Raw genomic sequence first — 144,179 nt, 5'->3', positions numbered from 1 at the left:
AACTTTCCAACCCAGATGAAAGTATCATATTTCTTAGGATGAAGTCCTACATACCTCTGGGAAATAGTAATCTTAATCTCACTTCTTTAGTGAAAAAGAGGTCTGAAATATATAACCATAAGAATGCATGTGTTTTACTGTAAAGAAAAGCAAAATTAAACTTCAAAACCAACTGTTTTTAAAGAATAGTTAAAAACTCTAAGACCTTCCAGTCTTGATAGTCTCTTCCTCTTCTCCTGTACCCCTTATCTCCTATCTGCCCCTTCAACATGGCTGCACTCATAGGCTTGTCATCATACAGGGAAGGCCTACTGCCAGAAGTGTAGTCTTAAAATTTAAATGGTGCCTTGATTATCAGAGAAGAAATAATTGGTCAAGACTATGGAGTCTATTACTCTTTGAAAGATTTTAACTTGTATTTATTTCCTAGCTTACAAAATGTAGCAGCTTTTCCCATACCTGCAATTAGCAGGATTCTGAAATGCATTCCTAGTTGGGCAGTATTTTTACATTGTTTACATTGTATTGATACATTGTTTTAAACTGTTGAAAGTTTCGGGCAGCAGGATTTTTTTAAGTATAAAAGGAAAAGGATCCTGTTGATTCACCCCAAAGCAAAATAATTCATATAAAACCTAGTGAATAATAGGTTTCAGATTAAAATCCTCAAAAGCACACAACTTCAAATAATGAAACATTTCATCAGTATATGTTTCACATTACTAGCAGACTTTCTACCGTTAGTGAATTGATTTACTTTTTAAGTACCTAACACAGTTCTTTTTCAGACAGAATTTTATCAAACAGCATCAAATATTAATTTTTATTTTAAGTTTTTCTTAGGATGGGGCACCTGGGTGGCTCAGTCGGTTAAGCGTCCAACTTCAGCTCAGGTCATTATCTCATGGTTCGTGGGTTTGAGCCCCACATGGGGCTCTGTGCTGACAGCTCAGAGCCTGGAGCCTGCTTCAGATTCTGTGTTCCCCTCTCTCTGTCTTCCCCACCCCTGCTTGTGCTCTGTCTCTCTCTGTCTTTCAAAAAAAATGAATAAACATTAAAAAAATAACATTTAAATTTGTCTTAGGATGTCTTTTTCCCACTGTTGCCATCATTTAGCAACTGACCTCTTTGACAAAAACATAGTAATAGTGCTTATTTCTAGAAGTAAAGTTATCTATGATTCTTTTTTTGGCAAAGCTCCCAGCTACTTAGAATTGGTCACTGAGAGTCATCAATCTGTTTATATTGTATCATCTCAAACGGAAATGGCCATTTGAACCTGAACCTAGTTCAGACACATTACCTACCCTTTGCCCACCAATATTAATATATGTATAGGTATATATTATGTACTTAGGGATATTGTGATAAATGAGATCAAGTCTGTGTTCAGAGATTTCACACTTGCCTGGAAGACAGCCATGCACAAATTGAACAATATGGTCTCTAGAAGATTGTGTGAGGGTTGTTCTGGAAGGAAGGATAGGCTGAAGTTCTCTTGATAGGAGGAATGTAGAAAGTTTAGGGACAATATCTTCACTTGGTCAGAAAGTATTAATATAATGAGTACTTTGCAGTCAGGGAGATAGACTGTTTTAGAGGCCACCGCATGTTCAAAGACAAATAGATACAAAGGAGTATTGTAGGTTTAGGGAAGAAAAAAAGCATTTTGTGTATGGAGCACAGTGAGTTTTACGGTTCATCTCGAATTGTTTAAGTTCTCTCAGCCTTAATTTCCTCAATTATATTAATTAGAATAATTCCTGAACTCACACCTTATTTGGGATGAGTACAAATGATATATGTACCCATGGCATACACCTGGCTCATAAATGTCAGTTATGTTTATTACTATTATATAAGTGCAGATTAATAATTTTATCTGAAGAGGCAAATGCAAGAGGGGGTATAATTTTTATATTTAATCATCTTAAAAATCTGTCCTAGTCATGTTGATTACTTTTACATTTACATAGATGGAAACAAAAGTTATGGTATAAGTTGACCAAGATGGCCTTAATGATTTGCAAAGCCTGACTACAGTTTAGACAGGCTTCTTTTTGATTTTAGGCTATGACCTCTCTTGTCTTCGAGCATTTATTTAGAAAACTTTTAATGGTAATTTTTTTTCTCTGTCCCTTTGGGATATAAACCTTTTGAAAATCTTCTTGCCTGTTTTACAACCCATGAAAGCTTTTGCCAAGAACCTGGGAACCATCTCTTAAACATAATCATCAAAGAAGAATAAACACCCTGGTCTTCCAGGTTCTGTGGAAGGTAGAAATCTAACTTCTGCAGGTGACTTGCTCCAAATTGTGAAACTACCTCTGTTGTGAAAACAGGAGAAGCTTACTCTTTTCATTGGATAAAGCCAATAGTAAACACAGATGGCCTAGAACCAACCCCACCCACCCCCCACCCCCCACCCCCACACACTCCCTCTTCAACTCAGAAAACTTTCTAGTGCATTCTTTCAGGGAAGCTGAATTCAGACCAAGTTCTAGTCTATCTGTCCTATTGCAATAGCCTTGAAAAAAGTTATCTTTGCCTGTTTAACTTTGGTGCCATTTTGGCTTTCACAAAGTGAATGGAGCCTCATCACTTACAGTGAAAATCAACAAATGACTTAAAAAATTAGAAAAAAATACATAGATGAAGATTCGTATTATTGATTATATAGAAATATATGTTGGGAGAAAAATTGTGAACGTAGTTGTCATTGGGGAGCAGAATAAAAACGTGGGCAAATTTGGAGCAAAGGACAGGAATTTTTTTATTATAAGCCTTGTAGTCCTATTTTTATTTATAAATTATGAACATATATTACATGTGGAAAATTTTTTTAATTTAAATTTTAAAGACACCAAAGCAAAAAATTCAGTTAATTAGGCACTCGGGAAATTAGATTAAAATAACCTCATAAAATTTAACATATATTAAATCATAGTCAGATTTGCAGTAATAATACTTTTCTAGCTTACTAATGCTGCCCTATACACACTTTCTAATTTATGCCTCTTTAAAAAAAAAACACTTTCCAATAATAGCAATGACATCAATTAACAATACTGTACATTTTATAGCATTTTTAATTTTTCAATGTGTTTCTGTATAAAATTTTATTATAATTGTATTGGTTATCTCCTTCAATAAGCTAACAAAATGAAAACATTTTCAAGAGAGAAAGATAAGGATGGAGAGAGAGAGAGAGAAGCATATATTTAAGCACCATGTACTGAAAAGGCCACCTTCCTTCCTTCCTTCTTTCTTTCTTTCTTTCTTTCTTTCTATGTTTATTTATTTTTGAGAGAGAGACAGAGACAGAGCAAGGGAGAGGCAGAGAGAGAGAGAGAGAGAGAGAGAGAGAGACAGAGACATGGAATCTGGAGCAGGCTCCAGGCTCCGAGCTGTCAGCACAGATCCTGACAAGGGACTCAAACTCACGAACTGTGATATGGCCTGAGCCAAAGCTGGATGCTTAAGTGACTGAAGCATCCAGGTGCCCCAAGGCCATCTATCTTTCAATGCATTGCTAGGTAATAGGTTTTTTAAAAAAAAAAGCATCCAGAGTATGAGTTCATATCATGTATTCTGGCCTCTTTCAGTGGTCTGTCTTGGCATGATAACTCATCACCTCAATTAGTGTAGTTCTTGAATAATGCTTGACATCTTGATATCCAACTTTATTTAAGATTACCTCATTATTCTTGCCCCTTGTATTACAATGTATGATTTAGATTACATTTTTCAGTTTCAAAAGAAAATCTTCTGAGATTTTACTTGACATCATGCTTCATTTATAATCAATTTGAGGCAATTAACATCTTTAAAATACTGAGTCTACCAATCCATGATTATTATATTCTTCTGTTTACTTATGGGATTTTAATTTGTGTCAATGTTTGATAGTTGACCTTAATTATAAATGTAATATTATAAATTTTGTAAATTTACTAGTGTGTGAAAATGTAAATTTTTGAAGAAAATGTGCCTTTAGTATTTTGTTAACTCTTTCTAAGATTTTTAGCCACTATCTGCTTAAACACCCCTATGTCGTTCCTTGTGTCTTCATTCTTTGATATGCTTGAAGACATTTGGTAGGGTCTGCACAGTCTGAGAGAAAGTCTTTGTCTTTTTTTCTGTCGCATAATTACAGCTTCACTGTGGAGATCTCAAATGAATGATTATTGTTTGACATTCTTCTACTTACCCAACAAAAGTAATTAATGTGTTGCTTTTGTAGAGAGAAAGGAAAGTAAATTATAGCCCATGCATAACTTATGTAATTAGTTTGTTATTAGAGAAAACCTTGGAAGAATTTGACGTTTCTTTTTCAAATAGTAAGCCCCAAAGATAAATGTCTTGCATGTTTTATATAGCAAATCTGCATGATTGAATGCTGTGTATGTTTTGTGTGGACTTGACTATGACATCACATTTCCTCAAGCCTCAATTTCCCTACCTAAAGCCAACACTGGGAAAACAATCTATGACTGCCACACATTGGATTTTCTCAACTCCATACTATGCTTAATAAAATCTGTTCCCACCCTACTTTTCTCATTAGGAATACAATAAAGTATACATACCTTATAGGAGCTATTTTGAAATTTTATTCAACTATGTCTTAAGTAGATATTTTAAATCTGTCAATTACAAACATTTTATTGTACTGTAGAGTAGGATATTTCACTGAAATTCATGTTGGTGCACCTCAACTGAATACTGTTATAGAGAAAACAGTAATATGGAGAATGATGAATGTGAAAATAATAAATATAGCCCTCAGAAGAAATAAAAATCAATTTATGTCTTTTGTCTTTTGAATCAGAGAAATTGACACATTTAATTACTAACTTGCAAAGAATAATTACAACTGGCCTCCACAGTTTTTTTTTCAATTTACTAATTTTACCAATAATTTACCAATAAAAGTGCACCTCAAAGATGAGTAGTAATATGTCCAACGTCAAACAGTGAATTAGTAGACAAAACTATAATTGGGATATATTTTTCTTGACACATTTTTTTCTCTTTTTGATACAAGTTGAATATTACAGTGCAGCCTTAGAAGCATAAGTAGTGTAATAATTGTTCTTCTTCTGAGATGAACCCATCACAGAATTTAGAGGGCTCATAGACCGTATCTGAGCTTAGACACCCACCTCGAAATCCACTCATAATAAACTTTATGAAAGTCTGTGATAGACAATGTGTTTATAGCTGTCATTCACCCAGCAAGTAGTTACTAGGACTGGAGGCTGTATCTCCATGTATAATACATGAACTCTCAGGCTGTCGAACCCATGCATGTCAGAAATGCAGTTATACGAAGTTTTATGCTTTCAGAATATACTGCAAAACTCACCTTCACCTTCAGGCATCCTTTAGATGAATTCACAAAGCTGGAAGAGAAATTTGTTCATTCTAATAGTCAGCCATCCCACTAGTAATGTGCATCAGGAGATGAAGTTAAGTAGAAAGAACTTATTCTCCTCTAGGCATATAACAGAATTGCTTTTTCCTTATTTCAATCACTGTTAAAGAGGCTTAGAGAGGATGACATAAGCTATGTTGTAAACAGTCATAGACAGTGTAATAAGCATGCCACTTTGTCACAATAGGAAGAACAAATAAAGGTTCCCAGAACAAGACAGTTGATACTTACTTGCTATCTAATGACAACATAGACTTTAGTTTGCCTAAGCATTTGCTCTTTGGTTTAGCAAAATGGTTATATACGTGGTCTTTGGAATCAGAGTGCCTAGTTCTGATCTTGCTTCTGCAGCTTAAAGTTTGTGACTTTGGTAAAGTTTGTTTAAAAACAACTGAATCATTCAGTTTTTCTCTTCTGGAAGTTGGGGCTGTTAACATCTATCTCATAAGGTTGTTTTCAGTACTGAATTGTAACCTTTGCAATACTTAGAATATGCCATACATGTGGTAAATGTTAGAAAATTTTAGTTATTCTTAGGAATATTTACAAACTCTTTAACTTAAAAACTTTAAGTAATACAGACTAAGCCAGAGTATTTATGCTCAAGGCAGAGCTGTCATTCCCCGCTTTAGGATATGGTCTTCTCAAAACCAAAGCAATGTCAAAAGAAATATAAGAATAGAAAATCAAAAAGACATTTTTTTGTGCTCAAAAGCAACATAAACCTCTCCATTGACCAGAAATAAGACAGAGACTAAACGAAGTGAGGGTCTGAAACCCCTGCTTTGCAGGATCTGAGCAAGCAATGTTCAGCAGGGGCCAGGAGATTATGCCCAAGAGACTATACACAAGATATGAGGTACTGGTGCAGACTCACTATTTGAGGCAAATGGCAGTAGAGGGGCCTCATGTCTGGTGATAAAAAAGAATATGGCCACCAATGTAGAGCTCCATTTTATCAGAAGCTGTGGATACAAGGTAATCTTGGAGAAGAAAAGAAAGGCACAAATGCAGCCTTCAAAGAATGTCGCCAACTTCTACTAGCGTCATGACAATCTGCGATAACTACAAGTATATAAGACAACATTCTAGATGGCGGACTGACCAGAGAGAAGAATGAAGAATGGCTCCCAGAAAGGGAAGAGAGAAAATCAATGTAATAATAATAACAACAGTAAAAGCAAAACAATACAAAAATCACTTCAAAATCAGTCTGTAAACAAGAATTACAAAAAACGTGAAGGACTAAAGTACTGTAAATACAGTCTACAAAAATCAATACTTCGGACGCGAATTCATTTAACATGAATGTAATGTGTAGGAAGCTATCTGACAGAGATTTAAAATATACATATTTCAAAGCTGAAATTGATAAAGGAAGCCATTAAAAATAAATGGTGAATGAAGGTGTTGTATGGAAATATCAAATACACCTGACACTAATATTACATGGTATGTTAACTACCTGGATTTAAATAAAAACCTACAAAATTAATGATGAGAGGCATCTGGGTGGCTCAGTTAAGCGTATGACTTCAGCTCAGGTCATGATCTCACTGTTTGTGAGTTCAAGCCCCACCTCCGACTCTGTGCTGACCACTCTGGGCCTGGAGCCTAGTTTGGATTCTGTGTCTCCATCTCTGCTCCTCTCTCTCTCTCTCTCCCTCCCTTAGAAATAAACATTAAAAACATTAACGGTGAAACTAATAAAGGTAGATATGAAAAAAATAGGAATGAAAAATATAAACAATGAAAGCAATATGCTAGTAGAAAGTCATTTTTATTCTGGTTGCCTGTGAAAAGGTGATTAGTAAATTTAAATAGAATATTTAGTAATTAAAGAATTAAAAGGTAAGAGCAACAGAGACTGGTATGTACCTATATTCTTCAAATAAGTGTTACAGAGAGTGTAAGAAATGTCAAAGTTACCACCATTAAAGAGATAATTATCAAGAGTTTAGCAGAATTAAGAAAACAGACAAGAAACTAATTTCAACTGCAAGATAAATCTAAATATAAATTCACACCAACACGCAAAGAAACACTGAAGAAAAACACATATAAAAGAAGAAAATCTTTTTAAAAAAAACTGCTTGAGAGAAAATAGATTCTTTGCAAAAGAAGTCCGAGTAGACCGCACCAGATGTATTAACAGCAATAGGTTTCATTACCTAATCAAATATTTATCAAGTTCCCACTGTTTGCCCGATACGAGTATTCATGCCCTGGAGAGAGTTCTGAACAGGAGACAGAAATCCCTGTCCTCATAGAACATATTACATTCTAGTTTAAGAATAAACAAAAAAGAGAATATATAAACATTCTAGAGTGAATAACTGTGAATCTAGTATGTGAAAAATAAACTATTATAAAATGATAGAAAAAAGGAAAGATATTTTCATGTATTTGAAATGGAGTTTATAAAAATAGTTATTATCCAGTAAGATATAACTAACTATAAGAATACTACAGTATGATTCTGCATTCATAAAATCTATTGGTGACAAATAATATTAAGAGGCAAAGAAAAAAAATATTTGTTCACTTCAGCAAATATGGGGAAAAAATCATTAAACCACAATGCTTTTTCAGGATTTTTTTCTTAAAAAGTTAATTACATGGAATCAGTTATACATGACGGAAAAGGCAAAGAAACTAATCAGAAAACACTCAGGAAATCTAAACATTTTTATTTTTTTTAATGTTTATTCATTCTTTGAGAGAGATAGCGAGAGAGCATGAGCAGATGAGAGGCAGAAGTAGGGAGACACATAATCTGAAGCAGGCTCCAGGCTCTAAGCTCCAGAACTAGCCCGATGCGGGGCCCAAACTCAGAAACTGTGAGATCATGACCTGAGCTTAAGTCAGACGCTCAACTGACTGAGCCACCCAGGTGCCCCTATCTAGAAATTTTAAAAAGCAGGGAGCTGTGATCCTCCCTAGACCTGAGAGTCAAATGGAGGAAATTGGATGAACTGAGCAGAGGGTCCGGTAACAACTTGCAGAAGTGGAACTTTCTGGACCTGACAGGAACTGGTCCTATAAAAGAGATACAGCCAGAGGCATCTTCTAAGCAGCAGCAGAAGGGAATATATTGATGCCCTCCCTCCCAATCTCCTCTAGAACCAGAAATCAGCTGTCGTTAATACTTACAGGTGTCAGCTCCCCTTTCAAATAGGAAGGGGAACAAGGAAAGGGAAGAAATGTGTCTTGGAGAAAACAGTGCCAAAAATAGAAAAAGAAGAAAAAAAACCTTAATTTAAGGTACATGAAAATCAAGTCTACATTGCTAAAAACCTAAATGTGAATAGTAAAATATCAGATAAAACAGTATTATGACCATCTTTTCCGGGGCAGTTTTTTTTTTAAATAAAATACAGCCAACAAATTATTAATAAAATACTGGTGCATTTTGCTACATTACAATCAAAATTTACTTTTTAACATGGCAATTTAAAAAATCATCAATTAGGTGAGGGGCTCCTGGGTGGCTCAGTTGGTTAAGCGTCTGATTTCAGCTCAGGTCATGATCTCTCAGTCCGTGAGTTCAAGCCCCACGTTGGGGTCTGTGCTGACATCTCAGAGCCTGGAGCCTGCTTTGGATTCTGTGTCTCCCTCTCTCTCTGCACCTCCCCCACTCATACCCTGTCTCTGTCTCTCTCTCAAAAATAAATAAACATTTAAAAAAGGCATCAATTAGAAGGAACCTTTCAATCCATCTAATTTCTAGTGAGTTAGTCTCCAGACCATATAAAATGCTCAAAATTAATACAAAACGATAAATAGCCTAGTATATAACCAAGAAAAAGATATGAAAGAAAATCCAATGGGCCAGTAAGATATAAAAACACACTCATACTACAGTGCACAATCATTTCACATTCATCAGATTAGGAATAAATTTCAAAACCAGAAAATATAAGTGTTGGTGAAAATCCAGAGCAAAGGAAACGGTCATGTGCTGCTTGTGGGAAAGTCAGTTGGAACAACTATTAGGAACTATTTGTTGGTACTTGTGGAGTAAAAAATGTATTGAACCGAAGCTTAGCAAGATTATGTAATTTGTCTAAAGTTCACAGTAAGTAGGAAACCTGCATTTAAATTCCATTTATGGGGGCGCCTGGGTGGCGCAGTCGGTTAAGCGTCCGACTTCAGCCAGGTCACGATCTCGCGGTCCGTGAGTTCGAGCCCCGCATCGGGCTCTGGGCTGATGGCTCAGAGCCTGGAGCCTGTTTCTGATTCTGTGTCTCCCTCTCTCTCTGCCCCTCCCCCGTTCATGCTCTGTCTCTCTCTGTCCCAAAAATAAATAAATGTTGAAAAAAAAAATAAATTCCATTTATGATCTTAAAATCCATAGTCATAGTCTTAGAATTATGATAATAAATAATTTAAGGATATTTATTATAAAGTACAATAAATTCCAAAATTATCACTCTTTGCATTGTTCAATAAATTTGTTTACCAAGGGAAGAGATTGTGTAAAAATGGGTAGAGTTATTTTTAATGAGGTTTGTGTTGAGGCAACTTGTTGACCAGAAGATACTCTGGTCTATCTGACATGGGGCATGCACTTTCTTTTCTTGGTAAAATTCTCTTTAATAGAATTTCTTAGAAGTCTTATCATTTTTCCCTATCTAATTTCTGTGTATATATTTTATACATCACATATTCTCTAATCAGACATGATGCCAACACTTTTAGGAAGCTTCTCTTCCTCACCGATTCTCCTCATGTCTGGGACTAAGTTTCTTAGAAGTTATATGATTCTCTCAACTGGCGGAGTTTCTGTCTAAAACTTTAGTCCCCCCCTGTCTTTATCTTATCTTTTATATTTCCAGCCACATAAATAATCTCTTCCTTCAAAAAGGCCTTGCTTCTGGTAGAATACCTTTCTTATTTAAAGATATGGACACTCTGACAAAGAAAATATGTGATGCTTCATTAGATGGTTTCCAGAAACAGCCAAGGTTTTATGAGATCTTTTTTCAGAGGATCATTTCTGCCTTCTACCACATTCTATGCTAGTGGAATTGTCTTAAGATAAAAACTATGCAGCGATAATTTACACAGAAATCTCTAACAGGCCTATTTTCAATCAAGAAACTAAGATAATCTGTTTGTCATGAAGAGTTTTGCCTAACATTAATTCACACTGACCTCAGTTCTGTAACCTTACCTGGGTTCCTAAGTCCTACGGGTTGCAATAAAATGTGTGTGAAAAATCATGTCTTATAAAAGGATAAAAATTGGACTAAATGTATTTGCTAAGGATTTTTTCAGATCTGAGATCTGTCATTATATATTTTACTCAACTATAACCATTTGTTGCTACTAATTATATTAGGCAGTGGCATTGGAAAAATATGAAGGACACTGAAGGAAGACCACACTCACTGATTCTACTACAGTACAAGTATCCAGGTTCACTACATGTATGGCTTTAATCCACTTGTCCAGGACATTTATAGATTAATTTCTAGAGTAAAAAAAAAACCCTTTAAATTCATAACTGTTTAATGTTATATTGTTAAATAGCTACATGAATTATAACATTTGTTCCAGAAAATTTGGAAAAAAATATCTTTATATGTAAATACTCACACATGCTATTGATAAAGAGGGAAAAGGTAAAAAATAATACTAATTATTATCTATTGATTTGTAACTCTCATTCCGTAATGTGTAATTCTACTTTAGAAAACAATCTAGAAGACAACTCATTTTTAATGCAAAGACTGTCAAAAAAAAAAAAACAACAAAAAAAGAACAAATAAGATGATTTGTGTTTAAATATTTCCTCACGTATAAGAAAAATATCCCTTTAATATTAAATAGCTCACTCTAAGCATTATTCGTTTTCAGGTTAAGGGTTGTCACATTATATGTTTATTTAACCTTAAATTGGATTAGTCCACTAAATGTTGTAAATATCATCTTATCTTCATGTCATGAATCTGAAGGTAAGCTGACCTCCTCTAATATGAGATTGTTTCAGTGCCAACAGGAATGAGCTTCCTGTGGTGAGCATTTGGCTCATGACAGACTTGTTTTCTGTGGATTCTGTGGATTCTTAGCAGGGTAGGAAGCAATGGGAACAGACAGAACCATCCTAGCTGACAAGAAACACACTTTATATAATTTGGTGTTCAGTAGAAAGATGAACTTTAGTCATTTTTCCCCACATAAAGTGTAATTACATCACATAACTACAGAATGTCTACTTCTGTTACCTCAGTGAAAATTAGTAATATATCTTTTGAAATTGGTAAATGGAAGAATATATCAATGATGGATCTGTTTGATTACTTTTTTAAAAGATAAAAGTTCTGATTTAAATACCCATTTCCATTATAAAGTTTTATCATACAAATTAAAAATGAATACATATTATGATGTCTATTTTGATGGAAAATTACTAGGTGTCTGCTAAACAGTATGATACTATATGTGGTACTTTTTGGAAGTTATGTTCATTAATTTTGAAGAAAATAAAAGCTCAAGCTTTCAAGTCAGTTTGATTAAGTTTACATCTCAGCTCTCCCACTTAAGTTTTCTAAGGCAGATATTTGGTTGTCTGAAAAAACATCCACATTGTTAATAATGGTGCATTGTGGCACTGTGAGGTTTAAATGGTGGTATCCAATAAACACAACTTATCAGGGCTGTTTTTATATATCATCTTCAATAATAGCATACCTAGAAATACAAATGTACACGTACTTGTAGTGGACCTTTAACTTCTAGCTGCTATCCAAACCATATTTTAAATAGATGAATGCATACATGATTCCACTCATACACATTTTTAAATTTTTTAGTTGATATAGTGAGAATGACACAGTTTAATTTCTTGGTCAAAAAATGAAGCAAAACAACAGATAAAGCTAAAAATATAACTGTAGACCCCCAGATTCATGAACAAAAACTTTAATCATTAGACAACTTGACCTTCATAAAGCATCAAAAGCATTAATCAGTTCATTGCACTAATTATTTAAATTGATCTTTGTTCTGGCCTACTAAGGAGGGTTTTTTTGTTTGTTTGTTTGTTTGTAGGTTTACTTGTAGCTTACTTTTAAAAAGTTATAGCCAATCTTGAACTTGTAAGTGTATTTTCTCTCTAAGTTAATTTTGTAGAATTTGGAATATTTTGCTGTAGATGTAACATTGTAAATACGTGTTGTTATTTACAAAATTAATTCTCCAGAGCCAATGTGGTCAAGATATCACTGAATTATTCTAATTATATATTTCATCTCAGTTCTGGTGTCTGTACAGACATGCTGTAAAGGAGAGCAGAAGATAGAAAATCAATGTTTGTGCCTTCTTCCCCCACTCCTTATAGTACAGCATCAACACTAGAAAATTCCTCCTCTTTTTTAACCTTTATCTTGTTGTTGATGTTTTTTTACTACTGTTGTTATTTTAACATGACTCTAGTCTTGGACTGATTTGCCTCTTCCAGTTTATATTCCTTTCACTTCTTGAGATATCATTTGCCAAACTGTCCATGAACCAATACCCTGGCAGTGCCCTCCTACCAACCACAACACTAAATCTACTGTATACTCCTAAGTGCTCCAGTGTTCAAAATTATGTGTCTCATCTTCCTCCCAGAACAAAAATCCCATTGCCATTAGGCACATTTGGAATTAAAAATGATCTGCCTGACATTAATTCCAGATCAAAGAGAAGGGGGATTTAATCCCTTAAACCTTAAACGGGTATTTTCTCTTTAAAGAAGGATCCTTATCCAGTAAATTGATTTTCTAATATTAATATTTCAGAGACTCTAATATCAACGATGTGACCGTGGCCAAGGAGTCTTGGGAGAGGAACGTATTGCCATCAAGAGCATCAGAAAACAGCCCAGGCTCTTTGAACGCCTGTTCCTAAGGGGGGGCGGGGGACGTGCTCCCTAAGCTCTTCCTGGTTTTCATGGATTTATCCACTGTGTTTGGCTTGGAAGCAAAAGCCGTTGATTATACAGGGACACAGGGATTCTTTTGGGAGCAAACAGATATTTAGGGCAGTCAATCAGGGAAAATAACTGCAGGGACCCAAGAGCAAGAGGTCGTGGGAGAACAAGAGGCAGATGGCATTCATTTGCATCCTGACTGGTGGTTTGAAGAAACACTATTTACATATATAAATAGGAATTTCTTCAGGGAATTAAGGTTCTTTCACAGCCAGTTATTAAATGTTTATTTCACTCATTCATTCAGTCACTCATTTAACAATTACTTATCAAGCTCCTCTTGTGTGCTGTGCGCTGAGGATATAGAGATGTTTAACACACATACAGCCTGACTTTCAGAGATCACAGAATCTGACAGGGAAGACACATAACTGAACAGGTTTTTTTGTAATGAAACTTTTTATTTTGAATAGTTTTAGATTTACAGGAAAAATGCAACCACAGTATAAGAGTTTCCATCCATTCCAAACCCCATTTCTCTCATTATTAATGCCTTACATGAGCATGGTGCATTTGTCACAATTAATGAACCAATATTGATACATTGTTAACTAAGGTCCATAATTTATTTGTATTTTCTTACATGTTACCTAATGTCTTATTACATATCCGGGATCTCATGCAGGATACCACATTACATTTATTCATCATACATCTTTCGGGTCCTCTTGGCCGTGAGAATTTCTCAGACTTTTCTTGTTTTTGATGTCCTTGAGTATTTTCAGTAATAATTGTAAGATGTTTTATAAGATTCTCTTTGTAGGGATTTCTCTTATGCTTTTTTTTTTCATAATTATCCAGGAGTTATGGGTTTTAGGAAACAAGACTACAGAGTTAAAGCACCATTTTTATCACATGACATGGAGAGAACACACTATCAGCATGACTTGTCACTGTGGATGTTAACCTTAAACGCTTCACTGAGGTAGTGTTTGCTAGATTTCTCCACTGTAAGGTAAATCTTATTTTCACCTTACTATACTGTACTCTTGAGAAGGAAATGACTATAGGGGTACCTGGGTGGCTCAGCTGATTGGGCGATCGACCTCTGCTCAGGTAATGATCTCAGGGTTCACGAATTTGAGCCCTGCATAGGCTCTGTGATGACAGCTCAGATCCCGGAGCTGCTTTGGATTCTGTGTTTCCCCTTCTCTCTGCCCCTCCCCGCCTTGTGTTCTGCCTCTTTCTGTGTCTCAAAAATAAATAAACGTTTAAAAAAGTTCTAAAAAAAAAGAAAATGACTATAAACAGATTTTTAACTACGAAATGAAGAGAGTGCTAAGGTACAAAGGTACAGGGAGTTGTGAAAATGTGTAGGATGAAGTAACATAGTCAGTGGCAACAAGAAACTCCCTCCTTGAGAAATCATGCTTAAGTGACATCCAAAGGAGAGAAATTAATTAGTCAAAAGAAGTATGAGATTGAGGGATAGAAAAGGTATGCAATTACATTTGGCATTTAATATTGTATCTTGCGAATGGAGATACACTTATGAAAGTATGTAGATTTGACTTATACATTATATGTCACTTCATGGCAAAATGTGTTTTTCTCTTTTATTTACCATAGTCTTGGGGAACCCAAGCAAGTTAATATAAGCTATTGGCAAGTGTTGCTACTCAGTTCTATCTATTCTTCATAATATCTTAGAGATAGGTATAACCCTGGTGTTTTGATAGACTGATAATTACTTGAAAGGGATAATGATGATGTTGTACAAATGGGGTGGGTGGTGGAGGTGAGGGTGTATTAAATCCATTATTCTAATTCATTCTTGTTTAACCCTTGTAAATCAGACAGAGATGAATATCATGGACAAACACAAATAAGAAATGAGTAATTGTCAGCATTTGCAATGGTTCTATCTTTCAGCAGCTATTATTCAGAGCCTACTGTAGAGTTGGCACAGTCTTATTTATTGGAATTAATATGATGGGCGTAATCAGACATCACCCAAATCGCTTTAATGTTCTAAATACCATCAGACCTCAAGGACTTTGTTTTCACATTCTACTAAACTACGTAGTCATATTTAAGTCAGTAAGACTAAACAGGATCAATTTGCACATACCTTAGAAAGCTACATTCTTTGAGAATATAAAAAAAGATTTGTGTAGAACAGATACTATACAAGGATATACTAGGTTAAAATATCATCCTCTAAAATCTGCTTCAGAAATAATTGGGCTGGCATGGGATGTGAAAGATTAAGACAAAGAGATAGAATCCAGTCATAAATAATAATAATTTCTGGGGGGGGGGTAGGGCTGAGAAACTGGCATTTGAACAAGTTTACCAGGTGATCACAAAAGCACTGAATCTTAAGATCGCTACACTGAATTCTAAAATATAGCAATACCAAAAGAGAAAAAAGGTAAACGAGTGAGGAGAGTGAACAGGTAGAAAAGAGTTTTTAAAAATGTATTTTATTAATTAATAGGCACACTCTGAGCTCTCAAATATTTAAGAAGTAGTCAGAAGAGTACATTGTATATAATAGTAAATGTGTTTATGTCTCCTAAAATGGTATAAATGCACATTCAATCATGTTTTAAAAAAATCATTAGGGGCGCCTGGGTGGCGCAGTCGGTTAAGCGTCCAACTTCAGCCAGGTCACGATCTCGCGGTCCGGGAGTTCGAGCCCCGCGTCGGGCTCTGGGCTGATGGCTCAGAGCCTGGAGCCTGTTTCAGATTCTGTGTCTCCCTCTCTCTCTGCCCCTCCCCCGTTCATGTTCTGTCTCTCTCTGTCCCAAAAATAAATAAACGTTGAAAAAAAAAAATCATTAGAAGAATGGAGATACATACACTCAATTGGTAAGGGCATAGGTTTGCTCTAGAAAACGATGAGAAAACAAAGACATTAAAATGATAAAAATAAGCTGTATTCTCTGGAAATAGTGGACATTTAAGCATGCACAAATTATTATAAAAATAAAAACATAATGCTTCAGAGGCTTATATAAATATCAAATACTAAGGGAGCTGTTAATATGTGATCATACATGGATACACACAGCTTATCTTTCTTGATACTCAAGTTTTCCACCCACAGTCTTTTCCTTCAAATTCATGGTATCTGTGTTAGAATTCAGACTTTAATGAATGATCTCACAGTTTGTGGGTTTGAGCCCCGCATCAGGCTCTGTGCTGACCTCTTGCTCAGAGCCTGAGCCTGCTTCAGATTCTGTCTCTCTCTCTCTCTCTCTCTCTCTCTCTGCCCCTCCCCCGCTCACGCTTTGTCTCACTCTGTTTCTCAAAAATAGATAAATGTAAACAAAAAATTTTAAAAAGAATTCAGACTTTAATGAGAGAAGTGGTTAAGCCTTTTTAGACTCCACATGACTGTTTATTCTCACAGGTTAGCCTGTTGTCCTGACTCTTGTTAGGCTCTTCCCATTTTGCTTTATTTCTCCCTTCCAAAGATCTGATCCATTGCATCCTTTCTGCCTTCCAAATGAGAGCTCGGGCCCCTGGCCTGCAGGCTGGGCCTTAGCTGTCCCTTTAAGCCCATCCTCAGCTTTGGTCAGAAGCATTTATGGGGTTCTGGGTCTGAATCAATTCCATGCTGCTCTAGTCTGATATTCTCATTCTTTCAACAATTATTGAGCATTAACTGTGGCAGATTCTGAATTCAGTCCTGGAAATGAAGGTATCTAATTTCCAGTTGTACCTGGAAGAATGATTTAACTTAGATATACCTCATATTCTTCATTTGAAAAACAGAAGTGGTATGCTACTTGTAGGATTTAGTGAAAATTACATAAAATAACAAATGTAAAGTGTTCAAGGTATGACTTGAACAGGAAACCAAGAAGCAGTGGAGGTTATTATTATTATTAGTGCACAGTAAAAATATTAGAGTTGCAGCTTTACTGAATGTTTTTCTATGTTATCACAGCATCTCTGAATCAATTTGTACCATGATTTCTATGTTTACTGTTTTTAAAACTCGTTCAGAAAAACAGTCTCTCTAGGACTTAAGTGTAGTTTGACTATTTAGTCTCATCAGGGACTGTAATCAAACTCAGATTATATTTATATGACCAGACCATGATAATTTCAATGAGTAAACCTCACAAAGCCACATCGTCCAGGGATCATCTATTTTAGACTTAGTTTGAAGGTAGTGGGATATATAAACAATGCAAAGTCCTGTACATCCTAGATATAATGAAGCAAAGTCTCTTAAGGTAGAACACAAGTTTGTTCATTTATGAAGTTAATCAGCTGAATGTTCACGCACTGTTATATATTGAATTTGCATGCATCACTCTGTGTTCAGCCATCACCAACAGCAAGGTTGGACTCCAGAGTCAGCAAATAATTGGCAGAAAAAAACAGAATCCAGCTTTCTAACTTCTAAAATAGTGCTATTTTCCCAACTCCGTACTACTATTCAAAAGGCAAATTATTCCTGATATAGAATTTTCTAAAGATAGTCACTTTATGTTTTACAGAAACTTATCACATAAAGCCTGAGAATTTTGCCTTGTGAACATCATCATTTCAAACAGTGTCAAGAGTAGAATGGCAGGGCAAAAGAGTAGGATGAGGGGATTAAGGCATTTATCTCAAATGCAAAATTTAAAGGGACACTATAAAAAGTCAATAATTCAGATGAATACCACTTTAATGCAATATTTTAAAAACAAAGTTAGTACAAAAAATGTATGTTGAGCAATATATCAAAACTTTAGATAAAGATATGACCAGTGTTATTTATTTTTAATTTCAACCTAAGTTTTCATATGGCTTAATATCACACTGACTCTGTAAACACATATTATTTAAATTGTTCTATTACTTTGGTGTTATATGTATTAAAAGGCAGCCTTTGTCCATAATCTGTTTAAAAAGTTGTTGAGAGGCAGACAATTCAACACAACACAGCTGAAAAGATCTTTATTGTATCTGAGGGACTTAAGAGCACCTGCCATGGATTGAGTTATATTTTCCCCCAAATTCTTACTTTGAAACCCTAATCTGGGCATCTTAGAATATGACAGTGTTTGGAAATAGGGTCATTAAATGGTGATAAAGCTAAAATGAAGCCCTTCTTGTGGGTCCTATTCCAATATGACTAATATCCTTATAAGTAGAGGAGAGAAGTACATGGGGAGAGAGGCATGCGGGATGAGTGCACACAAAGAAAAGGCCACGTGAGAACACAGTGATAGGCCAGCCATCTGCAAGCCCAGGAGAGAGGCCTTGGGAGAAACCAAATCTGCCAGTGTTTTGATCTTGAACTTCTAGGTTCCAGAACTATCAGAAAATGCATTTCTGTTGTTTAAGCAGTTATGACACTCCAAGCAAACTAACAAATACTTCTTTGTATGGTGAAGGGACCGCTCATGCTCTTTTCAGGAAGTAGTACCATTAGAATGTTGTTTTTTTTTTTTTTTTTTTTTTTTTTGAAAAGGGTAGTAACAGTCGGTAGGGAGAAGGTACAGGAAAGAGATTTCACCAAGTACACAAATATTTGAATGTTAGAATAAGTGAATGAAATTCATGAGTGCATTCCAGACAAAGAAATTCACACAGACACATCTATTTGTATTTTGTAGCATCGCTCTGTTATTAAAGTACACCAGATATCACCAATGAGTTTATGATGACAAATGCAAATATAGCATATGACAGATAAAATTAAATATAATTTTCTGTCAAAAATTCTGAATTAGGTAATGAGATCTTGTGGTTCCCCTCATCCTGTGGGTTTTTGCTATATAAGGAGGTCCCCATGGATGCTTATATAAAAATTGTCAGATTTTGCTCACATCCATTCATTATTGCCCACCCCTGAAAGAAAAAGGAAGAAGATTCTTTTACAATTTGCACTTCTTTCTTAATACACTCTATCAACATATTCAATATTATGTATCCAGAGGGAGCATAAGAACAATCTGTCTCAAATATAAACCAAATCCCCAGAATACTGAATATAGAGAGACATTTTACTAGTGTTTATAAATCTGTTTTAAAGAAAGCAGAATGGGGAAATTCCTCACTATCTTGTCCCATCTAAAAAGAACACATTTTCAAGAAACAAGACATTCCAATATTGAACATTTCCATAGGATAAAGGCTAGGATAAGTACTGTACTAAATGCAGATAAAGACATTACTACCTCATTAATTAAGTGGATGAAAAAGTATACATAAAATACTAGTAAATTGAGTTCAGCAGTGTGTAACTATGATATATCATTACTACCAAGTTATATTTACATCAAGAATGCAAAGTTGGTTTAATACTAGAAATTTACTATCTAGAGTTTGACATTGACAAAATAAGAAAGAAAACAATATAATCTTTTTTTCTTAAATATTTATTATTTTTGATTGAGAGAGAGAGAGAATATGAGTGGGAGAGGCACAGACAGAGAGGGGAACAGAGGATCTGAAACAGGCTCTTCCTTGACAGGAGAGAGCCCGATGCAGGGCTTGAACCCATGGAACAGGGGGTCATGGCCCAAGCCAAAGTCAGCTGCTCAACCAGCTGAACCACCCAGGTATTCCAGAAAACAATATGGTCTTATTAAGTGCACACACACAAAAAAATGCTAACTAAAATTTAGCATGCAGTTATAGGTTTTAAAAAGCATGGTAGAAATACAGGACAATTTATTGAGGTAATAAAGAACATCCAAACAAAACAAAGCTAGAAAAATTATTTTTGAAGGATATATTTTGAAAGTTGTTCCTATAGGATGGAGAGAGAGAAAAGATGCTGCTAACACCAATCCTTCTCCAGGCAAAAGTAATATCAAGTTATAAGAAAGAAGAAACAAAAACATAATTATGTTTTATAGGACATGATTGCTTGAGTAGAAAACAATAAAAGTAATCCACAAATCTGTAATGAAAATACAATACGAGTATTTTCTGCTTGCAAAATTATTTTATACATGTCAGGAACACTTGTAAATATCTCCAATTATCAGTGAGCAATGTGATCAAAGATTAAAAGAAAGTTAAAACGGTAAATAAGGTGTAAAATACCTTGGGATAAATGCATGTAAAAAATGATGCCATTAAAGAGGAAATTACAAAAATATCTTGAAAATCTACAGGGACTTACACAAATGAAGAAATGTGTTTTATCGTGGACTAGAAGACTATCATGTAGATGCCAAATCTTTACAAATTAATCTATAGATTAAATGCAATTCCAAAGAGTCCAAACAGATATATTTTTCTGTGGGTGTGTGTGTGTGTGTGTGTGGGTGTGTATGTGCACATGCATGTGCATGAGTGTATGGGAGAGAAATAGAGAGAGAGAGTTCTTAGGATCATTCCAAAATGTAATGGAAGAACAAGGGCCAAGAAAATCTAAGACACCATTGAAGAAGTAAAATATTAAACTTCTTTTTCCTGTCAATAATCAAAACACAATATAGAACTTAAATAATTAAGACAGAATGATAACAGCATAATGGCAGGAAAATAGACCAAAAAATACAGAGCATAGAAACAATTTGTTGTATATATAAAAAATTGCTGTATGACAGAATGGGTCTTGAATATTAGAGCAAAAATAATGCTAATCAATACATTTTGCAGCAAATTTTGGCTATTCAAAGACATTCTTTTTTTTTTTTAATTTTTTTTTCAACGTTTTTTATTTATTTTTGGGACAGAGAGAGACAGAGCATGAATTGGGGAGGGGCAGAGAGAGAGGGAGACACAGAATCGGAAACAGGCTCCAGGCTCTGAGCCATCAGCCCAGAGCCTGACGCGGGGCTCGAACTCACGGACCGCGAGATCGTGACCTGGCTGAAGTCGGACGCTTAACCGACTGCGCCACCCAGGCGCCCCCAAAGACATTCTTATATTACACTATAAACAAATATAAACTTCAAACAGATAAAAATATTCAATTGGAAAACTAACAAATGCTATAAAGAAGGAGTACAGAGTTTTGTGGGTTTTTTAAAATTTTTTTGTTCATTTCTTTTGTTCTTTTGGGTTTTTTGGGGGGATGGGGAACCAGATGAAGGGAAAGATTACTTAAGCCATCCAGAGCAACATAACTAAATTCAATAAAATTAAAATTAAGAAATTTTCTCTCTCAAATAATCTCATAACATCAGTTAAGAGAAAAAGCACAGAGAAATATATTTGCAATAAATATAGGCAACAAAGTACACTTGATTCTCATTATTTGTTCTAGTTGTTTTCTATAAAATCTTTCCAACACAGAATTAGCAAATAAGTACTGAGGTTTTGCTTCTATGGACAGTATGCGGTTAGATGCCTGTGAGCTTCTAGTCACCACATTTTCATCAACCAATCAATATGTACCCTTGCCTTATGTGTGTTTCTGTTTAGTGTCACCTTATGTAATATATATTTTTGATTAACATTCACTCATGGTCAATAGCATTATAACTCATGGTTGACCCAAATTTATCTAATATACTTAATTTCTTTGTAAAGTACATCATAGATCTCTTGCACTTAGAAACACTTGCACATCGACAACACTTTAGCACTGTGTTGGAGGGCATTTTGAAACATCAACAAAAAACATTAAAAAAGATTAAAATTGCAAAAAACACAGAGTAGAAACAAGAGGCTGGAGAATCACCTTGTTCTGTCTCAGCTGGGACCATGGTGTGCATCGGGCAACTGATATAATTTTGCTGGTCCATGCCTATCTTCAGATGACCATGAAAGCAACAGTAGTATTGATTTTAGGGTTATGAATTAATTTTAGCGACTAAGGAAGTTGAAAAACATAAAATCTACAAATAATGAAGATAACCTGGATTAGTATTTGGAATAAAGTATTCCTTCCAAATAAATATAAACAAGTAAAACAATTTATAGAAAATGAACAAAAACATGCATGAAAGTTTGACAGAAGGAGAAAAATAATTAACATAAAATATGGTCAAACTTGAGGCACCTGGGTGGCTCAGTCAGTTAAGTGTCTGATTTTGGCTCAGGTCATGATCTCATGGCTCCTTGATTTGAGCCCCCATGTTGGGCTCTGTACTGACAGCTCAGAGCTTGGAGCCTGCTTCAGATTCTGTGTCTCTCCTCTCTCTGTGCCCCTCCCCCGCTCATACTCTGTCCCTCTGTCTCTCAAAAATAAAATAAGCATTAAAAATTTTTTTTAAATATGGCCAACCTCAGTAATGATCAGGGAAATTTTATTTAAAAGCATTAAAACATTATTAAATATCCCTTCACAATGATTATATTTTAAATACTGCATAGGCTAATAATAATTATTGGCGAGAATGTGGTGCAATAGTAATTCAATAATATTGCTGTCATACCACATTCTCATCAGTAATTGTTACATTATAACAAATTCTCACCAATAATTGTACACATTGAAATAACAACTTTCAAAACAATTTAATATTTTATATAATGACATTGAATGTTTATTTTCTATGCCAAACAACTCCAAAGCAAGGTATATATATGCCCATGAGACCAAGTGTCAGTTGTAACAACATTGAGACCAGTATTTTCTTAATAGCGAAAAGGTGGAAACATCCCAAATGTCCATCAGCAATAGAACTAATAAATAAATTATGCCAACCTCATAATAAGGAAATATAAGAGAATTTATAGCACTAATAATGAATGATCTGACTCATCAACATAAGAGCATTTACCTGAGTGAATTTCAAAAATATAATGCAGAGAGACTGAAGGAAGAACCAGAAGAATGCATATAATTTAATCCAGTTAAGAAAATTTATAAAATAGATACATTTAAACAAATATTTGGGAACGCATAATACAAAATTCAGATGTGAGTGATGGAGTGAAATGTGAACAATACACGATTCCTAAGGGGGGTTTTCATGCTGGTAACACTCTGTTTCTAACTTGTCTAGTGAGCACATAGAAAGGTATAAAGGTATTCATTTTATTATTATTCTATGCTATAATATAAACTTCCTACTTCATGTGTTTGCACAATGTAAATCAAAATGAAAATGAAAAAAAAAAGCAAACAATAAAGATGAAATTACCTGAGAAACAGAGATATGGCCCACTTCCTAAATTTGTGGAAAGGTCTAAGACATGTGAATTATTTTTCCTAACAAAGCTTACATTAATGACATTAAAAGCTGTGTATCAAAAATAATTGGATCTGATTTAGATCAGCTCTGTATAGAAATAACAACAGTTCCTCATGAGAAAGGAAACTGCTTTGTGTTGTTTTTCTTTTTTTTCTAACACAATGAACAATATTCTCAGTCACTTCCTCCAGAATGTTAAAATACCAAAGAAAAAAATGTTTGCATTATTATCTGTCAAAATGTAAAATAGAAGGAAATGGGGTGCCAAGGAGAATAAGGCAACAAATAAAATTTAGCTGTGGAAGTTCAGTCTCATTCCTGTTTTTCATACTTCTCTTCCAGCTTGCTCTAAATATCTTTTAAGTCCATTCTCTTTGGAAAATCTACTCATTTAGTATAAAATTAAAATCCTGCAGTCAGAGCAAGAAACAAAGAGAGGAAGTATGTGTGCAACTTCAAAAGAGTCAATTTGGTTGCCTCTTTGCTAAATAGTTTTTAAATTGGCGTGTACTTAATTGGGTTAACATGATAATTAAACATGTGTTCATATGTAAAACCCAATACAACTCCAGTCAATAATGAGTGTGCAATAAACAGTAAGTATCATTGGGTCTATAAAATTTCCTGAGAGGAAAAATTATGTGTATTTGTTTTTATTATTACCTTTTTTGCATAGACACCTTCTTTTATTAATTTGTTTTTACATTTCTCCAGGGCTGTTGCCATAACTTCTACTTCCTAGCTTTCCCTACTAAGTAAACACTTACCATTTTAGTGACTGGATGAGAAAGAATAAATAACTGGAATGACTTCTAATAAAACGTATTTAACTAGATTAGAAAGGACAAAATATTTGCATATCAAATATACATCCAGAGTACTTATTTTACCAAAGAATATTTAGAAATATAAACAATATTTTTGATGTTTGTAAAATTCATATTTACACATAGAAATTGCCTTAAAATGCATATAGGTTTATAAAAACAACTGATTCTAGACCTTATTACATTATATTAGGAATGATATGAACAAAATGATTATAATTTTTTAAATGTAATTATACATAAGTATTCTAATGTGGAACAGCAAATGAGTAATGCCTTAATTGTTTTTGATAAGTAATGGTGAGTAATGATTCAAAGGGCAATCTTAGATTATTTAGAGAATGAAAGAAGGGAATTTTTTACTGTAATAAGTTTGATTGACTTACAACTATTCACTAAGCTTGTATTCCATTTACTTTACTTAAGCCCTTGAATTCCAGTGCTCCAATATAGGAAAAAACATAGTCAACTTTACCCAGAGTGCCATCTAATGGCACTGTTGTCTCAATTTAAACCAATCTAAATATGCTGCTTTGCATAGCTAATTTCAATTTAAAAGAACTATATCAAACATTAGATATTATTTTTGTTTTTTATAATTGGTTTTCTATTTTCTCTTTAGAGAAAGATGAAGTACAACCACTATAATAAAGACAAGTAAAAAGGAAATTATAAAGTAAAGGCAAAACAATATATAGTAGAAAGTTGCAACAACACTAGGGATTTCTGTGCCACTGCAAAAATAAACTTATTTGCAAATAAACATTGCACAGTAATAAACATTGCAAGTTGAGAGGCACAGAAGCAGAGTTAGTGATGGACAAACATTTTTGCACAGTAATTCAAGAGGAAATATGAAAGAGAAAATAAATATTCCTCTAAAACTCTAGTAGTCTTGATTTTTACTTAGCTTTTATCATTAATTAACTATAAAACATTGGGGAAATGATCAACCTGGGTTATCTGTGTACTTACGTGTACAATTACAGTAAGATTTTCCATAACTTATTTTGTGACTATTATAATGAAAGAGTAAAAGGAGAAACACTTCACAAAACTTAAAATGTTATATAAATATAAGAGATTATGGTCAGATCAAAACAGAGTTTATAAGGAAGTAATGATGCAGGTTGGCTGAGTCTGAGGACCCAAAGGAGTCCCCACAGGACCACCCAGGAGTACATGGCTTTACACAGGATATGAATCTAACATGAGCCAAGAAGAAGTGAGAACAGAATTTTTTGAAGACAGAGACAGAATACAAATACAGACCAACAGTCTGGAGATTTGGAAAGGAAAAGAGAGTGAGTCTTGTCTCTACTTGGGGTGTGGAGTTTTTATTTAAGATTGTGGTCCAGTGTATATGTCTTTCAGGCATCCATGAACTAGTTAAAACAAAGATAAATGTTAGGTGTCATCCATAACACATTTAGGCCTTGGAGCCAGGGGTCTTGGTGAATTGGTGTTCTGGAAAACTTACATGATGACCCCACCCAGTTACTTCTTAGATGTTATTTATTGTGATGGAAGGCTCCAAAGGAACCATTAACTCCTTGAGTTTTATAAGGAGGACATACATTATCCATCATATAATGCAGGAGTGCAGATCCTAGCAAGAAGAGAGGAATCAAAAAAGCAGTCCTCCATGGGGTCCCTTCAGTTTCCTTACCTCAATGTGGAAAGTAGAGTAATTAGCTGGTTATACAACAGGCTTTAAACCATTTGTGTATATGTCAAGCCAGAACACATTATGTTTTCATGACAGGCATTTCCTGGGTTACAGTTACCTTTTTTGCATTTTTTGTATATTTATGTGCTTAGCTTTATTATTGGTATGAAATACCTTCACAAATGTTGATGTACACCACTATTAATACCCATATCTTTTAATTTTATATGATTTGAGGAGGAATAAACTACCCTTAGCTTCAGCATCGCAACTTGCAGTATCTCCTACAAATATCAGTCTTTTGCTTGCTCTCTTATCTCTTACTCTCCATGAGGATTTATATGAGAAATCAAGCAATTATATCATTTGGTTCATTGATGACTCGTAAGCATGGCTGAACATGGTTCGTTTTTAATGCTTTTAAATGGAAACAGTTGTGTATGTTCATCATTTCATTAAGTACTTATTTTCCCTCTGGGATCTCATTGACTCACTTAAATGAGGATTTGAACATTTAACAGGCAGTAATTGCTTCAAACTAATAAAACTAATCAAGAGACATCTTCACCTTCCACCTTTTAAAATTCTAAGACTCAAGAGCTATTCTCAGTTTTCCAAAATTTTATACTTGACTCCTCAAAGTATTGATTCTTTCCTATCTTCCTGTGTCTACAAAGATCTCAGTCCAGTAGCCTGAAGAAAAGGATTCTTACTTATGCTTTAAAACAACTTTGATTATATTTCTAACTGGATTTTAAGTAAACTTTTAGGCATTTTAGCTTGTTAATTATTTAATTTTTTTCATTTTGAATTTTTGTCCCTATTTAATAAGGAATAGAAATTAAGGGACTATCCTCAGAGCATAATTAAATATTGAACAGATCTATACAAATGTTCTTATTTTAATTTGAAAAAGACTTATGTACGTTGTTATGTCTAATTTCTTGAACTAATAATTTGGACACATATTCTAAGGAAGGATTTGTTTCTAATGAGGAGAAATGTAAACTGAAGAACAATTCAATACTCCTTTCCTAATTTTACAGGGCAGCTTAGCACAACAAATAATGATCATAAAGATACTGAAGTGAAGCACAGGTTTTAAAGATTTTCTAAAATATAGCTTTTGCAAAAATAAACTCTCCAATCTTACTCTTCTTTTAACCAAATACATATCAATTGTTTTAGAGCTATTAAAAACTAATATAAAATAACTCCTAAGAAATCAGATACAAAAGTATACAAAAAGCTATTGTCAGTAACAGGATAATGTTTCTGAGATTGAGAGGGAATAAAAGATGGTAGCCAGTATGTAAAAATATGTAAACATTTTGAAAAGCATGTCCGTGAGAATGGAAATTACCTAGATGACATGAATTCCTATAGACATACATGTGTAAGGAAAATTTACAAGAAGTTGAAAAAAAAAGAGTCCAGTATATAGACATAGATCCAGTTTTAAAATGAGGCAAAATCAATTGCAATGAAGGTAATGAATGTACAGATTGAAGATCAGGCCTCATATAAGGTAGCTAAGACACAATGTTCGGCATACATAAATTCTGAGAACTCTACTTTTATGATGCTAGGTAATGGAAAGGCCACTGTTTTATGATGATTCATAGAATCTTTTGCAATGATAAAGTGGAAGAGTGGTTTAGTACTCCACCAGTCTTTTCACTAAGGAATCAAAAAAGGAGAAATGATATGGAGAGGTCATCTGTTCCCTCTACCTCACTACATTGGCAGGACCACACGTAAGCTATTCTAGACAGGATTATTTGATTCTGAGAATGGAAGTAAAAAACATGTGACTTGATAGATATAAGGCAATCTCATCTGACTTTTGGAGAGAAAACTTTTTTCTCTTTTGTCTTTCTCCAAGTTTTAATGACAGAAAAACTTTAACATTATAACCAAAAGTGGAATGAAATATAATTCAAAAATGAAGAGAGATTAAAAAAATAAAAAACCCACCTCTACCTAATATACATAAACTCATTCTTTGAATAAATAAAGGCTATGAAGACCTACAGGACACAGTCAATCAGGTATCATTTGAAAAATATCAGAGTATCATGAAATAATATGTAACCTTTTCCAATTGTTCCTCAAAACAAAAATCTGTATCAGGAGACGAAGAAATAAGCTAAATAATTAAATAATTCAATATCTTGGCAAATTAAATTTAATATGAAAATTTAAAAATAATATTGTATAGAAAAAAGTAATTATTTCAGAGTCAGGAGGTCTAAAATATTGTAGAGGCTCTACTCATTAGGTGATTGGCATTGTATATACCAATTCCTTTTGTTGTATTAGACTTCTCAGTAAATCAGCATAATAGATTGATGTTTCTTTAAGACCCAATCTGACATGATTTGTGGACATACAAAGGATTTGTAGACATGAATTAGAATGACCAAAGTTTTACTAAAATAATCGGAAAAGTGTTCCCAGGTGTGTGTCCAAGTGTGTGTGTGTGGGGGGGGGTGTGTTTAATTTATTGGAGTGTTTGAGGTGGCTTAGTAAATATGATGTATCTTCTCAACCTGAGTTTTGAATCAGAATATAATAGCATATGGATAATAAATATATCATCTTCAACATTTAATTACATTTGATTTAATGGATTTAAATTTTATCCCCCACACACAAATTCAATGATATGACATCAAACAAGTCATCAACAAAATTGGCAAAATATTTGAACAAAAACTTAACTAAGGAAGATATACATATAGAGTATAAGCATATGGAGCTCAATATCTTTATTCTTTAATTAAATGTAAATTAATACCATAATGACACAGCTCTATACACCTATGAGAATAGCTACAATCAAGAAACCTTAAAGAAAAAAAGCTTTTCATATCAAGTGTAAGGGGGTATGAATAATGTTATTACAACTTTGGCACTTTTTAAAAAAAAATTAAGCACACAGAAATATGTGCTTAATAAGTATTTCTAGAAAGTTAAACACAACACAAAAATAGAAAACAATCATTCTACACCTGAGCATTTATTCAAGGCAAAGTATCTGTCCATACTAGGATTTGTACACAAATTTTCATAACAACTTTATTTGGAATAGTCCCAAACTGAAAATGACCCAAGTTCCATCAACAAATAAGTGGATCCACTAATATTGCTAACTTTGTATAGTGACAAATGGCAACTATACTTACAATGGTGAATATTTCATAATGTATATAACTGTCAAATCACTATATTGCATGCCTGAAACTAATGGAATACTGTATGTCAACCATGCTTCAACACAACCAAATTGTGGTATATCTGCAAAGGATTGGTACTCTACATTAAAAAAAAAAAATAGAACTGTTTTTGCACTTAAGATGGATGGATGGATGTCAAAATAATTATGTTGAGTGAAAGAGACTAGACAAAAATAATACATGTTAAAATATTTCACTTAGGGGCGCCTGGGTGGCTCAGTCGGTTAAGTGGCCGACTTCGGCTCAGGTCATGATCTCACAGTTGTGAGTTTGAGCCCCGCGTCTGGCTCTGTGCTGACAGCTCAGAGCCTGGAGCCTGTTTCAGATTCTGTGTCTCCCTCTCTCTGACCCTCCCCTGTTCATGCTCTGTCTCTCCCTGTCTCAAAAATAAATTAAAAAAAAAAAGTTAAAAAAAATAAAATAAAATATTTCACTTATATAAAAATCCCATAAATGCAAACTAGCCTTTAGTGACAGAAAGCAAATTGATGGTTTTCTGAGAACTTGAGGATCAATTGGGGGGGGGGTGGGTAGAGAGAAGGATTATATAAGGAAGTTTAGGGGATGTTTAATATATTTATATACTGATTGAAATTATAATTCCAGAAGTATAGAATTATGTGAAAACATAAAACCGTACACTTTAATAATGTGCAGTTTATATGTTTCAGTTATATCCCAATAAAGCGGTTAAAAAAAATGATATGGCATTGTGTTGCTTAAGGTTCTTACACTTGAAAGAACTGATCGACTGTCCACAGTTAAGAACCACTATGCATTAACACCTTCAGAATAAACTACTTACATTCATAATATGCTTTGTACTTTATTAATTACTCTGAGTTCGTGGATAATAAATAGTTGTATAATTATTTTATTCATGCCAACAAAATTCCTATGAGTTTTATACTATCTTGATTTTATAGATGAGAAAACAGGCTTAGAGAGTTTCAATTATTTACCTGAGACTGCAGCATTTAAAGATTGGCATTCAGTTTCTACATCTGGCTGTCAGATAAAAACCCTGTTCCTGATAATCATACTTGCCTATTCTTTAATATAATGACTTATATAAAGTCCATTGCCTCAAAGTCCCCTTTGAATGACTATAACATCCTTTATGCTAGTTGGTTTAAATCATCAACCATATTTGTTTCATTTTTATACATCTACAGCCTTATACAAAGGAAATGCATGTTGTATTAAACTTAATAATTAGTTTTTTTTTTTACTCATCTGCAATCTCTACCAATTGCTTGTGTCACTGGTCTTTACTTAAAGAATATAGAATTTCAAACCCATTAAGCCTGAGACAAACAAGTGACTAGATTCTCCTCTTCTCTCATATCTACCCTCCAAATATGTGTCACCAGTTTGGAAAATATATAATTACTGGAGATTACTACACTTACTGTTTTCAGCATCTTTCTGTGTACATATTTTTTCTTAATATGATGTTCTAATATCTTTGGTCAGAATTGGTGTCTCTATACAATGGCTTATTAAATCATGTTAATGCTATCCACACTGTGATGATTTGTAAATAAGGTAGTCTAGGGCTTTTGAAGGACCTAGCCTGAATCATAGGAGTTCACCACAGGTGGTAAAAAATCCATCCAATTTCACTAATTAGGGATTTGGCCATTTTGTGGATATACTACCAGGTTTTGAAGCAGATTTCCTTCACCAAGTTCTTTCACAGTTTACCATTAGGAACTAAGGTACCAATAATTGTAATTGTAACATATTTCATTATGGGATACAATATTTGCCCCCTTACTTTATTGAGGAATGACTGTCAAATATAATTGTATATATTTAAAGTATGCAACATAATAATTTAATATATACATTGTGGAATGATTACCAAAATCAAGGTAATTAAAACATTCATAACCTGAAATAGTTAATTTTTTGTGGGCTAAGTAATTTTGAACTGTACAATACCATATTACTAACTTATGCTGTACATTACATCCTGAGAATTTATTCTAACTGAAAGTTTGTACCTTTTGACCTACATTTCCCCATATCCTCTCCTCAGCCCCTGGCAAACACCATTCTACTCTCTGGTTCTATAAAATTGGCATTTTTTTTAAGATTCCACATATGAGGAATACCATATAGTATTTGGGGTTTTTTTTTGTTTGTTTTTGTTTTTGTTTTTTCCTGACTTACTACACTAGCATAATCCCCTCCAGCTTCATCCATGTTGCCACAAATGGCAGGATTTTCTCCTTTTCATTAATGACTGAATAATATTCCGTTGTGTGTATTCATATGTATGGTTTCAGATCTTACACTTAAGTCTTTAATCCATTTGAGTTAATTTTTGTGAGTGTTTTAAGATGGGGTCCAGTTTAATTGCTTTTCATGTGGATATCCAGCTCGCCCAGCACTATTTATCAATGAGACTATCCTTTCTATATTTTTTGTTCTTGGTGCCCTTGTTAAAAATTAGTTAACCATATATGTGATCTCTTTGGACAGTATGGACATTTTCATAATATTAATTCTTCCACCAAAACAGTAAAATATTTAGGAATAAATTTAATCAAGGAGGTGACAGACCTACTTTTTGAAAACTATAATTCACTGTTGAAAGAACTGAAGAGGACACAAATAAATGGAAATATATCCCATGTTCTTAGATAATATTCTTTCTTAGTACATGAAGATCTGAGGCACCCAGAACCATGTATCAATTTATTAGGCATTTAGTAGATCTAATGCTTTGTGAAGTTTCTAGAGTTAATTCTAGAGTTAGTTAATGCTTTGTGAAGAGTTAATGCTTTGTGAAATTTCTAGAGTTAATTCTAGAGTTAGAATTAAAAATGGAGGAACGGCATAGATTTCTTGAATGACGTACAGTTTCTGGATGAATGTAACAAGAGCAAACAGTAGAAAAAAACCTGAGGTAATAATACTCAGATTTTTAACAGCGTTAGTAACTTGGATTTTGGAATCATGTAAAATGTGAAAAAATGTGGAGCATTGCCTCTATCTACATATGAATATAAAATATTGTGATTATTATATTAGGTGCTCCCTCTTCGAATGAGCACAGAAATTTATAAATATGTGCATATACACATTTATGATATATATTTTTGTTATATATATATATTTGAGAAATAATTTAAGTTATATATGTTATCACTTTATGAAGAAATAGTAGACTCAACATTTACATATCTAATATTGGGTGGTTCTAAGAGGAAACTTTGAATTATCTTATAAAAGAAAGGAAAATGGAAAGAGTAGTGAAAGTTATGTAACTATATGCCAATAGAGTGACAGAGCTCCTATAACCCACAGATAAAGAATGACAACAGCCTACTCTCTCTAATATTTTATCATGATAAAATTGATACACTGCAGTCCCAGTGAAAGTTCTATGTTTTTTCCTCAATTAAAAGCATAATTGAGCATACACCAGAATTCACCAAGAGATGAATCTGAATTCTGTGACAGACAGATTTGTTAGATGATATATTTCTGGGTATCTTTTAAACTTTATGTTCTTTTATGAAGCTCTTTTTAAAGTAGTGAGTTTTGAAGAATCATTTAGAATGATACTTTTAATATAGGACTATAGCATAAAGGATTTAAGGGGCGCCTGGGTAGCTCAGTCAGTTAAGTGTCAGACTTCAGATCAGGTCATGATCTCGTGGTCTGTGAGTTTGAGCCCCATGTTGGATTCTGTGCTGACAGCTCAGAGCCTGGGGCTGCTTTGGATTCTGAGTCTCCCTCTCTCTTTGCCCCTCCCCTATTTGTGCTCTATCTCTCAAAAATAAACAAACATTAAAAAAATTAAAATTCTGATAGGGTTGTACTTTGTTAGCATTTTGTGATTAAATTATATACCTATATATGTATATATATGTATGTGTGTGTGGGGGGGTATAGTGATATATTGGCTTTCAAGGCTTAAATGGTATGAGAAAACAAAATTTAAAGATCTCTGGCTTTTAGTGGATTTACTTCATTTGTATTAAGCTTTGTGAAAAATAGACTTTATATCTTATGCCTCTCCATCATAGGCAATATTCCAAGTGATTTCAATTATGTCTCCGTGGAATAATGATGTCAGATATTTTATTTACTTTAATTACAAATTATAGTCTTTTTGAAGCAAAATACAAGGCATGAAAAGGAGCATAAAGTATAATCCAGGAATGACAGATAAGCAATAACATATCACCAAATAAGATGTTTGATTTCAAGCTAGTCTAAAGATTATGGGTCTCTAGATTTAAATAAGGATACAATCACTATCTAAAACTTATCTGAAATTTTGCCTGATGAACACTGGAATTTGAAATCCTTGTTCTGAATGACAGGTCTAAAAATAGAAGGCCAACTATGGTCCCAAGGTTACGGTTTTCATAGTCTTATACTAATAGTATCTAAAATGTTACATATGCATTTAGTACAGTTTGATTCAATGACAAGCTAATTGGATAAAAATAAGATTTTGTTAGAAAGACTATTTCAAAGCATAACCTTTCTGTATACTGCAATGGTGTTGGAAGAGTTTGTACAATGTATTTTGGTTTTGCTCAAATTTGCCTGATTCACAGTAAAGTTAATTACATCTTCCATCCTTGTGAAATCGATGTTACTTGTTTTATTTTCAACACTTGAATTGTTAGTGTGTCTTTTTCTGGAGGTGGAGGGAGGTGAGGTCACAGTAAATTTGGAAGCCTAAATAGCGAAAATAAACTGTTAAAAGCACATTTGAAGCTGTTTCAAGCTACCGATAGCTGTCATCATGTAGAAGTAATTGCAATATGAAGTTAATTATGTTGTCATAGCTGAACAGTAACTCCTGTCTCTTTAAAAGTCAAGGAGGAAAGAGAAATGTAATTCATTTGGAAATGTGGCACCTCTTCAAACAGCTTCAAACTGAAGCTCTTCAATATGAGCTTCAGTTTTTATATAATTGAGGATCTGATTCCATTCTATATTTTCAATAAAGCACCATCCATTTTCTAATTTTTGCCATTTGTTTCTGCTCATAATTACTGCTTAAATAAAGGAGAGATTTGGAGTAGGCACAGAGTCATCAATAACATGACAGTTTGCATGGGTTTGTACAGTAGGCTCCCATTATAATACGAGAAGTCTATGCTAACTATAATAATAACAATCTGCGATGTTTTAATGCAGGTAAAACAACAACAGCACATCCCCAAAGTGGTTAAAGAACATTTTAACTACAGCCCTGTCATCAGTCTCCTGTTCTGTCTATGGGTTAAATGTGAAGCTAAATTTAGATATAGTTTCAGGAGGTTTTGATTAAAATTGCCTATTCCTGGATGCAAACAGAAAAGTCAAGGTGGAAGAAAATTTGACAATATTTTCCAGAATATTGTTCATAAATATAAACTCTTTTGGCATTGTGATAACTCTCTACAACTCTTTTTTCAAGACATTCAAGTCTTTAGGGAACTAAGAAATGGACATATACTAGGCTCTTTTTGAGCCGAAATATGTATACAACATGGTTACTAATGATGATACTTTTAACTTTATCATAGTAACATTGATAACTAAAAAATGTAATGAGGCATTAGTGGCAAAAAAATAGTTCAGTTTCTGGCCAATGAAAAGGAACTTTGTTGAAACCTAAAATTAGTAATTGAAAAGTGAAGTTTCAGTAATTTATAACTATACCCTTGGTATAATCGAAGTTGTTTCCTTTTTTATAATTAAATTATATTTAAATAGTGTGAAACTTAAATTAGTCAAACAGTATATTTCATCCTCCTCTACAAGACTTCATTCCTGAGAAGTAATAAAAAAAGATAAAATAAATACCTAAATCAAGTCTTCTCCAATCATATGAAACTAGAAAATAATTTTAAAAAATAGTGTTCTAATTTTTATTCTGGGCCCTCCCATAAATCTTAACAATTGTAATAGTTTATCTTGAAATATATTTTGAGTAAAAAAAAATACAAAAATGTGTGTGAGAAAGAATTTCCTTTATACAGAAGTAAAATATAGAAAGTGTTTTTAATTCCTTTGTTACTAAGAGCAATCTGATACCATCAGAAACAAAATTCTAATTTCTTATCAAACACACACACACACATATTTGTGGTCAATAAATAAACACTTGATGACTAGTCTGAAAAATTTTATTGTATCTTTCTCTTTCTTCCTTCAACTATAGGCCTTTTTTTTAAGTTTATTTATTTATTTTGAGAGAGACAGAAACAGCACAATTGAGGGAAGAGCAGAGAGAGAAGGAGAGAGAGAGAATCCCAAGCAGGCTCCATGCTGCCAGCACAGAGCCTGACATGGGGCACTACCCCACAAAAATGCAAGATCACGACCTGAGCCAAAACCAAGAGTCAGATGCTTAACCAACTGAGCTACCCAGGCACCCCAACTTTAGACTTTTTTTTTAAAAAAGGTGATTTCACATTTTAAGACTATCTCTTAAGGGAGAGAGATTTTATCAAGTCTTAAGAGATAGGCAAAAGACATGAATAGACACTTTTCCAAAGAAGACGTCCAGATGGCTAACAGACCCATGAAAAAATGCTCAACATCACTCATCATCAAGGAAATACAAATCAAAACTATAATGAGATACCACCTCACACCTGTCAGAATGACTAAAATTAACAACTCAGACAACAACAGATGTTGGCAAGGATGTGGAAGAAGGGGAACCCTCTTGTACTGTAGGTGGGAATGCAAACTGGGGCAGCCACTCTGGAAAATAGTACAGAGATTCCTCAAAAACTTAAAAATAGAACTACCCTATGGCCCAGCAATTGCACTACTAGGAATTTATCCAAAGGATACAAGAGTGATGATTTGAAGGGATACATGCACTCCAATGTTGATAGCAGCACAATCAACAAAAGCCAAATTATGGTAAGAGCCCAAATATCCATCAACCAATGAATGGATAAAGGAGATGTGGTATCTCTATGCAAAGGAATATTACTCAGCAATCAAAAAGAATGAAATCTTGCCATTTGCAACAAAGTAGATTGTAGACAGAAGTAGATTGTATTATGCTAAGCAAAATAAGTCAGTCAGAGAAAGACAAATATAAAATTTCATATATGGAATTTAGGAAACAAAACAGATGAACATAAGGGAAGGGAAGTAAAAATAAGATAAAAGCAGAGAGAGAGAGAGAGAGAGAGAGAGAGAGAAACCATAAGAGACTCTTAAATAAAGAGAACAAACTGAGGGTTGCTAGCTGGCTGTTGTGTAGGGGGATGGGCTAGGGTTGAGGGGCATTAAGGAGGACACTTGTTGGGATGAGCACTGTTGTTGTATGTAAGTGATGAATCACTAAGTTCTATTCCTGAAGTCATTATTACACTATATGTTAACTAAATTGGATTTAAATTAAAAATAATAATAATAAACAAAACTTAAGAGACTATTACCAAATATTACCAAATAATTATAAATATCTATTAATTATAATTGTCATTTTTTTACCTGAATAATTTAGCTTTAGGTCTGTAAATGTTCTGTTCTAGCATTTTTTGAATGTGTGTACCCAGCAATTAATGGCACTCAAGACTGATTCTATACATTTCTAATTTTTAGCTGTTTTTTTTAAGGTCACCAGAAGTCTGAAAGGAACATTACTGCTATTTAAAAGAATGTTTAAACATCTAGAACACAGAGGTCCATTTTAAATTTCAACTTAATCAGATGCAAACATAAGAAAAATATAATTGAATTAAATGATTTTCATTTTTTTTAAATAAAGTCACCTTATTTACCACTAGTTTTTTATGAGATGATTTAGTTTTCCAATTTCTGAGTGCTTTTAAAATTAGAATTTTCATTCAGAATTGTTATTTGGGAAGCCAAATGCAAAATTCCGTTAAATTGTCCATATTTTTAAGTTGGAATGACACAAACTTTAAAATGTGTATTTTATGAAATGATTGACATATCTATTGTTTAAGAGATAGATGTTGATTAGAAAACTTATTTTTAAAAATTTTAAAAAGCTGAATCAACTTAAGGATCCATTATCTAATTATGGTCAGTGATTCACTTTTTCATAAATATGTGTGCAAGTGTGTATGTGCATGAATGTGTATGTATTCATATATATACACACATGTATCTGTGTATAAATTAATATATAATACATGTACTTATTCTCAAATACTAAAAAAAAGTTATAGAATACCAATTTTATATTCTCACGTAAACTTATTTGATTTTATATCTTTATTATATTTTATATGGATATTTAGAATGAAAACAAAAACCAGTATGTTGTATTGTAGATCCTGGGCAGATATGTCAAAGAGATACAGAAGTTAACTAGAGGACTCCCAATGGCCAAAGCTACACAATTTAAGAAAGCCAAGCAGTATTGGATGGTAATCCGAGGTATAAAATAAATACCTATGAGTCCACATAGCTAGAAATAAACAAAGGGAGAGAATAAGCAAATCTCCCATATAAAAGAATTTATAGACATACTCTGCCCTCAAGAAGGCGGAGCATAACTTCACACTCCTTACATGTGAGTTGTGCATAATCACTTCGTTTCAAATAGTACAATGTGAAAGAGGTAAGATAACATAACTATATAGTGGAGAATACTGACAACACTGTCTCAACCAGGTAAACAAGGTGAACACCAACATGGCTATGCCGTGTTGATAATATGGACTCTTGATATAATGCGATGATATTATCACTTTACCATTGTGGTCATCCTCCTCAAAACCCATAACGTCGGTGTAATATTCATAAAAATAGTGGACACATCCCAATAATAGGTCATTCTATAAAATACCCAACCAATAGTTCTAAAAATTGTCAACGTCATCAAAACCATACAAAGTCTGAGAAAATATCACAGCCAAGAATCTAAGGGCACATGAAGACTAATAAAATGTATCTTAGATGGGATCCTGGAAGAAAACAAGGACAGTAGCTACAAACTAATGAAATCTGAATAAGATATGGGCTTTGGTTAATAACAACAAATCAATAATTTTGACAAATCAGTTACCTTTGACAATTCTACCACACTAATATGTAAGTGCTAGAATTAAGAAGAGAAAAAATGTCAATCATACAACATTCATGACTTTCCTCACAGAAAAGATAACAAATATTTAAAGCATATATTTTGCAGAAAGAAGTTTTAAATTTTTATTTTGAGACCATTACTTCCCCATCTAATTCTATGAAAACTAGTTCTTTTAACTAGATTTTTCACTGTGGGAGGAAAAACCATTATAGCATAAAATAGAGGCAAGCCAATATATGGCAATTTATAGTGGTCCACTCAAAATTTAGACCTCAAAATATTTTTTTTATTATTCTATTTGTTTGTTTTTGAGCTAAACTACTTCCACTTTGAGAGAGATAAATGAGGCACTTTTTTCATATGGAGATTATTAGAGATAAGACTGTGTTTACTTTTGATCTGGTACAATCTTGTAGAATATGAATGATCTCAATTGATAAACGGATGAAGACAAAAGAATTTAAGAAGCAAGTTGATAATCTCCTACTTTCCACATTAGCCCAGGATGAATGGAGCAAAATACTTTTATATTGGCCCCTTTCAAATGTAAAAATTCAAACTCCTTTTTAAGATCTAAAGTATAAATACAGGAGGAAACATGTCTACCATCATAATCCAATACACAATTATACCAGAGTTATCCTTATGGTTCTACAGCAATAGTCCCAGAAATCTGCATATTTCTTTTTATCTTGTAAACTTATTTCTTGCTTGTGTTACTTTTATGTTCCTCATTTAACTATAAATATTTTCTGCTTTACTCTTAAAGTCTCCAAAACATGTTCTTTTGAATGTTTTGTTTTTGTGTTTGTATGGAGTCCTCTTCTTAAATTTCAGATATTTACATGTAGTTTTTGCAATACAGTTTTCAGAAAATACTCATTGCGAAATTTCAGAAGTGCTTACTCCCACTCACTGTGCAGCTATGTGCTGCAGGCCAAACATAATTAAAATTATTGCAGTCATCTGAACACTAGACTCTTTTCTAACAAATTAGCATTAAAATGCCAGAAAAAAAATGAGCCAAGCTGACACTGCTAGATAAAAAACATTGGTAAGCTTTCTTTATTTTGCCTGAGCAAGACCCTTTCAATTCTGAACTCCCAATAGTTCACTTATCCATGTCTGTACAAAAACACTGACAAATTAGATTGCACCATACAATTATGGTATTTTTTGTGATTTTTTTTCTAATTCACACATTTGTATAAATTCTTATTTTTCAAGTTCAAATTTTTCATTATATAATTTTTTTATTCTTATGGCATTTAAATTTTTTTAATGTTTATTTTTTGAGAGAGAGACAGAGACAGAGCTCGAGAGGGGAAGGGCCAGAGAAAGAGGGAGACACAGAATCCGAAGCAGGATCCAGGCTCTGAGCTGTCAGCACAGAGCCCGATGCAGGGCTCAAACTCACAAACCGCGAGATCATGACCTAAGCCAAAGTTGGACACTTAACCGACTGAGCGACCCAGGCAGCCCATCTTCTTATGGCATTTTACTAGGATGGTACTTTGGCTCATTTAATCATTTGGCATATTTTTATTAAGTTCAGATTATATGACAGGTAGAGTACAAAGTGTTAAGAATATAAAAAACAGAAAACATAATCCTATTTGGCAAGGAGCACCCAATCAAGTGGAGAGAGAGAACCAAGTAGATAATTAGAGTATAATGTGACACTCAAATAACTGAAAAACAAGCACCATGCTTGCAGTTCTTCTCTGCACCTTCACCCTGTCTACTGCCTGATATATTTTTTACTTCTTGAAACTTTACTTTTTCTAAAATTATAGACATGGTCTGACTCAAAGAATGAATAGTAGTAACAATCCGGACAGGGAGATCACCAGATAGAGATTTTCATGAAATGATGAATTCCAAGTGCAGTCTTCACCAATCTTAATTTCAAAAATTAGGGCTTCCAGCTCTCTCTGTCTGGATCCTTAGTAGGGCTTTATGAACAGTACTTCTGGATCAGGGTAGATGTTCTCAAGGTATATTTCAGTCTTGTTTATTCACTGCTGGGCCCTCTTCTAATACACTTCCTTCTCCACTTGAAATTCTGTCAACAATAATAGACTTCATTGAAAAATGCATTAGCTTTGGAGTCTGTTGAACCTGGGTTTTTGTCCTAGTTTCATCACGTAGTGGAATAAGACTTTGGTTGAGGAAAATTATTACCTACCCCCCTACCCCCCCTCCCCCAACCCCTGCCAAGAGTCTATGTGCTTTCTCAATGCAGGTCTGTGGCTCTCAACCAGGGGCATTCTACATCACAAAGATATTCGGTAATATCTACAGACATTTGACTGTCACAACTGAAAGAATTACTGATGATATCTAGTAGATAGAGGCCAGATATGTTGCTAAACATTCCACAATGAACAGGATCGTCCCTCAGCAAAGAATTACCTGGACCCAAATGTTAATAGGGCCATGTTGAGAATTTCTTTGCATTACTTTGCTAGGGTTGCCATAACAAAATACCATAGACTGGGTGGCTTAAACATTGGAAATTATTCTCTCAGAGTTCTGGAAGTTAAGAGTTAAAAATCAAGGTGGCAGCAGGGTTGAGTTCTTCTGAAGTCTGTCCTTTTGGCTTGCAGGTAGCCACCTTCTTGCTGTGTCTTCGCATGCTCGTTCCTCGACGTGGATGTGCACACATGCTTGGTTTCTTTTTCCCTTACTTATAAGGACAATGGCCATATGGGATGAGGGCCTCACCCCAGTGTCCTCATTTTAACTTAATCACTTCTTTAAAGGCCTTTTCTCCAAATACCATTTCCATTGAGGTACTGGGGATTGGCACTTCAATATGTAATTTCGAGGAAACACAAGTCAGCCCATAAAATCCTTGTTGAGAGCTTCAAATCCCAAATCAGCCATAAAATGCCTATAAGGTCTTAGAAAATGTATTTAAACTTTGGGCTATAACAATTTTCTCATCTGTAAAATAATAATACTTATTTCCTTGATATGATTTGAGGCTTCAATTAGTTAATATATGCAAAGTTCTTAAAAAGATGCCTAAAATATAATGAATACTTTTGAAGGAATAGCTGTATATCATTGGATGTGATCTGTGAAATAGAACAATCCATCTCATAATTATTACATTATTAACATGTGCATGCAAAGTATTTAACATTATTCTTATCTAGTATATGACAGGTACTTAATAAATAATGATTCCCTTTCCTTTTTTCTTACTGATTCTATGTGCATAGAAGCTAGGAACAATATTAGACAACAAAGGTAAGCAACTATATCACAGTCAGCATCAAAAAAGGCAAAATGTAAACTTATCTGTGAGATTTTCTTAATACTTAAGTGAAAGTGCGACTACTCTCTCTCTTGAGCACAGGTCTATGATTTAACTTGCACTGAAGCATCGGTTTTTATTTCTTTCTATATCTGTCTTCTTACTAAATTATGAATTTCCTGGTATCATATTCTACATTCTTTTATTTCTAATTGTTAGCATAGCTCTTGCACATAATACAGAATTAATAACAATTATAATAAATGCAGTTTGTGTTTGAAAATAGACCGTGCACTATGCTAATCATTTAAGATGGATTAGTTCAATAATATAATGATTGTATAAGTTAAATATGGATGAGTATTGGGGAAATGAATATTTCCTCAATTATATTTATGGACTTTAAAGGGCACATTCTTTTTCTTTAAATTTTTTTAATGTTTATATATTTTTGAGGGAGAGAGAGAGTCAGAGCATAAGTGGGGGAGGGGCAGAGAGAGAGAGAGAAAGAGAGACAGAATCTGAAGCAGGCTCCAGGCTCTGAGCTGTCAGCACAGAGCCCAATGCAGGCTCGAACTCATGAACTGTGAGATCATGACCTGAGCCAAAGTCGGACTCAACCGACTGAGCCACCTAGGCGCCCCTAAAGGGTACATACTTGAAGAATAGAACTAAAGTTCAAAATCAAGCAATTTGTTTCCATATTGTGTTCTTAGTTACTACAATATAAAATAAGCTCCATAAATGTTGGATTAATAAAATAAGTTAAAAATTGGGAAAAAATCATCACAGAATACTAAGAGATGTGCTAGTCGTAGGTACTAATACCAAGGTGCCTTAAAAAAAAGCATAATGAACATTTGTATGTTCTTGAATTTCAAGAAGATGAGAAATAATGGAAAATTCAGCCAATCAAACATCTTTCACTCTTTCTGAATGTAGTTTGGTTATCATGACTACATTAAACACTAGAAATAAAAACTCTGCTTTTGTTGGAGAGAAGTGTTACCATCAAACAGTTAAGTGAATAGGTATATATTACATGTGTGTGTTATGTAATTTCAAAATAGATGTGTTTTGAATTAAATAAAAATTAGTTAATCATTGATCATAGCTGCTCCAAATGTTAATACTGGGAATTCATCTATGCATTTAGTATATATGTTGATATATATTTGTTGATATATATATCATGTTGAGATATATATATATACACATATGTATACATATGTGTATATATATATATATATATATAGTGGTATTAGTAACACAAAACAATATTTAGAATGATTGTTAGATGAATTCTTAAAAGGCACTCTACCCAATTAAAGTAAATATAACATAAAACCTTTCAGGTTGTTAACTCTAAAGTCAGTACCCAATGATCATCCTAATTGACCCATGGACCATATCAGATACAGTTGATTATTCTATCTCCATGAGAAACTTTCCTTCTTTGGCTTCCAGGAAACCAACCCCTCCTGATTTTCTTTCTACTTCATGTGTTGCCCTTTTGATCATTTCTGTTTTCCTATTTAAAAGCTGCTAATTTTAGAGACCTTGATCTTCTCACTACTGCATCGAACAATCATACTTTTGGTGATCTCCTCCAATATTATGATTTTAACAACAAAAACTTCATATTTCTCATGAAAGTACTATCTTAAATTCTAGGCTCACATAATAATTTAAGCTATAAAATATTATTTCTGATTTTTTTCTCTGAAAATATGTTCTATATTTCACCTTCAGTTGCTATCTCAGTAAACTGTAACTCCTTCCTTGTAGTTTTTCAAGGCAAAGGATTTAGAGTCATCCTTTTCACTTGTACCTCATATATTTTTTTGTGTTAAGTTCTGACAGTATATTTAAAATCTTGGGCGCCTGGGTGGCTCAGGGCTGACAGCTCAGAGCGTGGAGCCTGCTGCAGATTCTGTTTCTTTGTTCCTCTCGTGCTCATGCTCTGTCTTTGTGTCTGTCTCTGTCTCTCTTTCTCAAAAATAAATAAACGTTATTTTTTTTTAATCTGACCACTACTACTGTTTTTCACTACTACTGTTACCATCCTTGTCAGAGTCACTGTATCAGTTAGTTAGTTAGTAAATCACCAAACACAAAATTTCAGTAGAATACACCATAAACATTTATTCTTATAAATCTGCTGGTCAGTTGGTGTGATTCTGTTCCAGACTGTGGTGGCTGAGCATTGATAATCAAGTAGAGGTTAGCTCAGGGGCTTAACACCATGTGTCCCTCTTCTTCCTTCTGAGACCTGTGCATTAACTGAAGCATGTTCATTTAACAGGGATTGTAAAGTACAAGAGAGCAAAGTTCCCTTACAAGATTTCTTGAGGCTTAGGATCAGAATTGGCTAACCCCATTTCGAGAAGTGACACAATACATTCCACTTATGATGATGTTGCAAAAGCTTTGATATAGGGAGGAATAAAGTTATTTGGGCTGTACATCAGTTGATCAGAGCAGTGAAAGAAAAGTCACACAGCTGTACCAAAGACCAAAATATCAAAGGAGAATTTTTACTAGCCAGTTTGGGATGGCTTATCCAACTCTAAAATAATCAGTGTTACTAGCAGGATGGGACAAATCTGCTTGATCAGCCCTTGGCCACAGACCCCAGTGGCTAAGAAAGGGTAGAATCGGCCAAAACCCCTCAAATGAAATACATTACATAGAGGAAGGAAGATTTCTTATACAACAAAGTGGAAAGAAACTTGGTTTTCTTAGGAAACCTCTTCTGTGAATATACAAAATCAATGAGATGAGGATAATTCAAGTTCAGAAATATGCCAATGAAGATGTTAATAGTTCCCTTTGTTGTATTCTCCCAATAAACCTGTAGAAAGATGAAGCTTATGAATTTGTAAATATCAGTGTGCATTTATATTAAATCATTTTAATCATACATATGCAATTTCTTCATTTTCCTTCATTTAACTTATTCATTGGAAAAGAATATGATCACTACAAATTAAATTTTGGTTTTCCATGGTTTTACAAAACTACTGCTGTACTCTGCATTTAATAACAAAATGAGTGTCTCATATATTTATCTTTAAATTCTCGACACTTATTTTAGGTACTTATTTTAAACCTCAAATTTAAACACCTTATACTTCTATTAGCTCACACTAGTTCCAGGAATATTTTCTAAATATTTCAATGGCAATTCCCTTCTGAAAGAGGAAAAAGACTGTTTTATTATTGTTTTGATTCAAATGGCTTATGTACCATTTTGGAGAACACACTGCTGACAGTCTTCATTTTCAACCCATTATCAGGTTTACACAGCCCAGCATGTCAGAGCCCAGTGACTGTTTTATAAAGATGTGGCTCTTTTCTTAAGAAGAAATGATAATTATGAATTTTTACAATGTAAAGGGCTCCATAATCACTTTATCCCTGGTGTAACATTAATAGAGTTTGTTTAATAAATCAGGTTTATTGGCCATTAGAAACCCACGATGCTGGGTTGCATTATAGTTGCAGCCATATCTGTGTGGTGCAGTTTTACCCCTCGATGGTTGCCAATTGCAAAGACATAAATAAAGATTAGGGAACAACAAAACCTGGAACGTATGCCCGTTGCTTTAAAATTGTAATTTTACTACCATTGAATCAGCAATTTTTTGGCATGTTATTTGTGGCAAGGAAAAATCCAATGGTTTCCAAAATATAAAGCTTATATGTGATAAACTATTTATAATTATAGTTTGTTTTAGATGGACAGTTTGAGTTAGGTATAATATTTCTCAGCTGTAGTCGTTATGAAAATTATGTAATTATAAACATTTTACTGGGTGTGGCATGGTTAAAGAAGACCACCAAATGTATCATGTCTTCTCTACACCAGCAATGAGATGACTTGGAAAGGGTTTCAATAAAAGTGGCTTGAATTCATAACTCAGATTCAGATTACAGTAGTCCATTAGGTATTTATCTGTTATCTCTGCTCTGGAGGAAATATCACTTCCTGTTAGTACACCCTTCCCCACCAGGCTTGGGAATGCTTACCACTGCTGGGACATATAGTGACCACAGGCCCTTCAAAATCTCAATAACAAATGTTGTTTTTGTGTTTGTGTTTGTTTGTTTTTTTAATTTATTCATTGCTTTTCACTGAAAAACACGAGAGGTTGGAAAATGAATAGGAACCTACTTTTTCTACACTAAATTAGTGAAAGTGACAAATTCAGACACACACACACACATACACACACACATACACATACACAGCAAGGTGGAAAAAGATTCTTCTTTCACGTCTGCTGAATTTTCACAAAAGTAATAACACCTAGGCAACATTTGACATGGATGAATGCCACAAATACACTCTGTTTTGCATCCTCCACCCTTTATTCCATAAACCATGTAGTATTTCTTTGGCATCAACACAGTGTCAGGCACATTAATCTTTTTTTAGTACCAATAACTATTAGTTGGTTCATTTTAGGTATTTGCCTCAGAAACAGTAGGTGATGCTGACATTTAAAGTTCCTGTCTCATGATGTTGCACTGCACAGACATTTCACTGACGATGAAATGGAAGGAGACAATATTAATGCCTCTGGATGAATTATCATTTCATCCAGTGTAAAACTCACAAGTACACCAAGATCCACTCTCCAAATACTCTGTTCTACAAGCCTTATTTGATACTGACATACTGGCATTCATTTATACATACTTTTTGACTTTATCTCTGTTTTCTGGTATGTAAAACAGTCTCACGTTTGATTGCTTATGAGAACCCATCTAGAGAAGCTCCCCAATAAATGAGTCATGCAGTTGGAGAGGTGTGATGTGAAGGGGAAGAGATGGAAAAACAACCGTGATTACTTAACACCACCTACACACCAGGCACTTTGCTCATTTACTTTATATGCACAATATTCGTTGATAATCATCTCAAACCTATGACAAAAACTTGAATTGTATTTTATAGATAAGTAAACTAAAATCAACTAACTTACTTTAAGTCATATATCTTATAAAAGTTAAGTCTAAGTGAAATAAATGTGATCAGATTCTAAAAACAAGACTACTAGGAGAAGCAGAGGTACAAATTTGGGGGATATTGATAGTTACTGGAAACTTCTACAAAAGGTATTTGACAAAAAAAAAAGGCGATGGGGGGGGAAGGGAGAGCCCTATATAAAGGTCCTATCCTGATGCTCCTTAACTTAGACAACCTTATATAACTAATAAAAATCAGTAGTGGAGTAAGAACTAAAAATTGGTTTTGAGACAGACCTGAACATATTTTAGGTTTAAAAAATTTTAATTTGTTACATTGAGTTGACTAGCAAGTAAATTCTGTAATGTATTATGGACATAACTTGATCATAAGGAATTCCAAAACATGGCCTTATGCCCCAGGGAGCCGATATTCTAGTTTGGGTTTACTATAGTAAATTATATAAAACTCTCCATCTTTAACAATACAGAAATCAAACTACATAACGTTGTACCACTTTTCTATTGCTACTAAAACAAATTACTGCAAATTCAGTGGCTTAAAACCAAACACATTTATTATTCATTATGTATATTATTATTGTATTTCTGTTCTGGAGGCTAGAAGTACAACATCTGACTTCAGGGTCTTGGTAGGGCTTGATCCTTCTGGAGACTCTAGGGAAAAATGTTTTTCTTTGCCCTTTCCAGTGTCAAGAGGCTGCTTTCCTTCCTTGACCCATGACCTTTCCCTCTATTTTTAAAGGGCATCACTCCAACTTCTGCTTCCTTTGTCCATCTCCTCTCTCTTTAACATTGACTTTTGCCTCCCTTTATAAGGACTCTTGTGACAATATTAGGTTGATCTGGATAAACCAGTATAATTTCTGCACCTCAGGATTTTTAATTGTGTACACAAAGTCCCTTTATCATGTAAAGTACCATATTTACAGGTTCTGAAGACTGGAACAAGGGCATCTTTGGGGCTCATTATTTTGTCCTTAAATGTTATGTAAATTAGAAGAGGGAAATCAGAAAATTCAAGGCGTTTTCACTATTATAACTTTACACTTCTAAATTTTTCAATTTACGATGACTCATGCCTCTACCCATAGAAGCCATTTCATATGCACTCTTCCTATAGCCTTCTGCATTTTATTTTAGCTAATGTTTTAGTCCTTCAAATAGACTGTGCTCCTGCCTACACAAAGGTTTTAAAATTACAGTTCCTGTAGCCTAAAATATCATTAATCACCTCAGTACTTCTGTTGTATAAGACTTATCAAAATTTTAATTAAAATTTTATTTGTATAATTAGTTTAGCTTTCACCTATGCAACTGAAACATAAATTCTGTGAGTGCAGGGATCATGTCTATCTTGTATTAGAAGATAAATAAGAGTATGTTTGTTTAATGATTGAATGAATAAAATAAAGAAAATAAAAATCTCCTCACTTATGAACTACAAAATGACACACAAATCTTGAGATTACTTAAAACATATTCCTCTTTTCTACTATTAAAAGGCAGTCTTAAAAAATTTAAAGGAGAGACATTACAGAGATTAAAATAAGAAAATGCTATGGTATACTCAGCAAAAGTCAATGTCCCCAAGGCAAAGACCTTAAGATTTCTCCCAAAAGCCTCACAAGGTGGCCTTCATTACCTCGGTAGATTTGCCAGAGTCCTGGATCTTTCCTCTGGCTTAGAAACTGATTTTGTCAGCATACAGAGGGAAAGTTCATTGCTCCGAAGTGGATTTACATAAAATAAGCATAAAAGCCTGATGCCAATATATTAATTTACCATAAGATATATAAGTGTCACAGGTGCTGGAATATTTAAGTCTGTTTAAGTTACCCATTCAATCCCTCTATTTGGTCCAATATGGAAGGAAGATAAGCCAAGTTTTGCTTGATTAGCACAGGATGAAGACAGTTAGTGTTAATAAAATTATGAATTCAAGATTGACATATAAATTATTTCAAAGATTCTTTAGAGGTGTTTTTGGACCCTGCCCAACTACAGATCTTCTAACTCAGAACACATTCTTGTCCGAGCTTGGATGTATACTGCTAATATCTGTTCTGTGACTTTCTTTCTTTGTGCTCATTTTTTTTAATGTTTATTTATTTTTGAGAGAGAGACAGAGCATGAGCAGGGGAGGGGCTGAGAGAGGGAGACACAGAATCCAAAGCAGGATCCAGGCTCTGAGATGTCAGCACATAGACTGTCGTGGGGCTGGAACTCACGAGCCATGAGATCATGACCTGAGCTGAAGTTGGACGCTTAACTAGCTGAGCTACCCAGGCACTCCTTCTTATGCTTGTTTAACTGAGTTATATTTCTCTGTTATGTATATTCTTTATGTAAGTTGACATATTCTCCACTAACATTTAGGTCCTTCTAGTCCAACTAGTCATTTTGCCCTTTTTAGATGGTTCACGTAACTTTAATTTAATCAACCACATTTTTGTTTCTTTGTATTTTTTCCCCTTACTTACATCATTCCTAAGTCCTTCAGAAAGACTGCCTGAAAAATGCACACTTTTATTAAGAAGTTTAATTTATATATGATTTTTACAATTACTAAATATTTATAATACATTAAAAAATAACCTCTAGATAACCATAGGGATTTGTATTCTGAAAGGATAATTAATCAAGAGACTCAAATTATTTTCACAGTTTTTAAAATTCTACGAAATATCCCAATTTTATAGATACTTTATAACGAATATTATTATCATTTTCTAATAATCTATGGCCTCTGTATAAAAACACATCCACTGTTTAAAATGTTGTTTACATAGTGGAGAACAAGTGAGGACTTTTTTCATAAAGACTACGTTCTTGGGGGAAGGCAGAAAATAAATGTAAATAAACAGAATAAAAATGTCACAAAGAAGAGATTTGATTGAGAATGATCCTAAGAAAGCTATTTTAGATGCTTACTTAGCAAAGGTCTCTTTGTGGAGGGATACTTCAGACACCATAGAAGTGATGAGAAGGTAACAGCCCTGTGACCATTAGGGCTCAGAAAAGAAAGCTACAAACGTCCCAAATGCAACAATCCAGAGAGTGTAAGATACCCAGAATGATCAATGAACAAGGGGAAATCTTTTAAGAGAGAAGACAAGAAAAGTAGGCAGGAAACAAATTCTGTGAGGCCTAGAAGGTCAGGTCAATCCTTTGGCTGTTAAAATCTCGTGTCATGGAAAGTCACTGGATGCCTTCAGAATGAGGAGTGTGAAATTATCTGCTTTGTATTTTTAAAAGATGACTCTGCCTGCTGTCTGGAGAATGGATGATATGGACACAAGTGGTAACCTAATGTGTCCTGTTGGGAAGTGACTGCCATAGTCCAGATGACAGAAGATGAGGACGATACTGTGGTTTTCATAGTAGAAGTGGTCAGAACTGACACGTAATTTAGAGCTCACATGGATGGGACCATTGGCTAGCTTGCTGTGGAAGCTTAGAGCAAGAACAGAGAGAAGAGAGGTTTGTTGAAAGTGTCATTACAGCGTCACTCCCCTGTCTGCCCCCAAGACTTGAGTACAAAGTCATTCTGACATATGAGGACTGAACAATCTGTCTAGCAATCTAGCACTACTTTTGTTCACATGCCTTGATGTCTCATCAAATTGAGATAATCACTGTTTCAAAAAAATGCTTTGCACTTTGGCATTTCTATTTCTTTCTAATGTACTTCGCTCTGCCTGGAATGATCTTCATATTCGTCCGTGCCTCTCAAAACTCTATTCACTCCTTTAAGAAGTCAAACAAATGATAACTCTTAACAAAACTTTTCTGAACCCTATAATGGATCTTTCTCTTTGGAATAACCAAGAACTTGATTTGCAATGACTCTTCAATTATTAATAGTACAATGTATTATGGTTATTTGAGCAATCATCTCTTCTCAGAATTATTTTAAAGCATGAGTATTGCTTTGCATTTTTATACCTTATATATTTTTATATTTTATACTTTGTTTTTGTTACCTTATAATAACCATTGTTTATATATACTAGAAGTTCAGAAAAAGTGGGGTAAATAAAATAAAAATTTGCAATCATTTCAAAATTACTGTCACTAATTTAGCAAAAAACTATGATTTTAAGTTTGCTTAAATAGTGTACAGTTATTCATTTTTAAAGTAATGAGACAAAATACAAAAAATGTTTTTGGTTTTTAACTCAGCCTTAACTGAGGGAGCCATCAAAAGAAATTTCTTCTTATCAGAGTCAGCCCACATGCGGTTAAATTTAAGTAGTCCACAGTGGGGTAAGAAAGCCTGGCCTCTATACCTGGAAAGGCAACTCTGAAAGGATATCCTAGTTCCTGAGCTACCTGCGGGATTGTTTGTTTGCAACGTAACCACTGCAGTTTCTCTGTCTGCCCCATCTTGTTTCTCATCCTCTCTTACAAGTATTACTACTAAACGTTTCCCCCAATAAGACTTCTGCACATGAATTTCTGTCTGAGAGTCTCTTCTCCAGGGAGCATGACCTCAGATATGAAAAGTAAAAATTAAATGAAAGAAACAAAATCTTTTGGGGGGAAATACTTACCACGAATTAAAACATGCAGTTTTATAAACTTTACATATAGAAGCATAAAAAATATGTTGACCCAGACCAAACGACTTTAGAGTAGTATTTCAGTCAACTTTGTGTGTGTGTTTTTACATGTTTTCAAAAATTATATCTTCATAATCTGTCCTATTCTTTATGTCACTGAATTAGAAAATTCTCACATTTATATGGCATTATGGATGGGAGCAAGTGAGAGTATATAGATATTGATATTGTGGTAAAATACAGATGAGGATTTAGTTACTTTTTAAGTAAAACAAACAAACAAACAAACCAACCAAACTGGAAAAGTGGTTGCTTCAAATATTAGTTGTGAAAAAAAATTGCTAATTCAAACTTTGATTTGAATTAACATTTTTTTTTTAATTTTTTTTTTCAACGTTTATTTATTTTTGGGACAGAGAGAGACAGAGCATGAACGGGGGAGGGGCAGAGAGAGAGGGAGACACAGAATCGGAAACAGGCTCCAGGCTCCGAGCCATCAGCCCAGAGCCTGACGCGGGGCTCGAACTCACGGACCGCGAGATCGTGACCTGGCTGAAGTCGGACGCTTAACCGACTGCGCCACCCAGGCGCCCCAAATTAACATTTTTTAAAATTTGTCCAATAACATGTTAGCAATTTCTTTCTGCAGTAAATGAAGAAAATTCTTAAATATTGAAAATTTGTCAAGCTCTTGAATCATTTCATAAAATAGCTTGATTTTCTCCTTAAAATTAAATGAGCTTTCAGCCAAGAAGTGAAATGTTAAAACTATTCAAGATTCTAAATCTTTTCTTAAGATGCCTCACTTGAGCAAGACACTTTAAAATATAGAAATAGCCTTGACTCTCATCAGTATCAGAAAGAATTTTTTTATCTCATTTCTCTTATCAAAATCTTGTGTGAGTACATTTTTACTCAACAGGGGACGAGCTAAATATTGATAAAGCAGAGTCTTGAATTGCCTGCCTATTTTTTTTTCTCGTGAACCAGAGATTTGCCTCAGTCTCAATACTTTAATCATATTCACAGCTTTTACTAGATCCTTCAAAGTTGTTGATCACCTTCTATTCTCTCTGCATAAAGTGGTCTTTGCATTAGCTTTCAGGAAAATTCCATTTCATCTTCTAGCAAGTTCTTTATAGTGAGAGATATATAGTGGTGCTGTAACCTCTTTAGTGAATTTGTCAAAGTGACGTGAACAACAAAGCCCTCAGGTGCATGATGCAACTTTTAAGACTGTTAACAATCATTATTTGGAATGACTTCAAAACTATAGATTATTTAGTGATTTATAAATATATATAAATATAGTAAGATATTTTTTACTTTTCATCTTATTTATATTATTACATGGAGTGACTTCTGAAAGTATATGTCATTAGTGGAAATATAAAAACTTAGTGAGTTTCTGAAAATAAGCTTGGAGGTATTTTTTAAAAACATAAAATATTTATTCTAGTTGAACAGAAATTTTCTTAAAGAATTTAATCAAAAGAGATATCAGAGAGGGAAAGACAGATTTATAAACAAGCATTGATTTAATAGTAACTAGAGTGGGATTAAATAAAATGTATGTCAATGTGGTAAAATATTCAACTATTAGCTATTTTACAGGAATAAACTGTAATGATGTGCGATAAAGTTTCATAAAACAGTTAAAAAGAAAACCAGGATATAAAAGTATACCTATTTATACTGATTATAATTAAAATGGTTATGTGTGTGTGTGTGTGTGTGTGCATGTCTGTGCACGCGTGTGTGTATGCCTGGGTATGTGTAGTGTTGCTGTCCTTCTTTCCACTATTATTTAATATTTCACAACACAAATAGTTTACATTTACTATGTAAAAGAGTAACCCTAAAAGTTCTGCTACATCAAGAGAAATACTTGCTGGTTTTAGATACATGGAAGATTGGGGGGGATTTTAAAACTGGGGAGTACCTGGTGCGGGAACAGAATAGGAAGGGGAGAGGAAGACATTCTCTAAAATAAACACACTAACTACAGTGATACTGGCAGAGATAGGCTAACAAACAGGGTTATCGTTTTTTGCTAGTTTTTGCTGTTTCTTTCTAAAGATCTATATATATAACAAAGGATTCAAAAACATTGTAGCATAGCAGTTATTTATTGTAAATATAAGCCCAAGTTACCCAAATTATGTTCAGACGTAGAGAGGTTATTATTTGAACAAAAAACTAAAGTCTCATAAACAGACATTTGAGAGTAGTTTTTATTTAATTTTTTAAGTTTATTTATTTATTTTGAGAGAGAGCATGGGAGCAAGTAAACTAAGGCAGAGAGAGAGGGAGAATCCCAAGCAGGCTCTGCACCATCAGCATGGAGCCAGATGTGGGGCTCCATGCTCATGATCCATGAGATCATGACCTGAGCTGAAACCAAGAGTCAGGCACTTAACTGACTGAGACACCTGGCGCCTCAAGAATAAGTAATTATTACATTAAATGTATTGTAATGAAGGTTTATCTTACTGACCAAGCGAGGGTAGTAAACTGCAGTTGTAGGCATCAATTGAAGGTAGAGGAAGGTGAGGTAGCTCTTCTGCTTTGGAAAATGATCAGAGTCAAGGAACCAGCTTTCAGAAAGCCATTCAGGGTCAGCATGAGATGTGCTCCATGTTCTTTTTTTCTTGAGACCGTGACGAAATGCAAACAAAACACAAGAGCACTGTATCAGTCAAGGTTTCGCCATATGCATGTGATTGATTGCAGGGAATTGACTTACTTAATTGTGTTGGCTGGCTAGCTAGCTATGCAGGAAACTCTCAGGAGCCGAAGCTTCACTCCATTCAGTCCACAGGCAGAATGTCATCTTAAGAAAATCTGCATTCTATTCTTAAAGCCTTTCAATTTCCTGGATAGAGCCCATCCTGATTATGGAGGACTTGAAGTCAGTTGATTGATTTAATTACTCCTGCAAAACGCCTTCATGGCAACATCTAGACTACTATATGATTAAATAACTGGGGACAAATGTCTAGCGAAGTTGACACATGAAAGTGACCATCATAAACACTGCAAAACATGCAATAGTGAACTTCAAAAGCAAGAAGAGTAGTAGAAAATGCTACATATTGACCTTCTTTGCTTGATGAAAATATGTAGGCCAAAATATTTTGGAAATATTCAAACATGGTGGAAAACTTATATTTAAATGTGATAAGCTATGATTACAAACTCTTATCTCTAATAAACTGATGAGTCTGTCTTTCCCAAAAGCAATAACTTCAAAATATCACTTTTTCCCCTCAAGGTTTTTTGTTTTGTTTTGTTTTTGCTTTTTTGTTTTTGTTTTTGTTTATTTTATAGAGAGAGTGAAAGAGAGCCAACGAGGGAGGGACAGAGAGATAATCTCAAGCAGGCTTTATGCCCATTGTGTAGCCAGATCTCATGACTATGAAATCATGGCCTGAGCTGAAATCAAGAGTCAGAAGCTTAACCAGCAGAGCTGACCAGGCATCCCTTTCCTTGCAAGTTTTTATTTAAATTCTAGTTAGTCAACATACAATGCAATATTACTCTCAAATGTAGAATTTAGTGATTCAACACTTACATGCAATACCTAGTGCTCATCACAAGTGCCCTCCTTAATACCTATCACCCATTTAGCCCATCCCCCCCACCCATCTCCCCTCTGGTAACCCTCAGTTTGTTCCTTGGTTTTTCCTTTTCCCCCCCATGTTCATTTGTTTTGTTTCTTAAATTCCACATGTGAGTGAAATCATACGGTATTTGTCCTCTGACTAACATATTTCTTTAGCATAATTCACTCTAGCTCCATCTATGTCGTTGCAAATGGCAAGATTTTGTTCTTTTTTATGGTTGAGTAATATTCCATTGTGTGTATTACATATATATATATCTCACTTCTTTATTCATCAGTGGATGGACATTTGACTTCTTTCCATAATTTGCCTATTGTTGATAATGCTGCTATAAACATTGGGGTGCCAAAATATCACTTTTTATTTATTTATTTATTTATTTATTTATTTATTTATTGTATTTATTTTTAACATTTATTTATTATTGAGAGACAGGGCATGAGCCTGGAAGGGGTAGAGAGAGGAGGAGACACAGAATCCGAAGCAGGCTCCAGGCTCTGAGCTGTCAGCACAGAGCCTGATGTGGGGCTTGAACTCATGAACTGCAAGATCATGACCTGAGCTGAAGTCAGATGATTAACTGACTGAGCCACACAGGCACCCCTAAATATCACTTTTTAGATGATTAGTCATATGTATTTAGTTTGTTTCTGAGTAGAAAGATCATTATGGTTGGAGAGAAAGATAACAACGACTAATAAAAAAAGCTGGAGCCAATTAAAAAGCATGATAACTGTAAAGCTCTTACAAAAGTTGTGAATTCAACACTTGTTAGGTGAAGTAATTCTATATGAAGCTACTGAAATTTAGAGTACTAATAATTCATCTCAAGGAATTTTTTTCAGAAAAAATATAAGAAATGATTTCACATGGTTATCATTGTTAGGGAAGGTACTCCATTGGGATCTGTATACTCAGTGCATATGTCTCATTTTGATAAAACTCACAGAGACGACATCATGTGTAACATTGACATGAATTTAGTTCATTGATTTTAACTACATTGGTAGCAGTGTCTTGAAAATATATACACGATATAACTCTTTTTTGTGTATGTGGGTTTAATATGTGGATTACATATTACAAATTTGAGGTAAAACATTCAGATGTATGCTAAAACAAATATTCATTAATGTCCCAGGATTCCAAATTTAATCTCTGAAAACATCAATCTGCAATTTCTGAAGCACATCTGAAGGCTGTAGGGGCAAGCACACACAGACGCACATAAATGTCATATTTATATAACGTTTTATTCCTTGGGTGAAACTGAAGACAAACCTGTGCATTAATCAAAATAATTAGGTCTTAAAGTATAATCGGTTTTGTGATTTTATTTCCTCTTAGAGTGTAGAAGACACCGGGTCAAATAATGTGAAAAATAATGAGTAGGGTCTGTTGACTGAAATTATGCAAAAGCAACTAGCACTATGAAGTGGCATGTAGATGTAGCAGAGTAACTAATTAGACAGCCATCTGGCACCATTTAGATCAGGGTAACAAGGCCTCCACCTCTTAATAGTCCTTTAAGGCATCATTCTCTTACTGCAGTATGCTAATTGATAGTCATGTGAAGGCCCTGAGTTAGAAGAGAAATGTTAAATTATGCTCTGCATACTCTGATTAAAATAATTAGCAAAATACATTATAGGAAGATGTCAGACAAAATGGTTAATGTTTCCAAAAATTTTAATAATTATAAAAGTGAGACTAGAAATACAAAAATGCCTTTTTAAAAAATATATATTCATCAGAAACTTTACTACCCTCTCCCCCTCTTCCATCCTGCTTCATTATTTGTTTTGAAAAGTTCAAGAACTTAAGAAATGGCCTCCCATATCAAACTGCATTATCGGAGAGCATTGTAGAAGACACATGATTTTTCTTTTTTAATGCCTATAGTCGTGGATGAGCCACCAAGGTAAAAGGAAAGTGACAATGTGACTGAAATTGCCCTTCATATTCTGAATTAACTTTGGAATTTGGGCACAGCCCCCCAAGATTCACGTATTATATTTATCGTGTGAGACCTACGTTCCTTTTTTTCCAATTTTTATTTACATTTTAGTTAGTTAACATATACTGTAATATTGATTTCAGTAGAATTTAGTAATTCATCACTTATGTGATGTACCTTCCTTCTTGAACACATGATTATCCAGAAATTCTCAGTTATCTCATGGATTGTGCAATTTTCTGTTGTATTCATCTGTCAGTCATTGCTCCATTCTGCTTTTCCCAGCTTCTCTGCCTTCTGCTGTAATTGATCCTGTAAGCAGGAGACAAAGGTACTTTTCTCTTTTTAGAGGTGTCATTAGAACTTTAAAAAATGTTGGAGGAGTATTGGGAGTTAAAAATTGGTTGGCCAATTACATACCCAATTATTAAATAAGAATCTCTAAAATGTCTAAAATATCAAATCCTTGTGAGGCAAAATGTGCTTCTCTCTATAAGACACAGGCTTCTTTTCCTTTGCCCTAAAGTCCTGTGGGGACTATTTATGTATGACGCCTATGTGGCAGGCAGTTCTTCTGTTAGGCTAGGTGACTAATTTCCACATTCTCCCCTGAGGATTACACAGACAGGACATTTCTATCAGATTGGTTTTCAATGGTTTTAGTTGCTTTAAAATGACTTGTGACCAGTAAAGTATGGAGGTGGTCACTCCACAGGCTCTAACTCTTTGGAAGATTATTTTTAAAGCAAATCCTTTAAAACTACTGTAGAATGAACAGTTTTTATTTAGAATGACAGGAAAGAATAGCAGAGAAAACCAGAAGGATCACCTTTCCAATAAACTAGTGAAGTATGACTTGTTCCCAATTTTGTTAAGGAAAAGGCTTTAATGTAAGAAATAACGTATTGAATATATTCATTCAGGACATCTGACAAACACAAGAATTAAGTCTTTGAAACATTTATGATTTACATATAATGTATGGATAACTCAGTTTTTACATCATACTCCTTAAATCTGAAGCTGTGGCTTTAGGGGCCTGAATCCCTAGTACATTTCCTTTGAAAATAGAGAAAAATAATGAAGTACCTATATGACTAGCATAGACAATTAGTTATTCTCACACCAAGATCAAATTTATTTCTTATATTTGTAAAATAGAATATTTTAGCTCAAATTATTTTTATTTCAGAAAATGTGGTACACCTTTTATAACTAGTTATATTAGGAGACATTGGAGATATTGCTTATACATTAATTAATTAGGTATAGGACAAATTACTGGAAAAATTTTTAAATTCTTCCAACTTATAAATTGACCTATTTTAATATTTTGTTGTTTCTATTTGGTTTTGGTCTAATGAAAGTGTTGTTACTTATATGTTGACACAGTATAGAGTTAGAGTTTGTAACCCAGAGTACACTCATTTAAAAATGTATCAAGTTTTTTAAGCTCTCTGGAATATTTAGTGTGTATACCTCTTATTTTCTGAGTAGATGACTTATAACTTCAATCAAATTACTCATTTCCCAAAACATATTGAGAATCCCTTCCATATTGGTATCCATGATACATTCACCATCCTTCAGTAACATGTACAATAGAAGGAATATTTACATTGAAGAACATAGTACCCTCGAGTTATCTGTTCACAGAATTCTAGAACAAGAAGACAAGATGGTCTGAATTATTTCTGTATGGTTTTTGACATCTCCATGACTGTTACACTTTCCGGATAAATAACAAAAAGTAGAACACTTCTTATTCAGCCTGAGTTATGAGCTGAATTGTGTCTCCCCACCCCCACCCACCATCCCCCTGAATTCATATTGGCCAGTTCAAATCTCAGTAACTCAGAATGTGACTGCAGTTGAATATAAATCCTTTACAGAGGCAATTAAGGTAAAATGAGGTCATATAGGTGGGTCTAATCCAATAAGACTGATGTCCTTATAAGAAGAGAAGATTAGGACATAGACAGATAAAGAGGGAAGACCATGTGAAGACACTGGGGAAGATAACCATGTACAAGCCAAGGAGAGAGATTTTCATAGAAGAAATCAACCTGGCTGACACTCTGGTCTAGGACTTCTAGCTTACAGAATTGTGAGTTCATAGCAAACATTTCTGTGGTTATAGCATCCCTAGCAAATTAATATAACCTGCTGTATGAAATACTATTTTCTTATTTGTGCTGTGGAGAACAATTTATCCACAGCCCAATAGTGCATTTTACCTACCCACTGATGATTGACCACTATGGCAAATCATACTGGCAAAGCAATGGTGGACTAGAAACATGGGTCCCTGCCTTCCATAGTGCTTACAATTAGATATGGAATACTTATTTAAAGCAAACTTTACCCTCATGCAACTTGGAATTTTGAGAGTCAGTATTCATGCAGAAAATGGTTACTTTGACCATGAAATGAATCTATAACAATGCATTAAGATAAGAGAGTAGAGGTTCTTTTTTTTTTTTTTTTAATTGTTTTCAATGTTTATTTCTTTTGAGAGACAAACAGAGCATGAGCAGGGGAGGGGTAGAGAGAGAGGGAGACAAAGAGTCTGCAGTAGGCTCCAGGCTCCAAGCTGTCAGCACAGACCCCCAACCCGGCGCTTGAACTCACAAGCTGTGAGATCATGGCCTGAGCCGAAGTTGGAGGCTTAACCAACTGAGCCACCCAGGCGCCCCAAGAGGGTAGAGATTCTTAAGCACAAGTGAGTTCAGAGTGGCCCTAACAAAATTAAGAAGGATTCAGAAAATAAAAAAGACAGATCTGCATGGTGGATAATATGTGGAAAAGTCCACAAGCTGACTTAGAGAAAGTAACAATATTAAGGGAAAATTTGAACGAAAACCATCAAGAATCAATTGTAAGTGACTTACACTAGCTTTCAGGAGTTTTAAAGGAGCACATCTTCCTTATCTTCTAAACTCACTAGTCCCCCATAGGGATATTCTACTTGAGGCAATTCAAACTACTGACAGAGAACATTCTTTAAGCTCTATCTTTGCTCTTGTTTACTTTTTCTGCATCTCTCAAAGTACCAATTGATAAAGATTCAGTTCTCATTCTAAATATGGATTTATTACCATTATTTTTATGTTGATATGATCTTTCATTGTGAGCAAAAAAATCAAGTTAATTTATTTAACACAGTTACTAAAAAAAAAAAAAAGTAAATCATGTAGCAAGTGCAGAATGTTTACATCCTAGGATAATTGACCCATGTTTCTAAAGAGCAGCTGTTCAGAGCAACTAGTCCCTGAGAAATAAATCCCTACTTCCTATCTCTTTACATCCTTTAGTCTCTGATGTCTGCTACATTCTTCTCTTTCCATAGACCAGGTTTCTATACTCCTGAGTTCACCTGGTAGAAAAACTTCCTCTTTTCAAAAGACTGGCCAACTGAGCTAGGAATGTCAACCTCAACTCTCAATTGCTTACATACAAATAGGCCTTTATTGGCCCATGTTGGGTCAATAATCCCATCTAGAACAGCAAAATTAGCCTGAAAGTAAGATGGCAGTTACACAAATATACTTGCAGAGCATTCACCACGTTCATTTTTGTGTCCATGTGGATTTGTGTAAGTATAGGGGAGAGAAGGGAGAATAGTTTCTATGACAGAAGTAATGGAGTGATAAAACAGCTCAGCAGGGGTCCCATAAAATATCTTGTGTGTGTATCAAAACCAAATTGATTACTTACTCCTTTGAAGTATTGGATTGTACTTTTGAGACTTAAAATGTTCTGGCTCAAATTATTGACTTCGGCTTTTATGATTTTATGCTTTAGCTCTTTACCACTGCTGAGCACCCTTGTGTTAGATACTATATTCTACCGCCTTCACACCTTTGACTATTGCATTCTACCACCTTTACTCCACTTTCCTGGGCTAAATAATTCACCTGCACATTCTGATAGAACACTTACTTTTCAACACACAGGAGTACATACACATACGCAGATGCGCGCACACACACACACACACACACACACACACACACAAATCTTTATTACCTAATCCTTCTATTTGTTTCTTTTTACCTTTTGGAAGCTCCTGCTTAAATATTTCTAATTCTACAAACTCATGTAAGTGATTGTTTACTTTCTTGATACTTTCTTGATACATTCGATACAGGATGAGTCAATTTTAATGGTTCTTGTGCATCTTAAACGTCATTACCATACCCAAGAGCTGAATGAGTTTATCTGTTGAACTGCTTGATGTTAATTTTCCTAAATGGAAATCATTATTGTAATTTATAATCTTTGCGTACAAGGTTTAGTAAAATTACAAAATATATTAAAACTCAATCCCTTAGTGGGAAAGTAACTTTGCTTTCTAAGAATATTTTGCCAATTAATGCCTTTTCTGGAGCACTTTGTGTTAAAAAATTCATTTATAAAACATTTATTAAGCAACCATCACCACCCGACAATAGAATATGCACTGAGAAAGTGGTGAGTAAAATCTGACATGGCTTGACAGAATGTATTGTCTGGTATAAAATAATGGTAGTAATCAATTAATACATAAATTAACAAACAAGTGGGATTTTAATAAAAGCTAAACAGAAATAATAGGGTTATAAGCTTTTACACAGGAAGGAAAATTATTTTCTAATATTCAATGGACTCATAAAATATATATAAAACACCAAGTTACATAGAAAATGATAAAACTACCAAAGGTTAGTTTTCACAAATCATATTTTCTAACCACTTTTTAATGATTTTAAATTAATTGATTTACTTGTTCACTTCTCACTATGTGTAAGGCCTTAAACCAAAAGCTTTGGAAATATTTAGCTACCTCTTATCTATTGATTTACCTTTTCTTTTCTCTTATATTTTTACTATGGAAAATTCAAACTTATGTCATAGAAAAGAAAATAGTATAATATAATTCTATCATCAGTTTGCGGAAAATCTACTCACCAAGGTCTTTTCCAAATGTCTTTACTATCTTGAAGTAAATTTCAGATTTCATCTTATTTTATACATATGTATTTCAGTATACACCTATAAATGATAAGGATTTATTAAAAATAATAATATCATATTTTAAAAATCAACAATAATCCTTTAATATTATCATATAGCTAATATCATTTACATCACTTATCATGTGATAAATGTCACTAGTTCTCTTACACTTCCCTTTATACTTTGAATCAGGATTCAAATTATGTGTATATCCCTTGAATCCCTTTTACACCATAGATTCTTCTTTCTCCTTTCTAAGTGTGTTTTGGGTTTCTTATTCTTAAAATCTATTTATTGGAAATATATAGGGAATATTCTAATAGAATGTCCTATAATCTCTGTTTTTTGTATTCCTTTGATATCCTTTAACATGTTTTGTTTTGTTTTGTTTTGTTTTGTTTTGTCTTCCCTTGGATTACCTATAGTTAGAAAGCTTCATTGAAATCCTGTTTACTGCTTGGCAAGAATAATTCATGGGTAGTGATGGGTACTTCCATCTTGAGCAATATAATGTCTGGAGGTATCTTTGTAACACTGAGAGACAATGATAACTATTGTCTAGATTCATTTATTAAACAGATTGCAAATAAATATGAATTCTAAATTTTTGCCTGCATTTTATTAGTTAGAAAATTCCTGTAGTAAGTAATTTGCTCTCATTATTTGATTAACATGGTAAGTTCCTCTAGAAAAGAAATTCTTTCTATTTATTTACAAGTCTTAAACATAGAAACAAATACTAGTTCTCAAGTATTTTTCAAAGATAACCAATGAGTTTTATCTATTTTTAAAATTAAATTTTAAGTGCAATATTCATTTACTATTTAATAAGTAAAAGTTTAAACTCTATTATTTCCACAATTCCATCAACTTACTGATTTTAATACTATCCTAAATCATTCCTTGGTCAAATATGAAACTGAATACTTTATTAAATACAGTGTATATGAGACCACTAAGTAAAACTTCAGCATTCAATAAGGTGTTTTCCTTAGATGAAATTTGTGAACTCAAATACATTTATCTTGAGGATACAAAAGATCATGAGGCATAGCTCAATACACTATGTAACTATAATGCAAAATGAATATAAATAAAATAATGAATAATTGCTCTTCGTTTAGTAGAAAATAATTTAAAACAGAAAAATGATTGGGGCACCTCGGTGGCTCCATCGGTTGAGTGTCCTACTTCAGCGCAGGTCACGATCTCACGGTTCCTGAGTTCGAGCCCTACGTCGGGGTTGGTGCTGACAGCTCGGAGCCTGGAGCCTGCTTGGGATTCTGTGTCTCCCTTTCTCTCTGCCCCTCCCCTGCTCGTGCTCTGTCTCTCTCTCGCTGTCTCAAAAAGAAATAAAAACATTTAAAAAATAAATTAATTAAAAAAAATAAAAAATGATTAAGATGTCAAAAACGGGTATTTCAAAAATATTAAATACATGGGGAAACATCTAACAATATTAATAGGAATGTAAAGATAGGTAACAAAATAGACATTGCAATTTAGAGAGGCATGTAATTCAAGATCAATAATAAATTAATCATTAGAAACTAGACAATATAACATTTGAAGGCTTCATAACATAGAAGAACATTCATTTATGTATCACAAAAATGTGATTAAAGTTGAATTAGAAAACTGGAATAAACATCATGTCTTAATAAATTGAAAAACATTTCAAACCTTATGTGTGAGTCCCCTGTCTTGCTTTAACTGCCACATACCAATCTAGAGTATTCTGCCTCTTTCTTTGGTCTCTCTTTGCTTTCTGTGGATGGGGAGCAGTTTCAGATTTCACTAGAAAAAGTTCAGAGGTTGCAAAACAGAATTATTCTCCTGAATACTTCTTGGAGGTTTTTCTTCAAATTACCAAAGGTTTACTTCATAGTATACTAGTTAACTGCTGAAGAGTATAGGAGTTTAAGAGGAGAAAGTTGATATTTTGGGGGTTATATTTTTTTTTTTAATTTTTTTTAATGTTTATTTTTGAGACAGAGAGAGACAGAGCATGAACGGGGGAGGGTCAGAGAGAGGGAGACACAGAATCTGAAACAGGCTCCAGGCTCTGAGCTGTCAGCACAGAGCCTGACGTGGGGCTCGAACTCATGGACCGCGAGATCATGACCTGAGCCGAAGTCAGCCGCTTAACCGACTGAGCCACCCAGGCGCCCCGGGGGTTATATTTTTTAAGGACAACAAGCCTCATAATTTAAACTTAAACTGTTTTATTCTTTATATTAAAAAGTGAAAGCAAGGGGTGCCTGGGTGGCTCATTGGTTAAACCCTTGACTGTGGCTCAGGTCATGATCTCCTGGTTTGTGGGTTTGAGCCCCACGCTGGGCTCTGTGTGGACATCTCAGAGCCTGGAGCCTGCTTTGGATTCTGTGTATCCCTCTCTGTTTGCCCCTCCCCCACTTGCACTCTCTCTGTCAAAAATAAGCATCAAAATTTTTTTAATATAAAAATAAAAGTAAATAAAGAGTGAAAGAACTATACAAAATCCACAAATCATTCAAAATTATACCATCCAAAAATTAATGGTTTTACTCTTCAGTGAATATTTTTCTAATTTTCACTACAAAATTTGGGGCACGGTAAATGAGGAAATATATTTTATTATAAGATTAAAATCAAATTTTTTTTTTAATTTTTTTTTAACGTTTATTTATTTTTGAGACAGAGAGAGACAGAGCATGAACGGGGGAGGGTCAGAGAGAGGGAGACACAGACTCTGAAACAGGCTCCAGGCTCCGACCTGTCAGCACAGAGCCCGACACGGGGCTCGAACTCACGGATTGTGAGATCATGACCTGAGCCGAAGTTGGCCGCTCAACCGACTAAGCCACCCAGGCGCCCCTAAAATCAAATTATTTTAGACATGCTACTTTAAGTGAACATACTGAATTTATTATTTTCTCAAATTAAAAAAAATGGAAGTAAAACTAATATTAAAATAAAGTCTATGTTTCAAAAAAGATACTAGTCTTTTATTAGATATTAGGGGATCTTTTTTGGAATTACTTATTTCTGAGTTAAGTAATCATTCCCTGAATATACATTCCAATTAATCAACTATAAATGAAATTATTTTTCTTATATATATATTTATCCTTTTTTCCAGTGACATTACAATTTTCCAAAGCTATAGCACTTTTATTTTAAAATAGTCCGTAACATTTCTATTTTGGTTCCCAGTAAAACTGCATAACTGCCCAAATTGTTTGGTCAAATTTGGTCATTTAGATTAATTTTTTATTTACTATAATTTAGTGTAACATCATGTGACATTATTTGTTTTGTTTGTTTGTTTTGATCCATCTCTTACCTGCCTAAATTGTAGAACACAGTAGTATATTTTTTTAAGCTAATTTATTTTGAGAGAGAGAGAGAGCAAGCAGGGGATGGGGAGAGAGATAGGGAGAGAGGGAATCCCAAGCAGGCTCCACCCTATCAATGCAGAGCCCAATGTGGGGCTTGAACTCATAAACCATGAAATCATTTATTGCAGGGCTGATTTAGTCAGCATGAACTCCTTTAGTTTTTATTTGGGAAACTCCATCTCTCTTTCTATACTGAATGATAGCCTTGCTGGATAGAGTATTCTTGGCTACATATTTTTCTCATTCAGCATGTTGATATATCATGCCACTTCCTTCTGGCCTGCCAAGTTTCTGTAGAAAGATCTGCTGTTAACATTGTCTGTGTTCTTTTATAATTTAGGGATTTCTTTTCCCTTGTGGCTTTTAGGAGTTTTTACTTATCTATATGCTTTGAAAATTTTACTATGATATGTCTTGGTGTTGGCCTGCTTTTGTTGATTTTGATGGGACTACTCTGTGCCTCCTGGATTTGGAAGTCTTTTTTCCTTCCCCTGATTAGGCAAGTTTTCAGCTTAATTTCTTCAAATATGCTAGCATATGCTCCTTTTTCCTTCACTTCTTCTGGAACTTCTATGATAAAAATGTTATTAGGCTTTATGGAATCATGGAGTTCCCTCAGTCTGTATTTGTGATCCAATATTTTTCTTTCCCTTTCCTTTTCAGCCTCATTATTTTCCATAATTTTATCTTCTTTATCACTTAATCATTCCCCTGCTTCTTCCATACTTGTGGTGATTACAACCAGTTGGTTTTGCATCTCTGTTATAGCATTTTTTATTTTGGCCTGACTAATTTTTAGGTCTTTTATTTCTGCAGTAAGGGACTCCCTGGTGTCTTCTATGATTTTCTCAAATGTGACTAGGATCCTTATGATTGTTGTTTTGAATTCTGAATTAAGCATATTTCTTATATCTGTTTCAATTAGATCCCTGGATGTGACCTTTTCTTGTTCTTTCTTTGGGGATGAATTACTCTGGCTTGGCATTTTATCTAGGTTTCTGTCTTCTGTGTTTTAGAAAAGTTTGTCATGTTTTCTGCTCCTGAGATTAATGTCTTTATTAAGAGAGTCATACTCCCTCTCTCTGTCGCTCCCCCATACTCTCTCTCTCTCTCTCTCTCAAAAATAAGGAAACATTAGAAAACAGAGAGAGAGAGAGAGAGAGAGTGTCATGTAATGTCCAGGGCCTCGTGTTTCAGGAAATACTTCTGGTATATCTGTGTGCAATCTGATGCTGTTTTTTGGCTGCTCTTTCCCTCAGGTCAGTCCTCTGGAGATTTTCTCCTTGTCAGCAGTGGGAAGTTTTTGGACTTTGTCCAGAGTGTGGTGAGTTTTATCTAGGTGTGCTCTGGTCTGCTTATTAAAAGAGGCCTGATGTTTTTTCCTCTATAGCTGAAGTTTGCAGCACCCTACAGTCAGTAGACTTGGTGTGAGTGGGCAGATTTGTGCTAGTCTTGTGGGGGAGGGACCACCTTCTGGTTCTGGAGCACACTTGCCCTAGTAAAGATTCAGCTGCAGAGTGCAGGGGAGGATGGGGCTTGGTGTAAGTGATTTAAGCCATCACTTTTGGTGCCATGCTGCTTAGTGAAGTTAGTTTATGCTGAGGGGTGGGGGAAGGAAAGGTGCTAGCCAGCTCCCTTATCCTTAGAGAGAGGAATTCACACCCACCGCTGTCCAAGAAGCCCTCTCAGGAAAGCAAACAATCTCCCCTAGGTGCCCCAGGCATCCCTCAGATCCTTGCTTTCACCCTGATTGTGTCCAGGCTGTGTGCCAGCCTGGCAGTGCTGTGCCAGGTGTGTCCCACAAGAGCAGTCACACCAATGTGTAGGAGCTTGGAATTTAGAGTAAAGGACAGCAAAAAGCCAATGTCCAGGTTAGCCACTCTCAACAGGATACTCCGCCCCTATGCTAAGTGGTGGGATGAAACATTATGTTGCCCACTGGTTCTTTTGTCCCCTGAGAGGCAACACCACCTCTCCCAGATGCATTCCAAAAAGGGAGACTCTCTCCCAGTGTGTCCCAGGGGATCCCTTAGACTGTGCCTTCTGTTCCCAGGCCTCTGTCCTCCTTTTCCACAGGAGCACCATAGTGCCCGCTGGGGTCAACACTAGGCATGCTGGGAACCTCTAAAACCAGTCTTTGAGCTCCAATGGTTGTAGTAAAACTCATGATAATCAGGCCCTCTCATTTTCCCAGTCAATGACTTTGGGGAAATGTTTTCCTTGTGCCATCCCCTATGCATTACTCTCTCTCTCTCTCTCTCTCTCTCTCTCTCTCTCTCTCTCTCTCTCCTCTCTCTGTAATCAGGGCTTCCTCTCATCTACAGCACCCACAATCCTTTTCTCACCAAAATTATGTCTCCATACCTCCTACCTTCCATAATGTGGCCCTTTCTCTCGCTCTAGTTGTATAGTTTGATTTGTCAGTCCTCAGATTGATTTCTTGGGTGATCAGAATGATTTGATACTTATCTAGCTGTGTTTTTTGTTTTTTTTTTAATTTTTTTTTCAACGTTTATTTATTTTTGGGACAGAGAGAGACAGAGCATGAACGGGGGAGGGGCAGAGAGAGAGGGAGACACAGAATCAGAAACAGGCTCCAGGCTCTGAGACATCAGCCCAGAGCCTGACGCGGGGCTCGAACTCCCGGACCGCGAGATCATGACCTGGCTGAAGTCGGACGCTTAACCGACTGCGCCACCCAGGCGCCCCTATCTAGCTGTGTTTGAGTGATGAGGCAAGCATACTACTCTTCCATGGTAGTCCCCCCTAATTTCTGTATTTTATAATAGAATTCATTCCCATTATTTTTTCATAAAAGTGAAAGTAAAAACATAAATGTAGATACATATTGAATTCAATTTAAAACAAAGCATGCTGTAGTGTGGCTCTCAGTAAGCTAAAATCTAATCAAATAAAACCAATATTTTCTTTCGGACACTTTCAAATACATGCCCTTTTGTCCTTTAAAATAAAGCTTTCAAATGAATTGATTGCTTTTCTTTAAATTTTAACTGAAAAGTTAAACTTAGTTTGAACCAATTCCAGAAATATGAGCTTTAAAAATATGACTTGATTGAATCTGGGAGAGATTGAGATGTCATTGATAAAATAATAAATGAAAGAGTAGTAGATTTTGATATGAACAAAGAAAACGAATTGTTCACTAGAGGCCCAAAAGAATTAATACTCTTTCCTAAGTTGAATGTTGGAATGTTGAATATGAAAATAGATTTTTAGTAGAGCTGAAGTTAGTCACATGCCAAAACATAAAATAACATAGTATCCTAAGATTAGGCAAGATTTACAAATGTGTTACAATCCTAGGAGGAACCATTTATATCATAATGGTGATGGTTTCTTGCCATTGTTTTTTTTCTGTCAATGATAAAACAAGGAGATTAATAATAGAATATAGGCTTAATGTTCCATATGCAGTACAATGCATCTTTCTACCAATACTACTATATTATCATGCTTCAACCTCACAACATCCATCAAATGCCAAATTTGATTCCTAACATACAAACCTTTAGCACTTATCTACTTAAGTACTTTTTTCTCAACATCAAAAATCTATTTATTTGAATTCAAAGGATTGTTTTGCAACATAAGCACTTTTATAATTTCTGCTCGGGGAAAATTTGAGAAAGAGCACATTTACATAGTCTAAGAGGAGTTTGCATCTATAAGGTCACACATTGAGTTATATATTGCTTCACTATTTAGTTCAAAGGAAATTTTCCAGAAGTTTAAATATATGCACAATACTAATGAGGAGATGGATAAAATGAAATACAAATGATCAGATATGTGGAAAAGTAAATAAGTCAGTTCCTAGAGGGAGTGAAACCCTTCATTCAAATTTCTAAACTGTGCTTGAATTACCACCTGCATGAGTAGCCCTGTTATCAGTGGAAAAAAGCCCCACCATCCTTTTTAAAAATTAATGGACTTTCTTTCTTAGCGAAGCTTTAGGTTTACATGAATATTGAAAAGACAGTACAGACTTCTCATATACAATCAATCCCTTCCTCCCAGCTTTCCCTATTAGTGACAGTTTGCATTGGTGTGGTACATTTGTTACGACTGATGAATATTAATTAATTGATAAATGATATAGATACATTATTCCTAAGTAAAATCCATGGTTTACATCAGAATTCACTTGCTGCGTTGTACGATTTTATGGGTTTGTTATTTTGTTACCATTGTAGTATCAGACGCCTACTTTCACTGCCTCAGAAATGTCCTGTGCTTTACTTATCAACCCTCCCTTGTTCTGCCTCCACCTCAGTCCCTGAAAACCACTAGTATTTACCCGGTCCTTGTAGCTTTGCCAACAATGTCCCTTATATGATTCAATGATATTTTGATTTTCAGATTAAATACTACAGAGATAATGCCTCTTTAATAATTTTAAGCAGGGAAGCAAAGGTGAAAGTAGAACTCAGATATGTTCCCCATGAGACTCTACCCACAGTATGAAAAGTTTAAAAATAGATTCATGGGGTATAATATATAGATCAAGGAGCTATGAAATAAAAATTTCCATAGGTGGAAATTTTTGAGATATCCAGAATTGAAGGTATAGAGAGATTTCCCATGATTCCATTAAATTGCTATGACATATGGAAGTTGCCTACCTAAATACCAAAGAAAGCCTTGTTAAAATAACTTTCTGAATTATGGAGGGAGGTCACTAGTGCTTATCATTTTTCTTTATGCTAGATGCCAGAATCTTTGATAACAGATATTTATTTACAACAGGCATTATTTAAATTAAAATATTATAAACACAAAGGAATTTGTCACTGAAAATTACTAAACCTATTATGCTAAGTAAAAATTTTAAGCATTTACCTACATAGTCAATTAAAACACAATTATGTAAAATTAATTGTATTTTATAAATAATGTATTTCTGGCATATATATTCAATTGTATCCTCACGAGGATACTGTTAAAAACTTTAAAGCAGATAATGACTATGAGAAGTAATGCTGTATGGGTTAGGGCTAGATTCCACTACGTACATTTTCCACATTCTCAGATTCTTCTATGCATTTACTCTGCAGTTCTTTTAACCATCCAGAACTGGAATGTTGCTTCCTTATACTAGAGTCTTTATTACCAGAACATACATCATTTAGAGCGGTAGATATGTTTTTGGAAATACGAGCTCGCACTAACTCTGTGGGTCATCATGGCACAGTCTCCATGGAGATGATCTGGATTTCCCCCAGCTCACAATGCTTCTGAAGCCACAGTGAACTTTTGGCAATTGTTTCTTCCAGCTACTCATCATATACATTTTAGTCATATCAGGGAAATTTAATATTTCTTATGACCTTCACATTGATAAAATATTTCCAGCAATTAATCCCTAATCACCAGATGTTTACCCTCTGATTATCAGACTTGTTCCTTTGTGAAAGCTCCAGTGGTATCAGACTTGCTTCTATCTGGCCTTGTGATTTATACTATCTACTAGAGCACCAGTTAAATGGAAGAGAGAAGAAACATAATAAAGTAAACAATACAATCAACTCGGATAGCACATTGGCTGGGAGCCTTTGCATATGGACATTTCAGCTCATGAGCTTGTCAGAGCAATGGTTGTATATTCTGCCATACCAAGTCTCACTTCCTCTGAGGATACGATAATATAGAGAATGTGAATAAAACATGAATACTAATGTATCATAGCTATTTTTAGGAAATATTTTGGAAGCTTTAAAGTGTTTCTGTGCTATGTTGAGTGGCATTAAGAGAGGTATACATAAATCTGATTTTGATCTTGCTCAAAAAAATCTGAAGTATAAAAATTAGGTAGATCATGATGCTAAATTTGCTTCTCTCCAAACTACTCAGCCAAAGGCTTGCCGCTCTCCACACTGCAATGGGTCTCTTTCTTTTTGGATGATGTTATATTGACTTGGAGTTAATCTGCAGTACATGTAAGTGCATATAAATGACAAAACATTAGATGCATTCATGTTTTCATTTTATCCCTGATAGGGAAAATAGGAATTTTACTTCTTGGGGGGAGGTGGGGAGCTAAATCATTTAGGGTACTTGATCCTGTTGAATATTCAAGAAAAAGTGAATCAACAGATATCAGTATTCTTCAAAAAATAGTAGTAGTAATAATAATAATAGCGATAATACTTACACAGAGCAAAAATAAACTAACTTTAACTGAGTGCCAGGCTTCCGTTTTAACTTCATGTAGCTCTCATAGTATTGCTTTCAAGCATAACATATTTATCCACATTATAAAACAGAGGATCCTGAGACTTGGAAATGTTAAGCCTTTTGTCCAATAACAACTGGATATGAAATAGTAGAGCAAAAAAAAATAAAAAATAAAAACAAAAAACAAAAAGAGCTGAAGTCCATATAAGTCGAAATCCCATGCTCTTAATCTTTTTATTAAAGTAGATATAATGATATTATTTTTAAATGCCAAATTCACAGAAGAAATTTATATAGTTGACTTGGTGTAGTCATTTGGCAAAGATCTATTTTTTTGTCATTTCCATGTATTCTAGGAGATATGAAATATATTTAAAAATATACTTCTAGGGGCGCCTGGGTGGCGCAGTCGGTTAAGCGTCCGACTTCAGCCAGGTCACGATCTCGCGGTCCGTGGGTTCGAGCCCTGCGTCGGGCTCTGGGCTGATGGCTCAGAGCCTGGAGCCTGTTTCCGATTCTGTGTCTCCCTCTCTCTCTGCCCCTCCCCCGTTCATGCTCTGTCTCTCTCTGTCCCAAAATAAATAAAAAATGTATATATATATATATATATATATATATATACTTCTAATTTATTATGTAAAAATGATATTAATCTATAATGCTTAAACATTTCTATGATCTCTATTCTCCAGTGGGTATTAAAGAAAACATTGATTTCTTTCTTTTCTATTATAAAATCATATATAGTCATTTCAGAAGATGTCAAAGAGAATTGTACTAAGAAGAAAATGTTATTCATTCAATTATTCTACCTAGTAGTCTCCAGTAATATTTTTCTGAATTTCTTTCCAAGTTTGTTCTTAAATACAGGAGCACAGCTCCACACAAATATATAATCATTTCAGTTAACATGTTTTACAGAAGTGGTATCTTCTGTAAAATATATATTATATCTGTATATTATAAGAGTTTACAACCATTATAAGATGCACCAAAATTGTAATTAAATATTATTTATAGCATCATTTATTAAATATTTCCAATCCTGATGTCACAGACTTTGAGTCTGAAGTTCTCTCTTGTCCAGCAATAGAGTGGATACAGAACTGAATACGACTAATGTCCAGGAGGAGACAAGAGTCAAAATAAGGGTCCTTGCTCCATATTTATTAGGATCAGAAGTCTCACAAATGTGAGGGAGAGAGAGAGAGAGAGAGAGAGACATGCAGAAAGAGACAATAAAACAGTGATCATTAACTCGTGTATGGGAGAAAGGGGGTTTTGAAGGTATGCGGTGTTAGGGGTTAGGGTCAATACCAATCAAAGTCTGGACATGGAGCACACGGCCGTTTCCTGCAGACACCGGGCACTGTGTCTGTTTATCTCAACTTTTCTATGGGCTAAGTCAGATAGAGCATGCTACTTCAGGGTTAACAAGGCATTTTTCTTACTAATTAGCTATGGATATTTTCACCCTGCTGTGGGGGCTTTCTGCTTCTGCCTGTTCTTGGATGCTTTCATTCTGTGGAAGCGGCTTTTTGCTCTATGCTTTGTTCTACGCTGGGGGCGCTTTCACCCTGTGGTGGCTTTCCATCCTAAGCCTTGTTATCCCATTGGTGCAAACTCAGGGAATTCCTAAATTTATTCCCCACACTCTAATAGATTATATATTTCCAAACACAGCTTAATCAGGAAATATTAGAATAATCTCTTATAAAATCAGAAGGAAGATAATGATAGGCTCTCCAACTGATAGTATACAATGTACTTTGGAAAGGAAGAAATTAAAAAGTCATTGGTAACAGTTAACATGACACTACCTAGAATTTACAAGAAAGACTCTGGAAAGATTCTAAAATTAATGAGAGGTCAACCGTATATTACGCGAAAAATTTAAATGAAATGTTTAATACAAAAATAGTAGGAAATATATTGAAATAAAATACTATACTATATATACCGTACTATAAAACCTGTGAAAATCCAAAATGTAATTCTGAGAAGAATTGTATTGGACCCCTAAAATTGTATACTTTAGGAGAGTACAAAAATGGTGAAATAAAAAAAGAAAGAAAATAGGGCATAATTTCATTTTTGTGCATGAGTAAATTCAATATTGTAAAATGTCACTTCTAACCTATATAATCTATATGTTTTACACAATTATGATCAAAATGCAAAAGAAATGTCCAGGGAATTTGACAATGAAATTATAAGTTCAAATATAAGAGGAGTGATTATGATGTCTTCAATGAATTATGTTGGTGAAAATTATATGTCTTCAATATTTCAATATTTCATTTTTTCAATGTTTTTCAAAATTTTTCAAATATATTCCCATGTCACATTCATTAATCCAGAATTTAAGATGGAGAATAATTTTTATGCTCTTAAGAAAAAATAATTAATTTTTATGATTTTTTGGTAGGCAAATTCAAATCACAGCAGCCATAAAGAAAATGGCTGACATATTTGACTTAAAAATAAAAATTTGTCTCACAAAATAAACTAAGAACATGTTTATAAAGCAAACAGCAGGTGCAGGAATATATTTGCAGCATATGTATAAGGCAAAGCAGCTGAAAAGAGACCAAAGAGCTCCTCAAACTCGTAAGGAAAAGAGAAACTACAAAATAGATTAATAGACAAATTATATGAATTGGCAATTGGCAATTTATGATATTTAAAAGTGCTTAACCTTACCACTAACTATTAAAATGAAAAAAAAAGAATATCTTAAGAGCTATTAAAATGATTGATAACATCAAATGTTGGTAAAGTTGTAAAATAATACAGACTCATACACATTTTGTAGACATATAAATTTATTAAGGCTTTTGGGGAGGCAATGCATGATTAAATATTAATTCTATGTATACCTATTGACCCATTATTTCTATTTCTATGAATCTAATTTTCAGAAAACTTGCAATGAGCATAAAAATGCATGAATATGATCACACATTGCTTCATTCTTTTAAAAATAATATAAAGAATCTTATAAGTAATGTCTACCCAGGAGGACATGGGTTAATAAATTTGGCTTAACATAGTATACAGTAATAAAAAGCTATTAAGACAAAATGAAATCAAGCCAAATATATTGACATGACAAGATTTGGAAGACATATTGTTAAACATTAATAATTACAAGGTAATACACTATATTGTGTCATTCATTTTAAAAGTTGTATGTCTTTATCTCTCTGTTTCTACATTCATAGGAAAGAGGACTATAAAGTCACACTTACTGTGTGTACCAGTGGGATGAATTTTACCACTCTTCCAAATTTCCCAGTCCTATGTTTTGATTCTGGTTTTGTTCCAAGGGTGAGTCTTTTATGATTTAAGCCAAATGTACATATAATTTATGAATCAAACTTGGACATGTTTCACAGTGAGAAAGGACACTATTAATAATTATGCCTAATAAAGGCACATGACCTATCTCTCCCAGCAAAACCCAAAACTGTCCCAGCAAATTGTGACATATGGTCTCTTGACTTACAGCAGTCAGCGAGTTTTATTCTGTTTCCACCATTTGTTTGGAAATGTGCACCTACTCTAAAGGGGATCAATTGGGAAAATAAGACTTTTGTGGATACTACTACTTAAAAACAGAAAAAGCAAAAAAAGTCCACTTTCTTCTCTGGACCTAACAAAAGACACTTTGTCTCACATATGAAAACACAAAGTTTGGAGGTAGGGTCTACAATTGCAACAGTTATTTTTGAGCACTAAGGAAAAGCCTAGAGCCACTCACAGACCCTGTATGTTCCCTGAATTTTACTGATACTGAGAAGAGCATAGAGACCAAGAAATGAAGTTCGTAGTACTTCGGGGCACATTTAATTACACCTCACTTAAAGTTCCAGAATACCACCTGGAATTTTCAGTTTTATGAGTCAGAAAGTTCCCTTTTTTTGTTTGTTTAGGTCAGTGACAGTTGAGTTCTCTTTTTTTGTCATCTCTAACGCAGGGTACTAAATAATATATACTTAGGATCTTCATTAGTGTCTCATGGTGGTCTAGGAGTGGAAAATACACAGACCCAAGGCTAGAAAGTTTCATGTTTTGCTTGCGGTCCTTCTATATTACTAACATTATGTACCATTTTGAAATAAACGTCGAAAGCGTTAAAAAAACTCATATGATGTTCAGATTGAAGAATAAAGTTATATATTTTGATTTTATCTTTTGTACATTAGGAAAAAATTACATGCTTTTATTTTCCTGGAGAAGCCTCTCTTTATTTTTAAATATCCTTAATAGAATATGCCTCTTTTCTTTCCTTGGCTTACAGTTAGTGAGTTGTTTTTGGTTGCATTATTATTTTAGTAAACATTTCCATTTCTTTTGTAGTTAATTATGTTTATGCTTGGTAATGTTTAACTGATGTTAATGCTCGCTATCATTTTTTAAATTTGTATTTACTATTGTAAAGCATAATTCATTACTCATTGGCTGAAGTATATATTCAAATGATTTTTTCAGTAGTAGCTCATCTATGCTCCTAAAGCATTCTCTACTTAAATTTCTCTTCTTTACACCAAATAGAAAATTTGAATTAGTATACTTTTTTGTCACAGTTTTATTAGAATTTATGCCATTTATTGTTTAAAAAAGTATTCTAGACGTTTATTTGAAGCTTAAACTTTTTTTCTTTCTGTATGCTCAAATTATGTTTTATCTTTATTTTAAATTTTTACTTACTATTTTTAAGTTTTTATTTTTATTCCAGTCAGTTAACATACAGTGTTTTATTAGTTTTAGGTGTACAATGTAGTAATTCAACACTTCCATACATCACCCTGTGTTCATCACAGCAAATGCATTCCTTATATTTTATCTTCAAATTTAAACTTTAAAAATCATAGGATAATGAAAAGTAACATTTACTATATACTATATCCTGGCAAGTGGCTATGCAAGTCAGAATCATTATCTTATAAATTCCTCCAGGCATTCTCTAAATCAAGCGTAATTATAGATGAATGTATTTTATTTCTTTTGGGATATAGTAAACCATTAAATGTTTTAATCTAAATTCAAACATTTTTTTCTTACCATTGTTTTCAATATTGTTGATATCCCAGCTTTTAAAATGTGTTTCTTCAGGGTCACCTGGGTGTCTCAGTGGGTTGAACGTCTGACTCTTGATTTCGGCTCAGGTCATGATCCCAGGGGCATGGGATTGAGCATCAGGCTTTGTTTTGGGCGTGGAGCCTGTTTAAGATTGTTTCCTTCTGCCCCTCTCCCCCACTTGCACTCTCTCTTTCTAGAGCAAAATAAATATATCAAAATAAAGTAAAATGTATTTCTCCAGAGCAACTTAAATTTTGCCAGGTTGACCATCTGTCTTCATATCTCTCTTCTATTTTCACATCTTTTATGACTCCTCTGTTGTTCTCTATATTTTAGAACAGCTTAGTAAATTTGTTCTATACGTTACTGATTTGGGTTTTTCTATTACACATTCACTTCTTTAAGTTTTCTTTGTTATGTATTGAAAACCTCCTATTGCCTTTTAACTTCCTTTTCAGTCTTCCCTTACTATATGTACCCCTCATTATATTTTATACTATAGTATTTTTCATTCACTTTCTCCCTTTTATCTTTTTCATTTCATTCTGCTTCAGTTTTTCCAAGAAACTTTTTTTTCCCCTATTAGGATAGTAGTTTCTTATACTTTCTTCTATTTAATTTGAGAAATACTTTAAGGATTTCTGCTCTAAATGTGAGGTTTTAGCATAAATTTTCTTCCTTGTATGACATTACTTTTGTTCCCTTTGTTTCTGTTACGGCATCCGAAGATGAGTAGAAGTCTAATGTGTCTCAATGGCTGCGGTGGGCAGAGGGGTACTTTCCCTTGGCCTTGTTCTGTCCACCCTGCCCTCCTTCCCTCCTGCCTGGATAGCATTGTCTACAGTTGCCAGTCCAATCTTCAATGTCTGAATGCATTTAGTTTGACTCCGCTAACTTTAGATGAGGATGTGTTCTAATATTGTCGCTTAACTTGGAACTGAAAAAACTCAGGGACATAAACCACTGCAATCCCCAATTTCCTCAACTCTCAACTCATATCCCAAATTTATGCTTGTGCTTACTTCTTATGTGAAATATATAATATTTTATTGTTACTTCCCTACCTCTTCTTTTCTACTAAACTCCGAATTCATTTTATACCATATATTATCTAGATGTTCTATTCTCCAGCCTGTTATATCCAAAGTTCTGATAACAAGGAGGGAACATATTGCAATGGCTGTTTGAAAATGCAGCACCCACACTGGAAAAAGAAGAGCTAGATATTTCCCACAGGGCTATAGAAACTGGAGATTGGCAAATGGTTCTTCTAATTTGCTTTCCTGCTGGGTGTTTCCTTTCTGCCATGCCAGAGAGCCCAGTGAGCACTCAGTCATTTCTCAGTCAAGAAATTAAGTACATTTTCACCTTCCTAGATGCAAAGAGTTGATGTGTCTCAACCAAATATTATAGTAAATGTTTTTTTTTTTCCTTTTTATCTGACTTCAAAGATTCTGTTGGAAGTTAGTGAGGACGTATCACACACTAATCATAACACAAAATTATTACTTTCCAAGCATAATTTTAACATTACTGGAAAAGTTTTGCTCTTTGAGAAAAAAGCCTAAGGGAAATAAATGTTGTCAATCTATTTGTAAATTATAAGATTGTGGTAGACATACCTTTAAAATGCCGCGATTTATCTTTCAGATTTAAAAATGAAAGTCAGCAGTGATCTATTTTTTTGTGTGTGATTTTCATGTCTATTTTAAAGAAAGACACAGTATGAATATAAATGTGAATTTGGTTTTGCAAGTGCTATCTGTGAAATCTGAAGCAAACATTATGATGTACTTTATGTTTATTTTACTTACATGGTGGCCATTGACAGAGGAAGAAGTTCTGTATTTATAGAACTCAAAAGTGATGCTTCTAGCGGCAGCTCCACATGCACAATGTTGGTCTGCACTCCACCCTGACTTTGGGGATTAAGACCTCTGACATGGAGAATGATGCTTACCGTTGCTGTTGCTAGGGGAAATACATAAGGGTTTTTAGGGTGCTTCAAGTGAAGAGGGTGGAAAGTGAGACATTCTGTAATCTCAGGAAGACAAGAAAGCATAATAGCGATGCCACATGAATTTGAAGTGCCTTACCAGTGTAAAAATGTGAATGGGTGAGAGGATAAAATCAGACACTGTTTTTTTGCAAGGATTTCAGAAATATAGGGTTATCAGTGGAACAATAATCTGTAGCAGTAGTGGACCAGAGTTTAGTTATAATCAATTTCAACCATGTCTAGTCATAGAATTTATGAGCCTAGGTCACTTCACTTAAGAATGATCTACAGGGCGCCTGGGTGGCTCAGTCAGTTAAGCATCTGACTTCGGCTCAGGTCATGATCTCGCGGTCTGTGAGTTCGAGCCCCACGTCAGGCTCTGTGCTGACAGCTCAGAGCCTGGAGCCTGTTTCAGATTCTGTGTCTGCCTCTCTCTCTGACCCTCCCCCATTCATGCTGTCTCTCCCTGTTTAAAAAAAAAAAAAAAAAAAAAAAGAATGATCTAGACCACGTTCACAGTTTGAATACCTGCAAGCCAAAGCTCTCCTTGCACCAGCTGAGCCTATTTAAAGTTTCTTAGAGAATAGAAAGAAAAAAAATAGCTTATACAGCTTACATCTTAAGCCTAAGAATATTGCACAATACCAATTTTCATGCGATGTAATAATATTGCCTTTTCATTAGTGGTCTGAGTTCTCCAGTTTTAAAATGGGAAAGACCCAGGCTTTTTGAATGAGACCAAGTCATTAGCCTGAGCTTCTAACTCATTAATAATGACACAAATGACTGCCCCCCTAACCTGGGGCATGAATAGAATGGACCTGCTTGCTTTAGGTTGAGAGAAAAATCAGATATATCAATATGATAACATATATGTAAGGCACATTCTGACACTCTGATGTAATACTCACTTCTGATCTGGAAACACTAAATGGCTATGCTCATGAAATATGAAGGCACTATTTAAGCAGGAGGCATAGATGATAGATGATAGATAGACGGTAGATAGATAGATGAATGGTAAGGATAGGGATACAAGAAGACATATAGACTGAATACTTGCAAAGGAGATAAAATTGGTAAAGGAGATAAAAGAATCCTCAGGAAAAAATGATCAATATAAAGAGATTGTGTCAGACAAGCCAAGATGAGTACAATAAAGAGAAAAATATGATGCTTGGATTTATATAGTTGGAGGTCATTAATAGCCTGGTAATACAAGCTTTATTAAATATAAGTTCACAAATCAAGACAAGATTAAAGAGTGAATGGAAGGTAAAGATGTATAAACTTCACAGGTATAAAAAACTTCAAAAGAGGAGAATAAAAATAATTTTTATATATAAATATTATATATGACTACTTTGTGTATCTCCAAAATGTATAATAATTGATAGAAGACTAGGATTCTTTATGATGTAAGATACTCCATAAGATATTACACTCTTGGGGCGCCTGGGTGGCGCAGTCGGTTAAGCGTCCGACTTCAGCCAGGTCACGATCTCGCGGTCCGTGAGTTCGAGCCCCGCGTCAGGCTCTGGGCTGATGGCTCAGAGCCTGGAGCCTGTTTCCGATTCTGTGTCTCCCTCTCTCTCTGCCCCTCCCCCGTTCATGCTCTGTCTCTCTCTGTCCCAAAAATAAATAAAAAACGTTGAAAAAAAAAATTAAAAAAAAAGATATTACACTCTTTACATGCTAGCTGGAAGTATTCAGAAAAGAATTAACTATTAATAATACAAGGGAAAGGCAAAATTTTAAAAGGGAGCCTACTTTTTTAGAAAGATCTAAATGTGTGCAGAACATGCTCTTTGGTAGGAGAAAGGACTCTTCCTAGTTCATATAAAAAATGGAAAGAGACCATAGAAGTATTTTAGAATACTCAATAGAAATAGGCATTTTTACACTATTCAATAGAAATATCTAACCTGGAGATTCAGAAATACCTGATTATTCTGTTTGAAATGAGAAATACAAGAAAATTTAAAATAATTAGGAAGCATGAGAAAATAGAAGAGCATTAGCGTAGAACTACTAACAACCACCATCATGATCACAGATTTTGGAATGATAATGAGGGAAAGAGAGCAATGGATAAGGGGGAGTAAGACATTTATATTAGGAAAGCTAGAGTTTATTGTCATTGACAGCTCCCTCATTCTCAGAAGTTCGATAGAGAACACAAGAGTTGGGTGATCCCATGTAAGAAAATCCTTTACTAGCTGAAATTCCATTGCCTGTATGGGGTAATCATCACCCTCCCCCAACCCACACTTCAATAAAAGCAAGGGGACTTAACAACTCTAAATTTTGTATGGAATAAATATAGTTTTAAACAAGTTGAACAAATGTAAGAACTGGAGTAAAAATAAAATACTGCTGTATTAAATGTACCACCATTCGCTGAAACACTTTTACCAGTAAATAGCTATATTTCATATGACTATACAAATATTTTATTATGACTAAATTATTTTACTTAGTGGAAATATATTTTTCTCTTAAAAAAGAGTTATAAATAGAACAAAATTAATAAGGATTTAGGACCTACTACTTCCAATAACATGTTCATTTCCTGGAAAAGATGCTTAAGTTGTTCATCATATTCACTGATAAAGTATTTCAAGCTCTCAGTTTCAGGAATACGAAATTGTTTCACTGAGCTACCCTACTGTACCCAGATGCTTTACTGTGTAAATTAATTGATCAATTAATCCAGTTGATTTGATCCAGTTGATCAATTTTCATGCTTGATACCTAAGAATCAATAAAAAGCACATTACGAGTACTTCCAAATATTAGAGCGAATTAGCTATGTTTTCTTTTACTTTCACTTTTCCAAAAGGGTATCAGTTAACTTAAATGGCCATTGGTTTTTCTTTTTCCCAGGGCTTATAGAGGGAATCACCTCTGAAGGAAACACACATATTCATTACCAGATGTGTAAAAAACACACTGACACTTTAAGCTCAGTTGCATAATGTACTCTATATACATTATTTCTTCCCATTTTCCTTTGCTTATTTTATTATTTCAAAAAGGAAGACTTGGGGTTAATTCATCCTGAATTGTATTTCTTCAAGCCAGTATAAATAACAATTTTAGACTTATTTCAATGATTAAAAAACTACTAAACTTCACCGTTCATCTATCACAATAGTCTTTGCATAAGAAATGACCAAAATATGTATTGTAATAATACAGACAAAATAACATAAAATAGTACATTATTACTCCATTTTTCATCAAATGTTAATATAGGCTGTTCAAACAATAATATTTTTTATTATTTCATTTCTACAGAAAAATAATTGATTCAGTTTAAATGATAAAAATGCTTAGGTCTTTCAAAGAAGAAATTTCAGCAAGTTATCATGAAGACTGTCAAATACATTTACTGTGCCTTAGAGTTGTTGCAATAAAATGGTTGGCACATAAAAACTGGTGCTTGTACTTTTTACCAGATATTGCTTGAGAGGCAACATGGAGCAGTGAAAAGAAAATTAAAAATCTGATCCTCTAGCTTTCTAATTTGGCCCTATATAAATGAACTTGTGATGTTAGACAAAATACTTTTAACACTTTGCTTTAATATTCTTGCTTTTAAAATAAACACAATACTCAGGTTTTTATGAAAATATATTAAAAAATCCAAAGTGATAAAATATAAAATGTCATTATAATAAAAGTTTTATTTTATGTGATATATATGTATTTATTTATTTGTTCTACACATATTTTTATGTGTTACCATGTTAAATTAGCATCTTAAATCCTTCCATCTTTCACACTATTGAAAATGACAGCTAATAGGGGTGCCTGGGTGGCTTAGTCCATTGAGCATCCGACTTCAGCTCAGGTCATGATCTCACGGTTTGTGAGTTCGAGCCCCCTATCGGGATCTGTGCTGACAGCTCAGAACCTGGAATCTGTTTCAGATTCTGTGTCTCCCTCTCTCTCTCTGCCCTCCCCTGCTCACACACTGTCGCTCTGTATCTCTCAAAAAAATAAACATTAATTTTTTTTTAATGACAGCTAGTAATAATGAGGCTGACATGACATTTTGAGAAAAAATATATTTTCACTTACATAACTCACAATATTTAATGAGTGAGTAGGACTTTACCACTTACTAATTCAATTAGTCTGCTTTAAATAAACCACAGCAGTTGTCAGTATTGTTTTCATGGGTTAGGATGATGATTTTCACTCATAAAACTGTTATTTTAAATTTGTATTCATAAGCCATAGAGGAACTAGGTACCTAAAAATATTTGTATAGATTACTGTGATATATCACTTAAAATAATTGTTGTTAAAGAAATATAGAATTGGAAACACACCAAAAATTATGATTTTAGCTCAGAAACAAATTCTTAAATACACACACACACACACACACACAAACTACAAATACTGTCAAATATTAAATCCTGGTTTCCACAGATGAGAAAAAAAAATCTTATTCCTATTACTTTCAACTGAATATTAGAAGTGTATGATTATCCCCTCATTGGGCTATAGTTTTGAATAAATAAAATTATATGATATTATGGGAGAAAAGCAATAATAAAATACATTGCAGCCATTAAGTTGTAGTTTCATTCTCTTGCCAAGTAAAATATGGATGATTAGACTCCATATACTATTGTTTCACGTAGAATTCTGTTTGGAAAATCTATTTGCCTCAAAATCGATTTGTTATATATATTTTTCTTCAATTAATTACTAATGTTGGAGTTAAAATACAAGATGTTACTAATGGGAGTGAAAACATGACTGGATGTTTGTGTAAAAACGTTTTCAAAGTTTTATCACCAGCTCCAATCTAATTTAAATGATAATAACATTTTCAGTTTTCTGGTGCCTTATGCAAGTTTTATCTCATGTTATCGGAAATAATTCTGATATTTTGCGTATATAATATACAGTGTATTTAAATTCTCATGTGCCCTGTGAAATTTTTTCATGTCAAAATTGACTTTGGATTTTTATAAGAACCAAATTTCTACAGAATTAATTTTGTCCTTGGAAAAGAGAAATAAACTTATTAAGCTAGTTAAGAAATGTTAAACAGTACCATTTATAATGTGTACTGCAGTTAAAGCAATTATTTAGTGTAGTAACTTACTAAAAAGGATATTAGTAATATAAAATAGCTAATGTTGTTTTTAAGTAAGTTTCCTAACCCCTCATATGTAAATCAGAAATACAGAAGATATGGCTTTTTAAAAAATCTTTAAATATATTTCATACAATAGTGTTCTCTCAGAAGATGGCATTCACAATGATCATGACATAGCAGGAAAATTGATCCATATTCTAAAAGTGTAGAATTCCCATGATACTTCCTTTTCTCTTCCAATGAAAAGAGTATACCTCAACCAATTGGGGAATTTGTGAAAATGCTTTGTGGTTAGTCTATTAACTTAACTAAATGTCATCAGAGACCTCCATACATCCTTCATTAGTGCCTAGTAAGAGAAAGTCAGAGTGTGACTTTCCAATATCTTTAACTCATAAACTTTCTCTAAACTTCTATGGGGTATACAACCTTAATGCCTAGAAATGCCAGTTGTTATCATGGATTCTGATCATGCCATCCTTCAAATGTTAAGGATTTTGATGGATTTTTGGCAGTAAAACCCTACTGTTCAGCACTTTTCCCTTTCAGATCTTCAAAAGATTACACATCATGAAACAATATGCAAATAGGTAATTATAGTATTTCATGACTGAGAAAATATCTGACAACCCCAAAGATATGGATTATGTAGATTTAAAAAATGAGATTTAAGCTCGAGATTAAAGTAGGGTGGCATGAGTGTGAGGAGTTGGGCATATCTAAGCAGTGAAAGTCTTTTAAAAAGTAAAACAAAGCAAGACAAACAAAACAAAACAAAAACAAGCATTGAAAGCCTCTGGAAATGGCCCTAATAGCCTATACAAATAAACAGTTTTTCAATAAAATCTATGAAAAATTGGTAAGAACTACGAGAGTCTGCAGAATTTGAATCAATACCTCTGTGCACTATCCTGTCCCAGTGAGATGGAAATTTCACTCCAGAGAGGTACAGCTAAGAACATAAGCCTCCCTCCCTCTGCCCCTAGTTCCCAAATGAATGTATCTCCCTGGAAGAAGCAGGACAAAAGCATTTTTCATCTTTCCCACCGCTGCCTGTCACTGAATTAAAGATCCACAGGAGTGCAGCGGAGAAGTAGGAGCTCTGTTCTTCCTCATAGCCCCCCAGCCATGAGACAGAGGATCTACCTTAACTTCAGTGTCATCAGGAATACTGCGGGCTCATTTATTTTTGCCTTGGCTTGTGGCTTGGGGTGTTTCACACCAAGAGAAGTAAGCAGGAGAGACCTAGGGTTCTTGTACCACCAATCACTGTGCCCTCAGCTCCCAAAACAAGGGTGTCACTCAAATAGAAGCCTATCATTGTCCCTACTACTGCACCAGAGCTGTGTCTCAGAGATGTTTTCCCCAGGTGAATAGCATGCTGTGGAACAGAGAGATACAATCCTTCCCTTAGGAACTGACTTCATTTGCAACAGAACGTGTTAAGGTCAACCTCACAGTGCTCTTGAATATAGTAAAAATTGTGTTGAAAGATAAAAAAGGAAATGATTCATAGATTCACTGGCTAAACTGTAGGCTTTTTAAAATTAAATGAATCCAGCTTCCTATATGTCATCTCACTTTTTCAAAGGGCCAGTTGGTGCATAATAATATCACAAATCCTGCCCCACACAGACAAAACGTTTCAACTTACTCTGACTACTCTAGTGATATAATTTTCCAGGCCTGTGAGGCACTTTCCAATAAGACACCATATTTATGCTACTAGCAATTGGCCAGCAGAAAACTAAGATATAATAATTGTAAATATTCAGTGCTTAAAATGTTCTATACTATGCTGGGAGAATATACGTGTGTATACTATATTTATATGCATATAAAATAACTATGTGTGCTAATTCATTTCATAAGAAGGTTATGAGACTAGTACTACAATTATAGATGAGAAAATTGAGCCATGGAGAAGTTACCCAAATTATTCATCTTCCCATTACTAGCAAGTAGTATAATTTAACTTTAGTCTCAAGTAGTCTAGCTACAGAAAACTCTTTTAGTAAATTGTAAAAGTTCACTGTAGCTGATAAAACTGCAGCACTGGTTAAGAGCTATTATTTGAAGGAATAAATACAGCAGAGAACTATTATGGACACAATCACAATGGGTATAACCACAAATGTAAGAGCAGGTAGAGAATCTCCTTACTTTCATTTTTAACTCAAAAAATCTATAGCTACATCTCCAACTGAATATTTCCCCCATGTCTCAATGCAAAGTATTTAAAACCTAACTAAAATTTCATCGCTAAACATGTATATCCTTAATGCTTCCCTCTCTGTGAATGGCATCACCAATCAACTGACTGCCGAAATCAAAATCCGTAGTGTTTTGTTGAATCTCATCCCTATGTCTAAAGACAAAGGGTGCCACTAAAATTCTTTTCATATAAAATCCTTTCTAAATACATTACTCATTTTCTTTTACCTAAACAATTACAAATCTCTCCTACCCAATCTTCTTACACCTCTATAATCCACCCTTCAATTGTTCCCCAAATCTTCTGCTTAAAATCTAATTCTGTTTGAGTTATCAGCTTATCAGTAGACAGAATGCAATAAAATACAAATGTTTATTACTACATGCAGTCTAATTCTGTAAATGATCCTGAACTAATACAGAGGACTGACTTGTTAAGTCAGACTAATTCAGAATTGAATTTTACAAGTATTTTCACCAACATGAGAATCTTAACACTCTCCAAGAAATGTCTCTCTGGTACAGGATGAAAATATATTGAAATCTAACCACAAAATATCTTCCTTCTCAGTTTCCAAGCTACTTTTCTAACCTCATCTCAACATACTCTCCTCAAACATACACTTTAGCTTATATTACTTTGTAACATAACCTCAGCATGCCATGTCCTTTTTCATGAATTATCACATGGGTGTCTTTTAGTTTGATATACTCTTTCTGCTTCCCTAACACAAAGCCATCTTTTTTGAAGATGTTTCAGTGTTCCTTGGAAATGAGCTATTCTTTCCCCCTTTCCCCCGTCAGCTTTGCATTTCCTGATTATGTGACTACACAGACCTCTGAATTTTAAGTATTTTATATGCTTGGACCATTTTATATACTTTTTAATACTCAAGCCTATGCAAATACATGACACATAATAGAGCCTTTTTTTAATGAATGTATGTCTCCATTGAGAAATTTGCAAGTTTCAATAAGCTCTTGTAAAGTCTATGTTGTTTCATTCAAGCCTACAAGTAGGTAAAAATAAAGTTTAGTCATTAAATTGTCAGACTCATTTCACTGTAAATTAAAAATTAGAGAAATTATCTGTCATTAGAAATTATTGAACTATTGGGGCGCCTGGGTGGCGCAGTCGGTTAAGCGTCCGACTTCAGCCAGGTCACGATCTCGCGGTCCGTGAGTTCGAGCCCCGCGTCGGGCTCTGGGCTGATGGCTCAGAGCCTGGAGCCTGTTTCCGATTCTGTGTCTCCCTCTCTCTCTGCGCCTCCCCCGTTCATGCTCTGTCTCTCTCTGTCCCAAAAATAAATAAACGTTGAAAAAAAAATTAAAAAAAAAAATTATTGAACTATTGAACTATTATTGAACTCTAGATTAATATTCTGCTGCTCTTAATCTTTTATTTTTTTTTGTCCATGACTTAACAGTCAAGAATTCACTTAGAAAGTCAAGAAATATTTGAACAAGCTCATGCACTTTATATTTCCGTAATTGATGTGGTTTTTAAAAATTCTCAGCCGAAATGAAGTTTCTATCAGTACTGGCTATATTAGAACATTTCTTCTAATCAGGGCCAGAAGCCAGCGCTGTAGCTTTTAAAAAATTCTATGGATGGTGTTCTCCAGTTGTAGTTTTAACTACCAGCTTCTCTTAATCATCATTATTATAAATTAATGACATTGGTAGTGATGACCTTTAAGGTCTTTTGTAGAAAAAAAATAAATTATTATATTACTAAGTCCAAAGTACTTTTTGCTTCCTCATAGCATAGAACGATGATTATATTTCCTTATAAGACAACAAATCTTACATCACATGAAAACCAGCCATGAATCTGAACACATAGCTGATATTTCCTTGAACAAATGTTATGTATGACAGATAAATATATTTCCCTAGCAATTATTGCATTAACAGTCTCTCTCTTCCCGACCTTCTCTTTCCTCTTCCCCTGCTACTCTGCCCCCATCTTTCTCCCTGTCCCTCTCTTTCCCTCTCTGCATTTATTGTATAATAGTTTCTGGGGACAGGATCATATTCAGGTGATCATCCAGTTCACTGAACGGTTTAACATTTTGTAAAGATTATTTTCCCAACATTATTGTTATTATTTTACTTATTTTTATATCAGATATTTTATGAAATGATGTGCAGCTCATATACAAATATGTGAAATGTTAAGTCTGTAGAGTTGTCACATGGCTTAATTTACACATACATAATTTGTTTATATCTATTCTGTTGTTTTCACCTTACATAGAATTTTTTAAAGCTACAGCGCTGGCTTCTGGCCCTGATTAGAAGAAATGTTCTAATATAGCCAGTACTGATAGAAACTTCATTTCAGCTGAGAATTTTTAAAAAACACATCAATTACGGAAATATAAAGTGCATGAGCTTATTCAAATATTTTTGACTTTCTAAGTGAATTCTTGACTCTTTTCTTAGAAAACGTGAGGGGCGCCTGGGTGGCTCAGTCGGTTAAGCGTCCGACTTCAGCTCAGGTCACGATCTCACGGTGCGAGGGTTCGAGCCCCCGGTCGGGCTGTGGGCTGATGGCTCAGAGCCTGGAGCCTGCTTCCGATTCTGTGTCTCCCTCTCTCTCTGCCCCTCCCCCGTTCATGCTCTGTCTCTCTCTGTCTCAAAAATAAATAAACGTTAAAGAAAAAAAAAAAAAGAAAACTTGAGTTAAGTTCAGCTAAAGACAGAAATATACTAACCATTGCATTTATTTTAGAATTGGTTTATTTTCAATGTTTTTATACATAAGAATTGGTTTTGAATAGTGTTACTTTTTTATACATAAGAACTTTTTAAAAAGTGTATTAAAAATCATTTGAGATTAACAAATGATCTATTATGTAATAAGAGATTATGGCAGTTAAGGGAAAAAAAAGAAGTCTTATGTTAAAAGGAAAATTTTTATGCCATATTAATTTATAATTTAGAGGATTTTTGGTGAATTAACTGTAGCTTTAATTTTATTAGTATGTAAAGACTCTTAGATAATAGGCAAGCTAATAAGTCATTTATGAAGTAAAAATTATCTTTTTTGCCACTGTGAATCATAAATATTTATACAATATTTTCAATATACACTTTCAGTGATCATTAAACTGTAATTATTCAATTTTCTACATTGCTGTTATTAGTTTCATCTTTCACTCATTCATTTTTCCTTTTGCTACTTCCTTTATGACAGTAACAGTATACAACCATAAGCAAATATAAACCACAAGTTAAAAACTATAATCACAATTCTCTCTAGAGCAGTCTCCAAATAACCTTTTGTTATGCCAAAATTGAACTTGATATGTTCACACCAAATAAAATCTGTCTCTATTTTTTGAGTATCCATTGCTTTAAAGAGGAATCAGAAGGGGCGCCTGGGTGGCGCAGTCGGTTAAGCGTCCGACTTCAGCCAGGTCACGATCTCGCACTCCGTGAGTTCGAGCCCCGCGTCAGGCTCTGGGCTGATGGCTCGGAGCCTGGAGCCTGTTTCCGATTCTGTGTCTCCCTCTCTCTCTGCCCCTCCCCCGTTCATGCTCTGTCTCTCTCTGTCCCCCCAAAAAATAAATAAAAAACGTTGAAAAAAAAATTAAAAAAAAAAATAAAGAGGAATCAGAAGCAATCAATCATGCTTGGTGTGGTGTTAGAAAAAAATCACGCCTTACCTGAAAAAATATGTGAAAATATGAGGGAAAGGTTGGTGAATCCACAGTATGAGAAGAGATAATAGGCTAGGTCAGGACTGAACACATAGAACTGGGCAGCCCTGTAGCGATAGGAAATCACAAAGCAAAATGAGAAATAAAGCAACAGTACAAGGGAGGGAGATTTAGGAGAGTGATTTGAAGTTTGTTCATGTACAGGCTACTCTTAATGATCACAGATGGAAAAATGGCACCAAATGAATTGTGAATATTGGCACCAGCATCCCAGCACTGCCTTTATAAGTTTTTCAGTTAGTTTTTCTCAACATTTAAAGATACCCTTTTGTGTCTTCCTGAGGTACTTAAAAGAGAGAGTCCTATGTAGGGAGAATGCCCTTGCCCAGGAAGAATACATAATTTTACTGAGAGGACAACATTTCAGTTCAGAAACACATAAATATTTAACAGAGAACATGGTCAAATTCTAAATCGTGTAGCTCTTATTGTAAATTCAGTTTAAGTTTAGAGGACAATTTCAACAATGGAATTTAAGAGAGACTCTAAACAGTTCCTACAATTTTGCTATTGGAGAGGGAGGAGAAGGACCTTAGAGTAGAGATGGATTGAGTAATTTGAGGTGAATGTCTTTGTTTTCTGTATTCAATGACTAATCATGCCCCTTTGTGTTAGGGTTCTATTGTTTCCATAACATAGTACCATAAATTTAGCAGCTGAAAACAACATAATTATCTCACTGCTCACATATCAATTCAGGTAGCTCAACTGATCTCTCTGCTTCATGTCTTCCAAGGCTAGATTCAAAACATTGGCCACACTGGGGCCTCATCTGGAAGCTCTGGAAGAGAATTTCCTCCTTCCTAGATCTTTTAGGTTGATGGCAAAACTCAGTTCCTGCAGTATAGGGCCGAGGTCCTTGTTTTCTTGCTGACTGTTGTTCAAGAGCCTCTCTCAACTCCTTAATGTCTCCTGCATTCCTTGGTTTATGGCCCCATATATCTTCAAGAACAGTAATGGTGGCTTGATTTCTCCCGTTTGAATATCTCTGACCTCCCATCCTGGTCTCAGCCTGAGAATGGTCTCCGCTCTTAAAGGGATCATGTGACTATATTGGACCCAGCTAGATAATCCAATATACTCTATTTTAATCTCCGTACAATTAATCACATCTGCACAATCCCTTCTGCAATATAACCTAACCTATCCAAGGCTACAAGAATTAGGACACTGGTGTATTTGGGGGACTTTTATCATTTGAGAATGTGCTGATGAGATAGTCAATAACTTTACCTCTTGCTTGAGGACATTTCTGCCTTCCAGAATCTGTTAAATTACATGGGTAAGAAGTGCCAGGGAATTGGGGCGCCTGGGTGGCGCAGTCGGTTAAGCGTCCGACTTCAGCCAGGTCACGATCTCGCAGTCCGTGAGTTCGAGCCCCGCGTCAGGCTCTGGGCTGATGGCTCGGAGCCTGGAGCCTGTTTCCGATTCTGTGTCTCCCTCTCTCTCTGCCCCTCCCCTGTTCATGCTCTGTCTCTCTCTGTCCCAAAAATAAATAAAAAAACGTTGAAAAAAAAAATTTTTAATAAAAAAAAAAAAAAAAAAAGAAGTGCCAGGGAATTAACACTCCAGAGCTGCAGCCTCAACTAATGACTAAAGTGATTAAGGCATTAAAAACAAAATGGTTCCTCATACCTAAGTTGGGATACTAGTAACACACGTTCTACATTATTTCCCAGAGTTCCCCAAAGCCAAAGATTAAGGCCCCTTTGCCAGCAGTAGTCACTTGTTTAAAAAAGTACTCTCCCTATTGTCTTCCTTTTTCTCTCACTTCCCTACTTCCTACCAATGTCTACTGAAATTAAATCCAAAATAAATTTTAAAAACTACTTGTACTTAAGTCATTGTCCCAGGATGTGCTTCTGGAATTTTTAAAAAGAGTCAGATAAAATAATCATTTCTTACTTTTACTCACTGTTTTATTGTTCAGAAAATTTTTAGCATATGAAAGAGTAACTATCAATAAAAACACAGTATAATAATTTAGAAGGATCTATTCCCACCTATTCCTTTAGTTAATATTCACAACAACTCTGTGAGATGGGAATTTCTCCATAGCCTATTTTAAAGACAAAAATTAAAATCACAGAGACTGGGTAACTAAGAAAGTCATAGATTTTAAGTGATATAAGTGGTGTATTCAAATCCCAACTCACATCCAGTGACATGAAATCCTGTATTTTTCCTCTTCTTTCATGAACACACTGGTAAACAAGGTAAATGTTCCCTGTTTTACCATGTTGCATGTGTGCATATTTATTTACAGAAGGCATATATAATTTTCTAAGGTCACAAGGTCAGAGAGGAACATAATCAAGCCTAGAATCAGGACTTGTGTGTTCTCATTCCCAATTGTGTGCTTTCCACTATATTTCCAGACAATGATATTTAGGCAAGCCGAGGCCAGCTTACTGAATGTGGAGCATTAACCAAAAGGTTTGGAAATAACCCCTTTGGCGATTAAATTCCACAAGAGACTTTTAGAAAGTAAAATAACATAAAAATTATTTTATATCAAGACTTTTTCTAGTGGTTTTGGCCCAAAGTCTGGAAAATGGTGTTTTAAGAACATTAATCTGCAAGGGCATACAGGATGAGTTGGAGGAATACAAGATTGAGGTCAGAAAATCTAAAGGTAAAGTCATTTCTAGTAATCCAGGAGTTAGGTGATTAGGGCCTAAAGTAGGGTAGTGGCAAGGAGACTAAAAGTGGATAAATATCAAAGGCAATTTTAGAAGAACTGATAGAAAGGAGAGCTTGATTGCAAGAGAGACATGATACCACGTTATAATGATAGCACGTCTCTTTTTCCTCTTTAAAATATAGAAAAGTATTCTCTTTGCCTATTGATATGAATGTGTGTGTGTATTTCTCATTTATTATAGAAAATTAAAATGAGTTCTTACTCAAATTGTCTGAGTGTGCGTAAGTCACCTACTATTCCACCACTCCAAAATCCTTCTTTCACACATATACAGGCCTATAGATTCATTTTCCAAAAAGAAACAGGATTGTAAGTCTTTTTTTCTTTTTCAAAACTATGTGTTTGGGCTAGTTATTTATCTGGGTTGAATTAAGAAAATTCCATTTTGTATGGTATTACCTAATTCCCTAGTAAGGCTACAAAACCATATTATAACAGATTATTGAGTCTGTATGAAAAGAAAAGCCAAGTTAATAAGTTAATATCCTTTGTTTTAGAACTATACACTTTAACAGTCTGTTTTTAAATGTTTATTTGTTTATTTTTAGAGAGAGAGAGAGCGTGCAAGCTGGGGAGAGGGGCAGAAGGAGAGAGAGAATTTTAAGCATGCTCCATGGTCAGTGCAGAGCCCAGTGCGGGGCTCAGTCTCAATCATGACCTGAACTGAAATCAAGAGTCAGATGCTGAACTGACTGAGCCACCGAGGCACCCCTGGAACTACACAATTTAGGACTACATAGCTTTTTATGTAGTGTATAACTCTGTACATGGTCATATCAAATTATAAATGTAACACACCATGCTTTATCATGAGTATTATCCTAATCTTTACATAATGAAAGAAAGGAACTAACTTGCTATGTTTACCTGCAATGCAATATCATATCTCTTCTGGATGATTGCAACACAATTCCACAGAGTATCCAAGCTTCCAATTTACCTCTCTTTCTCGCTATCATACTCTATTCTCAATTTATAGCAGCCAGAGGGAAGTTAAAAGAAAAATAATCTGAAGCCATTTCATATCATTTCTCTACCTAAAACACTCCAGTAGTTTCTCTATGCAATTATAATGACATGCAGATTCTTTATGGGAGAGAAATTCCCTTCATACCCTGATATATACCATGTATCTTACTTCATCTATTTCTCTCTCTTTCATCAGGTTTTAGCCTCCTTAGCCTTTCTTTTTCCATTCCTTGAAGCTTGTTTCATCAATTGCCATTACTTTGACCCATGCCTGAAACATTCTTCCCAAAGGATTTCACATAACTGTTTCTCTTCATAATTCAGATCTAAAATCCAGTATTCCTTTTTTTAGAGAAGCCATCCTAACCACCTGACCTAAAATAGACCCCGCATAGAAGTTATACCTATGAGAATTCATTTTTGTTTGATTGATTTCTATTGTTTACTTCTCACTACTGGAACGTAACGCTACCATATTCTGTGGTCACAATGTAGCCAAGCATATACTGAGCAGCCACTAAAAAGCTGTGAAATTCATTAGTTGATTGAATAATAGCAGGCACTAAACAATAAATGATTATATAAATATTTTAATTCTTACAATAAACTTCTGGTAGACATCTTAGTATCTGTAGAACTTAGGTATGGATTGTGTCTGATTTTATTTGATCATTGAAAGAATTTGATATTTTGAAAACTATGAAATTAGTTATCTGCATATAAAATTGTTTTAACTAATCATTACACTATAGACGCTATGCAATATTTTGTGCTTTCCTAAGAGTTTATGTTTACATAGATATTTCTAAAATGAACTTATAGATATGAGAAAAATAGAATGGATTTTAATCAAGTGTGTTAATATTATGATTGATATATTTCTCAAATGACTAAATTTTGATAAGAAAGAAATGATGAAAGGAAATAGAAAAGAAAGAGAGAAAAGAAAAAGAGAGAGGAGAGAAAGAGGTAGAAGGAGAGGAAGAGGGAACAAGAGAGAAAGAGAAAGATTGAGGAGGGGACATAGGATGAATGGACATAAAACAAGTATACTACTAAACTAAAATTTTTATTTTTAAATGAAGTACGTTAATTTAAAGGAGTCATTAATCAGTGTAGTTTCATCAATTTCAGCACAAATTTTTTCTGATAAAGCACTGTTAAGATCAGTTCAAACTATTAAAAAGATCAGTGTGGAATAAACAACAAAGAGGCTGTTGCTTTATTGGAACTGAGCGAGTGGAATCAATTGTGACAGCAGGCACCTAGGTTATAGTGGCATATGAGGAGAACTGTCAAAAGTTCAGTTCCATTGTCTACCTCGTAAGTACCATCACTTGCCAGGTTATTGACATATGGTTTTGGCCATAATATATGACATGGCTGTTTTCTTCTAACTTTACTGGGATATAGTTGACAACTTAAATGTGTATATATTTATGTTGTACGACTTGATGATTTGGTATACATTTACATTGTAAAATAGTCACCTAGGCATATTCACATCACATTCGTCACCTAACCTTTATCTGCACACCACATACCCATCCTACATGTGGGCAGATACACACCACACATAGCCTTGGGAAATTCTTTGATGTCATTCTAGATGTTCTAATTTGGGTTTATCTTTGAAAGGACAGACTAGGGGTGCCTGGGTGGCTCAGCTGGTTAGGCGTCCAACTCTCGATTTTGGCTCAGGTCATGATCTCAAGGTTTGTGAGATTGAGCCTTACATCAGCTCCTACTCAGTGTGGAGCCCACTTGGGATTCTTTCCTCTCCCTTCTCTCTGTCCCTATCCCACTCCTGCCCTCTCTCTCTAAAAATAAAAAAATAAACATTAAAAAAAAAGAAAGAAAAGGCTACTTGATGCATTTGATAGTGCCTTATCTGTCAGGTTAATATTCTATAGTATTTTTAGATGTAATTACTTATTAGCAGATGCTACAATCTGATTATAGACAATATCAAGATCCATATGGGGCACCTGGGTGGCTCAGTCGGTTAAGCGGCTAACTTCGGCTCAGGTCATGATCTCACGGTCAGTGAGTTTGAGCCCCGCGTCGGGCTCTGTGCTGACAGCTCAGAGCCTGGAGCCTGTTTCAGATTCTGTGTCTCCCTCTCTCTGATCGTTCCCCCATTCATGCTCTGTCTCTCTCTGTCTCAAAAATAAACAAACGTTGGGCGCCTGGGTGGCGCAGTCGGTTAAGCGTCCGACTTCAGCCAGGTCACGATCTCGCGGTCCGTGAGTTCGAGCCCCGCGTAGGGCTCTGGGCTGATGGCTCGGAGCCTGGAGCCTGTTTCCGATTCTGTGTCTCCCTCTCTCTCTGCCCCTCCCCCGTTCATGCTCTGTCGCTCTCTGTCCCAAAAAAAAATAAATAAACGTTGAAAAATAAATAAATAAATAAATAAACGTTAAAAAAATTAAAAAAATAAAAAAAGATTCATAATGTTTATGTTGACATGGTCTTCTTTTGCTCATCAAATTAAATGTTGTTTAAATATTATAAGAGTACACTGTTGATACATGTATTTGGATTTCAGTTTTCTGAAAACTATTTTTAAAGGTGAATATAGTTTATGTTTCTCTCCATTTTTGTTTCAGTACTATTTTTAAAATATTACTCAAAGTCATGTGGTCCTTAAAGCATGCATTTCAACTTTCATTAGTATTATGAAATAAATTGTTTCTGAAACTTTTAATATGAGTACCAACCAGGCGAGTTCCAACGTCATTTATAAAATAATTAATTACTACACTGATTTAACAAATATATTTTAGGACACTGGTCTGTGCAGTGCATTATGTGAGGCATTAAGGACAACGTGGTGGAAAGCATGGATTTAAATTTTGCCATCATCCTGCTTTCACTCTACCTAGTAGGACCAAAGAAACATCAACACTCAACAAAGCATATCATAAAATGTGCTAAAGCGACATACTGCGAGATACAATCATATACTTGCTTATCTGAATTGCAGATGAAAAGAAAGTTTTTGTCAGGAATGATTTCTTAGAAATTTTGTAGTTAAACTGAAACCTAGAATTATGGAGAACCAGAGAGAACTGTATATACCAAGACCTGAAAGGCAAGGGATAGCATGGTAGGAGTAAAAAATGATAGCTTATTGATTCTTAAGGCTATTAGTAATAAAGTAGGAGTTCCACCAAAAAAAAAATAAAAATAAAGTCTATTTTGTCTGATAAAAAAATGATAGTTCAGAATGGTTACAGAATGCATTTCTGGTAGTGGAAAATAAAGGGAAAACATAAAGTCACAAGAAAAGGTAAAGGGACAGGTGAAATAGGGTTTTGCCAGCTATGTTAAGTTGTCTGGATTTTGAGTTCAAGTTCGTTGGAAAAGTCATTGAAATGTTAATGCAAAGGCTTATATGAACAAAGTTTCACGTAAATTCTAATTTTAGAAAGGTCACTGGGAGTGGAGGAAACTAGAAGCACAGAGACCTTTATAAAGTTACTGCAGGTGTCTTGTTGGGATAATGGTGGTATAGAGGCAGAGATACTGAAGTTGAAACAATAATCATTCTCTTACCATGGAATAATAAACCAAAAATCTTACCAAGACTCTGAGAGGAGGGACAAGTTTAAAATAATATAAAACTCAGGTTATGTTATTATTTTTTAGTCATAAATATTAGAATATTAAAAATAAAGCTTTTAAAATGTGAGCAAATTATTTGTCTATGTTATTGCACCATGCATGTGATGTTAATAGCAAAGTGTGTTTTTTAGGCTAATGGCTTTCGAACCGTGTTGCAGACTATGAGTCAGGACTTCTCTCTTGTCCACCAAGAGAGTGGATGCAGATTGAATATGAGAGAGGCTAACGTCTGGGAGGAGACAAGAGACCCAAACAGGGGTTTCGTCTCCATATTTATTGAGCTCACAAGATATTACCCACGTGGTGAACGTGAAGAAAACAAGATCTTACACATGTGAACATGGAGAAAACAATCAGACAGTAATCATTAACTTGTGTGTGTAAGCAAATGGTCTTGGGGGCAAGTGGAGTTTGTGATCAAAGTAGGATAGTATATTGGCACCAGATGGAAAGTAATTTCCTGCAGGTGATTTAAGTTACTCGTGATAATTGTAATGGTACAATATCTCGCTAGCTAACCTCGGGTGCTTTCACCCTGTGGTGGCAGCTTTCCGCCCTAAGCTTTTTTCCCAACCAATGATGTAAGTAGAACCTATTTCCCCACAAAACTATAGACCTTTAACAGAATCAGCATCACCTAAGAACTTGATTGAACTAAATTCTTGGCTTCTAGGCCAGTTCTACTGAGTCAAACACTGAGACTGGGGACAAGCAATCTGGTTTTAACACACCCTAGTGGTTGATTTGAATACATTCTAACATTTGAAATCACAGCTACAGTTAAGTCTGCTTTTCCTGTTTTGTTCATTTGATTTGGTTTTGCTTTTAAAAGAGTCACTCATTTACTTCTTTATACATATGTCAAAATAGGGTGTCAAAATCTCCATTTGCAAAGTGAGGAATTTTCAAAATAATAAGGGATGCAAAGACGTTACACAAATAAACTTGATAAATAATCATGGGTACAAGGGCCTGATGATATGATTCTGTGTGAATCAACTAAAATATCTTGTAATGAACAAAAGCTAAGGTTTGACTGGCATCAGTAATGTGAAATTGTGGCAACTTTGACATTTTTCAGGTTCATTTTTGAGTTGCTTATAAAGGGCAGTATCCTCAGGCAAACTATTCCTATTTGTGTTAGTTTCCTAGGGCTTCCACTAAAAAGTGCCACACACTAAGTGGCTTCAAACAGCAGAAATGTATATGCACTTCTTGCTAGAATCAAGATGTCAGCAGGGTTGGTTCCTGCCACAGGCTCTAAGGCAGAAAGCATTCCGTGTTTTGGGTGGTTGTAGGCAATCCTTCGTATCCTCTAACTTAAATAATGTGCCGTAAAGTTAATTATTAGTAGTACAACTTATGTTAAGATGGTAAGGAGATAAGAGAGGGAAATAAACAAAAGATTCATTTTGTAAATTTATCTATAAAATATGAATATGTGTTCATGAAAACAAAAAAGAAATTCTCATAGCAATTAGAGTTCATTCTGCAACTGGTCACTAATATTTATAACTACCTTTTTCCACGTACCCATTCAACATTCCATTCGCTTTCATCAAGCACCGCAGCTGGTTACATATGTCTTTGTTTTGTGGGTTGAATAAAACATTTGTTCATATCATTAAGCCAATTCACTGAGAGACAGAGGAAATTGGCAGGTAAGCAGTGACAAAATGGTAGGTTGCAATGTTGTAGAAATTTGATTTTAACACAAAACTGATGTTTAAAATCAATAATATTCAATAAACATAATAATTATACTTAAATTTCATGGCATGTGAAACTATGAATGTTATATATTCTCTTATTTGGGTCACACAGTAAACTGTAAATTAAGTGCTACTTTTATCTAAATTTAGGAGGAAACTCAAGTTCAGGTAGTGAGATGATGTGTCCGTTTTGCACACCAATTGTTGACTTGAACATAGGATTTGGACCCAAGTACTCCACTGACATGGTCTTTAACCCATAATATCTACAGTATATGAGGAGGAACATCATCTAATGTGAAGTTAGGGTTGGTTAATGTGGAAGGAGGCACTATTCAATATTTAATCAGTCACTAAACAATATGTGTTGACTGTAGCACTAGCTTATTCTGTGATATCCTATGACTTTCTCCCACATCTTCTTCAAACATTTACTTAAATTCTCCTTCCCAATGAGGTAAACCTTTCCACCCTATGCAGTATCGCTGCTGTCATATTTCTACTCCCCACCTCTCATCTCTTCATTTTTTCCCATAATATTTATCACCTTCTAACATACTACATATCTTATATGCCCTTTAACAGAGATAAAAAATGTTAACACAATTCAAGCTTATCAGGCAAAGCAGCACGTAGCTAGTATCTATTACAGTTTTGGCTCTCAAACGTGGTGAGTCTTCCCGGTAAAGAATTCTTTCTGTGTCCCAACTGATGCTAGGCCCCAGTGAGCATTTCATACTCCATTACTGCAAGATTGAGAGTTTCTTTGCTGGAGATTGTTCTCATTGTTCTCTGGATACATTCAGCCCTCAAAAAATCTCTGCACATTTTTTTGTAATATATGAACATGGTCTCAAAATATGTCCAATGACATGATATTATGTCCTTTATTTGACAAATAAAAACAAATGAACATCAAGTGTTAGTTAATATGTAAACTTTCATCGGTGAAACTGTTTGCTGCAACCTTCAAAGATTATCTTAATCGATCATGATATTTTGACCATGAAGGCAGAGGTTCAGTTCATTCAAGATTCTAATAATGTCATTTGGACATATGCTTGGGGGGAAGAGAAATAAAAACATCATTAAAAACTCTATTCTGGTATTATCTGCGTCTTAAATGTATATTGTTAATTTCTTTTTTTCCCAAAATTTTTAAAATTTATTATTTATTTTGAGAGAGGAAGAGAGAGCATGTTCACCAGCAAGGGAGGGGCAGAGACACAATCCCAAGCAGGCTCCACTCTGCCAATGCAGAGCCCTATGCAGGGCTTGAACTCATGAACCATGAGATCATGATCTGAGCTGAGATCAAGAGTTGGATGCTTAAACTACTGAGCCACCAAGTGGCCCCTTAAATGTATATCGTTAATCTCTCATTTCAGCAGCTCATGTGAACACCATTCTACTTAACAGCTGCTATACTTCATAATGTCAAAGCAGGTTCATTTACCCAGTTCTCATTTTTTAGGAAAACATTGTAAACACTCAGTGATTGTGAAGTGCCCACACTATTCATCTTCATTATTATTTTTTCAAACTGAATAAATAACAAGAACATTGTTGCCAGCAGACTATTTTTTCTGCAACTGCAGTAAATGTATACTTGCATTTTAGGACCACCCATCCTTGCTATGTGTAGAAATTGAATTGTACTCAGTAAGGACTTTTTTTTTAAGAGAGCATGAGCAGGGGAGAAGGGCAGGACAGAGAGAGAGAGAGAGAGGAGAGAGAGAGAGAGAGAGAGAGAGAGAGAAACCCAAGCAGGCTCCATGTTCAGTCAGCGTGGAGCATAACACAGGGCTCAGTCCTACGACTCTGGGATCTTGACCTGAGCCAAAAACAAGAGTCAGATACTTAACCAGCTCAGCCACCCAGGCACCCCAGGAATAATTATTTTATCATCTAAATTATGGTGCACAAAATAATCACTAAGTAAATTAAAAAAATCTCTTTTATGACTAGCACTGAATTTAGGGAAAAGAAAAAAATCTAAGCACATTTGCTTTTTATATGAACTACTCATGGCAAAAGCTAATTTATACTCTCTAAATCCATTTTTGTCTAAATGAAAATTAATCTTCTAGCAAACATACATAATAAAATTGCTTTTCCACAATAGATGCATTAATATTATATGAAGTCTAATTGTCACTTGACAGAGGAATTTTACCAAAGTTTAATCCACTTTCTCTGTATTATATTTTCATTAACATTATATCTAATTTTACTAACTCCTCAAAAGTAGTTGACTTAGGCATGTTTGAGCTGTAAGTGGGACAACTTTGATGTTTCTGTTGGGGGGTACCTTTTTGCTTTTAGCAAAAAATTAATCATTTTTACTTTTTTTTTAGTTTTGTTCTAGAAAATGCACTCTTTGTTTTTTGGAGTATTAGCTTTGCTTCATTTGAAAAAAAGAAAAATACTAACATTTTTGATATTTTATGATGCTACTTGATGATTCATAAAAGACAGCTTACTGGGCAGTATTTTAATATGTCTAAGAAATTTCATGTTTCAGATATCCATTGTCACACTTCTAATTCTCATTTCTTTTATTTTGTTTTGTCTTAGTTGCTTGTTTTAAATCACCAGCTTTATAAATTAACTCGGCACACCACTCAAAATAAAATGTTTTACATTAAAATTTGGTCTTCTTTTTAATTTAACAATATCATCTTGAATTATATATATTTTGATGATTTACCCTCTCATAATAATTTATGAGCTATTGCCCTAATTTATTGTAGCTCAAGAGTAAGAAAATTGAAAATATCGCAACTTAAAATAGCAAAACTAGAAATACATTTGAACTACATGGTTTTTTAATCTTGCTAACTACATGTTAGTAGAGACAAACTAACCATCTTTGCCCAAATTGTGCATGAATAAGTTTTACCTTCCTGTTTAGTAAGAGAAGCATGGCATTTTACTAAAAGTCATAATTTGTCATATTTTTAGTTTGTGAAATATTTATTACTGAAATTGTTTCATTGGTTTTTTTTTTGTTTTAAACCTACAGAATAACTTGAGAATCATTCAATAGAAAAACTGCAAATGATTCTCACACTAAATTCTTTAATGCCTACCCTCATCATAATTATTATAACCTTATTAAATTAAATCTAGAACAATTTAATAAACTAAATATTTATTGAGCCACATTTGTGCTAGGCATTGTACCTGGATCTTGAGATTCAAAAAAGTAATAATAAAATAAGAATCTTCTAGTTAAATATGATGAGGTGAGCACTTTCAAAACCTGTAATTGAATAAACTCATTTTAAAAGACAACATGTATTTAAAAATATGTGTTTAGTTCTCAAGGACTTCACAATGTATGAGGGGTAAATATATTGATTTATTATGATTTTGTTGTTCTTTTATTATGTCTGAAGTACACAGAATGATATCCTGCATATAGTAACAGTCTATAAATATATGTGAAATGAATATATAAATAAATGCACTAATGATAAATATCAGCTAATAAAGTCAGGGAAAATTCATGTTATGGCCATGCCAGTAAACTATGGCATAAAACAATTGAGGAGAAAAGTTTCAGGTCAGAGATTTATATACAGTCAGAATGTCAATGTGGAACATTCTGAATGAATCTTACGAAAGAATAACTTCACAAATGTATATTGTTTTTATCCTTTTTAGGCAGTCTTGAAACATATACAATTGGCCAAATTCATTGATGATTCTAGACTTTTACTAATTTTATCTATTCCATTATCTAAAGATTCAATGAGTTAAGCTACATGAGTGGTTTTCAGTGACACAAAATAACTTCCACTTAAAATATCACTGATGCTGCTGGATCACTTAAAATAGTGCATCTAGCTTGATATTTGTATTTTTTTAGCATTCCAATCCCTCCACCACTTTTACATTTGCAGAGCCAATGTGTGAGCAGATATGTCTATTACGCTAAAATTATAGCTTTATTGAGTATAAATTATATACTCAATGTAGTATAAATTATATACTCAATATATATAAATTGAGTAAAATTATAGCTTTATTGAGTATACTTTATTAAGTATAAGTAATTATACTTGAATTGAATGATAATGTTGGCTGTGGGCAACAGAGATCACAATAGCAGTTGTTTAATATATTGTTTTGTTGCTGAGTTTTGTGACCAGCTACATACTAAACTGTATTATTTGAAATTCTAATTCCACATTTAAATTGCCCTATGCCATCATATATGAAGGAAGTCATTAGAAAATATGATTACATTTGAAAACATATTGTGAAATTATATACTACTCATTCTAATATTTCCTAATTGCAGGTTTATAATCTTACTATACTTTAGCATATTTTTAGATTTGATAAAAATGGTGTCCATGAAAATCTTTAATATTAATATTATAAATTTGTAAGTTTAGATAATTCCATTATATCTTTAATTTGTACTTTTCCTATTTTATGTCTTTGCAGTGCATAGAAGCTCTGAAACCACTCTTGCAGGAAAACCTAATTTTTTTTTTAAATTTGCCTTCCCTATATTTTAAAACTAAAACCAAAGTAAAAAATTATTACAAATAAATTAAGTTTTAGAAAATATATTTAGTTATATTTGGACAAATTTCTACTAGAGATGGAAAAAATACTTGAAAATTTCTATATCCACTGTAAAGACAAATTTTGTACTGGATAAGGACTCAGTATGCACACCATATCTTTGAGTTTATTTTTGCACAATTTAGTCAAGTTAGTCTAACAGCATATATTTAGTAAGCACTCACAAGATTTATGCTTCAAATGATTCAATACATATTAATCAATAAAAACTGAAGTCTAGCACACAAAACAATGAACATAATTTTTGCCTCCTATATTTGATAATTTTGTTTGTTGATAACTAATCCATTAGTATCCAGTTGGTTTAATTGATTTCGTTTTCTCACTACTTTTCTGTATTCTGCTATAAGATCATTACATAAATTTTCATAAAAATTGGGAATGCTTACGAAGTTGGCCTGCTTTATAACTCATCTACATAAATATTAAAAATGTTATTGAAATGGGGCGCCTGGGTGGCTCAGTCAGTTAAGTGTCTGACTGACTCAGATCATGGTCTCATGGCTTATGAGTTCAAGCCCCACATCGGGCTGTGTGCTGACAGCTCAGAGCCTGGAGCCTGCTTTGGATTCTGTGTCTCCCTCTCTCTCTGCTCCTGCCCTGCTTGTGCTCTCTCTCTCTCTCTCTCTCTCTCTCTCTCTCACACTGTCTTAAAAATAAATTAAAACATTAAACAATTTTAAAAATATATTATTGAAATATTATTGTGAAAATTAATGAGATGTTTTGAGTGATGGCATGCTAGATAATTTTCACTAAACTTTACGACTTGTACTACAAGTTTAATTTTTAAGTACTCATTGTTTTCTAATTTTAACTCATTTAGTGATTATTTGTCTTACTAAATATTTTTGTAGTCATATCTAAATGAATTATTAGGTAATGTGTCCTTAGTGTGGTTTCCTGTACCCTCCACATCTCAAATTTATCTGAAACTGAAATAGGTCTGAAAAGTAGATATTTCTATAGACATGTATTTACCAAAATTAATTTTAACTTAGTATATAGCTTGTGTTTATAAATTCAGTAAGTACAACCTATCTAATATAGCTTTCAATTTTCCAACAATTTTAACCTTTTTCGTCCAGTGTACTATCGTACTGATCCTCTTCAGACCCTGAATTTTCATTCTAACTAGATTTATTTTTTTTTCAATCTCTGTCTTTGCTTATTTTATCTACTCTGCTGAGAATATTGTTTCTTTACATTTACAAAATATAGCAAGTGTCGGAAAATATTCCTTAACCACACAAGTTACATTTGAATTCCCTCTTTTCTAAGGATCAATTTCTACTTACTAATACATGACCACTTTTTAAAAAGTATTTATTTAAATATTTATTTGTTTGTTTGTTTGTTTATTTATTTATTTTGAGAAAGAGAAAGAGTGCAAGCAGGAGAGGGGCAGAGAGAGAGGGAGAGAATCCCAAGCAGGCTCTGTACTGTCAGCACAGAGCCCCACACAGAGTTCAAACTCAGGAACCATGAGATCATGACCTGAACTGATATCGAGTTGGATGCTCAACCAACTGAGCCACCCAGGCGTGCCAGTAGTTTGAAACAGAATAATCACCATTTGGAAAATGGTGAGGTATTTTGTAATATGTCCAGCAATATATTTTATGTACTTTCATGAGAAGATGGGTATTTTTTGGAAACACCAAAAGAGGTGAAGTGACCTTATCATTGTACCATATCAGAAGCCAAATGACACCAACATACACTATCATGGTAATTGATCATTTTTTCAGCTTATATCAATCAGTTTTTTTCTACTATAAAGTTACCTTTTTGTTTTGTTTTGTTTTGTTTGTTTTTTTTGTTTTTTGTTTTTTTTTTTTTTTTTTAGTTTTCTATACTCTATTCTTTAGAAGTCAGTCACTAAGTCCAGCCCACACTGAAGAGGAGAGAAATTAAGATCTGTACCTGGAGCAGAGAGTATTTATAAATATTAATTGGAGTTCTGTAAGAAAGATGTATCTTTTCTAAACCTCATGTTTTAACTAACCATTGGTTCTGTTTTCTATAGTTTGAGTAACAAGTACTTTATTTAAAAAAAAATTTTAATGTTTATTTTTGAAAGGTGGGGAGGGGCAGAGAAAGACAGGGAAACAGAATCCAAAGCAGGCTCCAGGCTCTGAGTTGTCAGCACAGAGCCCCACGTGGGGCTCGAACCCACAAAATGTGAGATCACAACCTGAGTTGAAGTCGGATGCTTAACTGAGTCTCCCAGATACCCCTACAAGTACTTTAGAATGGTATATAAAACCTTTTTTAAATATGGAAATTGCTTGAATAGCTAATTTCATTAATGAATTATTCCCCCTATTAACCTGTGATGACCAATTATATTTGATGTGAATTTAACATGATGTTCTTAACCACTGTTTTTTGTTTGTATGCATCTTGGAATAACTCGCCCATCTTGTGACTATCCATTAGGACATTTCCTATCATATACTCTCAACAATCTCAAAGGAAATTGACCAGTTATTTGTTTGTGCTATTATGCTAGGACTGTGCCCTAAAAGCATGTTTACCAGTTCCTTTAATAGCTTTTTAATAATTTACTCATTCAATACAACATTCTAACCTTTAATTTTCTTGGACACTGAAGACATTTCTTTTCTTACTTTCATTGCCAGATCCCAGATTCCTTCCATAATTGTACACAATGTTTGTTCAAATGTTCAGATGGTCAAATCCTCTAGGTTTTCAAAAATGTGATTTAACTGCATTGTGATGTGTTTGTGAATAAAGCTGTATAACATTCATTACTAGATGAAAATGATGATGAAGCATAAAGTGGGGAGGAGTAGGTTGAAGGTTAGAAAATAAACAGGAAGAAGGGGAGGAAAGAAGGAGAAAAAAGGGAGGAAGGAAGAAGGAAGAAGGGAAAGGGGATAGATGGATGGAGGGAAAATTTAATGCAAAGAAAAATCAAATTCAAATTCTACCTTTCTGTGAGATAACAACCTACAATCCTCAAACAACTCTCATTGCTTTCCACTCGGATTTCTGTATTATTTTGTATGTATTGCTCCACTTTAAGCAAGAATTCCATGTATAAAAATTTCTTTTGCCAAATGCCATTTACAACGGAATAAGTCAAGTGTAAGGTTTGTGCCCAGAGCGTTTTTCATTAGCATTTCTGTTTGAGGATATTTGTGACTTTCACTTTCAAGGCATTTCTGGACTATACACGGTTTGTGTCAGCATTTTTCTCATTTTTTAATAGTATGTATATCACTGATTATTAACCTGAGAGAAATATTTTATTTAAGTTTCCTTGTATCAAAATAATTCATTTTATTAAATAATATAAGAAATGTCACTGCCATTGATTTCTTATCTGACATATTTTACACTTCTTAGATTGCATATATCTCTTCTTAATAATGCTGTAAGACTCTTGGGACAATGTATTTTGCTTTTGAAAACTGCATTTGTTTTTATAGCCAAAAAATCTTCTTTGCAGTTTTGAAGTTTAAATGAGGGCTTATTAAATATAACTCTTTCGTAATACATACAACATACTTTGCCCTGGCTCACTATGTATCATGGTAATTGATCGTTTTGTTTCAGTGATTTTAATTGTTTTGAAAACCTATTGCTACATGGGTGGGTATCTTTTATTTCTTCATTAAAAGCAGATATAAGTGAATATTCATTTTATAATAATTAGTTATAAAAGCAAAATCTATATAACAGTTGTTTCAAAGAAAAATTGTATAACAGGTATGAATGCAAATGTTCAAAGGTGCCATCTTTTCCCAAAAGGTGCCATTTTCATTGAATCCTCTCATTATAACAATTCATTTTCCTATTATTTATGTGAAGCTGCATATTATTGTGCACACTCTTGTAAGTAAGTAGGTGCCTCAAAATTATTTTATTATTATATATTTATGTTAAAATTGCAGTATCACTATTCTATAAATTACGAAGACTGTACTAATGAGTATCTTCAATTTTCATTCACTGGAAGTACAAAGTAATATAAGAATTATGACATTAAGAATTATGACTATATGAATTATGACTTTAAATGAGACATTTTTATCTATGAAATTAGTAGATAAGGTGTTGATAAGGATTATCAATGAAACTTCAATGTTTATAATCATTTCAATGTTTATAAGGAATATTTGAGACTCTAGACAATGCTATATAAGCATTATTGAAAACACAAATATGTAAATAGAAAACTATGGGATTTTTCCTAAATTATGTTTACCTACCAAAATGGCACTTATGTCACTTTAGATTTATAATCTTTCTCTCCCTCTTTATCTATCTACCTACCTATCTATCATCTATCTATCGTCTATCTATCTATCTATCTATCATCTTAAAGCACAAACAGGCTGAAAAGGCTATTTCAAAAGGCTTTTGGTGGAGGAGGCGCAGGAAGATGGCGGCATAGGAGGACGCTGGGCTCACCGCGCGTCCTGCTGATCACTTAGATTCCACCTACACCTGCCTAAATAACCCAGAAAACCGCCAGAGGATTAGCAGAACGGAGTCACCGGACCCAAGTGCAGACGAGAGGCCCACGGAAGAGGGTAGGAAGGGCGGCGAGGCGGTGCACGCTCCCCGGACTGGCGGGAGGGAGCCAGGGCGGAGGGGCGGCTCGCCAGCCAAGCAGAGCCCTCGAGTCCGGCTTGCAAAAGCGGAGGGGCCTGACGGACTGTGTTCCGACAGCAAGCGCGACTTAGCGTCTGGGAGGTCATAAGTTAACAGCTCTGCTCGGGAAGCGGGAAGGCTGGAGGACAAAGGGAGGGTGAGCTGCGGAGCCCCCGGACGACAGAGCTCAGTTTGGCGGGGAACAAAGGCGCTCGCCAGCGCCATCTCCCCCGCCCATCCCCCAGCCAAAATCCCAAAGGGAACAGGTTCCGGCCAGGGAAATTGCTCGCTCCGCGCAAACACCCAACTCTGTGCTTCTGCGGAGCCAAACCTCCGGCAGCGGATCTGACTCCCTCCGGCTGCCACAGGGCCCCTCCTGAAGTGGATCACCTAAGGAGAAGCGAGCTAAGCCTGCCCCCCCTGCCGCCGTGCACCTTGCCTTCCCACCCCAGCTAATACGCCAGATCCCCAGCATCACAAGCCTGGCAGTGTGCAAGTAGCCCAGACTGGCCACACCACCCCACAGTGAATCCCACCCCTAGGAGAGGGGAAGAGAAGGCACACACCAGTCTGACTGTGGCCCCAGCGGTGGGCTGGGGGCAGACATCAGGACTGACTGCGGCCCCGCCCACCAACTCCAGTTATACACCACAGCACAGGGGAAGCACCCTGCAGGTCCTCACCACACCAGGGACTATCCAAAATGACCAAGCGGAAGAATTCCCCTCAGAAGAATCTCCAGGAAATAACAACAGCTAATGAGCTGATCAAAAAGGATTTAAATAATATAACAGAAAGTGAATTTAGAATAATAGTCATAAAATTAATCGCTGGGCTGGAAAACAGCATACAGGACAGCAGAGAATCTCTTGCTACAGAGATCAAGGGACTAAGGAACAGTCACGAGGAGCTGAAAAACGCTTTAAAGGAAATGCAAAACAAAATGCAAACCACCACGGCTCGGATGGAAGAGGCAGAGGAGAGAATAGGTGAACTAGAAGATAAAGTTATGGAAAAAGAGGAAGCTGAGAAAAAGAGAGATAAAAAAATCCAGGAGTATGAGGGCAAAATTAGAGAACTAAGTGATACACTAAAAAGAAATAATATACGCATAATTGGTATTCCAGAGGAGGAAGAGAGAGGGAAAGGTGCTGAAGGGGTACTTGAAGAAATACTAGCTGAGAACTTCCCTGAACTGGGGAAGGAAAAAGGCATTGAAATCCAAGAGGCACAGAGAACTCCCTTCAGACGTAACTTGAATCGATCTTCTGCACGACATATCATAGTGAAACTGGCAAAATACAAGGATAAAGAGAAAATTCTGAAAGCAGCAAGGGGTAAACGTGCCCTCACATATAAAGGGAGACCTATAAGACTCGTGACTGATCTCTCTTTTGAAACTTGGCAGGCCAGAAAGAATTGGCACGAGATTTTCAGGGTGCTAGACAGCAAAAATATGCAGCCGAGAATCCTTTATCCAGCAAGTCTGTCATTTAGAATAGAAGGAGAGATAAAGGTCTTCCCAAACAAACAAAAACTGAAGGAATTTGTCACCACTAAACCAGCCCTACAAGAGATCCTAAGGGGGACCCTGTGAGACAAAGTACCAGAGACATCACTACAAGCATAAAACATACAGACATCACAATGACTCTAAACCCGTATCTTTCTATAATAACACTGAATGTAAACGGATTAAATGCGCCAACCAAAAGACATAGGGTATCAGAATGGATAAAAAAACAAGACCCATCTATTTGCTGTCTACAAGAGACTCATTTTAGACCTGAGGACACCTTTAGATTCAGAGTGAGGGGATGGAGAACTATTTATCATGCTACTGGAAGCCAAAAGAAAGCTGGAGTAGCCATACTTATATCAGACAAACTAGACTTTAAATTAAAGGCTGTAACAAGAGATGAAGAAGGACATTATATAATAGTTACAGGGTCTATCCATCAGGAAGAGCTAACAATTATAAATGTCTATGCGCCGAATACCGGAGCCCCCAAGTATATAAAACAATTACTCATAAACAGAAGCAACCTTATTGATAAGAATGTGGTAATTGCAGGGGACTTTAACACCCCACTTACAGAAATGGATAGATCATCTAGACACACAGTCAATAAAGAAACAAGGGCCCTGAATGAGACATTGGATCAGATGGACTTGACAGATGTATTTAGAACTCTGCATCCCAAAGCAACAGAATATACTTTCTTCTCGAGTGCACATGGAACATTCTCCAAGATAGATCATATACTGGGTCACAAAACAGCCCTTCATAAGTTTACAAGAATTGAAATTATACCATGCATACTTTCAGACCACAATGCTATGAAGCTTGAAATCAACCACAGGAAAAAGTCTGGAAAACCTCCAAAAGCGTGGAGGTTAAAGAACACCCTACTAACGAATGAGTGGGTCAACCAGGCAATTAGAGAAGAAATCAAAAAATATATGGAAACAAACGAAAATGAAAATACAACAATCCAAACGCTTTGGGACGCAGTGAAGGCAGTCCTGAGAGGAAAATACATTTCAATCCAGGCCTATCTCAAGAAACAAGAAAAATCCCAAATACAAAATCTAACAGCACACATAAAGGAAATAGAAGCAGAACAGCAAAGACACCCCAAACCCAGCAGAAGAAGAGAAATAATAAAGATCAGAGCAGAAATAAACAATATAGAATCTAAAAAAACTGTAGAGCAGATCAACGAAACCAAGAGTTGGTTTTTTGAAAAAATAAACAAAATTGACAAACCTCTAGCCAGGCTTCTCAAAAAGAAAAGGGAGATGACCCAAATAGATAAAATCATGAATGAAAATGGAATTATTACAACCAATCCCTCAGGGATACAAACAATTATCAGGGAATACTATGAAAAATTATATGCCAACAAATTGGACAACCTGGAAGAAATGGACACATTCCTGAACACCCACACTCTTCCAAAACTCAATCAGGAGGAAATAGAAAGCTTGAACAGACCCATAACCAGCGAAGAAATTGAATCGGTTATCAAAAATCTCCCAACAAATAAGAGTCCAGGACCAGATGGCTTCCCAGGGGAGTTCTACCAGACATTTAAAGCAGAGATAATACCTATCCTTCTCAAGCTATTCCAAGAAATAGAAAGGGAAGGAAAACTTCCAGACTCATTCTATGAAGCCAGTATTACTTTGATTCCTAAACCAGACAGAGACCCAGTAAAAAAAAGAGAACTACAGGCCAATATCCCTGATGAATATGGATGCAAAAATTCTCAATAAGATAGTAGCAAATCGAATTCAACAGATTATAAAAAGAATTATTCACCATGATCAAGTGGGATTCATTCCTGGGATGCAGGGCTGGTTCAACATTCGCAAATCAATCAACGTGATACATCACATTAACAAAAAAAAAGAGAAGAACCATATGATCCTGTCAATCGATGCAGAAAAGGCCTTTGACAAAATCCAGCACCCTTTCTTAATAAAAACCCTTGAGAAAGTCGGGATAGAAGGAACATACTTACACATCATAAAAGCCATTTATGAAAAGCCCACAGCTAACATCATCCTCAACGGGGAAAAACTGAGAGCTTTTTCCCTGAGATCAGGAACACGACAGGGATGCCCACTCTCACCGCTGTTGTTTAACATAGTGCTGGAAGTTCTAGCATCAGCAATCAGACAACAAAAGGAAATCAAAGGCATCAAAATTGGCAAAGATGAAGTCAAGCTTTCGCTGTTTGCAGATGACATGATATTAAACATGGAAAATCCGATAGACTCCACCAAAAGTCTGCTAGAACTGATACATGAATTCAGCAAAGTTGCAGGATACAAAATCAATGTCCAGAAATCAGTTGCATTCTTATACACTAACAATGAAGCCACAGAAAGACAAATAAAGAAAATGATCCCATTCACAATTGCACCAAGAAGCATAAAATACCTAGGAATAAATCTAACCAAAGATGTAAAGGATCTGTATGCTGAAAACTATAGAAAGCTTATGAAGGTAATTGAAGAAGACTTAAAGAAATGGAAAGACATTCCCTGCTCATGGATTGGAAAAATAAATATTGTCAAAATGTCAATACTACCCAAAGCTATCTACACATTCAATGCAATCCCAATCAAAATTGCACCAGCATTCTTCTCGAAATTAGAACAAGCAATCCTAAAATTCATATGGAACCACAAAAGGCCCCGAATAGCCAAAGGAATTTTGAAGAAGAAGACCAAAGCAGGAGGCATCACAATCCCAGACTTTAGCCTCTACTACAAAGCTGTCATCATCAAGACAGCATGGTATTGGCACAAAAACAGACACACAGACCAATGGAATAGAATAGAAACCCCAGAACTAGACCCACAAACGTATGGCCAACTCATCTTTGACAAAGCAGGAAAGAACATCCAATGGAAAAAAGACAGCCTCTTTAACAAATGGTGCTGGGAGAACTGGACAGCAACATGCAGAAGGTTGAAATTAGACCACTTTCTCACACCATTTACAAAAATAAACTCAAAATGGATAAAGGACCTAAATGTGAGACAGGAAACCATCAAAACCTTAGAGGAGAAAGCAGGAAAAGATCTCTCTGACCTCAGCCGTAGCAATCTCTTATTCGACACATCCCCAAAGGCAAGGGAATTAAAAGCAAAAGTGAATTACTGGGACCTTATGAAGATAAAAAGCTTCTGCACAGCAAAGGAAACAACCAACAAAACTAAAAGGCAACCAACGGAATGGGAAAAGATATTTGCAAATGACATATCGGACAAAGGGCTAGTATCTAAAATCTATAAAGAGCTCACCAAACTCCACACCCGAAAAACAAATAACCCAGTGAAGAAATGGGCAGAAAACATGAATAGACACTTCTCTAAAGAAGACATCCAGATGGCCAACAGGCACATGAAAAGATGTTCAGCGTCGCTCCTTATCAGGGAAATACAAATCAAAACCACACTCAGGTATCACCTCACGCCAGTCAGAGTGGCCAAAATGAACAAATCAGGAGACTATAGATGCTGGAGAGGATGTGGAGAAACGGGAACCCTCTTGCACTGTTGGTGGGAATGCAAATTGGTGCAGCCGCTCTGGAAAGCAGTGTGGAGGTTCCTCAGAAAATTAAAAATAGACCTACCCTATGACCCAGCAATAGCACTGCTAGGAATTTATCCAAGGGATACAGGAGTACTGATGCATAGGGGCACTTGTACCCCAATGTTCATAGCAGCACTCTCAACAATAGCCAAATTATGGCAAGAGTCTAAATTTCCATCAACTGATGAATGGATAAAGAAATTGTGGTTTATATACACAATGGAATACTATGTGGCAATGAGAAAAAATGAAATATGGCCCTTTGTAGCAACGTGGATGGAACTGGAGAGTGTAATGCTAAGTGAAATAAGCCATACAGAGAAAGACAGATACCATATGGTTTCACTCTTATGTGGATCCTGAGAAACTTAACAGAAACCCATGGGGGAGGGGAAGGAAAAAAAAAAAAAAAGAGGTTAGAGTGGGAGAGAGCCAAAGCATAAGAGACTGTTAAAAACTGAGAACAAACTGAGGGTTGATGGGGGGTGGGAGGGAGGGGAGGGTGGGTGATGGGTATTGAGGAGGGCACCTTTTGGGATGAGCACTGGGTGTTGTATGGAAACCAATTTGTCAATAAATTTCATAAAAAAAAAATAAAAAAATAAAAGCAAAAGTGAATTACTGGGACCTTATGAAGATAAAAAGCTTCTGCACAGCAAAGGAAACAACCAACAAAACTAAAAGGCAACCAACGGAATGGGAAAAGATATTTGCAAATGACATATCGGACAAAGGGCTAGTATCTAAAATCTATAAAGAGCTCACCAAACTCCACACCCGAAAAACAAATAACCCAGTGAAGAAATGGGCAGAAAACATGAATAGACACTTCTCTAAAGAAGACATCCAGATGGCCAACAGGCACATGAAAAGATGTTCAGCGTCGCTCCTTATCAGGGAAATACAAATCAAAACCACACTCAGGTATCACCTCACGCCAGTCAGAGTGGCCAAAATGAACAAATCAGGAGACTATAGATGCTGGAGAGGATATGGAGAAACGGGAACACTCTTGCACTGTTGGTGGGAATGCAAATTGGTGCAGCCGCTCTGGAAAGCAGTGTGGAGGTTCCTCAGAAAATTAAAAATAGACCTACCCTATGACCCAGCAATAGCACTGCTAGGAATTTATCCAAGGGATACAGGAGTACTGATGCATAGGGGCACTTGTACCCCAATGTTCATAGCAGCACTCTCAACAATAGCCAAATTATGGAAAGAGCCTAAATGTCCATCAACTGATGAATGGATAAAGAAATTGTGGTTTATATACACAATGGAATACTATGTGGCAATGAGAAAAAATGAAATATGGCCCTTTGTAGCAACGTGGATGGAACTGGAGAGTGTAATGCTAAGTGAAATAAGCCATACAGAGAAAGACAGATACCATATGGTTTCACTCTTATGTGGATCCTGAGAAACTTAACAGAAACCCATGGGGGAGGGGAAGGAAAAAAAAAAAAAAAAGAGGTTAGAGTGGGAGAGAGCCAAAGCATAAGAGACTGTTAAAAACTGAGAACAAACTGAGGGTTGATGGGGGGTGGGAGGGAGGGGAGGGTGGGTGATGGGTATTGAGGAGGGCACCTTTTGGGATGAGCACTGGGTGTTGTATGGAAACCAATTTGTCAATAAATTTCATAAAAAAAAAATAAAAAAATAAAAGCAAAAGTGAATTACTGGGACCTTATGAAGATAAAAAGCTTCTGCACAGCAAAGGAAACAACCAACAAAACTAAAAGGCAACCAACGGAATGGGAAAAGATATTTGCAAATGACATATCGGACAAAGGGCTAGTATCTAAAATCTATAAAGAGCTCACCAAACTCCACACCCGAAAAACAAATAACCCAGTGAAGAAATGGGCAGAAAACATGAATAGACACTTCTCTAAAGAAGACATCCAGATGGCCAACAGGCACATGAAAAGATGTTCAGCGTCGCTCCTTATCAGGGAAATACAAATCAAAACCACACTCAGGTATCACCTCACGCCAGTCAGAGTGGCCAAAATGAACAAATCAGGAGACTATAGATGCTGGAGAGGATATGGAGAAACGGGAACACTCTTGCACTGTTGGTGGGAATGCAAATTGGTGCAGCCGCTCTGGAAAGCAGTGTGGAGGTTCCTCAGAAAATTAAAAATAGACCTACCCTATGACCCAGCAATAGCACTGCTAGGAATTTATCCAAGGGATACAGGAGTACTGATGCATAGGGGCACTTGTACCCCAATGTTCATAGCAGCACTCTCAACAATAGCCAAATTATGGCAAGAGTCTAAATTTCCATCAACTGATGAATGGATAAAGAAATTGTGGTTTATATACACAATGGAATACTATGTGGCAATGAGAAAAAATGAAATATGGCCCTTTGTAGCAACGTGGATGGAACTGGAGAGTGTAATGCTAAGTGAAATAAGCCATACAGAGAAAGACAGATACCATATGGTTTCACTCTTATGTGGATCCTGAGAAACTTAACAGGAACCCATGGGGGAGGGGAAGGAAAAAAAAAAAAAAAGAGGTTAGAGTGGGAGAGAGCCAAAGCATAAGAGACTGTTAAAAACTGAGAACAAACTGAGGGTTGATGGGGGGTGGGAGGGAGGGGAGGGTGGGTGATGGGTATTGAGGAGGGCACCTTTTGGGATGAGCACTGGGTGTTGTATGGAAACCAATTTGTCAATAAATTTCATAAAAAAAAATAAAAAAATAAAAGCAAAAGTGAATTACTGGGACCTTATGAAGATAAAAAGCTTCTGCACAGCAAAGGAAACAACCAACAAAACTAAAAGGCAACCAACGGAATGGGAAAAGATATTTGCAAATGACATATCGGACAAAGGGCTAGTATCTAAAATCTATAAAGAGCTCACCAAACTCCACACCCGAAAAACAAATAACCCAGTGAAGAAATGGGCAGAAAACATGAATAGACACTTCTCTAAAGAAGACATCCAGATGGCCAACAGGCACATGAAAAGATGTTCAGCGTCGCTCCTTATCAGGGAAATACAAATCAAAACCACACTCAGGTATCACCTCACGCCAGTCAGAGTGGCCAAAATGAACAAATCAGGAGACTATAGATGCTGGAGAGGATGTGGAGAAACGGGAACACTCTTGCACTGTTGGTGGGAATGCAAATTGGTGCAGCCGCTCTGGAAAGCAGTGTGGAGGTTCCTCAGAAAATTAAAAATAGACCTACCCTATGACCCAGCAATAGCACTGCTAGGAATTTATCCAAGGGATACAGGAGTACTGATGCATAGGGGCACTTGTACCCCAATGTTCATAGCAGCACTCTCAACAATAGCCAAATTATGGCAAGAGTCTAAATTTCCATCAACTGATGAATGGATAAAGAAATTGTGGTTTATATACACAATGGAATACTATGTGGCAATGAGAAAAAATGAAATATGGCCCTTTGTAGCAACGTGGATGGAACTGGAGAGTGTAATGCTAAGTGAAATAAGCCATACAGAGAAAGACAGATACCATATGGTTTCACTCTTATGTGGATCCTGAGAAACTTAACAGGAACCCATGGGGGAGGGGAAGGAAAAAAAAAAAAAAAGAGGTTAGAGTGGGAGAGAGCCAAAGCATAAGAGACTGTTAAAAACTGAGAACAAACTGAGGGTTGATGGGGGGTGGGAGGGAGGGGAGGGTGGGTGATGGGTATTGAGGAGGGCACCTTTTGGGATGAGCACTGGGTGTTGTATGGAAACCAATTTGTCAATAAATTTCATAAAAAAAAAATAAAAAAATAAAAGCAAAAGTGAATTACTGGGACCTTATGAAGATAAAAAGCTTCTGCACAGCAAAGGAAACAACCAACAAAACTAAAAGGCAACCAACGGAATGGGAAAAGATATTTGCAAATGACATATCGGACAAAGGGCTAGTATCTAAAATCTATAAAGAGCTCACCAAACTCCACACCCGAAAAACAAATAACCCAGTGAAGAAATGGGCAGAAAACATGAATAGACACTTCTCTAAAGAAGACATCCAGATGGCCAACAGGCACATGAAAAGATGTTCAGCGTCGCTCCTTATCAGGGAAATACAAATCAAAACCACACTCAGGTATCACCTCACGCCAGTCAGAGTGGCCAAAATGAACAAATCAGGAGACTATAGATGCTGGAGAGGATATGGAGAAACGGGAACACTCTTGCACTGTTGGTGGGAATGCAAATTGGTGCAGCCGCTCTGGAAAGCAGTGTGGAGGTTCCTCAGAAAATTAAAAATAGACCTACCCTATGACCCAGCAATAGCACTGCTAGGAATTTATCCAAGGGATACAGGAGTACTGATGCATAGGGGCACTTGTACCCCAATGTTCATAGCAGCACTCTCAACAATAGCCAAATTATGGCAAGAGTCTAAATTTCCATCAACTGATGAATGGATAAAGAAATTGTGGTTTATATACACAATGGAATACTATGTGGCAATGAGAAAAAATGAAATATGGCCCTTTGTAGCAACGTGGATGGAACTGGAGAGTGTAATGCTAAGTGAAATAAGCCATACAGAGAAAGACAGATACCATATGGTTTCACTCTTATGTGGATCCTGAGAAACTTAACAGGAACCCATGGGGGAGGGGAAGGAAAAAAAAAAAAAAAAGAGGTTAGAGTGGGAGAGAGCCAAAGCATAAGAGACTGTTAAAAACTGAGAACAAACTGAGGGTTGATGGGGGGTGGGAGGGAGGGGAGGGTGGGTGATGGGTATTGAGGAGGGCACCTTTTGGGATGAGCACTGGGTGTTGTATGGAAACCAATTTGTCAATAAATTTCATAAAAAAAAAAAAAAAAAAAAAAACTGGAACTAGTCCAGCCACTCTTCTGTTATTGGACAGTTAATTACAACACATAATCAATGGAACATTATGTGACCATTAGAAACAAAATAGGAAAACTATGGAATAACATGAAACTATTTATGAAATAAAAATGCATAACACAGAAAAAAAAAAAAGGCTTTTGTTTACTTTTGGTGGCTACCAGGAAATTCTGTATGTGTTTGAAATTCAATATCACAGAGCATTTGTCAGTGGCCTCCGGAATATTTTAGTTTAATAGCAAACTTTTAATGTTTAGAATTTCTAAAATTTTAAGTCACCAATGGTGGTTAAAGAGCAATATGCAATATTTAACTCAATATTATATAGTGAAATATTCATATTGTATGTGGTTTCTCATTTCTGTATGTGGTTTTATTATAGTAGTATACACAAGTATACTGAATTCTACTATTGATAGAATTTTAACTTATTTCAAGATTGAGTCATTTATAGTGTTTCTCAATTTTTTCTTCATGTCTTTGGTAAATGGGTGTGTTCCTGTATATACAATTGTCTATATTAATTACTGAATCACAGAGTATTCATACTCTTCAGGTTTAGTAGCAACTGTCAAAAAGTTTCAAATATTGAGAAAAAATCACCTGTAAAAGAACATATAAATATGATTTAATTTATATATAGTAGAAAAATAGTAAAACTAATCAAAGTGTTAGAAGTCAGAATATTATTTATCCTAGAAAAAGGAAATAGGCAGAAAGGGGTCACGTGGAAACAATCCATCTCTTAATTGTGTTTTGATTTACGGGTATATTCAAGTTTTAAAATTTATTAGTTTGAGAAAATATAAGTGCATTTATAAGTTTTGCACTTTTATATACATACATATTAATTCAGTAGAATTCAGTAGAATAATTCAGTAGAATTTGCACTTTTATATACATGTATCATAATTCAGTACATAACAAAATATGGAAAGTTATCCCAAATAAGGCAAGAATGGTTCCTTAGACAGCCCTAAGTTTTTTTTTTTATTTTTTATTTTTTTATTTATTTTTTTTTTAATTTTTTTTTTTTTTTCAACGTTTATTTATTTTTGGGACAGAGAGAGACAGAGCATGAACGGGGGAGGGGCAGAGAGAGAGGGAGACACAGAATCGGAAACAGGCTCCAGGCTCTGAGCCATCAGCCCAGAATCTGACGCGGGGCTCGAACTCACGGACCGCGAGATCGTGACCTGGCTGAAGTCGGACGCTTAACCGACTGCGCCACCCAGGCGCCCCAGACAGCCCTAAGTTTTTGTCTATTACATATGCCAAACACTTGCTAGCTTTTCTGCAATATCAATCAATGTGAATTTACATGAAGTAACTAATTGTACATTGTATTTAAGGCATTTGAATCTACAAATTTCTATATGTTTATTCAAAAATATTTAGACACAATTATGTGTCTAACTATGAAGATACAAATACTATAATATAAATACAAAATAGTAAGATACAAGTATTGACCAAACCCAATAACATACCACAAAGATAATCATGAAATAATAGGAAAAGCAAGCAAACAAGCAATTGCCTATTAGCTGCTACAGTCAGACTGACCATACATTGCAGTTTGCTCCAATTTAGATTAATTTCAGTATTCAATTATTAACTTCCTCTTAAATTAAAAAAAAATCCCATTGCACAATAATTTGTATGATCAACCTAGCTGTACTTGAGTTTAAGATCAAAATGTTATGAACATCTGCAAAGGGAGTTAGCAAACTCTTCTACAAGGTGGGTGTTTTTGTTTTGTTTTGTTTTGTTTGTCTTGAGTTGGTTCAGTGGGAGCAAGAACAAAAGCATTGGGATGTATCTTTAAGGAATGCTACAGTGTGTGTATGGTTAAGAAAGAGCAGAAGTAGAAGAGAGTAAAAAGCTGAGTCCGAGGGAGTAGAAATGATATGTAATAAGTCCAACAACCCTGACATGACTGGGTATACTTAGAGAATAGAAAATTCAATGGAACTAAAATTTTAGCACACATAGGAGGTAGCAGTGGAAGATTCAACTGGATGTGTGGGTTGAGGATACATTGCAAGATACCTTGCATGTTACGTTGAGCAATAGGAAGCCAATTAAGTTTGGTATGAAAAAAAGTTAGCACGTTCTTTTTTGGTGGTTTTTAAAAATGACAGTTCAGCCAACTATGGGTTTGATCAATTGGAATGTAGGGAAAACTGATGTTCATGCAATATAAGAGAAAAGACTCATAAAACTCCAGGAAAAAGATGATGATTTTATGACCTCACAAAAGCAGTAGCTCTGGAGGAAAAAAGCTCCAATTTAAAGACATTTCTAATGTATAAATGATGGAATAAATTTGATGTCACATTGATTGGAGGTGGGGAAAATGTGGAAAGGGGTGTGAAGGAAAAGAGATGTTAGTAATGACTGGTGTTTCTAGCTTGATAGTGCTCTATGGTAGTGACTTTCAGACTAGGTTATTCATGCCCCGGAGGTGCTCATAATCTTTTCATAAATAATTATAAGTCAATCACTTTCTGGATCTGCAAAATTTATTTGTTATATTCTTGAATAGATGTTTAAAGAGAATGTGTCTGTGGCTCCTTTTTCTTCTACAATTTTAAGGAAGCAGAGGCACAACCATATGGCACCTGTTGGGACATTACTCTGGTACATCATCCAGCTTGAAGACTGTCTTTTTGCCAACATAAAAGGAGAAATTATAAGGATTATTGCCTGATTTTGCACTTATTAATAACAATAAAAATATATATATTTTGGGTAGAATTATTTTAAATATTTTCTGTTCAGTAATGTTTAAAGAGGAATAATAGAGTGATAAATAATTGAAAATATTTTTGATGACAAACTTGATTTTTATTTTTATTTATTAAGTTTATTTTTGAGAAAGAGTGCAAGTGGGGGAGGGGCAGAGAGAGAGAGAGAAAGAGAGAGAGAGAGAGAGAGAGAGAATCTCAAGCAGGCCCTTTACTGTCAGTGCAGAGCCCTATGTAGGGCTCAAACCCACAAACCATGAGATTATAACCGGAGCTGAAATCAAGAATAGGACACTTAACTGATTGAGCTACCCAGGTGCCCTGGCAAACATAATTTTTAAAATAAAACTTGGGATAAACTTAAAGTATCAAGTGACATTTCTTCAAGAATTCTCATTGTATTCTTAAATACCTAGTTATGTGAATGTTTCTCGATATCTTAACCTATAAAAAAGATAGGATGTAGAAAAGCCATGTCTTTCTAGCTGTAACTAAACCATCCACGAAATATAACAATGGCATAGCATAAAAGATAAGACCCTTGAATTCATACAGCTTAACAACAAAAAACAAATAATACAGTTCAAAAATGGGCAGTAGGTCTGAATAGACATTTTTCCAAAGAAGAACTACAGATGACAGCAAATGAAAAGATGCTCAACATCACTGATCATCAGGGAAACGTAAATCCAAACCTCACACAAGTCACAATAGTTAGTATCAAAATGACAAGAAATAACAAGAGATAGCAAGGATGTGGAGAAGGGGAACCTATGTGCACTGTTGGTGGGAATGTAAATTGGTGAAACCACTGTGAAACCCAGTATGAAATTTCCTCAAAAATTAAAATTAGGACTACCATGTGATCCAGTAATTGCACTTCTGGGTATTTACCTAAAGAAAACAAAAGCACTAATTTGAAAAGATATCTGTACCCCTATGTTTACTGCAGAATTCTTTTTTTTTTTTTTTAATTTTTTTTTTCAACGTTTATTTATTTTTGGGACAGAGAGAGACAGAGCATGAACGGGGGAGGGGCAGAGAGAGAGGGAGACACAGAATCGGAAACAGGCTCCAGGCTCTGAGCCATCAGCCTAGAGCCTGACGCGGGGCTCGAACTCACGGACCGTGACCTGGCTGAAGTCGGACGCTTAACCGACTGCGCCACCCAGGCGCCCCAACTGCAGAATTCTTTACAACAACTAAGACATGGAATCAACCTGTGTCTGTCAATAGATAAATGGATAAAGAAGATATGGTGTGTATATACAATGGAATATTACTCAGCCATAAGAACAAATGAAATATTTCCATTTGTAACAACACAGATGGAATAAGAGGGTGTTATGCTAACTGAAATGTCAGAGAAAGAAAAAATGCCATATGATCTCATTTATATGTAGAATATAAAAAACAAAACAAAACAAAAAAAACAGATAAACAACATAAACAGAGACTCCTGAATACAGAGAACTGCTGGATGCCAGAGAGGAGGGGGGTGGGGAAGTGAAACAGATAAACGGAATTAAGAGGTACAGATTTCCAGTGTTAAAATAGATAAATCATGGAAATGAAACTATAGCATAAGGGTTTCAGTCAGTAATATTATAATCACTCTGTAAGGTAAAGACACTTAACATGGTGAACATTTTGTAACGTATATATAATTGTTGAATCACTAACTTGTTCATTCAAAACTAATATAATATTATAAAAATCAAAAGCACACCCATCTAATCCATTAGACTACATATTTTCAATTGTTTATGTCTTATATTGTTATCAATAAAATTGTTACATATTTATGTTATTTTGTTCAATGATAAAATGCTAATATTTGTCATGACTGCCTAATCCAGATGATTTTTCTTAATATTTAGATTGTTATAGTTGCAGAATATTTTCTAAAAATTAAGTTCTTTGTACAAATAAGTTTTTATGCAGAGAAGTATGAAAAATGAGCATAACATTTATTATATTGAGAAAATTGATTTAGTATGTATAAATCTATTATATTAAGAGAAAAGAATATGAGGTTATTATAATGGAAATCTGGGTCAAAATGGAAATAGAGTTATTTAAAGTTCTGCCTATTAAACAAGAGATTTTTAACTTTGTTTTTAAGGTATTATCATAATACCTCCCACTTATAAGGTGCTTACTTCGAGAAAATTTTCTAAGTGCTTTTCTTATATTAATCATTTTAATTCTCATAATAACTCTACAAAATTTGTCTTATTTTTATCTTCGCTTAAAGAAGGGAAATTGAAGCATAAGAGAATTAGATTGCTTGCCTCTAGTCATACAAGCAATTAGGGAAGAACCAAGGGTGAAACCAGACAGTCTGGCCCCATAAACCTTGCTGTTAACCACTGTGCTAAACTAACAGAGTATCAGTTGATGTGGTTTTCATATTCCTTCACATAAATTTAATTTTGAGACTGTTACTTTTTTAATAATTCAATATTTATAGAAATTTCCCCAAAGCATGTACTTTTTAGTTTTTCAAAATTATAGGATATCTTAGATGCCATCTTAAGCCTATGTAAAGAGGGAATATTTTTTCTAAATTATTAACGGCATGTAGGGAAAACATATTTGAAGCCCTCTGAGTTAATAACGTTGTGTTAAGCATGCATGATCTGGAGCCAAAATGAAAGTACAGATTTGTCACCGGGTTTATGTACTAGCTGTAGCCACGTCCTACTCATGAGTCTTTTGGAAATTGTCAATTTCTTCTTTTTAAAATGTTTATTTAAAGGGGGACAGAGGATCTGAAGTGGGCTCCACTCTGACAGCAGTGAGCCCAATACAGGGCCCAATCCCATGAACCATGAGATCATGACCTCAGCCAAAGTTGGACACTCAACTGAGCCACCCATGTGCCCCCCAAAATTGGCAATTTCTTACAGAAGAAAAAGAACAAAAAGAAAAACTGATCTGTGGTGAAAGAAGAGTTCAAATTTAGATATACCCAATTTGATAAGCCTAAATAATATTTCAATATCATGTCCTTAATGTATTTAAAAACATGGACTGACACATTTGGTGACAGATTCCTTCCAGTGGAATTCAGATATCACTCTTTGAGGACTCCTTTTTCTGTCCCCATTAAATAGGTCAACTTTTCTTCTAGTTGCCAACATATCCCCAATGTTTCTTATGCTTGAAATGTTATTATTCATTTAATCCTTGTCTTAAGCAGACAGGGTCCCTTAAGACAGGAAATGTATCTTGATTCACCTCTACAACCCCAGTTGCTGATACAGAAGCCATCAGAAATTACCTCCACCATAATTTACAGTAGATTACATAAATTTACATAAATTGCAGATGTTGTCGATCTACAGGGATTTATGACGCTAACCAGTGGAACACTATGGAACCGAGAATAAATAAAAATATATATATGAATGAATGAACGAATGAATGATGAACCAAAGATTGTATCCGAGGAAACCTTATATAGCAATTTAAAGCTTGTGTGCTAAATGCATAAAAATAATAACAGGTATATTCAATTTTTACAATATTAGTGAAATAGCAATATTATCACTTTAAGCTGGTACCTGAAATCCGCCTTTGTATATAATATGGAAATAAGAAAAAATTGCATTTACGTTAGATGTGTATAAGAACATAATGATTTGCAGGAGCAGATGGTAAAGTCCACCAAGGCAGCACAGGAACAGTTAAAAGCAGAAGCTCTTGGGTACCTGGGTGGCTCAGTTGGTTAAGCATCAGACTTCGGCTCAGGCCATGATCTGGCAGTTCATGAGTTCAAGCCCCACATCTAGCCCTGTGCTGATACCTTGGAGCCTGGAGCCTGCTTCAGATTCCATATCTCCTGCTCTTTTTGTCCCTAACTCACTCGCATTCTTTCTCTGTCTCTCACAAAAATAAATAAACATTAAAAAAAAAAAAAAAAAAGAAGCAGCAGCAGCTCTGGGCTTCCGATTTATACACCACTTCCTCCAAACTGTGCGACTTTGGGCATTTTTTCTCTATCTCTCCTTTTCTAGGTTATTGTCTTTAAACTGTTATCCTAACAGTACATAGCTTATAAGGAGAGTGAAAGGATCAAATTAGGCACCTGTTGAAGTATAGAACACAGAGGCAAGCACACGCTTGTTAGTGTCCACAAAAGTGAAAACTTGCAGAGAGGAAGAGAGAATAGAGATGCTAAATCTCCTACCAAATTATATTTTAATATGTGTCCAGTGTGGATTAGTTTAATGGCTACTTGTTATTAAACATGTTGAATTTCAAGAACTTTCTATTTTTTTTAACATTTATTTTATGAGAGAGAGAGACAGAGACAGAGACAGACACAGAGACAGAGAATCTGAAGCAGGCTCCAGGCTCCGAGGTGTCACCACAGAGCCTGTTTCGGGGCTTGAACCCACCAACCGTGATATCATGACCTAAGCTGAAGTCGGACACTTATCCACCTGAACCACCCAGGTGCCCCTAGAATTTCAAAAACTTTCTAAGCTCCTTTTTTTGAACCCCTTTCCTTTCAATGAAAAGAGCTTATGATTGCAAATTCTAAAATCCCAAATTGATCAAATATCTAGTATTAAGCTCTTCAGTGTTTTGCTTTTTTTTTTTATTGATTGTATGCCTCCTTCAAATCAGTAAACTGCAGGTATAGGCATATTTCACTAATAAATATGTATAGATCAGCACTGCATCGCTTGGAGAAAATTGAACTTAAAGATTATCTTGCCTTAGGATTGTTGTCCATGCTGCCTCTGTGGACTGGCTATGTAGCTGCAAACCCAGTAGTGTGAAGGGAGGAAGCGTAATTATTTAGTGCCTCTCTCTGTATTGCTCAGAAAGATTAGTGTTTTTAAGTCACAGTTAGGTTTACAGTAACTTATGCTGCCAAAGAACAACAGCAAACAACCTTTTATTCTACTACTGACTGGGGAGTTGTCATGCAGCAGATTTGATTTCTAACGTGGTTCCTGAATATATGTTATTTTCGTGATCATTTTATTTCTCTCATAAACATAGTAAAAGTATGTTTAATTCATATTTATTATTTCTTATTTATTACAGTTTACTTATTTATTTTTGAGAGAGGCAGAACACAAGTGGGAGAGGGGCACAGAGGGAGGGAAAGAGAGAGTATCCCAAGCAGGTTCCACATTGTCATTGAGGAGCCCTATGCAGAGCTTGAACCCATAAACCATGAGATCATGACCTGAACCGAAGTCAGATGCTTAACCAACTGAGCCTTCCAGGTGCCCCTAATTTGTATTGGTGAATATGTCATCACACAGAAGATACATTTTCTTCTCATGGAACATGGACGTCTTACTTTCTTTAAGCTTTTATATCAACAGATTTTTCTAGCACATACCAAACAACTAAATGCAGTCAAACCTCTTTCATGTGTGGGGCATTAATTTGGAATTTATCATAATTTAGATAAAACTTTTTTTGGTTTCAGTATTGAAAGGATGAATATATGTCTACATTTCTAAACTTTACTGAATCTATGGGAGCAAACATTTTTCCAAGAAAATTAATTTGTAAAATATTAGAGAATATATTTAAGCTATTTAAGGGTTTTTACATACTTTTATTTTCTAGGTATTTTATATACAAATTAGAAATAACACTTTATATTTTTATAATAATAATATTTTACATGATTTTAGATATGCTGAATGCTTTATATGATTGCTTTATTTAATCCTCCCTCAGACAGACTAATTATGTCCCATCTACCACACAGCAAGCTACGTGAGGACCAGGACTGTATTTCTATTCCTCACTTTACTCCCCTCCAAACTTAGCACTTAAATTTTCATTGAATAAAACATTATTCTTCCTAGTGTCTGTATACAGTAAGTCCCCAAGACCAAGAAATGATAAGAAAAAGAATATGCTTCTTGTCAAATATCATGCCTTTAATAAAAGATTTGTCTGGATTTGTCTCAAGCAATCTGACCAAGAGCCGGAACACTTAAGTACTTATATCTAACAAACTATGGACACCTCTAAATGCTACTAATTATTTACCCGAGTAAATTCCTCCTTGTTTTAAAATAAAAAGTTCTTTAAGCAAACTCTTAGAGATAGGAGGCAAATGTGAAATGAGGCGATTATTAGTTTTGCTCTTACGCTACCTCGGGTTAGACTAGCACATGTTACACATGGAATGCTGAGAGGAACATAAAAGAATATTCAGGTTATGACCAAGCAAAACAGGTATGTGGCAAGACAGTTGTCTGCAAACTATACTGTGCAGAGACAATATTCAAAAATTGTAATAGTTTTTAATTCCCTTGGCTTTGGGGATGTGTCAAGTAAGAAATTGCTGCGGCTGAGGTCAGAGAGGTTTTCCCCTGCTTTCTCCTCTAGGGTTTTGATGGTTTCCTGTCTCACATTCAGGTCCTTTATCCATTTTGAGTTAATTTTTGTGAATGGTGTGAGAAAGTGGTCTAGTTTCATCCTTCTGCATGTTGCTGTCCAGTTCTCCCAGCACCATTTGTTAAAGAGACTGTGTTTTCTCCACTGGATATTCTTTCCTGCTTTGTCAAAGATTAGCTGGCCATAGTTTTGTGGATCTAGTTCTGGGGTTTCTATTCTATTCCATTGGTCTATGTGTCTGTTTTTGTGCCAATACCATGCTGTCTTGATGATTACAGCTTTGTAGTAGAGGCTAAAGTCTGGGATTGTGATGCCTCCCGCTTTGGTCTTCTTCAAACTTACTTTGGCTATTCGGAGTCTTTAGTGGTTCCATAAAATTTTAGGATTGCTTGTTCTAGCTTCGAGAAGAATGCTGGTGCAATTTTGATTGGGATTGCATTGAATGTGTAGATAGCTTTGGGTAGTATTGACATTTTAACAATATTCATTCTTCCAATCCATGAGCACGGAATGTTTTTCCATTTCTTTATATCTTCTTCAATTTCCTTCATAAGCTTTCTATAGTTTCAGCATACAGATATTTTACATCTTTGGTTAGGTTTATTCCTAGGTATTTTATGCTTCTTGGTGCAATTGTGAATGGGATCAGTTTCTTTATTTGTCTTTCTGTTGCTTCATTGTTAGCGTATAAGAATGCAACTGATTTCTGGACATTGATTTTGTATCCTGCGACTTTCCTGAATTCATCTATCATTTCGAGCAGACTTTTGGTGGAGTCTATCAGGTTTTCCATGTATAATTTCATGTCATCTACAAAAAGTGAAAGCTTGACTTCATCTTTGCCCATTTTGATGCCTTTGATTTCCTTTTGTTGTCTGATTGCCGATGCTAGAACTTCCAAACTATGTTAAACAACAGGGGTGAAAGTGGACATCCCTTTCATGTTCCTGATCTCAGGGGGAAAGATCTCAGTTTTTCCCCATTGAGGATGATATTAGCTGTGGCTTTTCATAAATGCCTTTTATGATGTTTAAGTATATTCCTTCTATCCCGACTTTCTCAAGGGTTTTTATTAAGAAAGGATGCTGAATTTTGTCAAATGCTTTTTCTGCATTGATTGACAGAATCATATGGTTCTTATCTTTTCTTTTATTAATGTGATGTATCACATTGATTGATTTGCGAATGTTGAACCAGCCCTGCAGCCCAGGAATGAATCCACTTGATCATGGTAAGGCAGGAAAATTAAAAGCAAAAATGAACTATTGGGACCTCATGAAGATAAAAAGCTTCTGCACAGCAAAGGAAACAATCAACAAAACTAAAAGGCAACCAACGGAATGGTAAAAGATATTTGCAAATGACATATCGGACAAAGGGCCAATATCCAAAATCTATAAAGAACTCACGAAACTCCACACCTGAAAAACAAATAACCCAGTGAAGAAATGGGCAGAAAACATGAATAGACACTTCTCTGAGGAAGACATCCAGATGGCCAACAGGCACATGAAAAGGTGCTCAACATCGCTCCTCATCAGGGAAATACAAATCAAAACCACACTCAGATACCACCTCACACCAGTCCGAGTGGCTAAAATGAACAAATCAGGAGACTATAGATGCTGGAGAGGATGTGGAGAAACGGGAACACTCTTGCACTGTTGGTGGGAATGCAAACTGGTGCAGCCACTCTGGAAAACAGTGTGGAGGTTCCTCAAAAAATTAAAAATAGATCTACCCTGTGACCCAGCAATAGCACTGCTAGGAATTTACCCAAGGGATACAGGAGGACTGATGCATAGGGGCACTTGTACTCCAATGTTTATAGCAGCACTTTCAACCATAGCCAAATTATGGAAAGAGCCTAAATGTCCATCAACTGATGAATGGATAAAGAAATTGTGGTCTATATACACAATGGAATACTAGGTGACAATGAGAAAGAATGGAATCTGGCCCTTTGTAGCAACATGGATGGAACTGGAGAGTGTTATGCTACATGAAATAAGTCATACAGAGAAAGAAAGATACCATATGTTTTCACTCCTATGTGGATCCTGAGAAACTCAACAGAAGACCATGGGTGAGGGGAAGGAAAAAAAAAAAAGGTTAGAGTGGGAGAGAGCCAAAGCATAAGAGACTCTTAAAAACTGAGAACAAACTGAGGGTTTATGGGGGGTGGGAGGGAGGCGAGGGTGGGTGAGGGGTATTGAGGAGGGCACCTGTTGGGATGAGCACTGGGTGTTGTATGGAAACCAATTTGACAACAAATTTCTTATTGAAAAAATAAAAATAAATAAATAAAATCTTCTGATTCTAAAAAAAAATTGTAATAGTTTCCCTCAGTCATGTCTGTACAATCTACTATACATAGCTTATTCATCATAAAGAACACCTCCCCTTTTGCCTATGATAGTTATGCCTACTCTACGTTTTAGGAAGATATGACTGTCAGGAAAAAAATTTAAAACATGGAAATCAATAAAGAATACAGTATGCCATCCAATGTCACCTAGAAACACTGTTTTAGAAAGCTCATTCAAAAATTATTTCATGCTCTCAGAAACTTTAAGTGTAATTGATTTTGTAATTTAACATTTAAATAAACTGAATTTACAGGATAACTTGTACATTTCTGTTTAGAAGAAAAGATACCACCAAAGTTTTTTTTTTGTTTATTTTGTTAAATTCTCTGTGATGCAAGTTTTATATCTAACTATTGTTTTAACAGTTATTGTTTTTTTTTTTCAAAATGAATATGAAGAGCCAGTTCTTCAAAATACTTTATTTTTAACCATCTACTAATTCTTTCATTAGTTAATGGGTTGAGTAAAATATTTCTTGTGCTTTTTCTATATTTGTATGAGAGTCATGTTTTAACTGAACATTATACTTTAAATATATGCAAGGTGACAATGCCCTTAGCCAAAGATTAGCAGGTATATTTTTGTGTTTGAAAAATTGGACTTACTATTCATTACAATGAGGGATCATGTACATATTGGGTATTTGAGTATTTCAGTGACAGAGTGATAGAAAGAACTTATTATAAGATTTGGGCTTTTATGAAGTGGTATTAGAAAAGTTTAAGGGAGCACGGCTTTACTTTGGATTGGATGCTGTCAGGAAGCAGGAATAATTTTATGACTGGGTACCTAAATGGATCTTATCCAGAAGGAGGTAAAAATAGAATGAAACTAAAACTATGATTGGAAAAGAAGCAGCAATCATTCACATTTCTCTTTCTTAAAATAAAACAATAACAGCAATAACAACAACAATAATAATAACACACTCCTCTGATTCAAGGATTGTGGGAAGGAGAAGGAAGACAGGCCAGAAGGGAGAGATGTCAGATGTGTACTTCCCAAATTGTTGCTAGGGGACGTGGCACATTTAGATCAGGAGCTAGGCATTTCTCACCTTGCCATATCTTGCTAAAAAGTTTACTAGATTAGAATCCCTTGAAGGAAAGGGTATCTCTGCACTGAGCACTGGGGAACAGACCTCCTGGGGGTCACAGGGAGAAGAGGTGAGACAGGGTCAGCCAGGGATTGCTAACAGGTTCTGAGCAAACCTGAGACCCAGACCACAGAGCTCATCAGCCACAGATTCAGATTCCTTCCGTTTGTGTGGGCAGAACAGACATTCCCAAGTTGACAAAAGGTAAGATTCTTGAAACAGGTCATGGATACCTTGTTCAAGGACATAATTCTTCCCTCCAGCTGTGGAATTGTATAATCGACACCACACATCCACACTTTAGTGCACACACACACACACACACACACACACACACACATATCACAGACTGAGGGATTAACCTGAGACACTGAGTCTTTGCTTCATAGGACACCAAAGTAACTACCTGAATGAACTACTTATGTTACCAGATTAAGCTATACTAAATATTCCAGTCAACACTGAGCTGCTACTCTTTTTACAAAAAGCTGATGTTTAGAGGGAAGGCAAGATAGCTACAGAAAAAAAATCAATAGACTATGCATTTGAGATAGAGTGTGAAATAAAATTTTGACCCATAAAATGGACTTATGACACTCAATTCATATCAACTATTGGTATATTTATTGTATTTAATTAGTCACCTATTAAATATATGATTATAGTGAGTACTAACCAATCCCTATGTTGAAAATAATTTTGTTGGATTAAGGTTAAAAAGGGAAATCGTGTTTTAGTATTCATTTTTGTACCAAACTGGATATACAAAAACTGTTTTTAAATTTTTCAGTAAACCAAATTAATCACAGCCAAATGGCAGAACATTACTAAGCAGTTTTTAAGTCATTAGGTATATATCATGAATAGATAGCAATAGTTTATCATGTATTCTTTTTACTACAAATGACTTATTTTGCATTGTTATAAATTATGAGACAAAATATAACAGGGTTAATCTATTAAACCTATGAACCAACCCAACAGCTCAGGAAATAAATAAAATAGAACCATTTATACTACTGTGTGCAATTACCAGACCCTTATATTTTACTAAACATCTATCATCTATTTATCAATAATTATTTCAGAACTATATTCAATATAGAGATATCAATATATGCTCAGCCCATAACTTGCTTTTATTGTTGAGCATTTCTTCTTTTTTTTAAAAGGTTTATGTATTTGGATTCGTGGATCTGGGTAATTTTTAATAGAAATACAGTATTCCTTTCACAATATTGCAACTTTCATGCCCACCCCCTTCCTGATGAATAGAGCATTTCTATGGTTAGTTATTATAAATTATTTGTGATAAACTCTTAGATTTTTCTCTTAGTACCCAAGTAAAAAAGTTATATGTCATGCATATCCATGCATGTCTTCAAATTTACTAGAAATTTCCAAATTACTTTCCAAAGTGCTTTATTATTTTGAATCCCATCGTAGTGTTGCAGTGTCTATGTTTCATTCTACCAGACATTTAAAGTTTTTGTTTCAATCTGATTCTATCTTAAAGACTTCCCTTAAAGTCTTTACAGAAAGTTTGCTTTTCTACATGTAGGAAAAAGAAATAGGAAAAGGATGCACTTCATCTACCTCTGTTTCATAGCCTCCAAAGCAGGTACTTTCATGGGCTGCATCTTCCTGAGCTTTATCTCAAGGCAAACTATTTTTTCTCAAGCGTAGAAACCTATGGTCAAATTCTGAGGCAGTCTTTGTAACTCAATACAAAGTAAACAAGAATTTTGTTTGATATTTACTTAGGTGGGGTGGGGCTGGTATTTTTCATCCACCCTAAATGAATGTATTTCAGATAAACAGAGTGGATCTAAATGTTGTGGAAACCTAAATATGAAATAAATAGAACCAGTTTTGATACTTTAACTAAAAAGGAAAATGTTTAAAACACCTGTTCGCAAATTTGTGCATAACTACCTGTAATTTCTTATGTTTAAAACAATGAAAATCATGATGTTAAATTCAGTTCCATTTGTGTTTCCAAAATGTTTTTTAAAAAGTATCTTATCAAAAATGCTTTACACTGAAGAAAACAAGATGAATTATTACCAGATGTAAATGAAAGCAAATATGGTAACAATTTTGCTCAGAAAGTATGATTAGAAAGATTGTCTTTTTACATTATTCATTTACTTCTCCTTTGCCTCAAAGTTTTTTGAACATGGAAAACTTAAGTTTCCTAGTGGAAGTAAACTCTGATAATGGCATCTTTAGATCTATGATGTTTAGATTTTCAAATTTTTTTTGATTTTTTCCCATATCACATAGAATAATAGCCAAAGTTCTCAGCATAGCCTTTAGAGCTCAAGTTGATCTGGCCTCTGCCTAGCCCTCACACTTCATTTCATAGATTTCTCCCCCTTCATAAAAAGCTCCACCACATTCCATATTTTTAATTGTTTTCCATTCCTTCACTTTGACAGTATTTCTTCCAGGAAAAGGACTTTGCTTTTATCAAGGTGTATCTACAAGTGCTCTCCCACTTAGCTTTTGCATAGCTGTTTCTTTTTATATAGATCTTTGGAAAACTATTATATCCCCTCATAGAGACATTTCCTGGCCCCTCTAGTCAAATTAACAGTCACGATTTAGCTTGCCATCTGGTTTATTTTTGTCATAGTATAACGTATTTCACTGTTCCATGATGTCAATAAGAGTAAGAAACAATATTATTTTATAAAACATTGAGAAAGAAAAAAATTGCTGCCAATTTATATTACAATGCAATAATATAGTATTGCTTAGACATTTTATTTATATCTTTTAAAAGAGATTCCTTAGAATTGATTACATAAATATTTTTCACATTAATGCTTCTCTTCACATTATTATATATTGAAGTCAAATATGCATGCACTTACCGAAATCTGTAATGAGTTTTTCCCAGCCATACAATTTCCCACGTAAAAGTTGGAACAAGACATTGAAGATAGGAGTATAATAGATGCCAAATAAATTTGAGACACAGCGTACTGAGTGAAGACAAGTTTCAGATACCTAAATAATTTCTATCCATATTTTTTACCCAGATTCATTGAAGAATTATGGACAAATAAAGACTGTATATATATTTAAGGTATACAACATGATGTTGTGGAACCATGTAAATTGATTACCCTAATCAAATTAATTACCATACCCATTACCTCATATACCACTTTTTTTTGTCCAAGTTGTGAAAATAATTGCAATTTACTCTCTGAGCAAATTTCAAGTATGCAGTGCATTACTATTAAACATAGAAAATGTAGTTAATAAAGATGTATATTCCACATATTCGAATGTTTTCACGATCTGTGTCCTAGAGGAAAATACTAAAATAATCATGAGACTCCGACCAGTTTACAGTCAAAGGAATGATTAAAAATACAATTTATTGTTCATGAAAAAATATGATGTATAGAGGATATTTACAAAGGAAATTTAAATACATTGCCAAATAATGTCTTTATACTCGCTGTAAAAAAATGTTAAAACAAAACAAAAGAAGATATTTATATACACGGCAGAGGGAGAAGATTTACATCTGGACTTTGATTAGAATGTTTGTATTATGGGGCGCCTGGGTGGCTCAGTTGGTTAAGCGTTTAACTTCGGCTGGGGGCATGATCTTGCGGTTTGTGGGTTCAAAACCCACATCCAGCTCTGTGCTGACAGCTGGGAGCCTGGAACCTGCTTCGGATTCTGTGTTTCCCTCTCTCCACTCCTCCCCCACTCGCACTCAGCTTCTCTCTCTCTCTTTCTCTCTCTCTCTCTCTCTCTCTCTCTCTCTTTCAAAAACAAACATTAAAAAAAGAATGTTTATGTTATTATTAAGGCTCTATAACTTACAGTTAATCCCACATATATTACTTGATGATATGAGCACTCATCTAATATTTATTTATTTATGAGGATTAATGAGACAGCACATTCAATGAATTTAGCAAAGTGGCATGGCATTAATTGTAATAATAAAAATAAGCACTCCATAAAAGAATAGATTATTATGTTTCATGTTTTCAACAGTTTGAGATAAGTATGAAAATAGTGACTTTTAAAATTTTTTATATAAAATATGTTGTGTTTAGCAACAAAGATTTTAATGAAGAGATTTAAACCTTTATTTTAATGTATCAAGAAATTATCCTTTGGCAATAATGACAAGATCACCATCTAGTGGCCAATCATCCTGAATTACAGACACGTGGTCCCAACAAAACTGGAAAGGCTCTCAGAAATAATAAACTCAGTCCTGGTAAGCACAGACTAGATTTAATATATTTATTTTAAATCTGAAAGATGATGGTGTGTTTAGAGTGGAACCCAACAGATACCATATTCACACAAAGGGTGTGATAGAACATAGAAGTTTGTTAAAAATACTTTTAAAAGATACACACAAACTACAACATATTTGATGAAGTATATAGGAGGTAACCTTTGTCAGACACAATATGGAGGATGTATGTAAGAGACAATATATTTTAGAGTAGAGATAAGGGACATGGGCCCTTGATTTAATCACTTTTTTTTTTTTTCATAAATTTCAGCTCTGTCACTGTCCAACTTTGGCAAGTTTTTTAAAGTCAAGTTATTTAACCTAATTATTTTCATATATTTGTAAATCATAGCAATATTATGAGGATAATAGTGGTCTTATTTCCTTTGGATATATTCCCAGAAATGGAATTCCTGGATCATACAGCAGTTCTATTTTAACCTTTGAGTATTGTCAATACTGTTTTCCACAATGGCTATACCAATTTACAGTTCAATCCGTACATAATACACAATGGTTCCCCTTTCTTCACATCTATGTCACCATTTGTTATCTGCCTTTTGGATAATGAGCATTCTAATAGACATGAAGTAATATCTCACTGTAGTTTTGATTTTTATTTACCTAATGGCTAGTAACGTTGACCATCTTTTCTTGTATCCATTGGCCTTTCATATCTCTTCTTTGGATAAATATCTGTTCAGATCCTTTGCGCATTTTTCAATTAGGTGTGTGTGGCTTTGTTATTGGGTTGTAGTCTTTATGTATTTTGTATATTAACCCCTATTTCAGATATATAGTTTCCAACTATTTTTCCCATTACAAAGGTTGTCTTTTTACTTTATTAATGGTTTCTTTTGCTGTGCAGAAGCATTTTAGTTTGATGTAGTTCCAAGTGCTTAGTTTTGATTTTGTTGGTTATGCCTAGGTGTCACATCCAAAATATCATTATCAAGACCCATGTCCAGAGGTTTTATTCCTATGATTTCCTCTAGGAATTTCATGGTTTCAGGTCTTACATTTCAGTCTTTAATGCATTTTGCGTTTCTTTTTGTGAGTGATGTAAGTTATGGGCCTGGTTATATTCTCTTACATGTGAAATTCAGTTATTTCAGCATCATTTACTGAAAAGTCTGTCATTTTTCCATTGAGTATTCTTGGTTCTCTTGTCAAATATTAGTTGATTACATGTGCTTTGATTTATTTTTGGGCTCTTGATTCTGTTCCGTTGCTCTTTTTGTCTGTTTTTATGCCAATACCATCCTGTTTTGTTGGCTATACCTTTCTAGTATAGCTTGAAATGATGAAGTGTGATACCTCCGGCTATATTTTTCTTTCTCAGGATTTCTTTGACTTTTTGGAGTCTTGTGGTTCTATATAAATGTTAGGAGTGTTTTTTCTAATGCTGTGAAAAATGTCATTGGAATATTGGTAGGCATTGTATTAAATCTATGCTTTTGGTACTATTGACATTTTAACACTATTAATTCTTTCAACTATGAACACAGATACCTTTCCATTTACTTGTATCTTCTTTTATTCCTTAATCAGAGTCTTCTGATTTTTGGAGTTTAGCTCTCTCATCTCCATAGGTAAATTTATTACTAAATATTTTATTGTTTGGATGTTGTAGTAAATGGGATCAATTTCTTTATTTCTTTTTCATAAAACTTGTTGTTAGTGTACAGAAGTGCTACTGATTTTTGGAAGTTAATTTCATATCTTGCAACTTTACTGAATTCATTGATTAGATCTTTTTTTTTTCAATATATGAAATTTATTGTCAAATTGGTTTCCATACAACACCCAGTGCTCATCCCAAACATTGATTAGATCTAACAGCTTTTTGTTTCAGTCTTTAGGATTGTCTTTCTATAAAATCACATCATCTGCAAATAGGAACCATTTAGTTCTTCCTTTCCAATTCTGATACTTTTTATTTCTTTTTCTCACCTACTTGCTCTTGCTAGGACTCCTAGTACTATAATGAGCAGGAGTGGAAAGAGTGGACAGCCTGTCTTGTTTCTGATCTTAGAGGAAAAGCTTTCAACATTTCAGCATTGACTATGATGTTAGCTTTGGCCTCTCATGTACAGTATTTATTATGTTGAGTTATGTTCCTTCTATGCCTCATTTGTTAACAGTTTTTTGTCATGAATGATTGTTGAGAAATGTCATGGTTTTCTTCTGTGCCTATTGAGATGATCATATGATTATTTTCTTTCATTCTATTAAAGTGATACATCATATTGACTTACTTGCACATGTTGAAATATCTTGCAGCACAGATATAAATCCCACTCGATCATGGTGAATGATCCTTTGTGCTGCTAAACTCAGTTTGCCAGGTTTTTTTTTTTTTTTGAGAATTCATCCTTTTATTCATTAAGAATATAAGCCTGTAGTTTTCTTTTTATAGTAGGTTTTTCTGGTTTTATTATCAGGATAATGCTGACCTCATAAGATGAGTTTGAGAGTGTTCCTCCTCTTTGATTTTTTAGAAGAGTTTGAGAGGCATTGGTGTTAATTCTTCTTTAGATGTTTGGTAAAATTCACCAGTGAAGCCATCTGGTCCTTGGCTTTTCTTCATTTCTTTATTTTAGGAACTATTTTCCAAAGTGCAGTACTAGTGAATAGGAGATTCAGTTTTGGTTTCAGCTATAATATTGAATGGCTACTTGACTTAGGACAAATGAGTCCACTTTAATGAAATCACTTAATCTTGCATTGCCATATATTAGCGATGTTCTGAATTATCTGTTAACTATAAATTTTCTCTGAATTACTACAATTAAGATGTATTTCTTTCGGGATGCCTGGGTGGCTCAGTTGGTTAAGCATCTGACTATAGGTTTGGGCTCGGGTCATGATCTCACAGTTCATGGGTTTGAGCCCCACATCAGGCTCTGTGCTGATAGCATGGGGCCTGCTTGGGATTCTCTCTCTCCCCACCCTTCTCTCTGCCCCTCCCTAACTCATGCTGTCTCTCTCTCTCAAAGTAAATAAATAAACTTTTTTTAAAAAGGTGTATTTTTTTTTTGATTGAACTAGACTCAATTAAAATAATAAAATTCCAGGGGCGCCCAGGTGGCTCACTCGGTTAAGCTTCTGATTTCAACCCATGATCTCATGGTTTCTGGGTTCAAGCGCCTGGTTGGGATTCTCTCTCTCTGCCTCTCCCCCACTCATACTTTTTCTCTCTATCAAAAATAAATAAATGAGATTTTAAAACTAAAAAGAAATAAAATACAATAAAATCCCATGTAGACTTGTTCAGCATGTATGCATTGGCAGAGAAATGTTGCTATAGATGGCAACTTTGGTGGTTCACAAGGTATCAACCACATTTTGAATTTCCTGTAAATCTGAGTTACTTTTAGCCTATAAAGTTCCAAAGTTAGGGCACACTCAGATTAACCTAATCAGACAAATCAGTTCAATACCGTAGCCTATAAACAAAGTTTCTTATTATGTAACAATTTCAAATGACCCTATATAGTTAGGAGCAATTTAGTTTATTAAAAGAAGAAAGAACAGAAAGAAGAAAGTAATGTGTAAAAAATAAACCATGGCTAAAAATTTCTTTTACTCTAGAAGCTTAAAAAAAATAACTATCTCTACTATATTAGGTCAGGTAGAACCCTGTCTTGTGTTCATAAACACCCTAAACGTATCACTATATTTGTTCTTGCTTAATAATTTTGTAGCTGTAGATTTACCAGTTTCTCACAAGTTTGTGAACTCTTTTGAAGGTAAAATACTTATTCTCAAGAACCAGACCAGAATCTGGGGCACAGATGCTATTAAATGCTGTTTGACTAAATAAATGGTAGGTGAATAGATGAATTGATTCATACTACACTATTAAATTGCTATAATTACAACTGTGTATGCATTTCTTTTTTTTTAATTTATTAAAATTTATTTATTTTTGAGAGACACAAAAAGACAGATCATGGACAGGAGAGGGGCCGAGAGAGAGGGAGACGGAGAATCTGAAGCAGGCTCCAGACTCAAAGCTGTCAGCACAGAGTCCAGTGCAAGGCTTGCACCCACGAACCATGAGATTGTGACCTGAGCCAAAGTCGGGTGCTTAACTGACTGAGCCACCCAGGTGCCCCTGTGTATGCATTTCTTCACTGATGTAATGCCCGGCATCGAACTGACATAGTAAGAAGGATATGACTAAGCTAAAAGTGTTTGTTGTTTGTAGATATTTACATCTTACAACAAATCTTCAAGACAAAAACATCTTCTGGCAATGCGTATGAATGTGAACATATTTATTGGTTACCTATGGGGAGGAAGTAAAGAAAATCAGATGTGGTGTTGGGCATTAAATGATTTTGAGTAATTTCAAGAGCATGTTAGAAGAAGAGTTAATTACTCTCTATCTTATTAGTATATTAAAAAAAATGTTAGAGGAAAGATGTGAATAAATTCTATACCCAAAAGCTGGTTTAGGAAATTTGAAATAGTATTCTCCATTGCTTTGGATGAAAGTTTGAAGGTGGTCAAATACAACAAAAAGAAGTTTTGTTGTAAGCAGAGGCATTCTGACTGGGACCACGAGTTATTCATTTTCAAAAACACGCGTTGTTGCATCTACATTAATAAGGATTAGAGGTTGGGAGGGTCAAGGATGTACTTGATAAACCTCTCTTGTTGATTTTCTTTTCTTCTTTCTTTATGAAAGTTTTTGTTTTAATTCCAGGTAGTGAACATACACTGTTATATTAATGTCAGGTGATTTAATTCCCTGCAACACTGGATGCTCATCACAAGTGCACTCTTTAATCCCCATCACCTGTTGCACTTATCCCTCCACCCACTTCCGCTCTGGTAACCATCAGTTTGTTCTCTATAATTAAGAGCCTGTTTTTCGGTTCTTGGTTTCTCTCTGTCTCTCTCTCCCTCTCTCCCCCACTCCTTGTTTTTTCCTTTTCTTCTTTCTTTTCCCTGACTTGATAACAGTAAAGGAAATATTAATAAGAAGTCACCTTAACTCAGTTAAGCATCTGACTTCAGCTCAGGTCGTGATCTCATGGTTCCTGAGCTAGAGCCCAGTTTCCGGTGAGCTCAAGCCCCACTTTGGGTGAACAGGAGCCCTGCTTTGGGTGAGCACTGCCTCTCTCTCTCTCTCTCTCTCTCTCTCTCTGCCCCTTTCTCACTTGCACTCTCTCTCTTTCTCTAAAAACAAAAACAAAAACTAACAAACAGAAAAAACACAGCTTGGGGTACCTGGGTGACTGAGTAGGTTGAGTGTCTGACTTCGGCTCAGGTCATGATCTCATGGCACATGAGTTTGAGCCCAGTGTCAGGCTCTGTGCTGACAGCTCAGAGCCTGGAACCTGCTTCGGATTTTGTGTCTCGCTCTCTCTCTGCCCCTCCCCTGCTCTCTCTCTCTCTCTCTCTCTCTCTCTAAAAATAAATAGATATAAAATTTTTTTAATTAAAAATTTTTTAAAGAAAATTTAAAAGCAAGATTTAACATACTGAAGCTCAAGAGGGACAACAAAAATATTTTACTTTATAGACCTTGAAAAATGGATTTTGCTTACTATGGACCATTGGTATCAGTAAGTTCTCAAAAACTCAATCATAGAACAGTTTACTACATCTGATCCCCACTACGCTGAATGATTTGCAAGGTCCACTAACATGAGAAATTCTGCTCCTGAAATAATTAAAATGTAGATGTGATTGTATTATATTTTTAAATGACATTTTCAGTACACTAAAATTTCTATTGCAAAAAGTTTACTAAAGGGAAAATAGTAATTGTAGCTATTTAACAAGGATGTAAACATTGAAATATATTTTAGTGTGAATCTCAATATTTTTTGTGTGTTTGCTTACTAATTTCTTATAAAGATCATTTGTCTCTCTCATCCTACAGCATCATTCCATCCAAAAAGCTGTGTGACCTTATGATGATCCTCCAGTGGTCAAGGTAGAGAAAAAATTTAAATATTTTTTTCTTTGTGGATTTAAATACTTATATATGTATATCTATATCTACCTACCAATGCACAAAGATACTTTAAAGTTTTAGATAATGTCTTTAAGCCTCTAATTTCCTTCTTGTTCCATGTCCCCACGAATCTTATAAATATGCACCAGGGAAACTTCTACCTACACTTTTTCAGTATATGCAAGGCTCAAAATGCTTGGGGCTGGGTGGGGTGGGACCTGATTTCTTGCCTGGGTTTAATTTGCTAAAAACTATGCCCTGCTCTTGATACAATTTAGCCTGGAGGAAAATGTGAGGTTTATAATTATTATGTCTGCAATTCACACAAAGGTGCCTTGGTAAATTTAGGAGTCGGTAAGTAGCTAAATCTGACAGTAATGGTGACTTGTATCTGAGTGAATTGTATAAATTACAGTAAGAGAGATATGTTGTACCTAGGGTATATTGAATATCAAGACAGCAAAGTGCTATTACATTCCAGACCTAGCTTAGAGTAGCAGACCATTTATTAAAATATTATCGATCCATTCCCAGTAAGTTATTGCCTTTTATAAGTTCTAAAAGTCATGCATTTATATGGAAACCATTCTCTGTATCAAAATATATAATTGTTGTTAAGCTTTAAAGAGATGAGTTCCACAAAGGGGCAAGGGTCTGAATCCCCACATGCCTGAGTCATTTAAATATTTACCTGACTTTGAAATTTAAAGGTAATGAGTTTCACTGATTTTCAAATAAATGCAGAAATTTGTAAGCAAAACATGTCCCAATGCCCCAAAGTGTGTTGAATGGATTTTATTTTAACATACCTTATATGTAAGATGACTGTTAGAAAATAAGATAAAATTCTCAGGACAACTTTGAGATAGCTTAGTGGTTAAGACTACAAAACAACCTACTGGAAAGGAACACATAACAATGGTTCTGTTGACTTTAGAAACTATCCTGAAAACAGGACAAAAGAAATCAGCATTGAAAATGATGCAAAATCTGTGTTCTGCCTGATAAATTAGTCACTCCCAGTCATGTTCTATTGGGTCAGTAGCAGCATGCTGATTTATGATCATCACTGAGTAAGAGACAACACGGATGTGTTTATCCACACTGATTCTGATTTAAAGCTACCAGATGTTGTTGGCACCTTGTACCATGAGATTTGGTTCATTTAGTCAAAACGATTAGTAGAAAAGCCCATGCTAGAGTGCGTCTACTATCCTGTAAGCAAAGCTGAGGCAGCGATGGAGCAAAATAGCTTATCCACAGTAAGTCAGCGGGAAGTTTTATCCTGTCACCCCTCTTCATTAATCTGTACACATGACTGCTTGGAGAGACAGTGAGTTGATTAGGTCTGAAGCACCATCAGCATGCAGATACTCATCACTACTTCTCATTTTCATATGACCCAGATGGTGTAGCTGCTTGACTGCAATTTTCCTTTATATGTGTTTTTAATAGGTTCCTTTTTTAGATATTGACTTTACACCCTCTTATGGATATTTAAAGCCAAGCTGAATATAATTCTCTTTTAGTAACAACTTAAAGTTACCACATATTGAAAAAAAAAAACTCATTCATAATTTTTTAAAAAAAAATGATTGTTTTCTAATTGTCTCTTTGCCTAAAGGAACCTCCTATGTCAAAATTATTAGTTGATTGATTTTTGCAACGTCCTAGGAAGCATAGTTGACATACGTTCCCAGTATACCTGTTGAAGAAATGGAGGTTAATGAGCACTCAAAGAGGAGTTAAAGCAATCAAATTGAAACTTAGACATGATCTTAGTATTAACCTGATCCAATTAACCAATCTTTTTTTTTTTTTTTTTTTCAACGTTTATTTATTTTTGGGACAGAGAGAGACAGAGCATGAACGGGCGAGGGGCAGAGAGAGAGGGAGACACAGAATCGGAAACAGGCTCCAGGCTCTGAGCCATCAGCCCAGAGCCTGACGCGGGGCTCGAACTCACGGACCGCGAGATCGTGACCTGGCTGAAGTCGGACGCTTAACCGACTGCGCCACCCAGGCGCCCCCCAATTAACCAATCTTATGAGGAAAACACATGAGTGAGAAGAATTAGAATACTTGTCAGTGGTTACATCGGGAGTGATTGGATTGCTTGAGTTAGGTTTCTGCCTTACCTTCTTGCTCAAAAGGTAAGATCGTGTGTCCTAGATATCTGTGGGACACCTTGTGCCTTGAGACTTAGTGCTCTGAATCCACTTTATGAGGAAAACCCATTGCCTTCTCCATAAAGTCTGCAAATTCCCAAGGGTAAAGCTACCCTCAGACTGTGTGCATCTCAATACAAATATTTTTTTTTTCATGTATTTACGTAAGCAGTTTGATTACACGGGGTTGCCTGGGTAGCTCAGTCAGTTAGGCATACAGAATCTTGATTTCGGCTCAGGTCATGATCTCATGGTTCATGAGATGGAGCCTCAAGTCGGGCTCTGAAGTGACAACAAAGAGCCTGCTTGGGACATTCTGTCTCCCTCTCTCTTTCTGCCCCTCCGCCACTCATTCTCTCTCTGTCTCTGTCTCTCTCTCCATCGCTCTCCAAAAAAAATAATAAAACATATATTACAAAAAATATTGACTATCTGAGGTATAGTGATTTATTGATGAAAGCTTGGAGTAATGAGTAGAGAAGAGATACTTACATGGTTGTTTATTATCCAATCAGTGCATGTGAGGATTCTTCATACTTTTCGGGGAACATCTTTGCCTTGTTTTATGAGTCCAGGAAACGTTATTTTATTGTTAAATGTGCCCTTTCTGGTTAACTTAATTTATCCCACTATAAAAGGGAGCAATGATCTTTCTACTCAGAATGGCATGACTCTTTAGAACATATTTTTATTGAAACATAGTAGATATTTTTGCCTCTGTAGTTCCTTAATACCATTTATTTCATGGCAGTTACATCATTATTATAACACTGTTGTTATTATTATCATCCATGATGCTGCTTGTGAATGTTGATTTCCGTTGACTCTCTCAAGGATTATTACCATGCTTCCCTGAAGATGACCAAAATGCAAGAAAATGTGCATATTAATTGTTCTCTAGTCATGTTGAAATACTATTCTAATTAATAACATAAATGAAGAATGGCATATGATACAACCATGATTTACCTTGAAATCTTTGGCTGTATATATAACTGTTGTTTCTAGAATTTAATCTCTTTCAATGATGGCATACCAGCCTTCTACATCCCACCACCAGCAGAGAAGTTGGGTGACATGCCAGTGGAAAAGCAGAAGAGCAGTTGTCTTCTGTTCGTATCACACCTGGCATAGCATACAATCAACCTGGGAGAACACAGAATAACAACATCATTAATAGAAAAGACAGAGCATTGATTGGAATACTCCACTGACATTGCAAGTGTGGTCACCCCTAGACTCCTGCCTGAGATATGGTGTGGAGTATATAAAAGGGTGAGGTGACCATCCTGAGTTCTGACTGAGGGGCTTCAGGGTAATTGTATGTATGCCACCACCACAGCCACTTTGGAATATGGTAGACTGGAAATGGCACCATAATCAAAATACTGACTGGTGGGGATGTGTGCATAGAGCTCAAATCCAAAGGTCACCATTGGACCATTGGGAGCCCACAGCCCTGAGGTTTTCTTATGTTTAACATGAATGAGAGACACCCAGCATAGTGCATAAGCACCATTCTGGGGGCCCATTCTCACACAATCTCATGAAAAACATATCACACAACTAACAGGGAATCTCCGC

At 35.0% G+C, this 144,179-nt stretch overlaps 1 long non-coding RNA gene across 1 annotated transcript in view; it reads right to left on the bottom strand.

The window, feature by feature from the left end:
- Window positions 1-135,691: 135,691 nt before the first annotated feature.
- LOC115505845 overlaps window positions 135,692-144,179 on the bottom strand; it is an 18,855-nt gene continuing 10,367 nt past the window's right edge. Inside the window, exon 3 of the long non-coding RNA XR_003966158.1 lies at window positions 135,692-135,983. This is a non-coding gene — a long non-coding RNA (uncharacterized LOC115505845). The remainder of the gene's footprint in view (window positions 135,984-144,179) is intronic.

This window comes from Lynx canadensis, chromosome F2, assembly GCF_007474595.2.
Source record: "Lynx canadensis isolate LIC74 chromosome F2, mLynCan4.pri.v2, whole genome shotgun sequence".
Classification (NCBI taxonomy): Eukaryota; Metazoa; Chordata; class Mammalia; order Carnivora; family Felidae; genus Lynx; species Lynx canadensis.
This window is presented reverse-complemented; position numbering and strand designations above follow the sequence as displayed.